Source organism: Vulpes lagopus, chromosome 22 (genome assembly GCF_018345385.1).
Source record: "Vulpes lagopus strain Blue_001 chromosome 22, ASM1834538v1, whole genome shotgun sequence".
NCBI classification, from domain to species: Eukaryota; Metazoa; Chordata; class Mammalia; order Carnivora; family Canidae; genus Vulpes; species Vulpes lagopus.
In genome coordinates this window covers 22015557-22159735 of record NC_054845.1, presented here as the reverse complement: position 1 = coordinate 22159735, position 144179 = coordinate 22015557, and the positions used below count along the sequence as shown (strand labels likewise).

The 144179-nt window shown below is 37.7% G+C and overlaps 1 protein-coding gene across 1 annotated transcript; it reads left to right on the top strand.

The window, feature by feature from the left end:
- Positions 1 to 42199: 42199 nt before the first annotated feature.
- BARD1 (BRCA1 associated RING domain 1) lies at positions 42200 to 115781 on the top strand. The gene is made up of 11 exons (XM_041737186.1): positions 42200 to 42485; positions 53207 to 53263; positions 58248 to 58396; positions 71952 to 72913; positions 80995 to 81075; positions 82796 to 82968; positions 93340 to 93400; positions 101949 to 102081; positions 102823 to 102915; positions 112672 to 112769; positions 114022 to 115781. The coding sequence occupies exons 1-11, from the start codon at positions 42343 to 42345 to the stop codon at positions 114352 to 114354; spliced, it is 2283 nt and encodes a 760-aa protein (XP_041593120.1). The 5' UTR covers positions 42200 to 42342; the 3' UTR covers positions 114355 to 115781.
- Positions 115782 to 144179: the final 28398 nt, after the last annotated feature.

Genomic DNA, 144179 nt, shown 5'->3' with positions numbered 1-144179 from the left:
TTTTTAAAGGTTTATTTATTTATTTATTCATGATAGACAGAGAGAGAGAGAGAGGCAGAGACACAGGCAGAGGGAGAAGCAGGCTCCATGCCAGGAGCCCGACGTGGGACTCGATCCCGGGACTCCAGGATTGCGCCCTGGACCAAAGGCAGGCGCTAAACCGCTGAGCCACCCAGGGATCCCCCTCTTTTTTTTAATTTTTAAGATGCAAAATAAATAGAAACATCCATATGCATATATATCCATACACACACACATATATATCTATACATAAATATTTTATTCACCTCACTCTAAAGATTGGTGCTTTTGTTTGTTTGTTTTTGACCAGTGATTTGGCAACAACTTTATATTCCGCTTGGAAAAACAGACCTGCCTGATAGAAAAGCCCAGGGAGAGCACATTTTGGCCAGTCTGCTCCGAGGCGGAGTTCTGATCCCCCCATACGAGGCATTAAGATGAGAAGGCCGCCTGAAAATAAGAGATTGTTTGGGGATTTCTTTGTACCGTGATTGTTCACCCTCGCGATTGTGAACGGAATTCAGATCATTTTGAGCAAGCAGAGGACTTGCTGAATCACCTTGGATGCTGCCTTGCAAACCTGCAGCAGCGCACGGGGAGCCAAACAGTTAAAAACACTGACAAAATTTCTAATGATAAAAATTTTAAGTTGAATTTAAAATCTTGCATCGTGATGAATTTTAGGTGAAAAAAATTACTTGCTGTTCTTTTGACTTATAATAATCCTCAGGCGAAAATTATTAAGATCTCTTTAGAGTACTAATATTTTTCATGAAACAGCCCCATCTTTTTTTATGCATAAGATAAAGGCCCTTTTAATCTTGCTTATACGGTGTTATCATTTGAGTTTATCATTCCTCTTGCATGAAACAAACATAACCCTTACTTGAAGCATATTTAAAGGACGTCAAATCTAATAAAATTAATGGCCCAATTCTTTGCGATTGTTCCAATATATTTTCTTTCTTAAAACCAAAATTATGAGTAAAAATACCATTTCTTTTTAAATGATTTCACATAATAAAAATATGAAGTCTAGATTAAATTGATCTTTTTACCACCGTTCATTTCTGCTATATTCCCTTTATGAAATTGATGTTTCATGTTCAATTGTTTAATTTCAACTGAAATTGGAAGACCAAAGCATCTTATGCTACATAATAATAAAATTACCTTACCCTGGTACAGTTTCATATTTTTCAAAGCACTTTCCCATTATTGAATTTTGTCTCACAGCAAATCTAGTTATTATTATTTCCCTTTTAATATATAAGGAAAATGAAGCACCAAAAAGTTAAGTGACTTGTTTTTAGTTACCTCATTTAATTAGTGATAAAGCCAAGCCTGGCACTGAGTGGTCTGTGTCTGTCATAGTGCTCTTTGCTTTTCTATTTCGTGTGTCTTGATATTTTCGAGGAACTGAGCTACACGCATTCCCCCTCCAGCTGAACTCTGAGTTCTTCAATGCAGAGCTCAAGGAGATTGTCAGTTCTTGGAACACCCTTCCAAAATCCACAAGAGAATGTGGAAACTATAATAAGATGGACAATCCAGTCGTGGAGGGTGAATGATGAGGGTTTATGTTTATTCCTGTTTCACTGGGAATCAGATAAAGGTAGTATCTGGTGATCGGATCAAGCTTAAATCCAAGAGACAAACTCATGAAGCAGCAGGCTAGAAATTGATAGTTAACCTAGTGTCCATGGATGTTTTCTAGAAAGTGGGGGTGTACCTGAAGGAAGACAAGAGGTCTAAGGTAGAGAACAACAGGTTAAATCAGAACATTTTCTATCCTTCAGCAGCTTTGGTAGAGTCTTATCAAGAGAAAGCTACGTATTACTAGAAAATATAAGAATTTTTTTTTAATTTTTAAGTAATCTCCGTACTCAGTGTGGGGCTCAAACTTATGACCCCTAGAGTCATATTCTCCATCGACTGAGCCAACCAGGTGCCCTCAAAAAGTAGAAACATTATTAAGGCACCCAGTGCTAAGGACCGGAGGGAAAGATTTTGGGATGAAAATATAAATTTCGGGGATCCCTGGATGGCTCAGCGGTTTAACACCTGCCTTTAGCCTAGGGCGTGATCCTGGAGATCCAGGATCGAGTCCCACGTCGGGCTCCCTGCAAGGAGCCTGCTTCTCCCTCTGCCTGTGTCTCTGCCTCTCTCTCTCTCTCTCTCTGTGTGTCTCTTATGAATAAATAAATAAAATATTTCTTAAAAAAAGAAAATATAAATTTCAAGGCCTGGTATTCAGAATTATTCAAGGCCTCAAATTTCTCCTGCAACCTGAAATGGATACCTAGGACTATAGATATCCAGAAAGACAAGGATTTGTCAGGGGTAGCACATCCACTCTGACCATGCAGGTGCAGAGGATGCAAAGTCTCAGCTCAGGTCCGGGAACTAGAGAGATAGATTCAAGCCAAATGCCGTGGGGGCGAAGTCAGAAAGATAATCCTGATTGTGGTGGGCGGTTACAGGATTAATTTACAGGAAGATTTTTCTTTTCTTTTCTTTTCTTTTTTTCTTTTTTTTTCTTTTTTTTTTTTTTTAGTTTTTTCTTTTATTTATTGGAGTTCAATTTGCTAACATAGAGCATATCACTCAGTGCTACAGGAAGATTTTTCTTTCTTTCTTTTTTTTAATTTTTATTTATTTATGATAGTCAGAGAGAGAGAGAGAGAGAGGCAGAGACACAGGCAGAGGGAGAAGCAGGCTCCATGCACCGGGAGCCCGACGTGGGATTTGATCCCAGGTCACCAGGATCATGCCCTGGGCCAAAGGCAGGCGCTAAACCGCTGCACCACCCAGGGATCCCCAGGAAGATTTTTCTGATGAAGCTTGACAGCTAAGAGATGGAAGCAAGATGGATAAGAAATTTGCCAAAATTTTACTATGGGTAAAGATAATTTAGAGTTGAGAAAGAAAGGGAGACATTTGGCTGCTTTCAGGTTACAAGGAAACCCGAAAGGGAGTTTGCATAGGGAAGTTCCGCTTCAACCTTGGGGAACTATACAGTTCTTCTCATTCAACAACTCCCAACTCCAGGCCAGTTCCCCATGGGAAGAATTCCCAAAGACAGGAAAACCCAACAGGCCCCCACACTCCACCCCACTCCCGCCTCCCAGAAGGATGAAGAGAAAAAGCTTCAGGCCCTGGTTAGATGGATGGTGGCAGGCCAGGCCGCCTGTTCCTGGATGGGACAGAAAAGTAGTGCCAGGACTCCACAGAGAGAAAAAATCAGCTTTCCCCACTCTTTTTCCTTTTCTTTCTACTGTGGGCAGGATAGATATCTCAAAATAGAGTCTATCAATGAGGCAAGCTCTACCCCAGTCTTCCAGAAACTGAGACCAAGATGAAGGCAGGAAGCTACTCTGGTAGATATTGGTGGGCATCCCAGCTGGTTGGGCTAACCTGCCTCCCCAGCCCCCTTTCCCAACTGGAGGCCGGGAGCCTCACAGAGGGACTGCTAGAGGCCTGGCATAGCCCTCATGGACTGGGGGGTGGGGGTCAGGGGAACAAGCACACAGCCAAGTGTCCAGGCTTTGAGGTCATTGAGAATCCTGACTGGCCTTTGCACCTCCTCTCCCAGGCACCTTTACGTCGCTGGGCTCCTAGAATGAACCAGGGAAAAATGTACTGATGATCCACTTGTGCAACAGCTACAGACTCTCCAGACTGTGGGGTGGGCTCGGGTGGGGAAGATGCCCTCAGGGAGGAGGTGGCAACCTTACCAGTACCGCCACCTTCACCCACCCTCACACCCTCACCCACCCTCACACCCTCACCCACCCTCACCCACCCTCACCATCCTAGCAGCAGGGGCTGAGGCCTGAGGGGCGCATGTGAATCTTGTATTTTTCTTTCATTCATTCAACCTAAAGGGACAGAGTTTATATAAATGTCAGGATAGAAATATTTTCTTAGGAGAATATATGGTGGGATCCCTGGGTAGCTCAGCGGTTTCGCGTCTGCCTTTGGCCCAGGGCACGATCCTGGAGTCCTGGGATCGAGTCCCATGTCAGGCTCCCAGCATGGGCCTGCTTACCCCTCCTCCTGTGTCTCTGCCTCTCTCTCTCTCTATGTCTATCATGAATAAATAAATTTAAAAAAAATGAAAAATAAAAAAAGGAGAATATATGGTACCTGGGAAAAAAAAGAGGGGGTGGGGGGGCTCTTTTCTTTGCAGCTTGCAGGAGGATTCTTTTGTAGGAAAAGACAGATTTGTCAAAGAGATGCCAGTAGCAAGGTCCTAAAAAGCTTCCTGCTGGGCTCTAAACTTCCTGATGTGGGAAGTAACTTCTATGAGATGGAGGGAACAGAGGGGCACGCCCAGGTGCAGGAGGGCACGTTTCCAGAAGGAAGACAGCACATTTAGTGGCCCAGCCTAACGTGTTTGGGGGAAATATCACCAACGTGGCTAAGTAATGTACAAAGTAAAATTTCCTCCACCCCTGCTGCCGAATTCCTTGTAAATCTTGCAAGTCTTGCTAATGCCTCCACAGGGGGTTAGTTTGGGTTTTTGTGGGAGGAGCTCAGAGGAGCAACTTTGTGCCAGGCACCTGAGCTACCCCAGGAAAAAATAAAATGCTTCAGGAATACAGCCGCCGATCTCTGTGATGAAGTGCTTGTAAAATACCTTGTAGTTTAAAAATATTCTCATAAAATCATTATTTTTGGTAAATAGGGCAATATCGTACTTCCCATTTTGCAGGTGAGGAATTTGGCCAAGTGAAAAGTAACTGGAGCTGTGATTCTTTTCTTCTTATTTAAGGCCTCTGCTGAACTTTTTGAATGACTTTGTTTTTTTTTTTTTTTAGAGTTGTTCTAGGTTCATAGCAAGATTGAGTGGAAGGGACAGAACTTTCTATATACCCCTTGTCCCCACATATGCACATCCTCTCTCATTATCCCATTATAAGTATCCCATTATCATATCCCATTGTCCCATTATAAATGATAACATTTGTCACCATGTAGCCTGGGTGCAGGGGTGCAGGAGCTTTTGGCTCGTGGGGGGGAGGGGGGCGCAGAGTCCAAGGTGACCAGGTTCAGCCCTTCACTGCTGAAAAATCCAAAGGCAGAGAAACCAGTGGTGGCGAAGCCAAGAAAAGAATGTATTTCAGTTAAGGCCGATATCTCAAAAAGTCTCCCCAAAATGTCAAAAATATTTTCAGGTTTGTACAAGGAAAATGTGGGGCAAAGGTAGGCAGGTAAAAGCAGGTCAGCAGTTAAGGTGAAATCAGTCATCAGCCAGGAGTCAATCATGGGTTGGGGGGGGTGGGTCTTGCTGGCTCAGGGCAGTCCTTGTTGCTTGAGGGGGTAGTTTCAGTTCCCATCAAGGGATGCTTTGCCCAACCGCACCTCCCACGGTCTTTTGCCTGAGTTAGGAGATAAGCTGGAAAGAAGATTTTTTTTTTTAAAGATTTTATTTATTTATTCACAAGAGACACACAGAGAGAGGCAGAGACACAGGCAGAGGGAGAAGCAGGCTCCCTGCAGGGACCCCGATGTGGGACTCTTTCCCAGGTCTCCGGGATCACATCCTGAGCCAAAGGGAGATGCTCAACCGCTGAGCCACCCAGGCGTCCCTGGAAAGAAGAATTTAATCAATCAGAAAAGAGTCTATTAGACTGAGGTCCAAAAGAAGGTACTTGAAGTCCTCTTTGAATGATCGATGAACCTGCATTGACAATCATGATCACCTAAAATCCAAAGCTCACAGTCGGGTTCACTCTTGCTGTTGCACATTCTATGAGTTTGGACAAATGTGTCATGAAATGTAACGAGCATTATAATATCCTACAGAGTATTTTCACTTCCCTACAGATGCTCTGTGCCCTCCTGTTCTTATCTACCCCCACCGCACCCAACAACCACTGGTATTTTGACTGTCTCCATAGTTTTGCCTTTTCCAGAAAGTTATTTAATTAGGATCATACAGTATGTAGCCTCTTCAGATGGCTTCTTTTATGTAGTACTAAATATTTAAGATTCATCCATGTCTTTTCATGGCTTTGGACTTTGGTTCTTGTCAATTAATTTTTGGTTACAAGGAGTCAAAACCTACTCATACTTGTTAAACAAAAGGCGTCAGTAGTGTGCTGGGAAATGTTAACAATCAGGCCTAAAGAAAGAGAAAAAAAGACCAGGATTTGTTTCTCTGTTGTAAATACTTTCCCCCAGTGGCTGATTGCAAGCTACCAGTGGGGACGTCACTGAGTGCAGAGTTGGGAAAAGACGCACATGGTCAGCAAGAGCAGGGAAGCATTGGCTCTCACATCCCACTGGGCGTTTTATAGTTAGGACACAATAGGCTTGTCTCAGGGACATCCAAGGACAAGAAACAAATTATAGCTAAGACTTCTTTTAAAGCGTTTGATGAGGAATCTTGCACCCTTTTTTTGCTTTGCTTTGGACAGACTCACTGATCTTAATCATGCCTCTGGCAAGTTTATCTTGCTAAAGTATGACTTTCCGCATCCAAAACAAAAAAAAAGAGAAGTTGTGTGCAGAGTCATTTGCTGTGGTGTCTTTCTCTTTATAGAGACTGAGTAGGGGCAAGTTTGCTGCTGTTTGTGGAGTACAGAGGTGGAAAATATCAATGCTCTCCTGCACAACCCAGTGGTATGCCATGAAGGACAGCCACCTAGTAAAATACGGGTCAGGATCATGCAGCAAGAGGAACTAAAGTTCACAGCTGACTATTTCTGTTTTCTAAGTTCTACAACTTTTATCACAGCCACAGTGACAATTCTCTAGTAAGAGCCTTTTGGAACCTCCTGAGCCATGGTGGTTGGACATGCCAAGGACAGGCTTCCGAAAGTACCCCTGCATTCAGCTGACATAGTCAGGAACCATGGGAAGGAGCCCCTGTGCACCGGGGGGGGACTCCCTGCTGGCTCTTTTTTTTTTTTTTTTTAAGATTTTATTTATTTATTCATGAGAGATACAGAGAGAGAGAGAGAGAGATAGAGAGGCAGAGACACAGGCAGAGGGAGAAGCAGGCTCCATGCAGGGAGCCTGATGTAGGACTCGATCCCAGGACTCCAGATTTACACTGTGGGCCTCTGTGAGCCCAAGGCAGGTGCTAAACCCAGGGATCCCCCCTGCTGGCTCTTAACACTCTTCTTGCCGAGTGGAGTAAAAACCAAGGAGCAAGTCCAGCCTGGTTCAAACTAGTCTGAGACAGGAAGTCCCCCCAAGATGAACCTTTCGCTGCCTTTCCCCCTCATTATAATGCTAAAACAAATCATACCCAGAGGTGGAGACTTAATATACAAATGAAACATAGGATGTTAGAATCCCTATAGAGTGGTACACAGGTATGAATATATTATGAATATAGTAAGTACACTATATACAATACACAATAAAAACTACATAGCAACAGTAGACTCTTTTAACACCAATAATTAAACTATTTAAATGTGTGTTTTGTTTTCTGGGCACTAGGTATGCTTGAATTTATGTAAATTTATTGCTAATTCCATGCCTTGTGATAGATCTAGAGTGTGAGCTCCACAAGGGTAAAGATTTTTATCTGGTTTGTTCGTGAATATATCCTCAGAGCCTAGAACAGGGCCCAGCACACAGTAAGCATTCAATAAATATTAACTGAATGAGTGAACTCTGATGTATATACCTATTTATAACCTGGCTCCATTTATCCTACTGTATCTGCCATTCAATTCAATTAAAAAAATTTTTAATACTAAAAAAAAAAAAAAAAAAGAAATATAGGATGTAAGAAGAACCCGCCCAGTTCCCTGTATTTCCCCATGGCTACCTGCTTAGCCCGCACTCCTTTCCCACCTGGAGTTCTTTAAAACTTCTCCTGCCTACTGTTCTGGGAACCGATCTGTCACCTGTGCCATGACTGTGTCTCCCTTCAGCTGCAGCGGTTGCCCTAATGAAGCCTTGCCTACAGCTTCACATTGGGATCACCTTTGTTTCGATCATTGCTCAGTCCTAGGACCTGCACGACCCCAAAGAGCAAGTCGAAAGCAATCTATACCTCTGTTGGCATGGCAGAAATTTGTGTCTTCTTCAAAGTCTTAAAAGATGAACCCCGATATGGGGGTCCTTTATTCACTGGTGTGGACCCTGAAAAAAAAAAAAGCAGGTTGATCACAGCAAATGCTAGTGGATCACCATAAAACTGACCAAGTGGTGGCTTTATTCACAGCTGCTGAGTTGTATGTGGTGTTTCTACTAGAACAAATGAGCTAGTATTGATCTGCTATTGCTAAGACAGCTGCTATTGACCTGGAAAATGATTTTTGTTTTAAATCATTATCAGAAAAGAGGGTCAAAAACACTTTGCATTCACCTGGTTGGAGAGCGTGCACATTCCAAGCCTTGCCCTAGGTCTTCGTTAATCTTCCAGCTCTCTGTTACAGTAGATTCTAAAGGGACACTCCACGGAACGTCGTGCTGGTCCACTGGCGAATGACATCATATTAATCAAACTAGTGAGCATGAAGTAGCAAATGCTCTGGATGCTCTGGTAAGTCATATGTGAATTGGAAGTTAGATAAACCTTAGAAACATTCATGGTACGTCAGTGATATTTTTATGGTCCAAGGTTTTGAAGACTGTGAGTACGTTCCTTCAATGCTAAAGGACAAGAAAGCATTGTTCTATAACAAAGAAAAAGGTACAACACTTAGCCTTCCTTGGATTTAGGGCATATCCTCTCAGTTGGGTTAACTAGCTCAGATTCCTTGCTCCCTGGTGGCAAAATTCAGACACTTTCTACTGAGTTTCTCAGAGGATCCCAAGCAGGATTGAGCCCCAGTCATCCATAAGAGTAATCTTTAATTAGCTTTTCTCCTTACCCTTCTCCCTGTACCACGCCCTACAATGCTTCCCAGCATCACCTCCTACATAAATTACATCCCATAGTAGGATCTGCTATGGAAGGGACCTAAACCAACACAAGGGTGGAAACAAGGAAAGTAGTTACAAAATAATTGTCATAATCCAAGCAGAAGAGCACTGCAAGTAATTGGATAGATCAGGAGTGGTTGCCTTCTGGATGTATTTTGAAGTTCGATGTGTGAAGCTGGATGTGGATGATACAAGGTAGAGGAAGGAGTCCAGGGTGTCTCCAAAGATTTTGCCTGGATTAACTAGAACGATTGAATTTCTTTCAAGTGAGACAGAAAAGACTTCAAGAAGAGCTGATTTTGGGATCCCTGGGTGGCGCAGCGGTTTGGCGCCTGCCTTTGGCCCAGGGCGCGATCCTGGAGACCCGGGATCGAGTCCCACGTCGGGCTCCCGGTGCATGGAGCCTGCTTCTCCCTCTGCCTGTGTCTCTGCCTCTCTCTCTCTCTCTCTGTGACTATCATAAATAAATTTAAAAAAAAAAATTAAAAAAAAAAAGGCTCAGTGTTAAAGACATGATGAAAGTTCATTATAATGGAATTGACAAGGAAATTTGGTTATTTCTGTGACAGACAATTTAAAAAAAAAAAAAAGAAGAGCTGATTTTCTGGGGAACATACAGAACTCAATTTTGGTCAGCTTAACATGGAGATAGCTAATAAATATTCAAATGTTCAATATTTGATGCTTTCAAATAGGCAATTGGATACAGGAGTCTAGAATTCAGGAGGAAGGCCCACAGAAGAGAGATGATGAGAGTCATTGGTGTAGGAGATAGTATTTCAAGGAGTGAGATCACCAGAAGAGAGAAGGAGTAGAGGAACAAGGCATGGGCACTGGATCCCCCAGTGCTACAGAGAAAAGAAAAGGAATAGGCAAAAGAGGTTGAAAAGAAGCTGTCTGTGACATAGAAAGAAAACTCAGGAAATGAGATGTCCAGGTGGCCTGTGGATAAAAAGAAAAATTAGTCTATCAAGGGGGAGGGAGTGGCCAGCTGTATTAAATGCTGCTGATAAGTCAAGTCAAACAAGTATTTAGGAGTGTGTTTAGCAGTAGGAAGATCAGTTTGAGCCTGATGACAAATTTTTTTTCTTTTTGATGACAAATTTTTGATGGCTAAAACTCTTCAAGAATTAAATGAGTTTCAGGGGCTATCTGAGCTTTCCTGGGGCTGAATACAATCCAGCTTTCCTCAAGAAAATGGGGAGGATACATATGAAAAGAAGGAGGGACTTTTAAAATGAATATTGGCCACTTTGCAATTTTGCCTAGGTCAGCCATGTCCTTGACAATAAAACTTTGGGAATAATATGAATAGCAAATGAACAAAATCCCCTGAGTGCCCTGGGGGATGGGGGCGGGGAAAAATACAATAACATTAGAATCTCCTGGCAGGCGAGCTAGATTAATTTACCGCATGCTTTTGTGATAGATTTTGCTGTAAAATAAATTGGATAGTAGATTCTCCTGCACAATAGTACCTACAATTTCCAATTGCAGAGTGTTTTTGGCTTATTATAATCAATGGGAGGCCCCTAGATACCCTGGAAATGATGGCTTGATTCAGGAGAGTACAGCTCCTTGATAATAATACTGGAAGTCTCCTGACCGTAAACCTCAATTGTTCAATGAGAATCCAGGAGGGATAATGCTAAAAGGCCTTGTGCTAAAAGGCCTTACACAGAAAAAGCAACTGACTCCCAGAAAGTAGGGGACAAAATAAGTCTACGTAATCATTTCCTCCATTCTCTGCATGGCAAAAAGGTGTTCTGTGTCTCGTTTTACTCTGGTACAAATGATGGATTTTTCTTTCACTTATTATAGCATTTGAATTTGGTCCAGGAATTGCCTTTAGCTTACTTTACCTGTGGGCAGTGTGGTGTCTCCTGATGGAACATGCTGCTGGCTTGACGTTGGCATTTCTTCATCCACTGTCCTTCTCTTGGTAGTAGTTGGACTTGAGATAAAAATAGCATCTACCTATAGAGTTGGGGAGGATCATGCGATTTATCTAGCTAAATCACGTAGAACAGTACTTGGGGAGGACCTTGTGCTGCAAGTATGAGTGCTACCCCTTATATTTGCCTTTATACAGCAAAGCTTCCATCTCTGCGTTGCCTACCTTTACATGGATTTCTGGGACATGTGACCATGACTGATCATAAAATATGGAACTCATCAACTCATTGTGAGAAAGAATACTTCTAATTCTAAAACAGATGGATGGGATCCCTGGGTGGCGCAGTGGTTTGGCTTCTGCCTTTGGCCCAGGGCGCGATCCTGGAGACCCGGGATCAAATCCCACATCGGGCTCCCAGTGCATGGAGCCTGCTTCTCCCTCTGCCTATGTCTCTGCCTCTCTCTCTCTCTCTCTCTCTCTCTCTCTCTTTCTCTGTGACTATCATAAATAAATAAAAATTTAAAAAATTAAAAAAAAAATGAAACAGATGGATGTGCAGGAAAGGATGATCCTGCAACTTTCAGAAGCCCTACAAATTCTGAAGACAAAGATGAGTAGGAGCCACTCTTGTTCCAAAGGCCTGAATCAGACCTTGGAATCTTAACATCTCTGAGCCTAAGAGAAGCAATGGACAGATGCTACATGAGCAAATGCGTGCCTCTAAGAAAAGTAAGATGTGGATCTTTCTGCCAATGCCACCAGCCTGTCAGATTCAGCAGGCTGTCTTTGGCTCACGTGGATCACTGCTTATTGTCTAAGACCGAACTGTCTTTGTAAGGAGGCTTAGTTGGTAACATGCACACTGAGATCCTTGCAGGGTCTGGGAGCTTTGGGTGATGGCTCCAGCCGTTCTTCTTCGAGCTCCTTTTTTTTTTTTTTTTTTATTCATGAGAGACAGACAGACAGACACAGGCAGAGGGAGAAGCAGGCTTCATTCCTTCCTCCAGCAGGAAGCCTGACATGGGACTCGATCCTGGGTCTCCAGGATCACGCCCTGGGCCAAAGGCAGCACTAAACCGCTGAGCCACCCGGGCTGCCCTGTTCTTTAAGCTCCTTAATGCTGCCCTGGGATGCAGTGAGGAGGTGGAATGCAGATCGTTCCTTTGAGAACCCTGACCACCAACCCTCCTAAGAGCATCTTTTTTGGTTTTGTCACATCTAGTTCCTGATTGCAGTCTCAGAGCCCATCCCCTTTCTTGCACTCTCTTGCAAAACATTCTTAACTCTGCAAGACAAGCCCCAGGTCCCCATTCAACCAAAAACCTAGCTGTGATGAGAGAGGTTGCAGAAGGAGGAAAAACAGCTCTTTTGCTTCTGGTCCTTCTACAGCTGTACAAACAAAACTCAAATGTTTATCTCAGTGAATTATTCGCAGCCCATCATAAAATGGGCGATAGCATCTCTTGCTTCTGGCCTTCACACATGTTGCTTTCTCTGCCTGGAATATGCTTGCTTTCCCTTCCTCCCTACCCGGCTAACTCCTATTCGCTCTTTGCATCTTCGTTGAAACAACACTTAGCAAATTTAAACTATGCCTTGCTTCTTTAATTTTAAAACTCAATACCTTGAACATTTCAAGAACATAAATATACTTTCATACATGGTGTTCACTAGCATAGCTTGAAATAAGGACAGGGTGGCCTCACATGACCTGTGACCTCACATGGCCAAGTTTCTCTTCAAGGGATCCAGCTTCCTTCTTGCAACCTCATCCACTGAAGGATGACCAGCTCATCAAGGAGCTTTCCATCATCCTTTCCCAAGGATCTGGAAATCTCTACTTTACATCTAAGTGGAAATGTAAAAAGTGTGTTAAATCTCCCAGGGCATTGGCAGATTAAAAGGTAGGTACCCTTGTGCCATGAGAGGCTTTGTTCCCAAGGAAAGTGATGTTAAGCAGCGGAGAGGATGTTCCTTATTTCAGTACAGAACTAGTGACTTTGGGACTGCCCTAACTTCTCTCTATCAGTAAAATAGCACTAAATGTATTCCAATTTCCCCCAGGGTTATTTTGAAAACCAAATGAGATAATGTATTTCAAAGTATCCGTATACTATAAAGTATTACGCAAATGTTAGTGCTATTATTAGTAAGTTTTACAAATTAAGTATTCATTGGCATTCAAGGCAAATCTAGAGCTTCCTTATTCATAAGTTCCAGATCTCTCCAAGTTGCTAAATTCTGTTCTGTATTCAGTAGAGCTTGGAGTTCCAGGTAGATTTAGGGACAGGTTCTGAATATTTTCATGAAGCAACGAAGCATTTTTCTTTAAGAATGAAATGATACATGTGTTTTGTGATGACCTTTAAAAAAATTATTTTATTATTTTATTACTTTTATTTTTTTTATTTTTTTAATTTTTAAAAAATTTTCTCTTTTGCCTCATTGGAAAACTTCTGAGCCTTCCTTACTTTTGTCCTAGAAGAACATTTTATTTTCCCATGTCACTTCAAATATTTTTTTTCTGCCTGACCCAAAAGCTGAATTTTGATATTTATTAAAATATCTCATTCTTCATTTTCAGTAAAAATTGATTAGATCCTCCCTATCTCCTAATTACTTTTTAAAGATTTATTTACTATGTTTTATAAGTGAATTACACAGGTCTATAGGGGCTATTTATTTATTTATGAAGATTATTTATTTATTTAAGAGAGAGAAAGAGAGAGACAGCAAGTGAGGGAGGGGCAGAGAGAGAGAGGGAGAGACAGGTTCTCCAACAGACTACCAGCTGAGCATGAAGCCAGAGGCAGGGCTTGATCCCATGACCCTGAGATCATAACTTGAGCAGAAATCAAGAGTCAGACACCTTAACCAACTGAGCCACTCAAGTACCCGGAGGCTTATCTTTTAAAAAACTACTTTGTTCTGTCAAATCCAATGTATGCAGTTTGAACATTTGCATATACTTCATATTTACTGCATATCACTAAGGCTGTATTTTTCTTTTTATCAAATATTGTGAATTTGCATGATTAAAAATGATTTTTATCTACCGATATCAAAAATTTTTTAAGATTGGTCTTTGTTTAAAATGGTCTTTGTGAATCTGTTTCTCTGTGAAGCCAGAAAACAATTTCAGAAAGCAGGAAGTGGATTCCACTGGTTTGAAAAAAAGAAACAAAATAATCTGGGTGGCTCAGTGGTTGAGCGTCTGCCTTCGGCTCAGGTTGTGTTCCTGGGGTCCTGGGATCAAGTCCCACATCAGGCTCCCTGCAGGGAGCCTGCTTCTCCCTCTGCCTGTGTCTCTGCCTCTCACTGTGAGTCATGAATAAATAAATAAAATCTTTTTAAAAATAATCTGTTTATTTTCTGTTAAAGTGATATATACTAGGGAAGAGTTTGGCTGTTTGTGTGCCTAGGTCAGTGGCAAAGCCGTCTCAACCAAAATCAAATGAGCTACTGAGCTTTGCTCACACCAAATCACGCAAGCACAGTAACCAACCAAACAAATCCGTCCATCCATCTGTCCATCCTCAAACTCAACTACTTACGTCATGGGACAACTTATGTAGTAGATTATTCTGAGCATCAGAAAAGTGGACCACAGTGTCCCCCATCAGCACTTTTAGACTCTGAGAGTGTTGGCCATTTTCCCTTTATTTTCATTCATTTATTCACTCATTCATCCAGTAAATATTTTTGGCCACCTATGTGCCAGGTACCCATTTAGGTGAACAAGTACCTAATCCAGGTATTCAGATAAATAAGAGAGATAGGATCCCCTGCTTTCATGGAGATCATGATCAAGTGGATATTAAACAAGTATATAAAATGACATCACGAAGTAAGTTTATGAGCGAGACTGATTGGCATAGGAGGAGAGGGCAACTCATTTAGACTGGCTGGCCAGGAAGCCCTCTCTGAGGACATGAACTCTGAAGAATAAGAGGGAACCAATCATGCAAAGAACCTGGGGAAGAATGTTCCTGAACCAGGGAACAGAAGTGCAAAGTCCTTAAAGAAAGAACAGGTTTGGCCTTCTCAGTATTTCTGTAAGAAGCCAGTGTGACTACAGTTGAGTGAGCAGAGGCGGGAATATGGTATGACATGAACTTAGAGGTGGAAGTTGGGGCTACAGCATGAACGTCATGATAACCAAAGGAAGGGGTTTGAGTTTTATTCCAAGTAGAAGAAGAAGCCATATGAAGTTTTAAGCAGTGAAGCGACAGGGTCTGTGTTACATTTAAGGCACTGCCCTGGCTGCTGTGCAGCAACTGGCTTATAAAATTGCAAGAATAGAAGTGGGAAAACTAATAAGGAGGTTATTGCACTGGTCTAGGTGAGAGATGGTGAAGGATCGGGGTAAGAGCAGAGGAGACAGAGATAAGTTAATGGATTTGTGGTACATTTGAAGGTGTACATTGTGGTACAGTTAGCAAAGTGTTGATTAGATTAGATACTGAGGAGGGGATGAAAGAAAGAGAAATCAAGAATATCTCTTAAAGATGTGAAATGATGCATTGTATTGATGGCAATGCCACTTATGATGTTGGAAGGCTAAGGGAGGGATGCATTAGTCAAGAGTTCTCTGAAGAGTATGAAATCCAGGTAGGAGAAAGTAGCATATCAGAATAATGTATTTACCAGGTTACATCAATCAATATTACCAAACTGCAATTAAGGAGGAAAGAAACACATTCTTCTCGAGTTATCTTTTTTATACGTGGAAGAAGACTAAAAACTAAAAAATAGGCACAATTTTTTTTTTTTAAAGGCACAATTTAATGCACTGTAACTTGGGGAGGGCAGTGAGTATGTTTAGGTGCAGAGCGCATGGATTTACAGCACTTTTTAATAGAACCTTATAAAATACTAATATATTTAATTTCATCGTATAAGTCAGGAAATACTTTACCAGCAGCCATATTTATTTACATATACTAGAACTTAAAAATACTTGGTATACTACTATACTACTACTACAGTATCATAATATACTATGCTATAATAATATGCTGTTGTATGCTGAAGAAATATTTGTTAAATGAAGGCAAACATAACAATATAAAAGAATTATAAGTACATGTGCTTATGAAAATAGCCACTAACTAAGCATCATAAACTATTTATAGATGTGTTTGTTGACACTTGCTTGTTAGACCAATGGTAGCAAAGAGCAAGGTGAACACATAACAGCAGGGTTCCAGCAGGCATACAGTTTGAGAACCCCTGACATAGTAGACTCCATTTTGAACTGCTGCTAAAACTAGATCCAGTTATCAGCTTCTCCACACTTATTTATTTTGGGACTCTCAAACACAAATTTCTATAGTAGCTATGCAGCAAAGAGGTGAACAAAGGGATCTACAACTCTCAGTAGTGATGGCCAAAGGATAAACTGGAGGATACTTGCTTGGTTGCCAGGGGCAGCTCTGATAGCTACTATTGTGCTGGAATGAGAGTCTCATCTTGCCAGATTTTTCAGTTTTTCAACACTTCTAAATGTTGGCAATTTTATTTTTTTTTATCTTTTTAGAAAAATGCTGTGGGAGCCAAACAACATATCAATAGGCCAAATTTGGCTCTTGGCATCTTAATTTTGACCTTGGACTTAATCTTTGTGGGTAATATACTTATATGATAGTGACATGTAAGCTTAATATCATTTTCTCAGTGGTCCTTAACATTTTAAGTCACAAACTCCTCTAAGAACCTGATGAAATTATGGATACTTTCCTCAGAAAAATCTCCATATGAATGATATTTTGCAGAAAATGTCAGTATGTTCATGGAATCCCTGAACTTTGTTCATAAACTATTAAGGATTCCATGGACGCAGTATAAGAATCCCTGGCTTAAAATTCAATGCAATCCCTATCAAAATACTATCAACATTTTTTTCACAGAGTTGGAACAAACTATCCTAAAATTTGTATGGAACCAGAAAAGACGGCAAATAGTCAAAATATTGTTGAAAAAGAAAACCAAAGCTGGAAGCATCACTGATCTGGACTTCATTTTTTTTTTTTTTTTTTTTTTTTTTTTACCGATCTGGACTTCAAGCTCTACTACAGCTTTATATTACAAAGCTCTAGTCATCAAGAGTGTATAGTTATACTGGTACAAAAACAGACACGTGGATAGAACTGGTAGAAAAACAGACATGTAGATCAGTGGAACAGAACCCAGAAATGGACCCTCAATTTTATAGTCAACTAATCTTTGACAAAGCAGGAAAGAATATCCAATGGAAAAAAGACAGTCTTTTAACAAATGGTGCTGGGAAAATTGAACAGGCACATGCATAAGAATGAAATCTGGCCACTTTCTTATACCATACAAAAAATAAACTCAAAATGGATGAAAGATCTAAATGTGAAACAGGGATCCATCAAAATCCTAGAGGAGAACATGGGTAGCAACCTCTTTGACCTCAATGGCAGCAACTTCTTGCTGGACATGTCTCCTAAGGCAGGGAAACAAAAGCAAAAGTGAACTATTGGGGCTTCATCAAGATAAAAAGCTTTTGCACACAGCAAAGGAAACAGTCAACAAAAGTAAAAGGCAACCTACAGAATGGGAGAAGATATTTGCAAATGTCATGTCAGATAAAGGGCCAGTATTCAAAATATATAAAGAACTTATTAAACTCAACACCCACAATACAAAAAAAAAAAAAAAAAAATCCAGTCAAGAAATGGGCAGAAGGGGCAGCCTGGGTGGCTCAGCTGTTTAGCACCACCTTTGGCCCAGGGTGTGATCCTGGAGACCCAGGCTCAGCGGTTGAGTGTCTGCCTTTGGCCTGGGGTGTGATCCTGGGGTCCCGGGATGGAGTCTCACATCGGGCTCCCTGCATGGAGCCTGCTTCTCCCTCTGCCTGTGTCTCTGCCTCTCTCTCTCTCTGTGTCTTTCATGAATAAATAAATAAAATCTTAAAAAAAAAAAAAAAAAGAAATGGGCAGGAGACATGAACAGATATTTCTCCAAATAAGACATATAAATGGCCAAGAGCATCACTCAGCATCAGAGAAATGCAAATAAAAACTACAATGAGATATCACCTCACACCTGTCAGAACGTCTGAAACTAACAACTCAGGAAATAACAGATGTTGGCGAGGATGCAGAGAAAGGGGAGCCCTCTTATACTGTTGGTGGGAATGCAGGCTGGTGCAGCCACTCTGGAGAACAGTGTGGAGATTCCTTAAACAGTTAAAAATAGAGCTACCCTATGACCCAGCCATTGCACTACTAGATATTTACCCAAAGGATGCGGCATACTGATTCAAAGGGGCACCTGCTCCCCAGTGTTCATAGCAGCAATGTCCACAGTAGCCAAACTGTGGAAGGAGCCCAGATGTCCACGGACAGATGGATGGATAAAGAAGATATGGTATCTATGTACAACGGAATACTACACAGCCATCAGAAAGGTTGAGATCTTGTCATTTGCAATGACATGGATGGAACTAGAGGGTATTATGCTGAGCGAAATAAGTTAGAGAAAGAGAAAGACCATATGATTTTACTCAAATGTGGAATTTAAGAAACAAAACAGATGAACATAGGGGAAGGGAAGGAAAAATAGGATGGATGAAATAGGATGAAAACAGAGGGAGGCAAATCATAAGAGACCCTTAACTCTAGGAAACTGAGGTTGCTGGTGTGGGGATAGGATAACTGGGTGATTAAGGAGAACACTTGAAGTAATGAGCACTGGGTGTTGTATGCAACTGGTGAATCACTGAATTCTGCTAAAACTAATAATACAGTATATGTTAATTAAATTGAATTTAAATTAAAAAAAAAAAAAAAAAAAAAAGAATCCCTGGCTTAAACAAATGCAAAAGTTAGTATGTCATAATAATGTCTCTTCTTCAACTGTCAGCTCAGACCCAGATCTAACTCTAAGATTTTATAATGTCTACTTTTCAGTTTAATTTTTCTCTTTGGTCTTGATCTTCCAAAATTTCTTCTATTTCCTCTTCTCCTCTCATTTTCCCCTTGTTGGTTATTCCTCTCCCTCTCCTCATGATTGTGCTCATGCTACCGTGGTTGCTCAGAGATCTCTACAGCTGCCCTTATCCACTGTAGGGCTCTGTCTTGAATCTGCCTTGGGCCAACTCCCTTAGACATCTCTGCAGATGTCTTTCAGCAGAACTTCAAAAGCACTTACTGACTGCACATCTCATTTTGACACTTAATCACACTCTTACTTTTTAATGTTCTTAAATATTTTGTACAATTGTGCCATAGGGTTGCATAAAGTCTGATGTTTTGTGCCTCTTTTCTATACCCCACAGCATTTAACAGAGAACTGAACATAGATAAAGCCTTAGTAGACACAGATTAAGTTCCACTCTACTGCTTGTGATTTCAAAGCTCCCTATTTTTCCTTCTTTTTTTTTTTTCAAACAGGGCAAATTGCTCAAAGCGCATGTCATTTTTAAAATAAGCTTTCACCTGGTGATGCAATGAAAACTAGATCCACAAGGGAACATGAGGATTTGGGCAGATGAAGGATGTTCCTGTCTGGAAGCTGTAAGAACTAATGTGATAATTGATTTGACTGGATTCTAAGGCTGATTAAGTGGTCATAGATCTTTAGGACATAGAGAAGATTAACCAGAGAATGTGTTCTTTGCTATAGAGTAATAAGCTCTGAGTTTATGGTTTTTGATGATTTCTCAATCCATTTTACATTTTTATTAAATCTGTGTTATTGGAGTACATTACCAGACTTTGGATGTAGCCTGTTATTCATTGCAAAACATAGCCTTTAACTAAATGCTAAGATGGCTTCTAAAGGTTAATGTTGCCAGTGTCAGATTTTTCTAGGCGACAGCTTAAAAGGCTTGACATTTGCTGAGTAGCCCCTGAGAAAGTGTTCCTCCTCCCAGAACATAGCCCGTGTAGAAACTAGATGCCCTGAACAAACATTAATTGTGTGTCTACTATATACCAGGTATGCTGGTATGAAGGCAAAGGAGTTCCTGCCTTTGAGACAGTAGATACAGTAATTAATAAAACAAACACCTTCCCCTGCCTTCTCCTCGCTGTTGAGTGGGTAACAGCACAGCAAGGATACGAAAGTATGAAGGAACAGCACCATGCATACTAGTGGACCCTGGGGACCCCTTAAGCCTTCCTGGAGGAAATGACAAGCAGTTTTCAGAGATACTGAGTTAGACTTAAGGGGTTTTCCTTTGGGACCTCACTCACCATCCATTCACTGTCTGTTGTTTTTTACTTATTGAATTTATGTTGTGTAAACTGTCATCTAAGGATTAATATTGTCCTTTTTTTAAAAAAAATATTTATTTATTTTAGAGAGAGAGAAAGAGAGCTCAAGGTGGGAGAGGGGCAGAGGGAGAAGGAGAGGGGGAATCTCAAGCAGACTCCACGCTGAGCATGGAGCCTGACGTGGGGCTCTATGCCACCACCCCAAGATCATGACTTAAACCAAAATCAGGAGTGGGAAGTCCAACCAACTGAGCCACCCCGGTGCTCTAAGGATTAATATCATCATAATTGAAACTGTGTATTCAAACTACAAGAGTTCTTTGGGGGTTTTTTTAGAGTTATTTAATTAATTAATTTATTTATTTATTTTTAAAGATTTTATTTATTTATTCATGACAGGCACACACACACACAGAGAGAGGCAGAGACACAGGCAGAGGGAGAAGCAGGCTCCATGCAGGGAGCCCACGTGGGACTTGATCCCGAGTCTGTAGGATCAAGCCCTGGGCCGAAGGCAGACGCTAAACCACTGGGCCACCAGGGCTGTCCCTAGAGTTATTTATTTTAGAGAGAAAGAGGGAGAGAGAGTGCGTGAGTTGGGAGACAAGAAGAGGGAGAGGGAGAGAGAATCTCCAGCAGACTCCCCACCAAGTAGGGAACACAACTCCAGGCTCTGTCTCACAACCCTGAGATAATGACTGAGCTGACACCAAGAGTCCAATGCTAAACCAACTGAGGCACCCAGGTGCTTCCAAACTACAAGACTTCTAACCAGAGTGTGTATTGGTTATTTTGAAAACTCTATGCTTCACTCACCCAACTGGAGAATTTGTTATAAAGACTGCATCTGTCAAATTACATCCCAGAGCAAAGTCATCTGGGAATACCTTTAATGATAAGGTATACATAAGTAGGGGCATTATGATATTTCTTAGGATTCAAGAGACATATTCTACTATTGGAATTTTATTGGGAAAGTATTGTTAAATTAATTAAACAGGGAGGCATTAGGCTGAGGTGGCTCTAATGCTAGGATCACCTATGTAAGCAAATCAAAATCTAAGCCTATAAATGCCTCAGGTTATGAAATCAAAATACTAAAGACAACCAGTCACAAGCAGTCAACGAGGCTTTTGAGTTTTAGCCAATCAAATAGTTCCCTTTCTTTGCTTCCACATCTTCTTTATATAAGTCTTTTTCCTGGTTTCTGGAGGTAGGGGGCTCCTAACCACTTCCAGTTTACCACTGCCTGATTGGAAGGAAATAAAAACCAAATAAACTCTAGAAAATTTTAATATGCCTTAGTTTACCTTTTACTGGTATGGTGGAATAGAAAGCTATTGCTTACTAAACCTCACAAAGATTTTGAATAATGTTTCTTAATCTAGTAGCTTTTAAGATAGTAGCTTAAAAAAATGTTTCAGACTCTGATGTTGACTTAAACATATACAAAGCCTACCCTCCTGGGGTTAACAGCTTCTATAAACTTAAATAAAATAGAAAATAAACAAATTTTCAATATAAGTTTAAATCATATTATATATAAAAAATAAAAATAAATCATATTATAAAACTAATCGCAATTTAAATTAAAACATTAGCACTACTATGTGCTACTACTTTGGTAAAGCTAAATAATAAAAAGATTTCAAAGATATGGTGTTAGATTTTATATTTTCTTATACATTTTATACTCAATATTGTAATACAGATTATGCCAATTCACATTAGTGTTAATAATTTCAACAATTTATCTAGTAGATGAAGATAATCAGATGTCGTTCTTAATCAAAATTTGGCTAGGAACAATGCTTGATTGTCAATTTATTGAATTTTATATTAAATAGGTACATAAATCTAGTTATCGAGGAGAAGAAAAAACATCTTCAATATGTAGCTCCTATTTTATTTACTACATTCAGATATAGAATATGCACATACACCTCGATATTAGTTTCCTACTGCCAAACTTACACACTCGGTGGCATAAAGCAACTCATACTAATTCTCTTTTAAGAGAATCCTGAAATCAAGACCTGAGGTCAAGAATTGGATGTTCAACTGACTGAGCCACCCAGGTGCCCTAGCAATGTTAGAATTTCAAATCTCTTTGCTTCATCATCAGGTACCGCCTTCTTTCTATCTCCCTCTCAGGGCACTTGCAATTACATTTAGGTAATCCAGATAATCTCCCAATCTTAGAAGTCCTTACCTTAATGACATCTGCAAAGTCTCTTTTGCTGCATAGAACAACTTTCACAGGTTCTGGGGATGAGGACCTGCCTATCTTTGGGGGCCGGTGCCTACCACAATCTCCTTGCAAGCCAAGTATATTGGTACTGACTGCTGGGCAAAAGCTTTTCTTGACTTTAGTCTGTTGTGTTATCACTCAATATTCCCAACACTGTTCTCAAGTTCCATCAATGAGAACCTGGTATTGACTTTCATTGGCCTTTACTTGGTACATGATATGTGAATGCGTTATAGACACGAGCATGAAATTGTGTGATGGCATTCAGCTATTAGGTGGCCATCCCAGCGAATCATGCATGCATTTGATTTATGTCAGAGAATACCATGATCAGGATACAATTTCAGTTTCTTCCTTGCTTGAGTTTGTTGTCTCAGACTGTCACATTTTTTCAGCACACAGTATCTCTCTGGTCTACTCGTCCCATCATCATGGTAATTTAGCTCCTTCCAGTCTGAGTTTTGACTTCCCTCATAGAAAGGATCCAATTGGTCAATCCTGAAGCATTCTTAGAGGTCATTTCCTTTGGACAGAGCTTTCATGGCAGGCTCCCCAGCCCTTGTCAATCAGTTATGAGATAAGCATCAGCAGGTCCACTTACACATAAGGGACCTCCTACAGAAGCTCCTTTCGAAAAGAGGATCTTGGCATGGTAGGCAGTTCCTCAAAGGTGGGCAGTCTAATTTTATGTTTAATTGCATCATTTCTTTAGTAAAAGAACAGATTCCATGATTCTACGATCTATGGAATATTGACGATCACCAAATAGCTATAATTGAAGTGATAGGATACATTCAAGGAAGACTATTCAAATTCATTAAATCTTTTTCATTATCAGTTACAGCTATATATACAGCTATATAAAAAGCTAAAAGGATTGCTAAACATTTGGGTTAAAGAGGAATGTGGGTTAATTTGAGAAAATTGCCTGTGAGTTCTTACATATTTTTTAATTTCTTGCATGAGAAAAGGTTCTTCTCTTTGAAAGAAGAAGAAAAACATTAGGAAGTAGAAGTAAATGCAGAAGCAAGTCAAATCACATATGCAGGACCAAGCAGCAATTTGTCTCCCTTAAGCAGACAAATTAAGTTTGAGCGAAGCAGATGAGGGGATTCAATCAAAACTTAAATTTATGAGTATTGTGACTTCTCTAGTGATCTGGAGCCCAGTCTAAAACTCTGGCATCCAGACTCACAATTCAGGGTTTTTCTATCATAATTTGATGTCTGTCATTTCTATTGTCATGAGTTTGAAAGTTTCAGAGAGGTAAAATGACAGATAATGTTTGCAATTTTCATAGAGATTGTTTAGAGGAAAGACACAGCAGTTACTGCGGCCCAGCGTTTTTATAATCTTTTTTTCCCATACACTTTTTATAGAAATATACAATTTAAAAAATCTCCTTGGGAAATTTTAAACTATTTGGTAATTTTTACATACTACTAAGTTTCTAGGAACTTACTAAATTTTTATTTGCATGAGCTAAAATAACTAAGTAATTGGATTTATTGAAAATTTTAATTCAAAACAAGACTAACAATAGTTGAGGATCATATTAAGACAACATTGTTGTTTATATTATTTTCCTGACCTATCCTTATACAATCTCACTTCTTGTTACTCATTAATTAGAAAGTGAGAGGAGTAGTGTGTGTGAGACATAGAGTTTCTTTTGTCCCTACTGCAGACCAAGATCTAAAACAATCTTGTGGCCACTGTCCTAGGGAAATTGATTGGTCACTTCTTAAAATTGCCAAAGCATGTTTATGGCCAACAATAAAGGGAAAGTAAAGTCAAAACTTCTGTTTTCGGAAGTGGCCTGCACTGTTCAAAGCAATAAGAAGGTCCACAGAATTCTAAATAAGGAAATGATTAAAATGGGTGTTTCAAAAAGCACACAATATGGACCAAAAAACTAGAATAGAAAAGCATTAAAGATGGCACAAAGGTGGTGCATCTCTATCTACAACTTTTCATTTACTGATTGCCCCTCGGCCAACACTGACTTGGCTTCTAATGCAATCAAATGCAAAGCAATTTAGGCAGTGAAGATCATTCTTCCAAAAGCAAATCTTTTTTTGGAAGCCAAACAAATGAATTTTACCATGCATTATAACGGTTTTATCCCTATACTAGTAGTAAAAAATAGAATGTGGAGATTTAAAAATGTAAATGAGATTTTGCTAAATTATCCATTCTTATTTATTTTTGAAAAGCATTGAACAGACTTAAGTTTGATTTACATTCTTTATCATCTTAATTCGTTATGTCACCCTGATTTGAAAATTCAAATTAATCTGGAGAAACTTTCATTTCAAAAAGAATCAATACATGCCTTTAACAGAAAATTGCCAGAAGTGCAAATTGGGAGAGATAACTTCATTTCCTAGCAACAAGTCTTATACTAATGTTATATTTTTTTGACTATGTGTATGCATTGTATCATAAGATTATAATTGCATATCAAATTGTCATAACATATACTTATTTTTTCCCACATATTCAAACAACTTAACAAAATTAAAGTCAAACCTAACAAACTAATAATTTTTACCAATTTAAAATGCCATAGAGAAAAGCAATTAAAATAGAAAATCTTTTCTTTGTTTGTTAACAGCTCACCAGTCATACTTAGACAATGGGTAAGCAATTTTTTTCTGATTTATTTTTTTAAAGTTAAAGGGTTTTTTTTGTTGTTTTTTTTTTGTTTGTTTGGTTGGGTTTTTTTTTTTTTTTTTTTTTTTTTTTTTTTTAAGTTATCTCTACACCCAACATGGGACTCAAACTCCGGCTCCCGAGATCAGGAGTTACATGCTGTACTATTTGAGCCAGGTAGACACCCGGATTTTTTTTTTTAAGTTAAATTTTTAGATGAACAATTGACTTGCTAAAGACTAGTCATATAGTCCTAAAATATATTGTTATGGCTTAAGGATAGCATAACAAGATTTCTGAAGGTGAAATAAAATCATAATTCTCAATGGTTACATTTTCTTTATATAAAAAATTAGTCATTTATAGATGTTTGGAAAGACAGGCCATTCTTAATTATTCAGAGATTAGAGAGGTCTTTCTTCTGAGTTTTCATCATCAAATTCATCATCAAATATCAGATCATATAGGAAAGTGACATATAAAATACTTACAAATATATAATACAAAACTGGCCATTTATAAAATTAGTCCCTACTCAAAGAACACAGAATTCTTTGTGCATAACATTAGCCTTTCTAGCCGCCATAGCTTCAAGCATCAGTGTCTGGACGTTTTGACATAAAATAAAATGCAAAATACAAGTATTCCACAAGATTCAAACTTTCATAAAGTCACTGAGAGTGATAATGGAGAGCTGCTATAATGACAGACAAATACAAATTAAACCATTCAACCACTGGAGAAGGCAAAACAGGAGTGATGACAAAGTAGAAGCTTCAAAAGAGAATTTTCTAAACATTAAAGGATGAAGGATTAAACTATAAATGTGGACTGAATTGAATTGAAGATGTCATGTCTTACTATCAAGACATTTGTTTGCAATGTTAGACCCCAAAGCAATGAATTTTTGGCTCATTCCCTGTTCATTCTAAAAATCAATACACGATTACAAGTTGTAACCTAAATGTTGTTAAATATGATTATTTTCACAATTTCTATTTCATGTTTGGAGCTACAGAGCCATGAAATTTCTTTCACTCCCTTTTTTTCTTTCTCTTCCTCCTCTTCCTTCTCCTTTTTTCCTTCTCCTCCTTCAGTATTTATTATGAAATTTTGACCCTAGGGTTAAGAGGATCTACCTTCAGTGGATTTTTCCTCCTACTAAACAGCATCAGATCATGAGAATCTTTGGTGCAGAAACAGAGAAAGGAATGAGCTGGGCCATTTCAAATCTCAGTAATCTGAGAAAGATAGGAATAGGGGTAATGATACTTGTTTTGGAGTGCCATCATCTTTGGAGGGCAGATATTCTAATTCTGTGAACGTTCCCAGTTCTCAGGCCTGAACCTCTTAGGGCTGGAGGAAAGTCATTTAAAAAGCAGAATGTGAAAAAAATACAAAAAAACAAAAGCAGAATGTGATCAGTTATAATATGTAGTCTCTTCCTCCTCAGTACCCACCTTATTCACTTAGAGTCCCAAACCCTTCTTCAAAATAAGGTTTTTCCTGCTTAAATTATATTCCCCTTATAGCTTAATTTTTTTTTTTTTTTTTTTACTTTTTTTTTCTTTTAATCATCTTGCTTGTCCTGGCTCCTAAATGTAGGCTTTCCAAGGTGCGTATTCCTCTTTTTGTCAATGCTTTCCCTTGCATGTCCTGGAAATTAGGGATTGTATTTTAAATTGCTTCATTTATCACCTGGTAAACAGGTTTATTTTAGGGATCTTTCCCAATACTTTTCTGACAATCAATCAATCAATAATGTTGTTTTTTTTTTCTACTTGAAAGTCAGGTTGTAACAAATGGAACAGGTACAATATGGAACCTCCCTATTCTGCAGTGTGTGGAAACAAATCTCCTACTTTTTCCCTTTCAGCCTGGATTTGAAACTGAATCTCTTCCTATTTAATATATTATTTTTGTTAATTCCGGGAATCAGAGAATACCATGATCAGAATACAATTTCAGTTTCTTCCTTGCTTCAGTAATTGAAAAAGGAAATATGACTGGACTGCCTTGACCATTATGACCCAGCCGAGATCATCTATACTAGTGAGGAATTAGAAATATTGGTACCCTCCCTATTGGTACATTGTTAGGAACCATAAGTAGTTAATACTGGATCTTTTGGTCACCTCTAGTTCCAGTATGGATGTATAATAGAAGTGTTAGGCATACATTATAGGTTGAGTTCTACTCTTAAGAGACTATCCATATTTACAAATTATATTCTTCAGCTATATATAGTTGATCTTAATGACTGATTTTACAATTGATCTTAATAGATTATTTAAATCTTACAATTGATCTTACTTTTGATCTTAACAGATTACTTAAAGAAAGTCTCTTTAGTGATAAGCCACAACATAAAAGGTGAAATGATGATTTTTGACAAGAACATGCTTTATACAGGCCTTTATTATATTCACTTAAATTGATATTAGGTGAAATGCGGCTCATTGACTGTGATTATAAACTTTATAAATCGTTTTGTGATATTCTTCATTTCATTTATACAGAGTATGAGTAATATATTGTAGCAAGGAGCTGTTACCCACCTCTAAAGTCATGTTGGAAAGCAATACAAAAGGTTTATTATTTGAAAAACAAGTTCACGGTTTTAAAATTGTTCTCCCTGGACTTCTATGTCAGGGAGTTAAAATACTGATTTTTCACAAACATGAACATTCTTAACTTTCACTATATTAAAAAAAAACAACAAACCATCATACCATGCAAAATAATGAGTACTATATTTTGATTCAAAATTCCATCTCAGGGGGATCCCTGGGTGGCTCAGTGGTTTGGCGCCTGCCTTTGGCCCAGGGTGCGATCCTGGAGACCAGGGATCGAGTCCCGCGTCAGGGTCCCGGTATGGAGCCTGCTTCTCCCTCTGCCTGTGTTTCTGCTTCTCTCTCTCTCTCTTTATCATGAATAAATAAATAAATAAATCTTTAAAAAAAAAAACGAAATTTCATCTCAGCATTTTGATAAATAAACCATTTGTATAAGTAGTCCACGAAGAGGGCATTATTATGTTAAGATGCTTTAAAATATAAAGGCTGCAGTACGTTCTACTTGGAATACGATGGAACTTCTCTTCCAAAAAGCTTGGTGCCATTTTTCACCTTAAGTTTTCCCTTTAAGCAGCACATTGTTTGGAATTCATATTACTCTCTTAGCAAGGCAAGGTTCTTTGTTGTCTTGACAGGATATGGAGGTCTTGATTCATGTTTGCATAGAACTAAACTATCACAGTATATCATATCACTACTGAAACTATTTTACTGGCTTTCTGTCACATTACAAATTGATTTTAAAATACATTTGCCTTATAAAGGCAAAGACTGCTTTGCCTGTGCTTAAACACCGCATAAACCAAATTTAGTGATCTGTTTATTCTTCACGCTTGCATGGACCAAGTTGTTTGCACTTTGCAATGTCCAATTGTCTGCAATAATTTACTGCAGAAAAAACTCCTGCCTCTGTTTCTAGAGTCTGTAACTCTTTTACCTTATGCATTTAAGAACCAGCCAGTTTAATCTTATAACTTACTACAATAATGTATTTGTCTGTATATGCTATTATATTCATATACATTTGCTCTTAGTTATAATGTATAGCGGTTTGTTCTGTGCTTACTTGGTTGTAAATTTAAGTACAGCACAACAGAGAAATGCTTACACATGCTGATTTATTGACAAAGACTGCAAGCATATTTCAATTTATGGAAGAGAAGATGATGTATTTTCCTATTTTATTGTCTTACGAGGTCTATATTGGTATCCTTTGTTTTCCAAAGTTAATGGTGACTTTATGTGGAATACAAATGGCTCAAATAGTGCAAAGTTGGACCACAACTTCAAAACTGGTTTGCTTCTCAACAAATAATACTTGAAATACAAGAAACATTTATTTCAAGTAATACTTAATGATTTTTGAATGATTATAAAACACTTAGCAAAGCTGAGCTTGTCAAGCTTGTTTGATCTGTGAACATGTAAGTGCTATAATTTTATTTAAAGAGAGAATTTAAATGAGAATAAGAGGGGATATGGAACTGTTGTGATTGATTTGATGTTGCATTTATTCTCTGAGTGAACAGATTAGTTAATTCAGTATTTTAAAATTATCTTTAGGTATGTTTTTTACTGTGTTATACTGATATTGTATAATGAGAAATAACTGGTAGTCTGAGAATATCTCTATTCAAATTGCAGGGTTGGTTTTTTTGGTTTTTTTTGTCTGTGATTTAGATTCAGGGACAGAATGAGTTAGATTTTTGTGATTCTCACCCAATGTTTCAACCATTTATTCTGGCACCCTATAATTCAAGAAAGGAAATTTAACTCCTACTTGGAAATGAAGCATAGAGGAAAAACTTAAAAGCAAACTGCATTGTCTGTTGATTATAGTAGGAGTTGGGCAAAACCTTTAGAAGCTATTTAAAAGAAGGTATTTTCTTCTACAGAGGCAATTGTGCACTGACAATTGAAGTTAATGGTTTTGTTTTAATTTTAACAAATGTGGGGTTGGCTGAGTACCTCTTAATTTGAGTTTGGACAAAAAGAAGTATAATAATAAGCTCTTTCATGGATGGTTTACAAACTGGTTTTACATAAGCTATTCTGATTTGATCCTCACAGCAACACAAAGAGAAGGCAATTATTATTTTCCTCATTTTAGAAATGATTAAAGGGAAGCACAGATTGTAAACTCTATGAGGACAGGGACAGTTGGTCTCATTCATCCCCATATTTCCAGCTCTTAAGATAGGGACTGGCATATGATAAGCTTTCAAGAACCACTTGATGTATGAGAAATACTTAGAAGGATGAATTAAATGTCTTCACTAAAAAAAATTAGTAAATGGGAGGCCAGGGTATGAACAGATACCTTACAGTTCTAAGAACACTGCCCTATTTTTTTGTTTTTGTTTTGGTTTGGCTATTCATGAATAGTTATCCTATCTCTTCTGTTTCCTCCTTTCTCCCTGCACAAATAGATGCTCATGAATTCTTTCAAAAATCTGTATGCTTTAAAAATTTATTTCTTCCTAGGGCACCTGGTAGCTCAGTTGGTTAAGAACCTGACTCTTGATTTCAGCTGAGGTCATAATCTTGGGGTTGTGAGATTGAGCCCCGCATTGGGCTCTGTGCTCAGTGAGGAGTCTGTTTGAGATTCTCTCTTTCCTTCTGCCCCTCCCTACCTCACAGGCTCTTTCTCTCAAATAATAAATAAATAGGGATCCCTGGGTGGCACAGCGGTTCGGTGCCTGCCTTTGGCCCAGGGCGCGATCCTGGAGACCTGGGATCGAATCCCACATCGGGCTCCCGGTGCATGGAGCCTGCTTCTCCCTCTGCCTGTGTCTCTGCCTCTCTCTCTCTCTCTGTGACTATCATAAATAATAATAAAAAAAATTAAAAATAATAATAATAAATAAATAAAAGAATAAATAAATCTTTAAAATATACATATATACAGACATATTTCTTTAGTTTTAAATACTCTTAGCCAATAAAATAGCTGGAAAACAAAGGATATTTTTCCTTTTTCTGTTCTTTCTCAGTTTGGGTAATTACTGCTATCACAGCATCCACGTTCCCCTAAAGCAATAATCCTGAAAGATGAGAAAATCTTTGACATCAAGTCACTGAGTGTGAAAATAGAACTCTATTGAGAAGATAATATGATCAAAAAAAAATTTCAGGTAATATATTTTACCCATAAAAACTGTCATTCCTTACTCTGGAAGGAAAAGCCCGCATTTTGTGGGCTGTTTGGACAGCTTTGAGAGTGAGACCATAGAAGCCTGAAACACCTTCTTGCTCTACAGCCATTGCCCACCCTGCTCTGGTAGCGAAATATTTCCCCTTGGGGAGCAGGAAATATCTTATATGTAAAAAACAAAGCAAAGAAAAACAAAAAAAAACCCAGAAGCCTTTCTTACCTAGCCCTACTGAATGAAGTAAAACAAAAGACTGGATTTCAAATCAGACTGTCACAAATCTTCAAGATCAGTTTGCTACCCTCCACCCCCACCTCCCATACACATCATTTCTGTGTTTTGGCCACATAATGATGTGCTCTGGCTCTGATCTGTAAGCAGGTACTTCACTTGCATGAAAGAGACATGTTAAGACATGAAATATCTGCACCTTTACACTCAATCGCATAGCTTATATGGCATTTTTGAGGGAGCCAGTCCCCACAAATCCATGGATTTCAGGTTTATTTCCATAGCAATCATATCCAGCTAGAAGAATTCCAGAGTTAAACACTTATTCTTCCAAGTTGTCAGCCACCTGACTCCTGGGACTTTTCACTGGCTGTCTTTTCTTTTTTAAAGATTTTACTTATTTATTTGAGAGAGAGAGAGAGAGAGAGAGAGAGAGCATGAGTGAGGGCAGGGAGGGGGAGATGGGTAGAGGGAGAGAGAGAAGCAGACTCCTGGCTGAGCAGGGAGCCTGACAATGTGGGGCTTGTCCCAGGACCCCAAGATCATGACCTGAGCCAATAGCAGATGCTTAATAGAATGAGCCACCCAAGCGCCCTTGGCTGCCTTTTTTGTTGTAAGTTTATCTCAGGACAATGTTGTTGGCTCCTCTCCTTGCCCCTTTTCCTTTTCTTCTCTCTTCCTCCCACCCAGGCCTCAAACCTAAGATGCACTGTCCTTGTTCCTTGGAAAGTAGCTTAAACTTTGTCCATTGTTGCTTTAGCTTTTGCTAATACCCCTCTCAGCCAAGCATCTCATCATTTTTTTCCCCAAATCGTGCCACAGATGAAATCTGGTTGGAAAATGCATTTTTTTCTGTTCTGATTTTATACACTCACAGTTTTTGGTTTTCTTCAGACAGTTCTATTATAACATTCTAGTCAATTACCAGTACTGGTGGTTGGTGGAAAGAGGGTGAGGGGAATCTAGGTAGCACCCCACCTACCACAGAGAAGAATTCTATCATAGACAAATTGTGAGGCACAACTGATTTAGAGATCTCTGGGAAAACAACTTATCTTAAGCACTGAGAGAGTAGAGCAAGTTTGGTCCAGAAATAATGCCTCTCACATCAAAGGGCCAAGCTGATTCTGACCATAGCACAAGTCAGTCGTTTTGTCCCTATTCATTCATTCATTCATCATTCATTCATTCATTCATTCCTGTAAGTACCTATTATGGCCCTGGAGCTGTTCTTGGGTGCTGGGGATAGAGCAACAATTAGACAAAAATCCCTTGGAACGTGCATTCCATAAGAAAATACAAATAATAAATCAGATAAATCAGTTAAATATATAATGTGTTAATGATACCTGCTAGAAAAACATAAAGAAGGTAAAGTAGGGTAGCAAGTGTTCCTCCAAATGAGCCCCTCATGGACTTGTGATGTAAATGTAAAAAGCACAACAAAACAAAAAGAGCCAATTTCGTACAATGATTCTGTGAGCTACTGAGGGCATAAAGCAACACTGATTAGTTCAGAGTTAAGTACAGAAAAAAGGGGGGGGGTGCATGGAATAGGAATTCTGTTTGAGTAGAATAGTGTTGACATGGAATAAACTTCCAAAGGCAGCAGCTAACGACAGTTTGGGACTTGGAAGGGTTGTGGGGCCCAAAGGCGTGAAGATCTTAAGACTTCAGAGCACGCCAAGCTTCTGAGCCGAGGCAGCAGAAATCACTGTGGGGCTCAGCTTCAGAGCCTGGATGCCATATCAGAGCCAAGGGCATTGGGCTTGTGAGTAAATGTGAATCACAGCCTGCAGACCTCCACAGGGAAGCAGGCAGGAGAGACACCAGATCTGACACAAGGAGTAAATGCACTGATCTGCTGGTGTATGTTGAACGGCTGGCTTTCTGAGTGTAGTTCTGACACAAATATTGGCCGATAGTCACGTTAAATCCATGAGTTAGACAGAAGAGACTTGTTTGTCAATGATGCTAGTGAGTTGTTTGCTGAATAACTTTTGAGTATTGCAAGAAGCAAACTTTTTGCGCCTATTCACAGTACAAGAGCTATGGACATGACATACTAATCTGCAGTATAAACATCTTCTTCATCTAGGTATAGAATAAACAACCAGCAAAACGGTATATCAAACCCTAATTTGTGGCATTGGCCAATATCCATGGTGTAAATACTTGTAAAAAGTCTCACTATAGTTGACCTCAAGCCACCAAGGAACACAAAGTTGGCAAGAAATGTGCAAGAATGCATCATTATCTCTACAATAGCATCTCTGCCATAGAGACAAAAAAAAAAAAAAAGAAAAAGGAAATCATGTCAAGAGGATAATAAGAAAGGCAGTAAAACATTTAGGAAGTGATGAGTTTTTAATATTTACTGCCTTTGCTTTAAGAAACAGTATATTTAATTCTAAGTATACACAATATGGTTTTTAATAGTGGAAATGTTTAACAAACAGCAGTAAAATTTTTGCAAATTCGATACTGGCTCTTGTGAGCCAGTACAAACCAGTTATCATACACTGCTGGTAGATGCCAAAACCATATGAGTTTAGGTTATTATTAATAATGTTACTTGATTTTTATTCTTGGGGTCAATTTGCTCCAAAAAGGCAAGTTTAAAAATAAAATGCCTTAGCCCTTTAATTTTACTTTGTTTGCTTTGATTGGATTGTTTGTTTCGATTTCTTTGAATATCTAAGCAACAGATTTCCAAGTCTCTTAGGGTACATCAATGAGCAGACAATAATCTCAGCCGTTAGTTGCTGATTCCCACTAGCTTTCCACTCAAAAGGTGACTTTTCACTGATGACTCCCTAAATTCTAGGAGTTCTTTATTGCATTTAGCTAGGTGCTATCTATAATCACTACTATCTAATATGTATTAGGTTGAGCCAGATGGAATCGCTGTTCTCCAACCATTTTTGACCTAGAAAAAACAGTAATTTCATATGCTTCAATCAAATATCTTTCCTTTAGTCAAATTGATGCCGATGTTTCCCTGTCACCTGCCTCTGTGGTCATGCCATTTTTCACATCTGAAATAATCTTTCTCCTCCCTCTTGCTACTTCAAACCTCTTATCTTCCAGGACTTAACTCCTACTTTCACCTCTTCCACAAACAGCCACGATCGCTTGAATCTTCATTAACCAATTTTAAGCATTGTCTCCCCTGACCTTTTGTGATACTTATATGTACACCACATAATTGGACATGTATAATTTGTATTGTTTCTCACATTAGGCTTGTCTGAAAATAGTCAATCCTCTGAAAGGAGAAACTAGAAGTTAAACTTATTCTGTAGCCTTTCGATGCACAATTGTACTGAAAATGAGTATGTCCTCTGCTATTTCAACTGGTTTTGACTTAAACAACATCCTTCAAAGTTGAAGTTAATTAAAACTAGGTTTATACAGGGGTTTAAAACTTGCACTTTGGAGTTATTTCCTTGCTCTTCCAATTATAAGCTATATATCCTTGGGATAGTTACTCAACAACTTGAAGCCTGTTTCCCTCCTCTGTCACATAAATGGAGAGATAATGATGTCAACATCATCAGGTGATGTTAGGGTTATACGATAGATCTGGATTACATAGACTCTTTTCTGGAAGTTTAAAATGAATATAATCTACTTTTCTTAATGCTTTGAGTAATTCAGGGAAAGGTAAGATTATCATTATATATGTCTGGCTTAAGAATGAAAAGTAATGTTACAGTTATTTTTTAGGTAATACTTTTTGGTTTGATTCAACTTTCCAATCTCTCAAACTGAGAGGTCAAACTGATACCTAAAATACCTAAAAATGACACAGATAGATGGGTGGATAGATAGATTGATGTTGGGGGAATGGAGATCACAGATACTTTTAGAAGTTGAAACACACTGGATTCCTGTGTAGTTGAATATATGTAAGGATACTGTGGTTCTAATTACTTAAGAATAAAATTCTTATCATTTTTAATACTCACAAACCTAGAGTTTTTTGTACAGTAATAATTTGCTAGCATTTGTTAAGAACTCACTATGTTCTAACAACTTTGCTAAGTGTATTAGCTTATTGTATCCATACAACAGCAGTGAAGTATTTTCTATTCCTATTTCACATATGAAAAAAATATATACTCTATTTTTTTGAGATAGTGAGAAAAGTCACTAAATGAAGGCATTTGCAAAAATACGAGGAGAGATTTAATGAACAATCTCTCACAGAGAGTGACTTTACAACAGTAACTAAATTTTAATTCAGCTTTCTAAAATTCTAGAATGTATTGCTGAAGGGCTATGAAGGGTTATTACCAATACTGGTAAAGTGAATCCGATATGAACAAGACATAATTTCCAAAGCAGTATATAAAGATGGAAGAAAAAAATAAAGCTTTGTAATGACCACTGCTTCCAGGGATAAGGGTATATAGTCATTCACTCATTTCTTCTTTTTATTGAACACATACTGTATACAAGGCATACTTAAATATACTAGTTACCTCTTGTCCATTGAAAGAAATTTAGATTATTGTATGAATTTTGATTAAGCTGATTACTAAATTTTGAAACACAATGGAACCCAAACGAGGGCCAATGCTCATTTCCTAAATGAACATTTTATGTGCAAACAAACAGCTGCTGGAATTCAACAGAATTTAAAACAAGCTGTTTGTAAATTTTACTGACAGCTGTTTTTGGTGATTTTTGTCAACAGAATTTTCCTGCTTTGCATCACAGCGGTTTTTTTTTTTATTATAGTGTCCCCTCAAAGAATAACTTGCTTGCTTTAATCACGTTTACAGAGATTTATGACTTGATGCTTATTCAGTGGTAGAGCTTCTCAACACAAAATGTCAGTGAGCCTGTTATAAATTGCTCCTGGCATTCCTACTCTATCTTTTATTTGGCTGGGAGTATTTCCACCTGAAAGTGATAAATTCCTGCTATAACCGCTTTATGTGCTTCAGTAATTACACTGTACAGAAAAAGGGGGTTTCTACTGAGGTGTCTTCTTAAAAATAGCAAGCAATAAAAGGCAGTGGAATGGGCTGAACTCTGAAGTCTATTGAACAAAAAACAATGACCAGTGAAATATCTGTGTCAGGCTGAATTTGATAAATGATCAGGAAATACAGAAGATATCCAAATCTTTAAAACCACTGCTGTAGGGGCATTTAATGTAACTATGTCCTTAGACTAGTTACTTTTGGTCCTTTGACAGGAATTTGGCAGATGCTCACAAGAATGGAGTTAACATTCTTTCAAACACTGTCTCAAAATATCTAGATGCTTCTAGAGACTTGGGTAATATTTCAGTAAATGTCAAGGTCTACGTGATACTGAGACTGTGTCCTCATGTGCAAGTCAGAGACAGCAGCATATCAACACAGTTCATTTTAGTCCACTGCAGCCAATAACTTGATCACTAGATATATGCACAACTGTACCAATCAAGAAAAGATCCACGTTGGTATTTATGGCATCTATGACTGGTAGCTACTGATTAGTTTGGGCGATCCTTTTTTATTTAGTTCATATAAGCTGTCTATAGTACACACAACAAAATTACTCTTTTTATTACTGAGGATTTTTGGCTTATAAAGGATGAACAAAATGTTGTAAATAAAAGCTCTCCAATCTGGTCCTAACATCATGTCATGAATGGTGTTAGGAGTCCAGTGGATACTTCATTGAGATAATACTAAAGAGATTATGGTCATTAAACAAAATTCAAGCTGCTTTTCAGAGTTATTGTGTCATATTTGCAAAGGAATTGCTACAGCAAGTATCTCTGCTCCAATAGTCATGAAATTTGTGACTCCTTCTTACTCAGAATATGTACTCTTTCTTAGGAGAATTCTTAAAGCAAGTATAACTGGCTTAGTGCAACTCAAAAATGCTAGAACTAGTCCTAAAATTGGGAATATGTATTGAGTGCTTATTGTGAATTAAGCTTTAATATATGTATTAAAGCATAGTTCAGTCCATTGTGAAGGGATTTCCATTGGTTGTGCTGCACTATTGATTTGGAACATTTTCCACAATTTGTAATTCCTTTTTCACAACCATGTACGTGTGAGGTTGGTATATGTTAATTCTGAATTTACAAAAGATGAAACTAAGTTCCAAAATAGGTTAAAACAAGGGTCCAGGGTATAATCCTAAGAAATGGCAGGGCTTGGTTTATAACCCAGTTCTGCTTCACTACAGAGCTCTATGCACTTAATCATTATGCCACATTGGATTCCAGGAAAAATAGCACCGAGCTTATGACTTTAACTTAGGTTAAGAGCACTTTCATGTTAGGAAGCCTAGCTCAGTCAGATGTAGAGAGCACAGACCACACTCCTGGGTGCTGTGGAGGTTTGTTCCATTCCATCAATTACTGCATTCAATTGTTCTTTATTAATTGCTCTCAAACTGCAGTTTTTGGGAGGAGTCTAGGTTTCATAGAGGTCCTTGCAAACAAAATTTATATCTGACAAAGAGAATGCACTCAAGAGTCAAATGCACCCGGAGTCAAAGCGAGTGATTCTGTTCCCTTACCCCATAATTAAAAGCCAGAGAAGAATTAGTGTACATGCTGAATTTAGGAGATAGCTTCACATGTCATGGGAGGAGAGCCTTGGTATTATGTTTGTCCCATTTTGCTTGTTAAATATGTTTATCCAAGTGAATATGAGGAAGATTTACTACTTTGTGAAATCCTTCACAACACAACAGAAGAAAAAAAATTAGCATTTAGACTGTTTTCAACAAACTGTTACATTGAGCCTGCAGATCAGGAAAGAGACCAAACCCAGATGCCTTTGGAGCATAGGAGCGCTACAGATGGTAATCAGTGCAGTGAGGAAGGGCATGAAGAGAGAAGGATAGGTAAACAGGCTAAAGCAAGCCAATTTATCTGCCTCAGAATGCCTGTAGGCCCCGAGTGTTATACTAGGTAGGCTGAATAATTTTGGAGGAGTCTAAGGTACTGGGGAATACTACTTAGCTGGAGAGAGGAGACTGGGAGCAAAATGGAGCAATAAACCTATACCCTGATGTATTCACGAGGTCCTTGCAGGGACACAGAAAAGGAATTAAGACATTTAGCCCCTTTTAAAGTGAAGACAAGATACTGCAAGTGCCTAAGCTAAGGCTTTACCAAGACCCTATAGATGGACTGGATTTTCCTGGGAAGTTTTTTTCTGGAAGCAGTTTCAGGATTTTATGCATCTTTAAAAAAGATTTATTTATTTATTCATGAAACAGAAACACACAGAGGCAGAGACACAGGCAGAAGGAGAAGCAGGCTCCTCGCAGGGAGTCCGATGTGGGACTCGATCCCAAGACCCTAGGATCACGCCCTGAGCCAAAGGCCGCGCTCAACCACTGAGCTACCCAGGCATCCCAGATTTGTACCTCATTCTTGTACCTCATCTTGGATTGGTTGCCCATCTTTTATGGACACACATACATGCACACAAGAGAAAGAATTGGTTCTTGAAACTCAGGATCCAGGGTGTAGAGGAAGGGTTGATTCAAAAGCACAGATCCCATATCTTCACCTCAGTTGGAATGGCTAAAATAAAAAACACAACAAACAACAAGTGTTGGCCAGGACGTGGAGAAAAGGAGCTCTCGGGCACTGTTGGTGGGAATGCAAACGGATGCAACCGATGGGAGAAGCAAAGGCAAAGGAAATATAGCTTCAATTAAAATCTCTTTACAGCTTGCAGCCCACTGAAAGATTCCTGAAACATGAAGAGCATGATCTTCCTCAAAGAGCTCGTGGCTGCCTCAGTGCCTTCATGTTTAAACGTAACCTTATCCAGAGCACCTGCGTGGCTCAGTGGTTGAACGTCTGCCTTTGGCTCAGGTCGTGATCCTTCTCCCTCTGCCTATGTCTCTGCTTCTCTCTGTCTCTCAAGAATAAATAAATAAGCTCTTTAAGAAAATAAATAAAAGTAACCTTATCCTGGTAGCACCTGGCCCCTCAAGGTCCTGAAAACCTTGCTTCCAGATTCCTTGGAGTCTTGCACTATCCCTAACCCCCACTAATTAAAAAGTATCTGGTCACTCCTCACAATCCCAACATAGCTCTTTCTGCTCCCAGATCCTGTCCTGTGAATAGGTAAGGGTATAGGCAACAGAGATAGGGGCCTCTGGTTCCCCTGACCAGGCTCTGAAACGATTCCTGGCAGGTGGAGACACAGAGGCAGAGCAGAACAAGAGATAAAGGGGCAAACCAAGATGGTTCAAGAATTTCAAGGCCACAAGCTTCCCAATCAGTTCTCAATAAAAGACTGCAACTAAAAGCCCTCAGTGGCAACCCATTCAGGTCTCCTCTTACTCTAGAGAGCTTTTTTCTTTCCTTTCTGCTCTCACCTTTTTTTTTTTTTTTTTTTTTTTTAAGATTTTATTTATTCATGAGAGACAGAGAGAGAGAGAGAGAGGCAGAAACACAGGCAGAGGGAGAAGCAGGCTCCAAGCAGGGAGCCCGATGTGGGACTCAATCCTGGGTCTCCAGGATCATGCCCTGGGCTGAAGGCAGTGCTAAACCGCTGAGCACCCCGGGCTGCCCTCACCTTTAGTTAATAAACTTTTACTTCACCCTTCATGAGACTTCATTCTTTGACTCTGTTGTGAGACAAAACCCCTTCATTCCTGCAACGCAGCCATCATGGAGAACAGTATGAAGGTTCCTCAAAATGTTAAAAATAGAATTATCATATGCTCCAGTAATTCCACTACTGGATATTTAACCCAAAGAATACAAAAACACTAATTAGAAAAGATAAATGCAACCTGCTGTTTGTTGCTGCATTATTTTCAACAGCTAAAATATGGAAGCAACTCAAGTGACCATCCATAGATGAAAGTCTAAAGAAGATGTGTACACACACACTAGAGTATTACTCAGCCATAAACAATGAAATCTTGCAATCTGCAACAGCATGGATGATCTAGAGGGTATAATGCTAAGTGTAATAAGTATGTCAGAGAAAGACAAATGCTATATGGTTTTACTCATATGTGCAATTTCAGAAACAAAGCAAATGAACACAGAAAAAAAAGAGACAAACCACGAGACAGACTCTTACATATATATAGAGAACTGGTGGTTACCAAAGGGGTGTGCGTAGATGGATGGGTGAAATAAATGAAGGCGATTAAGAGAATATTCATTGTGATGAGCACTGAGCCATGTATAGAATCGTTGAATCACTATATTATACACCTGGAACTAATGTAACACTGTGCTAAGTATACTGGAATTAAAGAGAAAAAGCAAAGCATCAGCCACTTGCACCGTAACAGAGCAGGCTGGGAGGAAAAAGTGGAAAACCTTGCTTATTCTCTTGATGAGTTTATTATGGCCACCATCAAATGGCTGCTGGGAATTTCATGAGATTTGGCGAGAGGTAATGGGGCAATGGCAGAGGGAAGAAAAGGAAACTAATGGGAGGAATGCCTCATCGTCCCTGCATCGCAATTCATTACCAGCACTGTACCAATAGGCCAGTGACAGTGTCCTTACAGCATTTTACCAAAATAGGGAGTTTGCATTTACTCTCATCAGTTCCATTATGTCCTAATTAAAAAAGCATCTGATAAACATATTCAGTGCTATTTTTGGTAAAGAAAGCATTAACAGAACTGGGTATAATCATCTTTATGTTAGGTACCATTGATTGAGTGGAGTCCTTTTTTTTTTTTTTTAAGATTTTTATTTATTTATTCATGACAGACAGAAAGAGAGAGAAAGGCAGAGAGACACAAGCAGAGGCAGAAGCAGGCTCCATGCAGGGAGCCCTACAGGGTCAGGGAAAGGAAAAACAAGTACGTTAATTCACGAGAGAAGAAAAACAAGTACGTTAATTCACGGAGATTATAGTCCTATAGACTGAGTCTCCCTCAGTTTACAAAATGTCTTAGTGATTTGCAAGAGAAAAGCCATCTTATCAACGACCGAACTTCTGGAAGGAAACTCCCAACTATTTTAATGTTAAATGCTTTCCTGGAGGGAAAAACCTCAACTTGACAAAGGCAAGGCCTCCAATATCTTGTGGGTCCTCTTTACTATACAAAAATTCTTCTGAGGGACGCCTGGGTGGCTCAGAGGTTGAGTGCCCGCCTTGGGCCCAGGGTGTGACCCCGGGGTGACCCGGGATCGAGTCCCGCATCGGGCTCCCTGCATGGAGCCTGCTTCTCCCTCTGCCTGTGTCTCTGCCTCTCTCCGAGTCTCTCACGAATAAATAAATAAAATCTTAAAAAGAAAAATTCTTTTGAAAACCTTTTCCTTACCTCCCCCAACTCCCAAGTATATACTGAGCCTCCTCTCAGGAGCCCAGGGCAGCAGCTCTTCCTGCCCCCCCTGTCCAGCCCGGGGTAAGGTTTAATAAAAATCACCATTTTGCATCAAAGACGCCTCAAGAATTCTTCCCTGGTCGTGGCCTCCGGATGTCACCCCACCAAACCTCACCTATATTCTCCAAACTACATCACACCCTGTAAGATCTTACTTAGGCTTTATCCATTCTGCTTCTGCTAACCAGGTGTTTATTTGGAAAGGTTTTCGATGGCTACAGTGTGGGCGGAGGGTTGGAGGGCGCTGGAGTGGACACTGGGATCACAGCCAGGAGCCTACGGGACACTCCGGGCCTGGGGGGGCCGAGTGACCCGGGTGGGGGCGGGGCTGCAGAGGTTTGGCAGCGGACTGGATGGGGAGGTGGGAGGGTGCGCAGTAGGTGTTGCCCCTTTAATGAGGTCATCAACAAGGATTCTTAGGTGGCCGGTAGGCGCATCTTGAGCAAACAAAACAAAAAGCCTGGAAAAGGTCGTGGTGGGGGAGAAAGTTACTTTTTTAGGAGTAGAGAAGATGCATGTTCAGGGTCACGATCAAAGCTCTTCCAAACTTTACGGCACTCTAAACAGTCAATCCTTAGGGATTACTCTCCGCGCAAAGCTCTTCGGCTTGTGACTTTCCATCCGCGGAGTCCCACCGAGGGCCGGCGGGTCTGCGCAGCCCAGTGCTGGGCTCGTCTTGCCCTCCGCATCCCTCGGGGCGGCCTGGCCCCGCCCCTTCCCCCGCCCACCACAGGCCCCGCCCCCGACTCGCGCGCCCGGGCTTTGGCTCTTTTCGGCGGCCCCGCCCCCTTCCGCCGCCCGGCCCGTGCGCCCAGGCTTTGGCGCTCTCCGGAGGCCCCGCCCCCTTTCCCACCCCGCAGGCCCCGCCCCCCGGCCCGCGAGCCTGGGCTTTGGCGCGCTTCGGCGGCCCCGCCCCCACAGGCCCCGCCCCCAGCGTCCCGCCGGCCCCGACGCGGGACCACTCGGGCAGGGGTCGGGCGCCAGGCCTGCGGCGTCTCTGTCGTTGCCCGGGCACGTCCGCCCGCCCGCCCGCCCGCCGCGGCTCCCGCTCGGGGAGGACCCCTGGCCAGGCGGGGCGATGCCGGGGGGCCGGCGGCCGAGGGTCCGCTCCGGGAACCAGCCTCGTCCCGCGCCCGCCATGGAGCCGTCCGGGCGCGGGGCCTGGGCCCACAGCCGCGCCGCGCTCGACCGGCTGGAGGAGCTGCTGCGCTGCTCGCGTTGGTAAGGACGGACCCGGGCGGGCGGGGGGCGCGGGCCGGGGCGAGCGGGCATCCCCTTCGCAGGCCCCCGCGCGTCCTTCCCGGCCGGCTCGCAGCCCCTCCGCGCGGCGCTCCCGCCGCTCCTCCCTCCCCTAACCCAGCCGCGACGGCAGTTCCGGAACCTCGGCGGCCCGGCGGGCGGGGGCGTGGCCTCGGCCTCGCCGCGCCTCCCAGGCCCCGCCCCGCCTCCCAGGCCCCGCCCCGCCTCCCAGGCCCCGCCCCGCCTCCCAGGCCCCGCCCCGCCTCCCAGGCCCCGCCCCGCCCCAGGCCCCGCCCCCGCGGGAGGTGCGCGCTGACCCCGGCGACCCGCCCCGCCCCCGCCCCCGCCCCCGCCCGGGGCTGCGCCCGCCCCTCGACCGCTTCTCTCGGGACCCGAGGGTTTGGGTTCCTCTGAGGGCGGGGCACGGGCTCCGCCGAGCCGCTTCAGGGTCTCGTTTCCTCGGTTCAGCCCACAGGCTGTGCGGCTGCGGGCTCCAGCCCTTTCGGATGCTGTTTAGTGTCACTTTTTTTTGCTTCTTGTTTTCCTTCGTGCTGTGGCACCGCGGGAGGCTGCTCACTTCCAGGCTTTCGTTGTCTCTGAAGACCCGTTGCCGTGACCGGTGCTCCGCGCTGCTGCTCCTGGAGCTCTTCCCGTCCCGGGAGGCAGGGAGGTCTCTAACACGCGGGAAGGGCTTTGCCGCCCTTTTTCGTTTCGTGCAAAAGCAATGATTGAGCACCTGCTGCGTGCACAGCTCCGCGTTTCTGCATCGGTATCACTCGGGCGGGTTTTCTCTCTGCTTGTAGCCCAGCATTTATCTTTCTTGGACTTTGTTTTGATTTGTCTCCCTCCCCCCACCCCCCCCGCCTCTGATTTCCAACCTGCAGAACTTAGATGTACATAAAGTACAAGTAACACAGCAGCTTTTTCTTTAAAAATGAAATGGACATCACTGTGGGGCGCCTGGGCGGTGGGGGGGGGTAAGCGTGGAACTCTTGGTTCTGGCTGGCACCTGAGGTCCTGAGCTCCAGCCCTGGGTGGAGAGTCTGCTTCAGGTCCTCCCTCTTCCTCTGCACTTCTCCCTGCTTCCCACCCCGCCCCCCCCATCTCTCTTCTCTCTCACTCTCAAATGAATCTTAAAAAAAAAAAAAAGAAATGGGCTTAACTGTCAGAGACTTCTGCACTTTAGTTTTGTAAAACCTTTACAAAGTCATTGCACTCCTTAGAAAAGTGGCACTTTTGCTAGAATTCATGGAGACACTCTGAGTTGTGTGTGTTTTCGTAGCACAGGGGCCATCCATCTGAGAATAAGAAATTCATTTTTTTAATTTTTATTTATTTTTATTTGAGTATAAGAAATTTAAAACTGGCTCTGCTAGTTGCTATAATAGAAGCGATTATAATTACACCTTCCTAGTTCAACAAAAGTTAGACATTCAGTTGGCACATTTCTGTATGGAAGGCACTAGGGCAGCAGCATAGTGCTTCACTTAGACTGTGGTGGAGTCAGGTTCCAGCTTTGACACTGTGGCCCAGGTCATTCAAATTCTCTGCCTCAGTTTCCCCGTCTGAGTGATAATATCACTCCGCTCATCCACCTATGAGGATTCGTTAGTAATAAAGATATTACTGAGCACCTGCAAAGTGCTATTTTGGCATTGGGGATTCATTTCGTTAGTGAACAAAGCAGACAAAACCATCAATCCTCATGAAACTAACATTCTGTAGGAAGAAACTAAATGAAATTGTACATGCAGAGTGTTGAGTATGGGTGGTTGTCATAGAATAAGTGATAAATAATAGCTGTCTTATAAAAACACAAAGAAGTATAGCCTGCTTGCTGAATGGTTTCGAGGAAGACAAAATAGGTGATTTGTAAGACTAATCTATAGGTTGTCCTGAAATCTGTTGCAGCCAATTTCACTTTTTATCCTCTACCAACGATTTTTCCAGTTTTTACCTGAAGTGAGCAGAAAATAAGAGCCAAAGGACTGAAAGTGGACATCAGTAGCTAGGTCCAGGCTTCTAATACAAGTTGTTCTTTTGACTGGACAGTAATGGTGAGCTGCAGTGATTTTTCTTAAAAAAAAAAAATATATGAACCACTGACAGAATAGCTAAATTTCACCTGTTTCTTTGCATATTTTAATATAGGGGTCTGCAAACTTTCTATAAAAAGTCACATAGTAGGTACTGTAGACTTTGCTGGCCACGGTATCTGTTCTTTATTATTTTTGTTTTTTACAACCATTAAAAGCAAAAAGTATTCATAGCTCGAGGCTGTACAAAGACAGTCTACTGACTTGATTTGGTGCACAGGCTGTAGTTTGCCAAACTGTTTTAACAGGTACAGTCTTTAAAAATCCTTCTCTCTAAAATTTTATATCACAATATTTAGAAATGATTTTGTCTTGTTCTCGATGTCTCTGTGTTTTGGTACTGTCCGAGTGAATAGCGTGGCTAGTTGCTCCTTACCCATGGGGGATGAAAAAACATTATTTCCACCTCTGCCTTTTCCTAGTAGCTGCCTGACATCATTGCTTGAAAGGAGCAACTCCAATGGTCTGCTTCTTGCTTTTGCGACCCACCATTCATAGCAGTGTCATATTATTTGAAATTGTGTCAGAATGCCCTTTTACAGAGTTTCAAAGTTCTACCCAGTGGGCTAGTGATTACCCCGATTACCCTCACATTCAGCTTGCAGCTGTCATCTATATTGTGTTCCCAGGTGTCACCTGTCTCGTGTAGCACATTGAATCTATTTTGCAGGAAGCATTACTTGCGCGTGCAGGTGGATTGGCTACATTACAGGGCATCCTTTCTTGACCTTTAACATAAGTGTGGCTCCAAGGTGAAGCTGATGAAATTTTTCAAGAGGCCAGATGTGACATTTGTGTTAGGTCCAAGCCTCACAACGAGATAGAAGCTATTTAAAGATTTGGACAAATGAGACAGGAAGACCATATCGTTTGAGAGGCTGGCAGAAAGCATAATAATAATGTGATCCTAAAGGAAGTAGGAAAAAAATATTAGGAGCTGTAATGTAAAAACCCAAGTGTCACATGACACTGTTTTGTGAATTAAAATAATTAGGTACCTCTTGACGGTTAGAGCAAGGGGCTCTGACCTCTACTTACAATGTAATTTGGAGCTGTAGCATGTTTTAAATTAACTTTTAGTCAAAAGTAAAAAAGTAATCTTGTGATTTTTAGGGTAGGTGATTTTTTTCTAAATTGTCTTTTGTCATCGTAAAGGCGATCAAGATTGTTTTCTCTTATTGCACAGCTTAGCTATTACGAGCATTGATTTTGAACGTTGGCTTCAAATCGTGGCTTAGTGGTTTTGGGTAAATTATTTTATCTTTGTATGCTTTTCTCATTTGCAAAATGAGTTAGTAGTCGTTTCTATCTTATAAGTTGGCTATGGGAATTAAATGAGTTAATATTTATAAGATACTTACAGCAGTGCCCATTATGTTTTAAGTGCTATATGAATGTTTGTAAAATACAGGATGGATTTCCTGACCCCAGCATTAAGCTTTTGCCTTCATTAGTTTTGAATGTTCAGAAGCATTTTAATAGGCCAATGATCCTTAAATGGAATGATTACTCCTTTGGCTTGCTCTGGTGCTGATTAGGACCACAAGCCATCTCTGAGGCAGTACATTAGTGGTGCTATGTGGTGAGACATTTTCAACCTGTAAGGAGCATGCTTAACTATAAGGGATAAAATGTACACAGAGTTTGGAGTAAATTATGATGAAGGCCAAAGAGATACAAAGGAGAATACTTTGGATGGTGCCAGTAGAGGAAAGTTTTATGGCTTTTGAATTGGGCTTTGGAAAGATTTTCACAGATGGAGACAGGTGGAATGTGCTAATTACAATATGTTAAAAGGTACAGTAGAATAAATAGGAAGTGTGAGTCAGGTGGGTCAGATCAGAAAGCAGGGATCCATCCCTGGGTGGCTCAGCGGTTTGGCGCCTGCCTTTGGCCCAGGGCGTGATCCTGGAGCCCCAGGATCGAGTCCCACTTCGGGCTCCCGACATGGAGCCTGCTTCTCCTTCCGCCTGTGTCTCTGCCTCTCTCCCTCTCTTTCTATGTCTATCATGAATAAATAAATAAAATATTTAAAAAAGAAAAAGATCAGAAAGCAATTAGTGGCCCAACAACAGACTATTCATTTGGTTCACACAGTTCCTAAGGAGAAGCAATTTATGTATCTTTCCTGGGACTCTGGTGTCCCCATCTATAAAATGAGGAAAGTGGACCAAGTGCTTTCTAAGGCTCCTTCCAGTTTGTAGGTTCTATAATATTAGTTTCCATTGGATGCACATTGTTGTTTAAAACTTTTTTTTTTTTTTAAAGATCTTACCCATTTATTTATTTGAGAGTGAGAGAGCACAAGCAGGGGGAGCTGCAGAGGGAGAGGGAGAAGCAGGCTCCCTGCTGCCCAGCAGGGAGTCTGACCCAGGGGCTCAATCCCAGGACTCTGGGATCACAACCTAAGCCAGAGGCAGAGGGGCTTAACCAACTGAGCCACCCAGGTGCCTCTGTTGTGTAAAACTTGCTATTGAAGTTTAACGTACATCTAGAAAAGGGCACAAGGGCATTGGTGTTCAGTATGTATCAGATTCCCTCCTAACTTTTGGTGTTTTGATTTTTTTGATACTTGTAGCCTTCAGTAATACTACACATTTCATAAAGACAGGTTCGCATTTGTAGCCACAGTGCTGGACACAACATTTCTTTGTGTTTGTTAAATTAATGGATAAAAGAATTTAGGTTAGGATCACATTTGAGAAGCTTTTGCAGGTGGAAATAACCAGAAGGACCTGGTTAACTTGCCTCACCAAGAATCCTTCATAGGTTCCTGGGGTTTACTACCTGTAGTAAGTAATGACTGTGGTCTTAGAGTAGATGTAGAAGGCAAAGGTCTTTACCTCTGGGGGTTAGAGCTAGAACTGTAACTGGCACAGACCCACTACAGGCCTACACACACCTAGTGCTATACAGGCTTGGGACTGCCAGAGAAACTTAGACATTGAGCATCTGTTTCCTAGAGTATAGGGGATGGTCTTACAAGTGGACTTATTATTAGTTGGGTCTGGGACTTACAGAAGAGGCCGGGAGTGCACTTTTGACAGACTCCTGCGTGTAGATAGTGTTCTGGAAGTGAGCAGGGAAGGGAATACAAAGATGAATGAGCCTTGAAACTCAACATTTGAATATAAGGTGGAAGAGGTGGAGCTTTAAGAACAGTTACCTAGGTACTGTTTTGCTTTGGAAGAAAGAGAATACAGGACAGAATAAACCAGTGAGTGCTATTTGAGTCAGATATACGTGATATTCTCTGTGACTTACCTGTCTCATAACAGCAGATCCTATTTTAATTAGTCGCTAATAGATAGGAGTCTATTGCCCATTTGGCTTTTGGTGTATTGGCTCATTGATTTTATTCAGTGTTTATTAACACTAAACAATTAGACATGATTTTTTAAAAATTTTTACCATGTGACTTGAATCTGGCATACAAAATACACAGAAAAAGATGCGTTTGTGTCATTATTCATGTCCCTTACTTGTTAACAATTTTGTTTATTTTGAAGATAAATACAAGAAATTGTTTGATTGGCTTGGAGAGCCTGTTAACCAATTGTGTTGGTGCACACTTAAAATAACTGGGCAGTTTTCTAAAATGTAAGAGCACTGTGGTAGCTAGCTATGTTGCCTAATGTTAAATAACAGTTTATCTCATAGAAGCTTAGGGAGCCATTCTGTTAAGAAATGGGTCTGCCTTAGTATTATAATCTCAGCTGAATTTACTTTCCTTTTCTTCTTTGCAAAGACATTTTTATATCAATAGGACCTTTTTTTTTTTAAAAAAAAAAAAATTGTTCTCACTACTTAGTCCTTCCCTAAGTTATAATCCTCTGACTTTGCCAATCTTTCCAAATCAATTTCATGTAAAGTAACAGAAATATGACTGCAGATGGGAAAAAGTAGAGTAGCCGAATTTTCAAGGTACGGAAATCCTGTTACCATGCAAATGTCTTTTCTTATTCTTCTGGATTTTTTTCTTTCTAATATATATGTATATCAAACAAAGAATAGGGTAAGGATAAAATAGAATTGTTAATATAAATTCATTTTTGCATGTAGTTTTCCATTTGCTTCATTCACTAAGGATTTATCAGAATCCTGCCGCTCACATAGCACCATGCTAGGGAGGTTAATAGTGTGTTGGGGAGCTCAGAAAACATAAAAGTCAAGACCTCTTGTTTGTAGGGCTACAATCTATTTGGAGATGAGGGAATCAAGCGAATACAATACAAAATATTTCGCTTTCAGCATTGATTTCCCGAGCCCCAACTAGATGCCATCTCTCTGGGACTTTAGAGCATTTTGTACTTCTCTTAAGTCAGATAGTAACTTTGCTTATGAAATTACCTATTTAGATTAAATAATAGATTACCTATTTAGATTATAATTACCTATATAGATTATAATCCCCTTAGGGTATATATTATATTGCAGGTGACCTTGTGTTGTTTCTGGTCTTTTGCTGTAATAAGCTGTGCGGGAGGGAATATCTTTGTCCCCTGGCCTTTACATTTAAAAATATTTTATTAAAATTATACATGAACATAGTCAACAAAGTAAGGCAAAGACATATGAAAACATTGTTTTGCTTCATCTATACTCCACATACAACCTCTTTATTTTAGTTCTTGAAGATTTACACCTATATTTCCAAATGATCAGTTTCTGTTGCTACTTCTTGAATTTTTCCATTTTAGACATTGTTCACTTTCTAACTTCCTACTCTAAAAGATGAGTTTTCTTATTATCTATTAACTTTCTAATATGGAAGATGAAGTACAAAATAATTTTCAATCATTATTTTGAAGGCCAGGCATCTCTTGTTACCCTTGAGATGTCTTAGGCAATTTTGAATATATATATATATTTTGAATATATATATATTTTGAATATATATATATATATATATATATATATATATATATATGACGTTTTAGTTTTATTATTTCTTAATCTCTGGACTCTCTTGGTGAGATTTCTCCTGTCTAGGGAGATATTTTTTGTGTTTTGAAGTTTCAGTTTTATAAGCACATATCTCTAAAAGATAAAATTCCTGGCAGGGGAATAGTTGAATTAAAAGTGGGTACATTTAAAATTTTGATAGATACTGATTATAATAGAAATTGTTTTATTCCTGAGTGTCTTCTCAGCTAAGCTCTGGGCATTGTCAGAAAGCCTGGCTTTGACTTGGATCTATGCCATCTTCTGTCTGTATTTGCTCTTTGAACTCTTCATTAACCTTCTTTTGAACTTGACCTCATCCCCCCCTAGCCTTGGTTCTAACACCCCTCTACCTTCTCCTTATGCACGCATACCCATACTTCTCAGTCATTCCTCCAATGCCTTTTTAAAATTTTAAAAGATATTTTATTTATTCATTAGAGACACAGAGAGAGAGGGAGACAGAGACATAGGCAGAGAGAGAAGCAGGCTCCTCTCGGGGAGCTGGGTGCAGGGCTCCATCCCTAGACCCATCATCATGCCATGAGTGGAAGGCAGACGCTCAACCACTGAGCCACCCAGGCGTCCCCAGTGTCTTTCCTCATCTGTTAACAACAAAATATATTCTAGCTCAGTAATTAGAATAATTAGTACAATTGATCAATTGTTCATAGATCTTAGATTCATTGCTAATCACACTATAGCTTCTCATTACTGGGGTGAAGGGTCAGAACCATAGATAAAGTGTTCAGACTCATCTTAGGACATTTAAGTTTAGAAACAGAATCAAGGCATTGAGTTGAATGCTGCCATAGAAAACCATTGAATGCTGTGGACTGCATCCTGGGTTGAGAGACAAGAAAGAGGCATTAACAAAATGCTGAAACAGGCAGGTAAATGTGCTCTAAGGAAATTCAAAACTCAACAGAAGGAAAACTTTCAAGAAAGAAGTTGAGGTCAGTGTTACTTCACAGAAAGGTCAGGGGGAATGAGGCCTAAAAGTGTTTTTTGGGAGCAATTTCAACAGAGTGCTGGGAGTTAAAGCTAGGGAGATAAGGAGACAGTGACTGCTCTAGAGCTCTAAGTTAGGCCTTTACATCTGTAGAGAAGAGCTGGGGTTGAAAGTAGAGTGAGAAGCAGGATCTAAAGAAAGTGCCCACCCCCCCTTTTTTGAGTGGAGGAGAGAGTACCTACCTGTGCATTTTTAGGCAGATAGAGGAAGAAAGGTGACTATAATGATGATGAGAATAGATTATATTAGGGGACAGAGAAGATAAGGGACATAGGGAGAGATAGAGCAGTGCATTATAAGAAAAAAAGAATGACTGCAGGAGATCTCCTCTGAGCCTGGAGGGAGGGATAGAATTATGGGTGAAAAGGTTAGGAAAGGGTCCAGGTGGTAAGAAGCTCACACAGTTCATCTTCAGTCAGGTTAATGGTATTTCAGAGCATAGAGATTGTTAGGAATAGCCACCTATTCATTTATTTACTCCTTGAAAATATAATGTGCCACTTTGGTAGAGATACATAGGTGAAGAAACTATCAAGTAAATTTATAAAGACATATTTATGTATCTTTTTTTTTTTTTTTTTTTGAGAGAGAGTGAGCGAGCCTGGGGAGGGGCGGACAGAGAGGGAGAATCTTAGGCAGACTCCACACTCTGCGGGGGGCCCTGACATGGGGCTTGCTCTCAGGACCCTGAGATCAAGAGTCCAATGCTTAACTGACTGAGCCATCTAGACACTCCTATCTCTCTGTCTTTTTATGATAGTCATAGCCTGAGAGTAGGTGAGGAAGGAGTGGACTGTCAGGCCTGTCTGGCATTACAGATTGGCATCCGTGAGTGTCTAAGAGGTCAGTGGAAATAGGGTGATGGTGAAGGTGGCTGTGAAGTAGTTAACTGTGGCCCAGGGAATCCAAGGAGCTAATGAACTGAATGGTATTCTCTCAAGGTAGAGAGCAACCTGAAGGTGGAGGCTTGGTCAGTGATAGAATAAAAGAGACATAGGGAGTATATTGTGATAGAGGATGTGAACTACCACCACTTAAGAGATCTTAGAGCAGAGCTTGTAATGAAGTAGAATTTAATACGTTGATTAGGAGATAAGAGATTAGGTTTGGTAGATGAAATCATGAACAAAAATTACAGGAGGAGCATGATTGTGTAGCAGATATTATCTTAATTGCTAGAATCACAAAAGTGGCTGGCATGTCACAAGTCATATATTTATCACTGTGATCTGTGTAGTGTGATAGAAAAATCAGATATTGTGAGTCTTTGAAAAGTAATGGGTTTTATAATGTCAATGAGCACCGATTGTGGTATTTTGAGGATAACATTGTAGGTGTGTACTCTGTTTTTAGCATTCTTTCTGAAAGCTCAATTTCACTTTAATGTTCATATCTATTAAAATGTGCAGTGTGATACTTTTGATCTTTTAAGAAATGTGGAAAACTGTTTTTATTGATATGTAGTATGTATACAGAGGTAATTGGATAATAATGGTGTAAATACCTAAAGGTCCTAAGGTTACTGTGATAAACCAAGCACAAAAAATGTTCATCCTTTGAAAGCTTTATTTCTCCTGTCTGCTCTCACTACATTACACCCTCTGAAAATAATGACTTGATGTGTTTATTAAGAAGTAAGTACTGTTATTTTCTGAGGATTATCAAATGTAGCAGGTATTTCCATAGACAATAATTGTGTTTCTGTCTCTCCTCTCCCAATGCCATGAATCTCATTCCGTCTGCAGAATGTCAACCTGATGATTCCTATTTGCAGTTGCTTAAAGTAGAAAATAGTCAACTAATTGTGAACTGAAAGAATGGCTGGGTTTTTGACAGGGCATTGATGAAATGTAAATAGCCACTTAACACTGGTCAGAAAACAGGGTATTTATTTCTTTGGGAAACCATGAATTCTTAGGATCAAAGTGATTAGATGTCCTGATTTTCCTAGGTCAGCCCTGGTTTACACCTGCTGTCCCAGTGTCCTATTCAGTTACCACATCCCTTCATTCTCAGAAATGTTCTTTTTTTTTTTTTTTTTTTTTTTAAAAAAGATTTTATTTATTTATTAATGAGAGACACAGGCAGAGGGAGAAGCAGGCTCCATGCAGGGAGCCCGATGTGGGACCCGTTCCCGGGACTCCAGGGTCACACCCTCAGCCAAAGGCAGATGTTTAACTGCTGAGCCACCCAGGCATCCCTCTCAGAAATGTTCTTATATGGAAAATATATGGTCATTTTATTTTTAAGTCTTATTTTGAAATTTATGGTCTATACTTTTGAGTCATTAGGTGACGATGTGTTTTATGTTTTAGTAGTTGAAAGAAGCAGCCAGTGGTTGGTTTTGCCTGTAAGGGATATAGAGATACCAGCACAGAGTTGCTTCTCTCTGTGTTTTCCCAGTATGTGCATTATAAAAATTGTTACAGTTTGTACTGAGTTTGATAGTAGCTATTTGAATCCAGCAGATGTGTGATGATACAATATTTAATGAGGTAGTAACAGCCTTTCAAATAAATACATCCTTAGTATCTTCTGCTTTGAGAAAGAGAAATATGGTAGTGTTAGGCCTTGGATTTATGAAATGTTGGGTGTAAAATATTGATCTAACAATGACCTAAGTCTTGATTGTTTTCCTTTTCTTCAAACAGCTCTAATATTCTGAGGGAGCCTGTGTGTTTAGGAGGGTGTGAGCACATCTTCTGTAGGTAAGTAATTACGGCTTGATTCTTAGCGTAATGGTATTTTTTACTAGGTCATCATCATGTAATCAATAATATTGACATTACCTTATGTTTGGGTAGCTCTCATACACTGCAGGTAATTTACTGTATATTCTCTCATTTTGATTTTTAGAACTGTCTTAATTTACAAGTAAAAGCTCAAAGGGGATGGCTTGTCCAAAGTTGCAAAGCTTTAGTAAGTAGTTTTGCTGCTAAGGTTGGGGAGAAAAATCTGTTGTGTTGTTGAAGTATGTCTCTTTTTCCTTCCAGTTAGTTTTGAGTCTAGACTTTCCAAATTATAAAAATCTAGTTCTTACAGTTGTTAGATTAGTTTTCTAGGGCTGCTGTGCGAAATTGCCCAAGACTGAGTCCTTTAGAATAACAGAAATTTTTTGTCCCACAGTTCTGGAAGCTAGAAGTCTGAGAGCAAGGTGTCAAGCAGGGCTGTGAGGAAGACTATTCCATGATTCTCTTCCATCTTCTGGTGGAGCAGCTTTGTCTTCTGGCAGTTTTTGGCATTCCTTGGCTTGTAGATATATCACTCTGATTTTGACCTTTATGTTCACATGGCATTCTCTCTTGTGTGCATATTTGTCTCTGTCCAAACTTCCTCTTTTTGTAAGGATACTAGTTATATGGGATTAAGCCTTACCTCGATGGTCTCATATTAATTTGATCATCTAGAAAGACCCTATTTCCAAGTAAGATCCCATTCTTAGGTACTGGGGTAAAGACCTCAACATTTTTTGGGGGGGGCACAATTCAAATAATAATAGTTATGTGAAATTATATCCATGTTATAGTATGAGAACTCTGGCTTATGGATTAGAATACCAGATTTTCATGTCATTCTATTTCTTATTTTGGAGAAATAAATTCAAGGACCGAATGTCTTAGTTTAATTGTCTGAGACACGGTTAACGTAGCCTCCTTTGAGTAGTTTTTTAATGATTTCAGTTATGACTATGACTATCTGGCATGAACACCTGCAAGACGAGGTTTAAGCACATATGAAAATAATTTACTATGTGACTGCCGGGCTGGGATGTGTGGGAAGCAATTATGCTTGGGGTCCCGATTTTCTTTCTGGAAATAGGGATCTGATATATGGGACCCACCAGCTGGATAGGAAGTAGTACCTGTTGCCTACCTGATAACTCCATATGGATGATGACGGGATTTCAGACTTGACGTGTGCAGAACATGCCTGTCGGCCACTCTTCCTTCTGCTGTGCCTGTCTCGGTGATCTTCACGGCAATAAAGGGTACCACCCATAGCAGTGTTGCTTAAGGCGAAAACCACAAGTAATACCCAATTGCTCTTTTTCTTCCTTATCACATCATGAAGTTCTGTTAGTTCCACCTCAAAATGTGCCTTGAATCTTGAATTTTCCCACTTTCTCTGTATTTATTACCATTGCCACTTTGGTCCAAGCCATGATCCTATTACCGTATCTCCTCCTAATAAGTTCAAAACTGACCCCCTTCCCATTTTCTTCATTCTTATCAGCGATCTTTAAAAAAAGGTACATCACATCCCTATCATTACCCTCCTTAAATTCCTCTAGTGGCTTTTACAGTTAGAATGAACTCTAGGCCTTAGACTCTTCACTCTAAGGCCCAGAAGACCCTCCTGTACAGGACTCAATTCCTACCTGCCTCTACAGCCACGCTTCTCGCTTAGCTCACACTGTTCTACTCACCTTCTCCTTTTAGTTCATTAAACACACCAAACTCAACAGTGCCCCAGGACTTTTGCACTGGCTATTTCTTCCATCTAGAATTTACTGCCACATTTTTGTAAGGCTGACTTTTCATTAGTTACATTTCAGCCCAGATGTCACCTCCTTCAAAAGGCCTCTAATGATCCCTTCACAAAATGATGCTACTTCCTGTCCTTACTTGATAGGAAGCAGATTTGTTTCAGCTGATGTACTCACTGTATATAATATATGAGTGACAAATCTGCTGGAGCATAACAAACTCCCTGAAATTATATGTAAAGCAAGTGTGTGTGTGTGTGTGTGTGTGTGTGTGTGTGTGTGTGTGTGTTGAGTGTGAGAGAGACCTATACTTTTAATTGGGTTCTAAAGCGGTCTGTGGCTTAAAATGGTCAGTGAAAAATTAAGATAGGCATGGGAACTTCTTAAAAGAGAAAGTGGTCATCTGTAAATGACACGAACACAGGAAAGAATAGATACAGTGCAGTTTTGGTTCATTTTGATTATGTGATGCCAAGAATTAGGGTTTTGCAGATTTGAAGCTGTCTAAAACTGTTGAGCAATGCTGTAAATATCATGCAGTTTTAAAAGATGGTTTGATATATACCAATTTAGCTGAAGCTTAGAAGTGGGGTGAGGAGGGGGATGGTTGGAAGGGCACATATTTTTATGTTATTGACAGCGCTGTGGTGGTTTCAAGGTAGTTTCATGCCAATCCCTGATAAAAAGTAGGCCGTGTATTCTCCTTAAGATAATAGATCATTTAAAACATATGGCAGACATATGCAAACTTTCTGACTTTGGATCATTTTATACCCTTAAAAATTGAGGACCCCAAAGCAGTTTTGTGTGTGTGTGTGTGTGTATTTACCATGTAAAACAGTGTGTGTGTGTGTGTGTGTGTGTATTTACCATGTAAAACCGAGACATTTAAAACATACTATTCACTTAAAAATAACAATAATAAACTTATTACATGGTAACATAAAGAACACTTTTTTTAAGAAAAAAATAACCGTTTTCTAAACCAAAGAAAAACTAGTGGGAAGAGTGAGACTGTGTTCTATTTATGCAAATCTCTTTTATGTTTTGCTGAATAGAAGACAGTAGGTTCTCATACCTGCTTATGTAATCAATCTGTTGTGATACATTGCTTTGATTGCAGTATGTGAGGGAAGTCTTGTATTACACATGTGCATAGTTGGAAAAAGGAAGGATTTTTTTTTTTTTTTAAATTTTTATTTATTTATGATAGTCACACAGTGAGAGAGAGAGGCAGAGACACAGGCAGAGGGAGAAGCAGGCTCCACGCACCAGGAGCCCAACGTGGGATTCGATCCCGGGTCTCCAGGATCGAGCCCTGAGCCAAAGGCAGGCGCTAAACCGCTGCGCCACCCAGGGATCCCAAAAGGAAGGATTTTTAAGTAGCCTGTTTAGATAATTATGGATATTCTTTTTTTGATACTACACTATTACTTGGCAAGTGCTAGTTTCTTTAGATTTATTACAGTGTGGAATCTAGAAGGATAACAATGAACTTTTTGTATTCTGTTACATTAAATATCATTGGTTTATCATGTGCTTTGAATGGGTCTCTTACCCAGCATGATTTTCTGACATGATGCTTAGGTCATTTGGAAAATATTGACTTACTATGTTACACAGATCTATTGAGAAATAGCCTCTTTCCCCAGAATTCTATATTTATGTTTGCAAACTAATTTGAGAACAGTTATAAGATGAACATTATAGAATGTATAAAATAGACTGATCTGGGTATCTTACTAACCTGTGTCTTACCTAACTGGGTTTCATTTTCTTCATCTGAAAATAAGGTAAGGATTCTTGATGAGTGGATTGTGACTCTTGTCACTGGTGTTCCTCAAATACTTAAGTATTACACTATAATTGATAATTTAAATCCCCTGTGGAATCAGTTTCCTCTTTTTATATGTTGGGGTTTTAAGTTAAGAGCTCTAACTACAAGCAAAGAAACTCTCAAGAAGTTCCTTTCTTTGCTACAGAAATTTAACATTTCATGATCTTAGGGTTGTGAGATTGAGCCCCATGTTGGGCTCTGTGCTGAGTGTGGGATCTGCTTAAGATTCTTTCTCTCAAGAAAAAAAAAAAAAAAAAGATTCTCTCCTCCTTCCTCTGCCCTCTAGCCCCAAACCCCCAACTCACATGCACGCTCTCAAAAAAAAAAAAAAAAAAATTGACATTTGTTGAGTGCAGTGCGGTGATCTGGAAGGTCTTTCCTAGCTCTAGTGTGGTTTACAGATTTGTTTTATAACATTTATTGAGTTACTTTGCATCAGAATCTAAGATGCAAAGAATAGAAATGCCACAGGCTTTTTCTGGAAGGAGCACTCATATTGTAAGAATCCTCTGTCCCTATAGATGAGTGGGTCACATGGAAAGGAATGTGTTTGGGGGAGATTGATGTGGCTTTCATCACTGTTAGCATCGCTGTTAGCTTAGTCTTGCTGGAGCTCCTCTGGTGAGGCTAAGGAAGGAGTGGATTTTTTAGGTTTCTTAACCCACAGATAAGCTTTGGAGGGGGAGTTGTGAGCCCTGCCCCCCCCCCCCTTTTTTTTTTTTTACAAGAGCTTCTTTATATCTTCATCAGATTTGCTAAGGATTTGTAACCGCTAAAGTCAAGGAACCCACTGCCCCCAACTATGAGACTTTCACTCCCAGACAGATAACCTGAGGTAATTTGAATCTGCAGGTTATAAAAGTATCGGAAAGAACCAAGTATCTTTTCTCAGAAACTGTGTTAAAGCCTTTAGACAATTGTCAGCAACAAAACAAAAAAAATACCTTTCCCAGTCTCTGCAATAATTTTCTATGAAGCACAGTGCATACAAAAAATGTTGAGATGCATGGCTGTTAAGCATTTAGTATCAAATATATTTATTTATGTCCCTCTCTGTACTCCTACTGAAGCTATAGATTTATTTGCATGAAAAATTATGCAGACTCATGTCTGGCTAAAGTAAAGTCTCTTCATATCAAATTACCTAAGCAACTTTAGATTTAGATTTTATGTGTGTGTATTATACTCTTTCAGAAACATTATTTTAACAGATATTTTATGTTTACTCATTGCTTGTTAAAACAACCTTTACTTCATTTATTCTGTTCAAACTCTGTATCTTAGAATTAAGGTTCTGCTGAATGCATTGATATATATATATATATATATATATTTTTTTTTTTTTTTTTTCTTTTAATCCTTTTTAAAGTAATTGTGTAAGTGACTGTATTGGAACTGGCTGCCCAGTGTGTTACACCCCAGCGTGGATACAAGATGTGAAGATAAATAGACAATTGGACAGCATGATCCAGCTTTGTAGTAAGCTTCGGAATTTGCTACATGATGATAAGCTTTCAGGTGAGAAAAAATATCACTGTCTCTCTTCATTAAATAACTGATGAATTCATATTGGTCACATAAAGTATGTAAACATCTCTCAGGAATTCTGATGACATATTTCAGATTTTTAAGAGTTATAGTGTTTGCAGTTATTTTGAGAAGTGACAGATAATTTAGAGATAACTTAGAGAAACCAAGGTCCAGAGAGGTTAAATGATCTTGCCTAGAGTCACATGTGTAGTTAGTACCAGAAACAGGAGAAATAAAGCCCATTTTTTCTGAATGTCAGTCCAGACGCTTTTCACTACATACACTGCTTGCTTTTTACAGTTAATATAATTTCTGTATAATATATATGGAAAAAGTGATTTTGTCCTTAAATTCATTTAAATACACTTTTACAAGATAGAATACAACCTTCTGTGCATCACTTTTCCAGACTGAATTAATTAGATGAGCACATTTTGAAAGAGCAAAAATCTAATATTCATTTTCTTTTCTGTTTAAATGGGGGTTAATGTTTTTCAGATTGTTCTTAGACTCTGTATTAACTATATATCTTCCCATTGTGCTTTCTGCTGAGAACTAATTAGCTGGGGAAAGAAAGTAAAGGGTTTTTAATCTTCATAATTAGATATTGAAATTATCTTTTTATTGACCAGATCATGTCATTTTAGCTTATGTTTATAGGATAACCTTCTCTTGACTGGCAGGGTGCTGTGAATGATTGATAATATTCATATAAAATGGTTGAATTTATTTTTTTTATTATTTTTTTTTTTTTAAATTTTTATTTATTTATTTATGATAGTCACACAGAGAGAGAGAGAGGCAGAGACACAGGCAGAGGGAGAAGCAGGCTCCATGCACCGGGAGCCAGACATGGGATTCGATCCCGGGTCTCCAGGATCGCGCCCTGAGCCAAAGGCAGGCGCCAAACCGCTGCGCCACCCAGGGATCCCCTTGAATTTATTTTTTAAAGCTTTTGACCTTAGATTTCTGACACAGTGTGTTATTGTCAGCTACCAAAGGTGAAGTTGATTAGACAAGGTAAACGAGGCAGGGGATCCCGGGTGGCTCAGCGGTTTAGCACCTGCCTTAGGCCCAGGGCCTGATCCTGGAGTCCTGGGATCGAGTCCCACGTCAGGTTCCCTGCTTCTCCTCTGCCTGTGTCTATCTGTCTGTCTGTCTGTCTCTCGTGAATAAATAAATAAAATCTTAAAAAACAAAAAGAAACAAGACAAATACTTTGAGTCTTATTGACCAGGTCTATATATATATATATTTTTTGTTTCTATATTTTTTAAGAAGAATTTAAATCATAGTCTACCTATGAAAAGTTTAGATAAATAAAATGATCAGACTCTGTTGATCATTTTATCAGACTCTATTCTTTTTTAGGATAAAATGTGCTGTAGTAATTAAGTTTTACTTATTTGCAGATGTAATTATACACAGATACAGATTTCAAAAAGTACTTCCCTTTTTGAAAAAATAATTCTGTGTTTGTAAATGTTTTTAAGAGTGAGGAAAAGTTTCATGATTAGTCCATCCGTCTTTTTTTTCTTTCTTACTCAGAGGTAGGGCTGATAGTGTTAATTTTCTAATTAAAAAGATTAGTGTATGAGCTGCCTCCCCCCCCCCCCCCGCCCCACCCCTACAGCTATTGCTGATTAGAGAGAGTCCATGTATCTTTGGCCATGTTCGGGGTGGAGGGGGAGGATTAAATTTTTAATATTTTTTATTTTTAAGTAATTTCTGCACCTAATGTGGGGCACAAACTTAAAATCCCAAGATCACGAGTCACATGTTCCACCAACTGAGCCAGCCAGGTGCCCCTAAACTCTTAAGTGTACAGTATGAAAAATGTTCATGTCTGAATCAAAGTGGCCTTCATCAGATTCTTAAAGACATGTGGTCTGTTAGGATTATTGGCCGTGCCATTTGGGTGCTACTCTGAGAATTCCGTCAGGAGGTTTTGATTTGATTCTCCAGTCCCTCACAAATTCATATATCCAAGTCCAGTCTCCAGCTGTATGGTGATATATTAGCATACTCAGGCTGTGGTAGTAAGCTGATGGCTTAAGAAATACAAGTGTATTTTCTTCCAGTTTGGGAGTCTAGGAGTTTTAAATTGAGGTGTTGGTATGGTTGGTGCTTTCAAGGACTGTGAGGGAAAGATGTCTGTGAAGGAAGGGCCTCTCTGCTTGGTTTGTCTTTGTGTTCCTGTGGTGTTCTCCCTGTCTGAGTGCTTGTGTCAGATCCCCCCCCCCCCTTTTTTTTAAAGATTTTATTTATTCATGAGAGAGAAAGGCAGAGACAGGCAGAGAGAGAAGCAGGCTCCCTGCAGGGAGCCTGATGTGGGACTCATTCATCCCGGGTCTTCAGGATCTCGCCCTTGAACCAAAGGCAGACCAGACACTCAACCACTGAGCCACCCAGGCGTCCCAGATTTCCCCTTTTTATAAGGTTGTAAGATGTATTGCATTACAGAGTCCCACTCTACTCATTTTTACTAATTATATTTATAATGACTCTTTACAAAAGTAAGGTCATCTCCTGAGGTACTGGGAGTAGGACTTGGATATATGAATTTGTGAGGGAAACAATTTAACCTGGGACAGGAACGTGACTATTTTATTTTTATTTTTATTTTTATTTTTATTTTTATTTTTAATTTATTTATGATAGTCACAGAGAGAGAGAGAGAGAGAGAGAGAGAGAGAGAGAGGGGCAGAGACACAGGCAGAGGGAGAAGCAGGCTCCATGCACTGGGAGCCCGACGTGGGATTCGATCCCGGGTCTCTAGGATCGTGCCCTGGGCCAAAGGCAGGTGCCAAACCGCTGCGCCACCCAGGGATCCCTATTTTTTTTTTTTTTTAATGTGACGTTTTTAATGTTGATAAAAAGGGAACTCTTGATGGGTAGTGAACTATGGCATAATGGTGGTATTGGTATGGTTCTTTAGGGTGCTGAGAAGAATAAGCTAGCGTACTTCTTCTGAAATTTTACTGTGGTTGGTAGTGTTTGAGTCTTTAGTATGGTTTTCATATTTGTGGACTCTATGAAGTGCCTCCACATTTTATTATTACTAAAGATATTTAGGAAAATCATTGAGTTTAGAACAGTTTTTGTGTGGGGTCTGAGGTCTTTCAGAATCTCATCAAAAAGTAGATGTGGAGTTTGGGGAGAGAATTCTGTTGATTAATTTTTTGAAAGCCATTTTGTGTTCATTTTCCTTATTATAGTAATAACTACTTTTGTCCTGACTAGACTGAGCAGTGCTGGCTTCAACATTACTTATTTTAAGAGGAGTTGAAATTTCAGTTTGGATAACATACAATCAGAATATTAGGAGCAGGAAGGTCATCTTGAATTCCTTATTCTGTGGGTGAGGAAATTGAGGCCTTAGGTTATGCAAGGAGGTCATGCTGTAAGTTTTCTTGTTTACTGTTTTATCATTTAGCTCAGTGCTGTCAGGAGGAGTGTAGGTCTTCATTATATTTGTTGAATTGAATTGGAGACAAATTGCGAGTCCTATTATTAATTCATATCCCAAAGACTTAAACAGTTTTAAAACAGATTCTTCGGTTTTGGTTTCAGCAATTCATTTTATAACGGATTATCATCCTCCTTTGCTCCCTTTATAGAAAATGATAAATCTAGAGTATAAGCGTATTGAAATAAAAATCTCTGTCCAGATATATAAATTACATGGTGCTGAGCCTTTTCTACTTAGCAGTTGCATTGTCATCACCTTTTCCTCCTGAGGTTTCCAAAATAAACTAGCCTCAGAGGGTATTTGAGTTTGAGGGTATTTCTCTTTCTTTATAGTGCATTGAATGTCTTGTGTAGAATTTGTGTTAGTTTATGTAGCAAGTACTTCCAAAACTCATGCTGTATAAGATGTACTAGATGAACAGGTAGAGGGAGCAAACAGTTGGGGACAAATAATGGTTTATCTTTTTTATAATGAAGAAATTGGAAATGGATCTCATAAAATAAGGGTATTAATTAAGTGATCCATAAGGTCTAGCTTGAAAATTATATGGTTCTGTTAAATTAGTGTTGAGGATGATGAATTAAGCAGGATGGTTGGATATCTCCTACATCTGTATTTTTTTTTAAACCCTGTAGTTCACGATTTATCTTTCAAATGAACCTTGTTACTTTCATTTACTATAAAATATATAATTACCATAATTAAGGTGGGTAATTAGGAAGAACTTGTCAAATCATGGACATGGTATATGATATGCTGGAGATAAAGAAGCCTGATTTATAGTAATACTTTTTAAAATGAGCTTCTAAATACTCGAACAGATTTTCCTCGGTTCAGTGTACTTTAAAGAGAAAAGATGGTGTGTCACAAATTTTTCTGACAACCATTTATGGATTAATTTTACCTTATTCTTTATAACATAATCTGCTTTCTACTAATAGAGTTAAATTTAAGAGTTTGTCTTTTATATTGCTTCCCATCATATTAAATCAGACCTTGCAGGTGCTGGTCAGGCTCTGTGAAGCATTTGTTGGTGTTGGTGGTGCCACCAAAAAAATAAAAATAAAAAAAAAAAAGCACTTTGATTATGCTTTCAGTTGATCACAATTTCCTTTTCTCTCCAGAAATGGCTTCCAGAGAGATAGATGCTTGTCTTTCTGGAGTGAATTACATAGTGTTTCATATATGTTATGACTTTTTATAATAGATGAAGATGAACATTTGAATAGCTGTGTTGCTGTTGTTTTTTTTAAATGGAACTGAATACTTCTTAACTTCCAAAATAATCATTCTTTAGTGAAGGCGTTAATGTTGCACAGATGGTAGCAAAGTACTTTCCTTTGATTTTTAATAAGGGACTAGTTTGTCAAAGAGATTTCTCAACTTCTGTTGTGAAACCTATAATAGAGAATAATTTGAAAGGCACACAATGTACATCATTATAATCCTTTGATGTAGATTAATGATAGCTAAATCACATTTTCTAATTGCCTCCTTTTTCTATAGTTTATTATTAAATTTTAAGAAAAAACTTGCGTAAGCTGCTCCTTACCAACATGTGCATCTCTGTTCCTCGATATTTTGTGGTTTTCTCAGAAATATTTATATTCAGAGAATAGAATTTTTAAAAACGTCATCATTAAGAAATTTACTATGTAGAGGAAGGGACCAGTATTTTTCTTCATGAAATGAGTATGACAATTTATCATGCTTAGAAGCATTCACTCATAAAAATTGTTGTTGCTGTTAGTAATATGATTTATGTTCCAGCAGGGGTGGTGGCTTTGCTTTTTACAGTCTTAACTTAGATATGCTGTATAAAATCCAGGATTTACAGTCACGTTTGCTATTGTGGTCCTTACTTAGGACAAGATGTATAATTTCAAAAGCAAGTCATTTGTGATAAAATCTCAAGTCTAGAGGAAAGATCAACATGAAATCTTCCTGAGTGTATGTATTGTTACTGGATGATTATTAAATTATTGTGTACATATAAATTACATGCACATAGACTCTTTTCATTTACTTCTTTATAAATTAAGGGATAGGTACACCTGAGTATGAAATTGTTGTCTTAAATCTTAGATGTAGATTTTTTTTTTTTTTTGGTCAGTTGAGTGTGTTGTTACTACTTACCAGCCTTAATTTTCCCTTAAGTGCCTAATTTTGTAAATTTTGTAAGTATTAAGGACTTTAGCATTTGACTTATTTTTAATTGAAAATGTCATCCCCTATCTTTAAAATAAATTTTAGCACATCAAATACAAGTTTTTACAGACTACCAGAGGATTAACCTTTCAGTCTTTGTAATCCTGAGTCTTAAAAAAGCAATCCTTGATAACATTTCATGTTGACCTTTCCTCTAGACTTGAGATTATATCGCAAATGACTTGTTTTTTGAAATCTGCCTATTACTGCAGAGAAAAGACCTTGTTAGAAATTAGACGTACAGTCTCTGTGTTGAGTGGATACCTCATTCTGATTGTTTTTATTTCCAAGATCCTGACCAAAATAACACTTTGGATCAACTGATATTCAGCTGGGATGTAAGAAGGGTGCCAGAGAGTCTGATGTTATTCAGATACACCCTCCTGCTTCCAGCTGGGTTTGTTGTCTTTCTGTCTCCACAGTTGGGATGCTTCCATTTGCATGAGGAGGAAGGGATGGCTTCTTTGGAGTAGAATGGAGTTGGACTGAATTTCTTTGGTAGGCAGAGAGAGGGTCTGTGAAATTTCTACATGGTTAAATATGAATTATTTGTTTTTTATAATCCACTGTTTTTCATTTTTTTCTTACCTGTTAAAGTGCTATCTTGGCAGATCTATTTATAAAGGAGTTTTATACTCCAGAAATATGAGGTGAAAGAGGAATAGAAGAATCAATTTTGAACTTAAGAGATTTGAGAGATTTTAGTTTACTAATCCTCTGGTGTATCAATAATTTTAAATGGATAAAATAATAGTGTTCTGTGAATAAAAATATCTAAAAGGAATTCAAAAATAATATTTAATAATTTCCTTTTTCCTTGCTTGTATTTTAAGACATGAGAATGTTGAGAAGAAATGTATTCTCAGAAACAAATAAGAAAAATGAAACTAAAATTATGTTTTCTCTCTTAAGTATTAAAGCTTTTCAGGAATAGGCACACTTGGCAATTTTGTATAACACCTTAGTAGCATCAGACATTTATTTCCTACACAGCAGATGCTACCGGTTCTTAGAAGTAAGATGCCATTGGTTTTCTTCATAAAGTAACTTAGTTTTAGAACTCAGTTTGTTAAAACTTTGCTTTAGATTCTGTAATGTAAGAGAAGGCTTATGAAGAATTCTCATCTTGAATGAAGAGTGACTTCTGAGGAGAGACACGTAATCAGAGAGCTTTCCTTCTTTCTTCTTTTTAAAAATAGGACAAATCAAACATAGTCCAAGTACTCTGGTTGGTCTTAGGAGATTACGTCTCTGTTAATTTGGAGAATGAGTATCAGGCAGTACGAACTGATTTGTGAGGCACTGAAACCTGTCTGTTGGTGGTGATGATTTTCCATTTTCCCTGCCTTTCCTGGGTTCTTTTACCTGAAGCAGCCTCTCGGTAATCCTGTTCTCAGTGGAGAAGAGTGCTGCACTGGGCGACCTCCCTCCTTTGCCTTTCTTTTTAACTTTAATTCCTCGTCTTTACATGAGAGAATTGGATGTGTGGCTCTCAAGTTATCTTCTAGCCCTTAGATTCTAACCTCTTGTATAAATACTTGTGAAGATTTAAGAGCAGGTATCAAATAATTTATTTATCCGTATGTTTTTGAGCACCATTGAGGGTGCTCACCCCTGTGCCGGGCTGACCTCGGTTGCCTTTACCTGTCTGCGTAGGATTAAAGGAAAGATTTTTGAGGGAATGCTTTTTAAGGAAAAATGAGTGGGCTTAAAGGCAAAAAACAAAATAAGACAACTTGAAGAGGGATCATGACAGAGTCGGAAAGTAGATCACTATATGTCTTACCCACTGACTAGGTCTTAAGCATCTGTTAATGAGCAAGATTGATAGGTCTAAAAAAATACATTATACATAGATAATATATAGTATACATATACTGTAGTACAGTGTGTATATATATATATACTGTAATACTATAATATATAATACCATAATACTATTTTTAATACTAGAATTATATATATATAGTATGAAGAAAAACTCATTTTGCCTGTGTGTTTTTCTCTGTTTCACTCTGATAGCAGAAGAGTAGGTTTTCCACACATTAAGCCATTCTGTGACACCGGGTGGGCATCCTACAGTTTCTTTCACTCAATTCTTTCTGACACTGTCTGCCTGCAGATAACATCAGAGCCACAGGCTAAGAGCTTAGTCCTACAAGTCTGCCCCAACCTACTGGCCTTCAGAGCCTGACTGGCTATGAACATTAGAGGTTCCCATGACCTCCTTGGGCTCTATTAATTTGCTAAAGTGACTCACAGAACTCAGGAAGATGTTTTACTTACTAGATGACTGTTCATTATAAATGGATATAACTCACAAACAGCCAGAGAGAAGAGATTCACATAGGCCAAGGAGCGTGGGAAGAGGTGTGAAGCTTGTATGCCCTCTCTGGGTGTGCCACTCTCCTAAGACCTCCATGTGTTCACCAGTTTGGAAGCTCTCCAAACCCTTCCTTTTAGGTTATTCTTTTAAAGGCTTCATTACATTGACACAACTAAGTCTTTGGCCATTGGGGATTGATGCAATGTGTAGCTCCTCTCCCCTCTTGAAGTTTATGGGTGAGACTGTGAGTTCTAACTCTAATCTTGATTGGTTCCCCTGGCAACCGGCCCCCATTCTTAGAGGGACTCCAAAGTCACTGCATTAACATGTTCAGGTGTGGTTGAGAGAAGTGATGAATAACAGGAGATGCCCATTTCCTCTTTATAACTCAGGAACTGTTTTTGGAACTGGAAACATGACTAAATATTTATAACAAAAGATGCCCCTATGCATTCTTTTCTTTTCTTTTTTTTAGTTTTCTCATTTAGATCAATTTTTTAAAAATCTAAATCACAAGGGTTTTTGAACTTATGTACTAGGAACAACAGATGAAGACACCATATATGTTTTCTTAAATTACAGTATTGCATAAAGTGTGTACTTGGTGAAAAGTTGTCGTTTTATTTAGTAAAGTCAGGTATGAGTTCAAATGCCAGGTGTTTCGACAACTAGGCTTATAACCTTAAATTTGGCTTTCTGTTTGTTTAATTTGTATAAGAAATATAAGAAAGCATTCTTTTCTACAACCAATTAAGCTACATAAAATTGTATAAAGCGTGAAAGTCATCCTCTATCCTTTCTCTCAGCTGAAAAGTAGAAAATCCCTTTCTTTTACAGAGGCACTGTTTTCTACTTTATCTTTTGTGAATTTTTGAAAATATTTGGATGTAAATGCAATAGAACTTTTAGGACATAAATGGGATTGTGCTACACTTACAAGTGACTTGAAGATCTTTGCATGTCCATTGATGTATGTAGTGACCACATAAGACTTTGTAGTCCAAATCTTTCAAAGTTGGCTGATCGCTGAACACTGATTTTCTTTTTTCCTTAATTTATGCTATTCCAAATACTGCTGCAGTTAACATTCTTATACATTCATGTTTGCAGGTACCTGCATGGATTTTTCTATATTTGGTAAGAAAGATGACTAGAGGTGAAATTGCTTTGTGAGAGGGTGTATACATTTGAAATTTGCAAATATTTTACCATATTGCCTTTGAAATTCTGGATTTGATAGGCTTATGTTGTATTTAGCAGTTTTGCATCTTTGAGCATAACTGGCAAAGGCCTCATCATGGATTCTCACACACACAGTGGGTTGCAATATAGGAAATGAACCCTAAGCTTGGGGAATAGACTTTTCATAGTAAGCAGAAATAGGCCTGCCTTTTTTTTTTTTCACCACAAGGAGACCCTACCACATCCCTCAGAGATGATTGCCATGAACCCAGTCCTCAGAAATGGTCTGGGTAGAGAGCAGCCAGGGCCTTGCCTTCCTGCAGGATGCGGAGGATCCCTGGCAGCTTATGTCCTCCCACATCCGTGTTTCTAGGTGCCTTCAGTGGTGTAAGCCACAAACATGTGAATCATCCTTGTTGCTGCCTTCTTGTATTCACTTCACCAAATTCCGTAAATTTTATCTCCTAAATACTTTTCAAAGAGTTCTCTTTTTATTTTTTCCCCTTTCACCACCTCCCCAGTCTGTTACCTTCTACTTGTACTTCTACTTTGACCTCATAAGCATTGCCTTCTTCGAATCTGTTTTCTCTCCAGCTAGGACTGATTTTATAAAACACAGATGTAGTCCTGCTTTCTGACTTTTATAAAACATTTTATTGGTTTGAGGAACAACACCAAGGAGACCCAGTGGCTGGAGAGAGTAAGGAGAGAACAGGAGAGGAGATGAGGAAGGTAATGGAAGATCAGGCTGTTCCTCACCTGTTAGATGACTTATGAAGATTCAGAGCCCAGAACGGAAGTCTGAAGGGTGTTAGTGATATAGTTTGACCAGTTATAAAAGGATCGCTGACTGCTGTGTTGAGAATACATACATACATACACTCATGGGGGAGGAAGCAAGTACATAATCAGGGAGATGATTTAGGAGGTTATTATAATCTAGTGCAAAATGGTGTTTTATACCATACTGGCAGGCATGGAGGCAGTAAGAAGTGGTCAGATTTTGTATGTATTTTGCAGGAATTATAGAACTTGTATTTTGCATATAGGATACGAAAGAGATAGAGGCAGGTTTGATTCTAAAATGTTTGTTCTGAGCTACTGGATTGATGATGTTTCATTACTGAGATGGGGGCAACTGTAGGAGGAACAGGTTTGGGAGGATTTGGATCAGGAGTTCAGTTTTAGTCATGTTCAACGTGAGATACTTATTAGAAGTAGACTTGCTTATAAGAGCTGTTTAGTAGGCAAACATTAGTCTGGAGTTCATGGAAGAGGCCTGGGCTGTACATACACATTTGAGGTTGCTAGTGGATGGAAAGATAGGTAGGTAGGTAGGTAGGTAGGTAGATAGATATAAGGTTACCAAGGGACTGATTGCAGATGAAGAAGTCCCAAGCCCTCCCACTTCAGAGATTGATGGAATGAGGAATACCAGCAGTTAAACTTGAGGCTGAGCTCAAGAGTGCTCTGCTCCATAGAATACTTCTGCGTCCCTGTCTGCTTAATTTTCTGCTCCTTCTCCAAGCTCCAGCCATCGCGGCTTTCAATCCATTGAATGTGCTAAACTCATTTCCAGTGTAGGAACTTGGCACCTGCTCTTCCTTCTTGGGCTCCACTTTCCTACATACTTACATGGCTGCTTCCATTTTGTCATTTGTCACGAGGTCTCAAATCAAAAGTGAGCTTCCCAGGGAGACCTTCCTTAATGACCTTAGCTAACGAAGCAAGGTGTTTGTACCAGAGTACTCACCCACAGACTGTGGCACCTGATCTACTTAGTGACAGTGATTCTTTTCTTTTTTAAACTCTACTGAATCTTCGTCTTTAAAATCTGACTATTAATAAAAAGTTAAGAAAATTCTTATAGTATACACATTATACTTATATAGCTTGATGACTTTTCACAAATGAACTCACCCAGAAGAATAGAAGTATTCTATTCTAGAAGCTCCACTTGTTGCCCCTTTTCAGTCACTAACTCTGTTCTCCAGAATTATTGGATAATCACTATTTTGACTTAACACATCAGATTAGTTTTGGCTGTTATTATGTATTCTTTTGTGTCTGACTTCTGTAGTTCACTCACTTGCATTAGTTTCTGGCATACGTAGCTTGAGGTTATATTACATGGCACCTAAAGAGTTCTGACTATGATCTTTAATCCCTACATTCATTTTGTCTGAAGTAAATTGAAGTCAGGTAGTGTGAGTCCTCCAATTTTGTTCTTCAGTGTTGATTTGGCCATTGTAGGCCTTTTGCCTTTCTATATTAGTTCCTTTGCTTTCTCATGTAAATTTTAGGATCCACTTGTCTATCTTTACAAAAAAGCCTGGAATTTTCATTGGATTATATTATAGTCTGTAGACCTACTGGGAAGAATTGACATCTTAACAGTTTTTGAGTCTTGCTATTCATGAACATGGTATGTTTTTCCATTTGTACGGATTTCTTTCATAAGTATTTTATAATTTTGAGACCTTGTACATACTTCGCTAGATTTACCTTAAGTATTTTTTTTATAGTATTAGAAATACCAAATTTTTAAAAATTTTATTCTACATTTGTCCATTGTTATTACATAGAAATATATTTGGAGTTGACTTGGTATGTTGACCTTGTTTTCTACGGTCTTGGTAAGTTAAAGTTGTTAGTTTCATCAATTTTTTTAAAAAAATTCTTTGGCATATTCTATATAGTGATTTAAGTCAATTGTAAATAGATACAGTTTTATATCTTGTATAATCTGTGTGCCTTTTATATCTTACCTTGCTGTGCTATCTAAACCTTTCAGTATGACGCTGAATCAGAGTGGTGAGAACAGACATTTTTGCCTTGTCCCTAATAGGAATAAAATGGCAGTTCGAGTCTTTTACCATTTTTTTTTTTAATTTTTATTTATTTATGATAGTCACACAGGGAGAGAGAGAGAGGCAGAGACACAGGCAGAGGGAGAAGCAGGCTCCATGCACCGGGAGCCCGATGTGGGACTCGATCCCGGGTCTCCAGGATCGCGCCCTGGGCCAAAGGCAGGCGCTAAACCGCTGCGCCACCCAGGGATCCCGAGTCTTTTACCATTAAGGAGGATATTAGCTGTGTATATTTTTGTAGATGCCTTCATCAGGTTGAAGAAGTTACTTTCTATCCCTAATTTGCTGATTCCTTTTTAAAATCATAAATGGAGGGGATCCCTGGGGTGGCTCAGCGGTTTGGTGCTTGCCTTGGGCTCAGGGCCTGATGCTGGAGACCCGGGATCGAGTCCCACATCAGGCCCCCTGCGTGGAGCCTGCTTCTCCCTCTGCCTGGGTCTCTGCCCCGCCCCCTCTCTCTCATGAATAAATAAATAAAATCTTTAAAAAAATTAAAAAAAAATCATAAATGGATATTGGATTTTGTCATTTTGCTTCCTGTGTCTGTTGACAAAATCATATGGTTTTCCTTCAGTTTGGCCATGCAGTGAATTGTTGAGGTGAATTTTTTTTTTTTTTTAAAGATTTTATTTATTTATTCATGAGAGAGAGAAAGAGAGAGAGAGGCAGAGACACAGGCAGAGGGAGAAGCAGGCTCCATGCAGGGAGCCCGATGTGGGACTCAATCCCGGGACTCCAGGATCACGCCCTGGGCCAAAGGCAGGTGCTAAACCGCTGAGCCACCTAGGGATCCCCTAATTTTTTTTTTTTTTTAAGATTTTATTTATCCATTCATAAGAGACACAGACAGAAAGAGAGGCAAAGACACTGGCAGAGGGAGAAGCATGCTCCATGCAGGGAGCCCAACGTGGGACTCGATCCCGGGTCTCCAGGATCACACACCCTGGGCTGAAGGCGGCGCTAAACCGCTGAGCCACCCAGGCTGCCCCAGGGATCCCCTAATTATTGATTATTGTAGTGTATTGATTGTTTTTCAGAAATCTTTTTTAAAAATTAAGCATTGTGTAACAAGTCTTACTTTTTTGACTACTGCTTATTAAATCCCATATTTGCCTGCCTGTCTATCCATTGATTGGTCGATCTAGTATATCTTTCTCCATGGCTCTTATTATTGTCAGGATGCTCTGTGTTCTGCTTATTTATTTGAATATTCTGTCCATCTCCAGTGGAAATTAAGTTCCATTTTTTGTTCTCTGTTGTATCTCCAGTCTGTAGAATGTTGTCTGGAATTAAAGTAGGATTCTATAAGTATTTGTTCAGTAAGTAAATATCTGCTCTCAAGGAGATCATAGTCCAGAAGAGGAAAAAGAGGTACAGAAATGAAATGTGATTCAACTTAGGAGAACTACAAGCACAATTCTTTGAGAGCTCACGATGGGGGAGATTAAGTTCATGTAACAGATTTCTTTTCCTTTTCTCTGTCAGATTTGAAAGAAGACACATCTAGGGTAAATTTATTTAATGATGTAGAAAATAAGAAGAATTCAATAAAAATGTGGTTCAGTCCTCGAAGTAAGAAGGTCAGATATGTTGTGAGTAAAGTTTCAGTGCAAACCCATCCTCAAGTCATAAGTGATGAGAATGCTCGGCAGGCTTCAATGTACGAATTTGTTTCTACAAGTCCTCCAACAAATGTTTCGGAGAGGGCTAAAAAGGCTCGTACAAGATCTAGAAAAAAGCAAAAAAAGAAAACTTTAACCGAAATCAACCAAAAATGGAATTTAGAAGCAGAAAAAGAAGATGATGAACTTGACTCCAAAGAGGAATTTAAGGAGAAGCTGGTGTCTTTCTGTAGCCAACCGTCTGTTAACCCTAGTCCTCAGGCAAATGGTGAAATAGACTTACTTGCAAGTGGCTCTGTCACAGAATCACAGTGTTTTAGCAGCTTAGCTGAAGTCTCTTTACCATTAGCTGAGCAAATAGAGTCTCCAGAATTGGAGAGCAGGAATGAAGAATTGACTCCCCAGAAGAATCTCTGTGAGAATCCTCTTCCACCTAAGCAGCCCTTGCCATCAGGTCACAGTGGACGGCGTGGGCGGCGTGGGCAGTGCAGCGGCCGGTCCAGTCCCATTTCTAAGAGATGCAGAAGCAGCATTCCTGGCACCAGTAGCCAGCACATAGTGCTTTCAGAAAACAAGCCATTGCCTGGCTGCTCTTCACCACCTTCAAGCAAACTTAAAATTGGTGACACATTAAGGAGGAAAAACAGTAATCTGTCAGTTGAGTCCATGACCCTTTCACCAGGTACACCGCCTTCTGCGCTGAATAGCCCAAGTTACAGACGGATGATGTCTAGCCCCTCAGCAACAAAGCTGTCACCCAATAGCCTTACGGCTGTGAAGAGAAATCATAGAGGAGAGACTCTGCTCCATATTGCTTCAATTAAGGTAGGATGCTTACTCTGAAACACAATTTTGGAATGAGACCAACCATATATAAAACAGTTTCTGTGGTGCTTATGAACAATGACATAAGATGGCTTAGATAATTAGCATACCCCATGTCATAGTTCCTGTGAACTAGAGAAGAAAATTCATAGGGACTGCATCCCCACCTCAGTTAGAGCCGTGGCCCCTGGGCCCGAGGAGCATGATCTTGCAGGAGAAAACTAATATTTCAATATTCCAGCTTCTACTTTGCCAGGGGCTTTAGTTTGTTCCATGAGAGTTTTGTTCAGTTTTTCTCATGCTTTATGAATACAGACAATTGCCAGGTTACTGCAGGCAGTATGTCTTTACCTGGCCAAAGAGCTAGGGACAGTGTGGGAGGGGACAGGCTTCTGTATGTTGGTCACTTGTAGTGGGCACTGCCAGAATTTGCAGGGTTGAAAGATGTGGTCTGTACATCTTTCCAATGACCTGGAAATGTGATTATCAGAAATGGCTCCCATGACAGACCATGAAGGAGCTTGTCTATATCCTAAGGCCAGCCGTTTCTTTTACTAGCTGTGATTAAAGTTACCTCTCTTTGTTTACTGCTCAACACTGGGGGTGTGGCAGTGTAAGTTTTTTGGAACCTAGCCTATTTGTCAAGCATGAGTTGTACTTGCAAGGGTTAATCTTTGCAATTGACTCAAGAACGGCACATATAGGGAGCACTTAGCATCACAGCTTTAAAGATTCTGATTTCATGTGAGTGTTATCAAAATAAAATATAGGCATGCTTAGGATGAAATTAGGATAGCTCTTATGGTCTTTTACGTGAATGGAGAACTTTGGGAGATCTGGGAGCCATTGGAGGCCCTCAGACACAGGGCTTGGTGAGCAACATGAAATATTTGGGAAGAACAGGGAGTAGACATTGAGTCCAGGCATTCCTGTATTTTTGTATAGAGAAAGGGAAAAGCACAAAAATGAGTTTCCCCAACTGTTAGGGTTTTATTTTTATTTTTTTTCTTGTTTTGTCTTCTATTAAATGATGAATGTAGAATACTCTATGTCTGATTCCAGGGAGGAGGGAAACTGCAACATGATGACATGCTAGTTTCTACATACACATCCTTTGAACAACTTGAATGTTCAGAGTTTGTCCTGGTTATATTTTAGTTTATTTTTTGCAAAGCATTGGTTTAAAAAAAGCAGACCATATTTTTTTGTCCTATTTGTTTATTTTTTTATTTTTTGTCCTATTTGTTATATTTTTAATATACATGCACATAATCTAACCTTATAATGTTATAAATGTTTCATTAAACTTAAGTAGCTAGCATAATAATAATTTTTTTGTTTGTTTTTCTGACTAATACATGGGAACGAGGCCTGCTGTAGTTTCTACACTTTCCTTTCTGGTAATTACTTTCAGACCACCAGGCAAGCCTTTGTTTACGTTGGTAGAGAATTTTTCTTTTAACCATAATAATAATTTATCTTTACTAATAAAGATTCTAAGAGCTAGGCCATGGTTTGACCAACTTTTAAAGGAGCAAGTATTTTCAGCTTCGCAGGCCATATTGTCTCTACAACTATTCATGTCTGCTTGTAGCTCAAAAGCAGCCATTGACAGTTATGTAAATCAATAAAATTTGACATATCACATCATGCACCTGGCCTGTGGGCCATCGTTTGCCAACCCTTAACCTCGTCAGTGGGAAAAAAGACACAATCTTAAGACCAGGAAAACAATATACTGCCCTGTGAATTTTCTCCATTGAAAATTGCTTCATACAAGTTTTGTCAGATTGTTAGTTTACCTAGGAAGAGTCTTGTCAGTATTAAAATTGCCCATTTGACTCTCTTGAACTTATTAAATACTGTTATTGTCATTAGTTGGCAGATTCTGATACATAGTACATTTAAGAAAAGCTAATTGATTTCTGTAGTTTTTTTAAATCACTATTTAACAAAAATGCACTCTTTTAAATATTTGTTATGAGTTGAATGAAACCCTTCACCCAGGTTGATTTTAGTAGAACCAATACTTGAGAAAACAAAAGCAGTAGATTTATCAGGAGATTTATCTTTTTATGAATAGTATTCGTTTTGTTTTCTGCCCTAATATTCTCATTTGCGGTCAACAGTGAATAATCTGTGTGTACTAGAAAACCAAATATTGTGATTCTGCTATCTTAATTTATGTTTTGTGCCCACCCAGTTTAGAAAAAGATTTGAGGTGGCTCTGAATTTAAAATACTAAAAATGGAACAGGGAGCAGGGAAAGAGAGAGAAAGGGGAAGTACCAGGTTTTCTGTCGTCAAAGGTAGATTTTTGTTGTGCTTGTTTTTCCCCAAAGTGACTTGGTAGACTTGCCATTTCCATTGTCCAATCGGCTTTTGAGAGTGCATGGTTGCACCATACATGCTTGGTGTGTGGGCTCTGAGGGTAGAGATTCCACCCCCCACCCAGCAGTTACATTGGGCTAGTTCTCTTCAGCTTCTCTTACTGCAGTTACGGCTTTACAGAATGATCTCCGATCTTGGTAATGGTATTAGCAAAATTCTTTAATATATTGCTGCACACCTAGCCCATGGCGTCTTTCTTGGCCATAACTTTTCCATAGCTACTATCCAGGTGGAAGTTCCTTACCTTTTCTTGCCCTGACCCTATGTGTTAGTTTCCTGTTGCTGCCATAGCAAGTCACCATAAATGTAGTGACTTAAGACAAATTATTATTATTATTATTTTTTACAGTTCTATAGGTTAGAAGGCCAGTATGGGTCTCACTGGACTAAAAGCAGTTTGTCAGCTGTGTTACAGCTCTTATGCTCTAAGAGAGAACCTGTTTCCTTGCTTATCTGGGATGTTGCACAGAACTGGATAGTTCCTTGTGGTTGGAGGACTGAGATCCTGTTTTCTGGCTGACCTTCTACTGAGGGCCATTTTCATATTTGTTTTTTTAAAGATTTTATTTTTAAGTAATCTCTACACCCAGCATGGGCCCAAACTCACAACCCCGAGATCAAGAGTTGGATGCTCCATTGACTGTGCCAGCCAGCCAGGCGCTCCCATTCTCATGTTCTTTAGTTGATGGCCCTGTCTTTAAACTTGCAGCAGCAGATGCTTTTAAAGACTCCCATGATTAGACTGGGGCCACCTGGTCAACGCAGGATAATCTCCCCATCGAAGCTCAGTACCCTAAAGTGTAGTAGAAACCGTAGCACATTACAAAATCCCTTTTGTCATATAAGGCATAACATAGTCACAAGTTCTGGGGATTAGGGCACAGACATTTTGGGGGACAGGGTGAGTATTCTAACAACAAGCCCTGAGGTAGCTCCCTAAGTTCTCACCCTGCTTTTCTACACACTTCCTGCAATCAGTTCTCTACATGGCAGCCAGAGTAATCTGACCTAAGTTAGAATTTGTCATTCTCTGCTCCCCTACCAGTAACTTCCTGGCCCACTTAAAGTAAAATCCACAGTGCTTCTCATGGTCTACACAGCCTGATGTGATCCTTTCCCTTGAGGCTTCTGCTCAGATGCCACTTCTTCAGAGAGACTTCCTAGCTTACCTGAACTAGCAGCCCTGCTTGTTTTGTTTTTCTTCCTTTTATTTCCTGACATTATGAGTGTAGATCTCTTAGTTTCTTGCCTCTCTTTAGAATGAGAGCAAGAATTCTGTTTGTTCACTGTCATGTCTTCAGGATGTAGAACATTGCCTGGAACATAACAGATGAATTTGATGAATAAATGAGCAAATTTTCTACTCGGTCATGGGCTGAACCCCATTCTCCTGTCACACTGAGATTTAATATTATGACTTACTCAGGTACGTTCATTAATGCTGCCAATACTTTTCATGTGTTCTTTTTTCTGACTCTGAAATTCTTTCCTCTCCATGCTTCTGTCTTCCTTCCTGGCTCTTTGTACCTAACCTTCAGAATCCAGTTTACATCCTACCTTCTTAGTAAATCTTTCTCAGAATTCCCAGAGATAGTTTCTTCTCTATGATGACATTATTTTGTTTGCATTTATATTCATTTAGATTTTTGTTTATTACATTTCTCAGTTAGATATTGTGGTTATCCAGAGTATATTTTTCATTTAAAATTTAATTTTGAAATTTGAGTAATAACTGCATGTTTCAAAAATAAGAATAATAGTATTTATCGTAGAAAACCTCACTCCCATTTCTGCCCCTTGCTACCCTATTACTGACAAGCCCTTTTTGCTAACCACCTTCCTTCCTTGTGTGTCCCTTGTGAATTTCTTTATGTATTTATAAGCAAATGCTTTTATATTGGCACACAGCTTTCTGTATATTTTCATAGTAGTATTGCTTTCCATGAATTTTCATTATTTAACTAGTCCCTTACTGGTGGATGCCTTTTTGTTTCTATTCTTTTGCTTTTATAAGCAGTGCTGTAGTAAGCAATCTTTGTTTCATATCTGAGCAGGTGTATCTTGAGGATAAATTCCTAGAAGTGGACTTCTGGGTTAATGTAAAGCATCTGTTACCTTATTTATCTTGATAACCTCCATACTTGACAATAGAAGGGTCGTATTAAATATCCACACTACCTAAATTCAGGCTGCCTGAATGTAAACAGCTACTGTATCACTGGCAGATATTGTTTGTATTCTCAGTTCTCAAATCCTTTTTTCCCTCAGGATCATGGATTTACAGATGAGCCATCTAGGTTTTGAACATTCAGCACTATTTGAATGCAAACCCTACACAGGATTATTCTTGAATTCCTTACTTATACTTTCATTTTATTACACTGTGGAATTTCAAGCAGAATATTCATTAATATGATGTCTTGGATGTTGTGCATATTCTCATTTAACCAGATCAAAAATTGAGATCCAGTTGGTTCTCTTTATTGCCCATGTTTCTATTTGTATTTGGATGTGAAGGTCACCTATGGTTAAAATGCTACTGAGAACATTATGTTATAAATGTGAAATTTTATGAGAAAGCGTTATACCTAATTAAAAACTAAGATAAATACTCACTATCTATTCTTCTGATGTAATTTTTAAAAATTTAGCTTAGTTTGATACTTATTTAGACAGAAAATTTTGATTTGTTACTTATTATGTTACCTTTGCTTGAAGATTCGTAGTTGCTGGAATAAACGTCCTCAAATTTCTAGCACAGATTCTTAAAATGGTAATGATTACTCGTAATTCATGCCACAGCATTGAACGTATCATGAAATAGAAGAAAGACCTGAGCTTGGCATGTCATGAGATGCATTTGATGCAGACATAATAAATCGTATTTTGAAGACAACTTACAAAGCTTGATGTACTTAACGTAACAAAGGTGATGGGAATCTCCTGGGTGGAGAGAACATCCCTTGTGAGGAGTCTCCTTTAGGGTTTGACTTTGTAATTCATTATAGTTTAAGGTGGTCATGTGTGTAAAGTTATGTTACTACATGTCCTTCATAGTAGCTTCCTGAGAAAGTAGCGGAGCAAACTAGCATCTATGATATCTTCAAGATTTTAATTTCTAGAACAACTCGTGGACTCAGTATCCATTTTTCCCTCTGTCACCCACCACTTTTATAATACTGAACCTTCTTAATACCAGAATCATCTGTGAAACTATTGTATTCAGTCAAGTCTGAGAAGCCAGGGAAGTGTTTAATCTATTTTAGAGCTTCATTCTGGATAACTAAAAAAAAAGAATTTAACAATATCTAGTTGCCAAAAGAGTAAAACCGTTTTAGGTAGCTGATTAGTTCATTTATGTGGAAAAGCTTAACCATTTAGGTAAGTCATTATTATAATGTTTGTACCATATTTATCAAATAATATTCTTATATTTTAGAAAAGCTAATATTTATAATAAGGGAAAAGTGTGTGTGTTTGGGAAGTTAATTTATACTGCTGAAACGTGGATGTGTAAAGAATCTTTTTGAATGAAAGATTAGCAATAAGAAAATTCATTGTGTGGTACACATGCTCCCTTTATTTTCAGCCTTTTAGGTATTACTTGAAAATATCATCCATTTAAGATTTCGTATAAGCCTTGGTAAAAACTTTGCTTAGACTGTTTTTATTTTCTTGCTGTGGTTTTAGAAAATTTCAATCTTTTAAGTTGTGGGGAGTCTAAAAGTGAGTGCTTATTACTCAGAAAATATTGTTAGTAAAGAATGTAATTTAAAGAAATGAGAAGCAGAAATTAATTTATTTCCCAGAAACTCCATATTGGTTCAAGTTTACTCAGTTACTGTGGACTCTAATTTTCATAATTTTATTTATGTGCATGACATTAAATTTACATAAAGTAGAACAATGAAATTATGGCAAACTTTTAAGGACTAGGGAAGGAGGAGAAAGTAGATTTAGTATAAAAAACAAGCACTTTGCAAATTGGGTATGTATTTTGGGGAAGTCTAGGGATGGTTTGTTACCAGAAGACACTTTGATAGTCTAATGAGGTGACGTGAAAGAAAAATACCACCGTCTAGCAACCTTACAAGAGAGTCTGCTTTTCGTCTTTAGATTGTCACTGTTTCTATGTCACTGTTTCTATGTCACTGTTTCTATGTTTCTAGCTGTTCCTGTGTGACTCTTCATTCCAGTTATGTTTATATTATTTTATGGGCTGCGTTAGGTGAATATGTCTGAGATTACTATGTAGAATTAGAATGAGGGAGTCTTTCAGAAGGCTTTTTGTAGTGGTGGTTTGGTTTGTTTATTTTAGATACTTTCATGTTGAAGGTTGGAAATGTATGTGGTTCTGGCAGTTCATCTGCCTTCAGTATTCATGGGATTGTTTTAAAAAATTCAAATTTGTATCTCGACAGATGTTCCTGGTTTTATTTGGAACTGACTTGAATATAGAGCAAATGTTGCTAAATAAATGTTAACTTGTACTAGAGGTATAGAGTTTGCACCCTTAAGTAACTATGGGAATTTTTTTTTTTTTTTAAATTGGAACTGGGACAATTGATTTGATTGGGTCATTTTGTTATTTCAGGAGCATAAAGATGTATGTTGCAGTATTTTTTTTTTTTTTTAAGAAAGCTAAGTAAGGTACCACCTTAAGATTTGCTGTGTTTGAGAGGTGCCTCAAAACAAGCAAATAAATGCAAGTATTGGGAAACTTAGTGACTCCTACATAATCAAACCAATAGGGGAAAAACTCCTTTCAGAATATTGGGGTTGGGCGTGGGAGAGGAGAGGCTTCCTTCTCCCTAAAGAAGCTCTTCACAAAACCAGTTGAACACAACTTTTTCATAGGTACTTTTGCCATATGTAACTTTTATTTATTCAGCCTTTTTCAGAGTGAGCTCTGTCAGTAATTATTTGGAGAAAATAAGCCTTGCTTTTGCCTAAAAAAAAAAAAAAAATCTTAGAGCAAATAAGGTAAATATAGAGTAAATTAATGTATTAAGGGATAAGTGGATAACTGTCAAAAAGAAAGCAATTTTTGGTAAGTTTTTTTTTGTTTTAGATTTTTATTTATTTGAAAGAGAGAGAGAGAGAGAGAGAGAGGTAGAGCATGAACTGGGGGAGAGACAGAGAGGGAGAGGCCAACTCTCCACTGAGCAGAGAGCCCAGAGGACCCTGGGATCATGACTCTAGCCCAAGGCAGACACTCAACAGTCTGAGTCACCCAGGCACCCCAATTTTTTGGCAGTTTTAACTTAGCAGCCTTCTTAGCATTAATTTTGCCTTTAATGGTACTTGGAATTCATTTTAATGCATGCTTGAAAAGGATGTTTTTCACAAATGAAGCGATGACTTTAAATACTTCATTATCACCAGTTGATTTTGGGCTAGTGCCCTTTATTTGGTATTTTGAAATGACTTTTGATAAGGGTTGCTAATCTCAGGCATTTTGTGCTTGATATTCAGGGATGGACAATATAACTTCATGACTTGGTACCTCACCACAGTTCATCTATACATTACTTATTTATTATTCATGAGCAGTAGGCTTTAAAGAAAAGACGTAAATTTGATTCTATCTTTGAGGAGACAGAATTAAAAAAAAAGAAAACGAAAACCTAATTATCTTCTTTTCTTGATGATTTTTAATTTCTTTTTATTTTTTCATTGTTCTACTACTAGGGTGACGTACCTTCTGTTGAGTACCTCTTACAAAATGGAAGCGACCCAAATGTTAAAGACCATGCTGGATGGACACCATTGGTAGTTTTTTATTTGTTTTTTATTCTCATTTTGTTTATGTTTTATAGTTACTATACTTTTATGTTATATAGTCATCTATATTATTCTCTGCAATATACACTCTCCTTTTAACCTGAAGAACTTGTATTTTCACCAAGTAAGGGAAAATGATTTTTTTCATCTGACTTTCCAATTGTGACAGGCAAGAAATTGGCTACCTTTTCACTGACTACCTTTAGATTTAGGAATCTAGTTATTGCTATCTACTATGTTGCTGAATATAGCCACTGTGTGCAGGTACCTACTACAATGTACATCAGGCTCCCTTTTGCCACATTGCATGTCATTAGAACCAGATTTCTTGGAACATGCAGAGGAACAGGGTATAGGATTCTATCACAAGGCAGTGCTTCTTACTGAGGGTCTATTATAGCCTCATTTAAACCCTACCTAATTGCAAATGTGTAGAAGTAGTAGAAGATCTTGGCAGACATTACACAATTAAAAAAAATCTTTATTATTATTACTAAAAATGCAATGTGAAGTATAGCCTGGAAAAGGAATGGCACAAATACATGGTAACAAGCGCTGTATGGACTGCCTGATAGCCGTAGAGGTATCAACAAAGAAAGTGGAAGCCCTTATCCTGTGAGCTGGAAAGTTATCACAGAAATTAGGAGATTCTCATTAGGCCAGGTATAAAAAAGGTTTAAAGTGATATATAATTCTCACCAAGTTTTTAAGCTGGGAAAGGGTTAGCCTGGATCGGAGTCACTTTGTTGTTTTGACTCCGTAGGCTAGCTAACCTTTTCAAAGAAAGGTGAAAAAGGTCAAAAAAAATTTTTTTTAAAGCCAGTAAGGCAAATTGTAGTAAAGTTTGGTAAGTGATTTATTAGAGGACCTGATGTCTAATTTGGCTTCCTTTCTCTTAGAAATAGACCCACAGACATTTAGTGTGATATTGCTTATAAATTGAATAGATGTACTCAAAAAACAGTGTATGCCACAGAGATTTATTGGAGTTAAACATAGTGGCATTGTTAACAGTTCATTCCACATAAGGAAAGATTTGCATCTTTGAACATTGCATTGTTAAATCATTCATTCTTTTTGAGCACTTACCTTTATATATATTATATATTATATATATTATTTATATTTGTTACCATCAACACCAGCTGTACAGCAACTTGTAACTTCACCAAAAAAAGAGGTTTGTCTTTTAAATACTCTCTCAGGGATATTCATTTTGTGGGGTGATTGTGTATATGTGGGTGCACCACTTAAGTATATGTGCACTAAGAACCTGATTTAGTGAATTCTCTTCAGCCGTGGGGAATTTCACTTTTTATGCATGATCTAGTTGTTAAATACTCTGAATTTTTGTTGTTTGTGATTTTTTTTTTTTTTACGGTGGAACAGTTGAGGAGCTGGAGTTGGTTTATACCATATGTAGAATTGGTCAACTACATTTTTCTTAAAAAAAGAGTAGTTGATCAAAGGCTCAGGTAAATAACTTCTTTTTCCATGAATTGCATAGATCTTGATCATCATGTTAATAATCGTGAATTATTAACAGGGCTTTACTCTGGGTCAGTACTTAAGGTCTATGTGAGTAGGTTAAGAACCATTTTACTGACTAAAGTTCACATTTATTTTCCTAAGGTGCAATTTCACTACAATATGATGCACTGTGTTGTTATGCATCATCACTTTTCTCCCTTCTTCTCTTATCACTTAGCACGAAGCCTGCAATCACGGGCACCTGAAGGTAGTGGAGTTGTTGCTGCAGCACCAGGCGTTGGTGAACACTCCTGGCTATCAGAACGACTCCCCGCTTCACGATGCTGCCAGGAATGGGCACTTGGAGATAGTCAAGCTCTTACTCGCCTCTGGAGCCTCCAGGGATGCCGTGTGAGTAGTTCAACACTGTTGTTTTACTTGTATTCCTGAGTCCAGACTGATGGAGCACACACTATGAGACCCCAGCTGATGGCTCCCTTTCTTGTCTTTCACAACCGAGGTTAGACGTGACCATTATATTCTGTATTTAATATCAGCATTCGTGCCCTCTTCCTTTTGTGACACTTACATATTTGAGGGAGGTTTGCTCCTTTAATTCAGAAGCGATTGCCAAATTAATTTCAGAAGCTTTGACTTTCCTGGTTAAGTTCACATAGTTACCTTCTGTAGGTTGGGTCATACTTATTAATTAGAAAGGAATTAGAAACGTAGAAATAGCAATTTTGGATGCTTCCCGGTCCTTCAGGATTTGTTTTGAAAATTCTATTATGTTACACTTTTTCTGCATATTTAGTTAAAATAGATAAGAATTTAGATGTTGGGCAAGTGCTGTTGAGTTATTTCTTAGACTTTTCACATCATTCAAATGAAGCTCTCGGTAAATTGTTTTGCAGTGTCAGGGCACAGAGATGCATTAGTGAATGCTGGCGGCTGCATTTTCAAATTGCTATTGTCAAGAGTGTCACAAGCAATTGCCATATGTGGATTTTATATCTTTAATCTATAACTTGGTTCGTGTCCCCCTATATATTATTTTACTCTTTTCAGTTAATGAGGAGTTGAAATGGAAATAGAAGAACTGCCTCTTCCTATCCCCATTGCTTGTATAGGTTTAGAAAGAGCACACAAAAGTCACGCTTACTTTGGCTACAGAGGCAAACAAGAATTACAAAATGCAGAGCTTCTAAGTTGTCATTTTTTATAGCATAATTAAAAAAAAATTAATAATGCAAGAGTGTACCATACCTTGAGGTTTTAGTTTCAGTAAGTGTGTCTAATATCCTTTATTTTTTGTCACATGTGATGAGATAGTTAAGGCAAGCTCAAGGGATACCTATTTTTATGTACTTTTATTTTTTTGGTGTGCATGTGCACACGCGTGTGCGTGCACACACACAAATACGTGGTCCTAACAGATATGACCCTCCTGTGGGTATAGCCAGCCATTTGATAAAGCAAATGGTTGCTTGGGTCAGGTGAAACTGAATAGTTTCCATCCTTGGGTTCTTAAATCAGCCATGACTACTTTAATGAATGGAGCACTGGTCAGGGCGTTAGGGAATTCAGCTTTTATTTGCGACTCCATTATTGACTTTATAGCCTCAGGCAGGTTAATTTCTGTGCCTTGGTGTCCTCACCTATAAAACATGGGTGATGCCTGCTGCTTTTCTATTTCTTCAGAGCATAGTGAGGATTAATGAGCCAAAACACAGGGCCTGTCTGGTGGTTTGTACACCATGATTCTTCACTACACGGTGAAGCTTATTAATATACAAGGTGTGGGCATGAGACAGTGAGCTGAGTCTGCCTTCACAGGTGCCTCTCAGATAAATGTGTTGTTTTTAAATAGGCTTACCTAGTGAAGTGGCAGATGTAGGTATATCTGTAGCCCAGCACTATCTGATAGATCTTTCTGCAGTGATGGAAGTGCTCTATGTCTGTGCCGGGCACGCAGTAGCCAGTAGTCATCTGCTGCTGTTGAAGACTTGAAATGTGGCTGTTGCCACCGAGAAACCAATTTAAAAAAAAAAAAAAAGATTTATTTATTTATTTATTTATTTATTTATTTATTTATTTATTTATGAGAGAGAGAGAGAGAGAGAGAGAGAGAGGCAGAGACACGGGAGGAGGGAGAAGCAGGCTCCATGCCGGGAAGCTGATGTGGGACTCGATCCCAGGACTCCAGGATCGTGCCCTGGGCCAAAGGCAGGCGCCAAACCGCTGAGCCACCCAGGGATCCCCCCCCTTTTTAAAGATTTATTTCGAGAAACTAAATTTGAAAATGTATTTTAATTAATTTAAATAGCCACGTGGGCCAAGTAACTACTGGATTGGACAGTGGTTGATACAGTTAGGATAGAGGCAAGATTTATTTGGTGAGAGAGGTGAGGATAACGTTGAGTAGAGGACGGTAAGTCAGCTATGGTGCAAATACAGTGGTAGATTCATCTAGGGTATAAGTGTGTGGTAGCTATTTCTAAATATTGATTGTTATTTCTTTTTTTCCAGACTGGTGGTCATCATACTTTAGTATTTGCTATGTTTTTTGCTTTTCTATTTTATTTTATTTTATTTTATTTTATTTTATTTTATTTTATTTTATTTTATTTTATTTTATTTTATTTTGTTTTATTTTGTTTTATTTTGTTTTTAGTTTTTAAATTTTTTATATTTTATTTAAATTCAATTTGCCAATGTATAGAATACCAGCCAGTGCTCATCTCGGGATGTTTTCATAGTAGTTCTTGTTCACCTGATTGGGTTTATCAGTTTCCTAACTGGTCTCCTCCTTTTCAGATTACTTTTCTTCGTTCATTCCTCACACTGTAGCCCGAGAACTTTTAAATAAAAGTAGAAGTCTGGCCAAATCACTTTACTTGCTTAAAATCCTTCACTGGTACCTCTTAATGTTTTTAAAATAAACTTCAAGATATGGTTCATAAGGCCCTGGATTGTGTGGCACCACTTACCTCTCCAGCCTCCTCTTGCTAATAATCTTCCTCCTGTTCCCTTTGCCTTCAGCTTTTTTTTTTTTTCTCTTCTGCATTTTTTATACCAGCCTTTCTAAATCATGCCTGTTCTGGTCCTGCCAAGTGCTTAACATAGTCTATACCCTCATTTATTTGTAGTAGAAATGAGTAAGTATTTGAATGCATGAGAAGATGATATATTTTTTCCTCTCTTTTGAAAAAGAGATCTGATGACAATAGCAATTGCCTCTCTGCTCCCAGATTGACTTTAAGTGTGGTGTGAAAAGTCTAAAACCTAGTTTCTATAAGCTGCCCCTTTTCTGGGGTCGTGGAACTGGTTCCTGGTAGATGTTAGTGGACATGATGTGTGCTCCCTGGGGGAATTCTTAGTCTCTTCTCCATTGGTGGGCATCCATAGTATGTTACCTTTTGTAGGTTCGTGGCTTCCCAATAGGAATCTATTGCCTTGACATTTTTAAGATCTGTTTTTTTTCTGCCAGTGTTCTGTATATTGTCTTTTTGAGTTATGTACTGACAAGTGACCATAGATGAGAATTCATTCCTTGACTTTCTCCATTTAGAGCATGGGGAGGGGGACCATGGGGACTAGATGGAGTTTTTACTACCCTTTTTTTTTTAGCCTAAAGCTCTTGTTCCTTAAACCATTAATATCTCTGGCTCTGAGTTGGCAGGCGTATTACTTTTATTTTCTCTGCTTATATTTTTATGTATATTTATTATGTCTCTTTTGCTCTTAATGGAACTCTTCTCTCGATAACCGGGACTAGACTTTTCTATCCCTGGAAGAAGGAAGAGGGTTGGAACCAGTGTCCTTCCCTTTTTATGCCTTGGTACTTTGACTAAGCGAAGCTGTAGGTAGGTAGGGTCTATCTGCTTTTTCTGAGTTTCTGAATGGCAATCTTCAGCTCTATAACAGACATTTTGGCAGTCTTCTTCATTCTTTTGAGATTGAAGTTTTCTTACTCGAATGCCTTCATTTCCTGGGTCTTCAGTAACATCCTGTTAGGTTTTCTCATATTCTTGCCACTGCTACTTTACTTCCTCATCCTCCAATCATTTTATCTGCTTGCTGTGTTTTAGTGGAGTGAATAGACAGGCCAGTGATTACAGAGCTGTGTGACACATGCCTTCATGGGTCACTTCACAAGATTCTGTGAAAATCTAGATTAGGGGCTGTAATTTTATGACTAGAGGAACTCATAAAAGCCTTTCTAGAGGAAGGAGCACTTCCATTGACTTTTAAAGAAGAGGAGTAGGAGGATGGGCTTTTTAGAAGGGGCTGATGGGTACTAAGGGACATTGCCGTCAAGACGTCGTCTTATCAATTCAGTTCTAGGAGCTTTTGGTTAGTGATGTCAGCTAGTATGAAGGGGAGGAGGATGACCGCATAAGAGGCTGGAGAAGTTGATAGAGGCAGAACGAGACCTTGTGTGCCAGAGGGTTCAAATTTTACATTGAAAACTTCTTTCTGCACACGGCTGGGAGCTCAGCGGAGAACTCTGTCCAATAACCCAGGGAGGTGAGTCTGAGCTAAAGTAGTGACCGGGACAGTGGTGGCAGGGGCAGGGGAAGGACCGATGGATTTCTCTCTCTTTATCAGCTTCTTAGGTCACTCAAAGTCTAATACACTGTGTTAAGAAGTAATCTTACTAGAGTTGACGTTGAAATTGACTAAGGGTATGGATTATAATGGATTTAATAAGCTTGATTTTTCATTCAGGAACATAGCATGTTTCTCCATTTATTTAAGCCTTCTGCTACATATCTTAGTAAAGTTTTTCATCTGTTACACATATGTGATCTTACATATGTATGTTTATGTGTGCACTTGATATTTATTGAGGTTCCCTAGATATTTGATTCTTTTTTTATTCTGGTGAACTGGATGTTCTGTTAATAAATACAACTTTTTACTTTGATATATAGGAAACTGTTCATTTTAGTACATTTCTCTTATATCTAGCCAACACCTAATTCTAAGGATCTGATTATCATTTATTAACTTTAACTTCTTACCGCATTTATCTGATTTTCTAGGACAGTATTGTAAAATAATGTGATAGCTGGCATCCTTATTTTATTGTCATTTAAAAAAAATAATTTACTGTAGGTTTAGAGCCAGTGTTAAAATCAATATGAAAAATAAACATCTTGTTATTTTACTATTTTTACTATTTATTAAATGAATCTTAGTTTGTACTGAGATGATCTTAAACCTTTTGCTTGTTGTGTCATTAATACATTTAAAAATACTAAACCATATTATATTCTTGTAATAAACTTGATTTAATGTAGTGTGCTATTTTTTAAACAAATGCTTTACATCGGTTTGCTAGGATTTTATTTAGTATTTTTGCATTTCCCAGGTGATTGATGGTGATCATCTTTTCATGTGTCTGTTGGATATCTGTATATCTTCGTTGGAGAAATGTCTGTTCGTGTCTTCTGCCCATATTTAATGGGATTATTTGGAATTTTTTGGTGTTGAATTGTATAAGTTCTTTATATATTTTGGATACTAACCCTGCATCAGATATGTTATTTGCAAATTATCTTCTCCCATTCAGTAGAATGTATTTTAGTTTTGTTGATTGTTTCCTTTGCTATGTAGAAGATTTTTATTTTTATGTAGTCCCAATAGTTTATTTTTGCTTTTGTTTCCCTTGCCTCAGGAGACATATTTAGAAATACGTTGCTCTGGCCAATGTCAGAGACATTATTGCCTGTGGTTTCTTAAGGAATTTTTATGGTTTCAGGTCTCACATTTACATCGTTAATCCATTTTGAGTTCAGTTTTGTATATGGTGAAAGAAAGTGGTCCAGTTTCATCTTCTGCATGTGGCTGTCCTCTTTTCCCAACACCGTTTGTTGAAGAGACTTTTTCTCATTGCATATTCTTTCCTGCTTTGTTTATTTTAAGATTGACCATATAATTGTGGATTTATTTATTTATTTTACATATTTTATTCCATTGATCTATGACACATAGATTTTGTGCCAGTACCATACTCTTGATCACTACAGCTTTGTCCTATAACTTGAAGTCTGGAATTGTGATGCCTTCAGCTTAGTTTTTTCTTTTCAAGGTTGCTTTGGCTATTTGGGTCTTTTATGGTTCCATACAGATTTTAGGATTGTTTGTTTTAGTTCTGTGAAAAATACTGTTGGTATTTTGATAGGGATTGCATTAAATCTACAGATTACTTTGGGTAGCTAGTATAGACATTTTAATTTAAGAATATTTATTCTTTCAATCTGTGAGCATGGAATGTCTTACTGTGCATTTGTGTCATCAATTTTTTTTATCAACATTTAGAGTTTTCAGAGTACATGTCTTTCACCTCTTTGGTTAGGTTTATTCCTAGGTATCTTACTATTTTGGGTGCAATTATAAATGGGATTGTTTTCTTAATTTCCCTTTCTGCTGCTTCATTATTAGTGTATAGAAATGTAGCAGATTTCTGCACATTGCTTTTGTATCCTTTGACCTTACTTAATTCATTTATCAGTTCTGGTAGTTTTTCCGGTGGATTCTTTTGGGTTTTCTGTATGTAGTATCATGTTGTATGCAAATAGTGAAAGTTTCACTTCTTCTTTACCAATGTGGATGCCTTTTATTTCTTTCTGTTGTCTGCTGAGGCTCGGACTTCTAGTACTGTGTTGAATACAAGTGGGGAGAGTAGGCATGCTTAGCTTATTCCTGATTTTAGGGGAAAAGCTCTGTTTCTCTCCCACTGAATATGATGTTCACTATGGGTTTTTCATGTAAGTCCTTTATTTTATTTTATTTTATTTTATTTATTTATTTATTTATTTATTTTTTTTATTTATGATAGTCACACAGAGAGAGAGAGAGAGGCAGAGACACAGGCAGAGGGAGAAGCAGGCTCCATGCAGGGAGCCCGATGTGGGATTCGATCCCGGGTCTCCAGGATCGCGCCCTGGGCCAAAGGCAGGCGCCAAACCACTGCGCCACCCAGGGATCCCCATATTTTATTTTTTTTAATTACCACTCTCCACTTTATTTTTTTTGTTTTTTTTTTGTGTTTTTTATAATAAATTTATTTTTTATTGGTGTTCAGTTTAAACATACAGAATAACACCCAGTGCTCATCCCATCAAGTGTCCCCCTCAGTGCCCGTCACCCATTCACCCCCACCCCCTGCCCTCCTCCCCTTCCACCACCCCTAGTTCGTTTCCCAGAGTTAGGAGTCTTTATGTTCTGTCTCCCTTTCTGATATTTCCCACACATTTCTTCTCCCTTCATGTAAGGCCTTTATTATGTTGAGGTATGTTTCCTCTAACCATACTTTGTTGATGGTTTTTATCATAAATGGATGTTGTACTTTTTCACGTGATTTTTGTGAGTCTATTGAAACGATCATATGATTTTTATCCTTTCTTTTTTGATGTGATATGTGTGATGTATCACATTGATTGATTCGTGATTATTGAACCACCCTTGCATCCCCATAATAATCCTACATGATTGTGGTGAATGATTTGTTTATTGTGGATTCAGTTAGCTAATATTTTGTTGAGGATTTTCGCATCTGTGTTCATGAGAGATAGCAGCATGTAGTTCTCTTTATTTTTTGTGGTGTTTCGTTTCATTTCATTTCTTTTCTTTCTTTTTTTTTTTAATATTTATTTATTTGACAGAGAAAGAGCACACAGGAAGGGGGAGCAGGAGAGGGAGAAGCAGGCTCTCCACTGAGCATGGAGCCCGACATGGGGCTTGATCCCAGAACCCTGGGATCATGACTTGAGTTGAAGGTAGATGCTTAACTGACTTAGCCACCCAGGCACCCCTTTTTGTGATATTTTTATCTGGCTTTGGTATTAGGGTAATGCTGGCCTCATAGAATGAAAATGGAAGTTTTTCTCTTATTTTTTGGAAAAATTTGAAAATAATAGGTATTAACTCTTCTTTAAATATTTGGTAGAGTTCATCTGTGAAACTTATTGATCCTAGACTTTTGTTTGGAGTTGATGGATTACTTATTCAATGTTGTTGCTGGTAAATTGGTCTGTTTAGATTATATATATATGTATATATGTATAAGTGTATATGCACATAAAATCTTTAAAATATATATGTGTGTATATACACGTACACATATGTGTATGTATATACACATAAATATATAGATATTTTAAAGATTTTATTTATTTGAGAGAGAGAGAAAGAAAGAGTGCGCGCGCACGCACATGAGTGGGGTTAGGGAAGGGGCAGAGGGAGAAGGAGACTTCCTGCTGAGCAGGGAGCCCAATACCAGCCTTGATCTCATGACCCTGGGATCATGGCCTGAGCTGAAGGTAGAGATGCTTAAGTGACTGAGTCACCCAGGTGCCCCAAGTTCAGATTTTATATTTCCTCCTGCTTTAGTTTTGTACATTATATGTTTCTAGGAATTTATTCATTTCTTCTAGGTTGGCATATGATTTTCCACAATATTCTCTTATAATCCTTAGTATCTCTGTGGTATCCTTTGTTATTTCTCCTCTTTCACTATTGATTTTGTTTTTTGGAGTCCTTTTTTTTTTCTTGATGAGTCTGCCTAGAAGTTTATTAGCTTTGTTGATCTTTTTGAAGAACCATTTTGGTTTCATTGGCCTCATCTTTTTTTTCTATTTTTCTTTCTCTTTTGTTTTTGTTTCTGTGTCATTTATTTCTGCTTAATTTTTATATGATTTCTTTCCTTCTGCTGGTTTGTATTTTATCTATCCTTCTTTTTCTAGCTCCTTTAGGTGTAAGGTGTTAGGTTCTTTATTTGAGATTTTTCTTACTTCTGGAGGTAGTCATGTGTTGCTTAGAAACTTCTATCCTAGAACTACTTTTGCTGTATCAGAAAGATTTGGACTATTGTGTTTTCATTGTCATTTGTCTCCGTTTGCATTTTGATTCCTTGTTTGATTTCTTGGTTGACATAGTCATTGTTTAGTAGTAGCATGTTATTTAATTCCTTGTATTTACGCTTGATTTTTTTCTTATGGTTGATTTCTAGTTTCATTGTGTTACAGTCAGAAAAGATGCATGGTAAAACTTTGATTCTTTTGAATTTGTTGAGGCTTGTGACCTATGTGATCTATTCTGGGAATGTTCCTTGTGCACTTGATAGGAATGAGTATTCTGCTTTAGGATGAAATATCTTAAGTCCATCTGGTTCAGCGTGTCACTCCTTGTTTCTTTGTTGACTTTCTGTTTCGATCATGTGTCCATTTATGTAAGTGAGGTGTTAAAGTCCCCTAGTATTATATCACTATTGATTAGTTCCTTTAGAGTTATTAACTGTTTTATGTATTTGGGTACTCCCATGTTGGGTGCATAAATACTTAAAATTGTTGTATCTTCTTGTTGGATTATCCCCTTAATGACTATACAGGGTTGTCTTTTGTTACAGTCTTTGTTTCAGAGTCTATTTTGATACAAGTATTGCTGCCCCAGCTTTCTTTTGATATCCATTTACATGATAAATGTTTCTCTCCCCTCACTTTCAATCTGCATGTGTCTTTAGGTTTGAAGTGACTCTTTGTCAGCAGCATATAGATGGGTCTTGTTTTTTTAACTATTCCATTATCATCCTATGTCTTTTGATTGGAGAATTTAGTTTATTTTCCATTTATATTCTAATTATTGATAGGCACATATATATTATTGCCATTGTATTACTTGTTTGTGGTTGTTTTTGTAGTTCTTTTCTGATCCTTTTTTCTCTTGCTTTCTTCTCTCATGGTTTTCCTTCGTACACTGGGATTCCCTTCTTTATTTTGCATGTCTATTACTGGTTTTTCATTTGTAGCTACCATTAGGTTTGTAAATAACATCTTCTGTAAATAACAATCTGTATGAAGTTGATGGTCATTTAAATTTGAATCTGTTCTTTACTCCTCTCCCCACCAACATTTGGGTATATGGTGTCATACTTTATATTTTCCTAATTCCCTTGACTGATTTATTTTTACTGCTTTTGTGCTTCCTACTTTTCTTACCCTTACTTATGGTCTTTCCTTTCCACTCAAAAGATTCCCTTTAACATTTTTTATAGGGCTGGTTTATTGGTTAGGAACTCCTTTACCTTTCATTTGTCTAGGAATCTCTTCTTTTCTCTCCTATTCTGAATAATAGCCTTGCTGGATAGAGTCTTCTCGGCTTCAAAGTTTTTGTCTTTCAGCACTTTGAATTTATCATGCCATTCTTTTCTAGCCTGCAAGGTTTCTGCCAAAAAAAAAAAAATCTGCTGATGCCATATGGGGTTTTCTCTTGTATGTAACTATCTTCTTTTCTCTTGCTGCTTTTCAAAATTTCTCTACTTTTTGCCATTTTATTTTATTTTAAAGATTGTATTTATTTATTTAGCACAAGCAAGGGGAGAGGGCAGTAGGAGAGGGAGAGAATCTCAGACTCCTCACTGAGTCCCAAGCTAGACTGGGTGCTCAATCTCACATCCCTAAGATGACGACTTAAGGTGAAAATAAGAGTAGGGTTCAGCTGCTTCACTGACTAAGCCACCCAGGCACCCCACTTTCAGCCATTTTAATTACTATGTATCTTGGTGTGTTGGAAAATCTCTGTGACTCTTGGATCTTAATATCTGTTTCCTTTGCCACAATAGGGAGGTTTTCAGCAATTATTTCTTGAAATACATTTTCTGCCTCCTTTTTTCTCTTTTTCTTTTAAAGTGTTTATAATACAAATGTTATCACACTTGATGTGTTGGAGTTGCTGAGCTTCCCTTAGATTATTCTCATTTAAAATTTTTTTTTTAAGCTTTATTATTTATCATGTCACAGTTGCTAAAGATTCATCTGAAAAGGCAATTCCACCTAGGGTATTTTTCACTTCATCTTAAACCTCACGTTGATTGATCTTTCTATCGTTTTTGTTAAGGGCGCTAAACCTCCGCCACCCAACCATAGTCTCTTTATATTTTTACTTTGAATTTCCATCATCCTTTCTAAAATATCTCAAGCTTTTTGTGCTTCCTACTTTTCTTACCCTTACTTATGGTCTTTCCTTTCCACTCAAAAGATTCCCTTTAACATTTTTTATAGGGCTGGTTTATTGGTTAGGAACTCCTTTACCTTTCATTTGTCTAGGAATCTCTTCTTTTTCTCTTGATGCTTTTCAAAATTTCTCTACTTTTTGCCATTTTATTTTATTTTAAAGATTGTATTTATTTATTTAGCACAAGCAAGGGGAGAGGGCAGTAGGAGAGGGAGAGAATCTCAGACTCCTCACTGAGTCCCAAGCTAGACTGGGTGCTCAATCTCACATCCCTAAGATGACGATTTCCTAGGGTTATGAAAATAAGAGTAGGGTTCAGCTGCTTCACTGACTAAGCCACCCAGGCACCCACTTTCAGCCATTTTAATTACTATGTATCTTGGTGTGTTGGAAAATCTCTGTGACTCTTGGATCTTAATATCTGTTTACTTTGCCACAATAGGGAGGTTTTCAGCAATTATTTCTTGAAATACATTTTCTGCCTCCTTTTTTCTCTTTTTCTTTTAAAGTGTTTATAATACAAATATTATCACACTTGATGTGTTGGAGTTGCTGAGCTTCCCTTAGATTATTCTCATTTTTTTTTTTTTTTCAAAAAGAAGATATATCTAACTGTACATTTTATTTATGTATTTATTTAAAGATTTATGTATTTTAGAGAGAGGGAGAGAATCTCAGACTCCTCACTGAGTCCCAAGCTAGACTGGGTGCTCAATCTCACATCCCTAAGATGACGATTTCCTAGGGTTATGAAAATAAGAGTAGGGTTCAGCTGCTTCACTGACTAAGCCACCCAGGCACCCACTTTCAGCCATTTTAATTACTATGTATCTTGGTGTGTTGGAAAATCTCTGTGACTCTTGGATCTTAATATCTGTTTACTTTGCCACAATAGGGAGGTTTTCAGCAATTATTTCTTGAAATACATTTTCTGCCTCCTTTTTTCTCTTTTTCTTTTAAAGTGTTTATAATACAAATATTATCACACTTGATGTGTTGGAGTTGCTGAGCTTCCCTTAGATTATTCTCATTTTTTTTTTTTTTTCAAAAAGAAGATATATCTAACTGTACATTTTATTTATGTATTTATTTAAAGATTTATGTATTTTAGAGAGAGGGAGAGAATCTCAGACTCCTCACTGAGTCCCAAGCTAGACTGGGTGCTCAATCTCACATCCCTAAGATGACGAACTAAGGTGAAAATAAGAGTAGGGTTCAGCTGCTTCACTGACTAAGCCACCCAGGCACCCACTTTCAGCCATTTTAATTACTATGTATCTTGGTGTGTTGGAAAATCTCTGTGACTCTTGGATCTTAATATCTGTTTACTTTGCCACAATAGGGAGGTTTTCAGCAATTATTTCTTGAAATACATTTTCTGCCTCCTTTTTTCTCTTTTTCTTTTAAAGTGTTTATAATACAAATATTATCACACTTGATGTGTTGGAGTTGCTGAGCTTCCCTTAGATTATTCTCATTTTTTTTTTTTTTTTTTTTTTTTTTTTTTTTTTTTTTTTTTTTTTCAAAAAGAAGATATATCTAACTGTACATTTTATTTATGTATTTATTTAAAGATTTATGTATTTTAGAGAGAGGGAGAGAATCTCAGACTCCTCACTGAGTCCCAAGCTAGACTGGGTGCTCAATCTCACATCCCTAAGATGACGAACTAAGGTGAAAATAAGAGTAGGGTTCAGCTGCTTCACTGACTAAGCCACCCAGGCACCCACTTTCAGCCATTTTAATTACTATGTATCTTGGTGTGTTGGAAAATCTCTGTGACTCTTGATCTAATATCTGTTTTCCTTTGCCACAATAGGGAGGTTTTCAGCAATTATTTCTTGAAATACATTTTCTGCCTCCTTTTTTCTCTTGCTTTCTTCTCTCATGGTTTTCCTTCGTACACTGGGATTCCCTTCTTTTTTTTGCATGTCTATTACTGGTTTTTCATTTTACCCACCAAAAAGGTGTTGGAAAAAAATATGTGTAAGTAACAAATTTCAATTCAAAACAAAATCCTAGTAAATATATTGTTTATGTTCAATTGAATTTGCTTTTTTTTCATTGAATCTGAAGTGTGTACTTGATCCTTACTTATGTGAAGACCTAATCATTTATTTTCCTATTGTATACTTATTGAAGGAAGTTGGAAAAAAAAATCTTCCCTACCTGCATTTACTTAAAAAATCACCCAAAATCATGCATCCATTCTAAATCACAGACCCCTCTGCACTATTCACCAGTAAATTTTGGTTTGCGGCCTGAACCTGAGATATGCAGAATGAAAATATGGGTCAATGCACTATTTGCTTGCTACCACTTCCCAGAAAATGAAATCATTCATAACTTAGCCTCTCTTCCTTTGCTCCTAGTAGTAAGTATGGATTAGGCTTTGGGGAATTTCTGTCTTTTATTGAAAGGAATATAGAACTTTTTTGATAATATTTCCAGTTAGCAATAATTATATTTCAATTTACACAATGAGGGCAATATTGGACACAATTCCTTTGTATTAGGTATTGTTAATTCAAAGACTGTTAGAATAAGTCTAACAACAAGTGGGGTTTTTTTTTTAATTCCCCCATTATATTTGTTTGGCATGGATGTTTCATTCTGCAATCAATGTGACAGGTGAACTCTTATTTTCAAGAGCTATTAATGAGAGTAGGAAAGAGAAATTTAAATATGTAAAACTAATTATCAAATGGAAAATAAATTTCAGGAATTCTATACAATACTGTGGTTTAAAGATTTTGTAGTATGTGATTGAGGTGGGCAGTTGGGAAATCTCCTAGAAATGCACATCACTCTAGCTGTGTCATTGAGGAGGGGCTCAACAAAGAACTGTATGGTTAGTTAATGAAAACTTGGAATGAGGGTGCCAGCTAACCCGTCGCAGCGGGTTTAGTGCCGCCTGCAGCCCAGGGCGTGATCCTGGAGACCCTGGATCGAGTCTCCCGTCGGGCTCTCTGCATGGAGCCTGCTTCTACCTCTGCCTGTGTCTCTGCCTCTCATTCTCTCTGTGTCTCTATGAATAAATAAATAAAAAATCTTAAAGAAAAAAAAAAGAAACTTGAATGAGGAGGACGAGTAGGCATCCATTATCTGGAGGACAAGTGTTCTAAGCAGAGGAAATAGCAAATGTTGTGTGGGTCTTTCAGTGGATGAGCTTGGCATGCTTGAAGGGTATAGAGAAGAAGGTCATACTTGCTGGCGATGTCAGTGTCTAATCTAAGAATAGTGGTAACCACTGAAAGGATTTAAATTAAGGGAATAACATGATTTGTGTTCTAGAAAGTTCACTCCGGCTGCTTTGTAATAGAGAGGGGTGGGACAAAAACAGAAGCAGGGAGATTACTGAGGAGGTTTCATCCAGGTATGATCACCTGGATTAAAGTAATAGCAGTGGAGATTATAAGAAATAATGATTAGTGATATTTTTGAGTTAATGGCAACAAACTTTCTGATGGATTATATATGAAGTGTGGACACATACTAGAATTAGTGTGACTTTAGCAATGTGGAGGTAAATGGTGGTACCATTTCCTGATATGGAGAAGGAAATAATTAATTCTCTGCCAATTTTGTATCTGTAAGGCAGGAAACCTGTTGAACCTGTAGCTTAGGAAAGAGCTATAAGCTAGAGAAAGTGGAAAGAATGCTTATTCTTTAGGAATTCATGGTTTAGTGAAAAATATAGATGTTAAAAAGTTAATTACATACTATAATAAATTTATAATAGAAGCCATAAAAATGTACAGTAGATTCATAGGGAAGGAAGAAGCCAACTTCAGGACTGATCAGCAGAGCTTCACAGAGAGGGTGACAAAGAAGTCATGTAAACTTATAAGGTAAAAGTTTTAGCAAGATACCTAATAGAATGCTGTTGGCTGCAAATAACAAGATATTTAGCTGAATGCCTAAAGGCAGTATATTATTTTATATAAAGATCATCTCAGTATAGATGGATTTCGTTGGTGAGTTCAGCAATTAAATGGCTGCACCAGAAACCCAAATTCTTTGTTTTTGTACAATTCCATCCTTGACTTGTTGGCTCTGTCCTCCCTCATCTCCCCTGCATGGTTGTAGGATGATTGCTACAATTGTCGATGTGACAGTGTCCAGTGTTAAAAGAGGGGCTAAAACCTTTCCCAGAAGCTTTCCAGTGAACTTCGCCCTATGTCTTACTGGTCAGAACTGGTCACACAATTGGTATTGACATACCTTGTGGTTGAAGACACTATCAGTCCTCAAAGAGTGGGTAACTGTAAAAATTGGGATCTCTTAGTGTGGAGGAAGTAAGGCGTGGATTCAGTGAGCATTGCCGCTCTCCCCCCCCCCGCCCCCCAAGGTATACAGAATGGGAACGGAAGCCCAAATCTAGGGAACAATAGCTCAAAGGCGAGGAGGTGCAAAGAACTTTCGAAATCTGAAAAACTAAGTTTAATGTGGGTGGAGTGCAGAGTGTATTATTATTAGAGAGAAACCAGAGGTCAGGAGTGAGATTGGAATCAGATTGTAAGGGCTTTGAATCCCCTGAGGAGGAGTGTAGACATTACTGCCCTACTCAAGGGGGCATCGTCAGTGCTGTTAGTACAGAGGACAGCTCAGAGTGGGCTGAGACCAGAGACTGTTTGAGAGACCATGTGGTAGACCGAGCTCTGATGTGAAATGGTGGGGTGTGTGGGCAGGGAGAGAAGAGGAGTGTGGTGGACACATTGCAACTGCCCAGGTGGAGGAGGAGGAGAGAAAGAGATGAGTTGAGGTCTACGACCAGAGGTCCTGCCCTTCTTGTCTAGTGAGGGCAGCGGCACGGTGATTGATCTCTTGCTGAAGATGAGGAGGTGACCTAAGGCACTTGAGAGGGTCATAGGTGCTGTCACGGGTTAGTTACTCTTGGGCTCTGAGAACTCTATCTCCTGCCTTCTGGACGTCAGCCCGGCAAGTGTGCCCCAAGCTGTAATTTTGATAATGAAGGGAAAAGTAGAAATCAGCAGTTTAATTTTCTTGGTTCACAAATGAGAAAGCTGAAACGTAGTATGATTTGCTTATGGTTAAGGAGCAATTACCAAAAAAAGGGGAGGGAAGTCAGGGTTTTTTTTTTTTTTTAATTTTTTTTTTATTTTAAGAGATCAATTAGAACTTGAATTTCTTAGATCTTAGGTCAGTACTCCTTCAGTCCCACCATACTTACGAACTATGAATTGCCATTTATCTTATTCGTTTGGACTTGAACCCTCCCAGCAGAACACAGAACTAAGAACCAAGTGGTCATTTGCCAGTGTTCCTCCAAGCTGGAGACAGGGTGTTTTAAATGTGTCAAAAATAAGGCTGCGTTTACGGTATTCTTGGAGTGTGAAAGTGGTGCTGTCCGTCAGAGAAGAGGGCATCGGTTATTCTCCTCTCAATTCTGCTGTCCGTTTCCCGTTTATTTTTATTAAATGTGAGAAACTTACACTTTCTGCATGTCACATGGACATGGCCTCAGAATGTCATTATTTACTTATCTTAGTGGTAGATTTTTGGCTAAGGAAAAGAGCCTTAGATCTAAGTTCGAGGTTGAAATGGTTGTCTCTTTCTGGAATCTGGCTTCTCAGCTGCTGCCAGACTCCCTTTTTACTCCTTCTTCTTTAGCCACATTGGGCTGCCTACTGTTCCTTGAATCCACCAAACGTGCTCCCATTTCAGATCCTCTGCACTGGCAATTTTCTCTGCCAGGAGCAGTTGTAGGGGGCTGCGTCACCCCCTTCAAGTCCCGCTCTGGTGTAGTCCTATCCGAGAGGGCTCCGTACTATGGGATCTGAACATAGCAACCTTCTAGTGCTTCCTAGCCCCCAAACCCAGCTTTATTTTCCTGTACCACTAATCATTTGCCAAAATATATTTTTATTTTATCGGGTTTTTACCCTCCTCCCAACTAGAATGTAAACTGTGAGGTCAGGGACTTGCCTCTTTTGTTACTGTAGTAATCCCAGTTTTTGAACAGTGTGTGCAAATAGTGTGTGCTAAGTATGCGGTTTCCAAGCTGTCCCAGGAGCTGCTTCAGGAAGAGCATCATGTTGGGGGAAAGAGGTGAGAAGTGGGTGGGGTTTGAGTGTCTCTACTTCCCATTTAGAACTTTTGTTTCCTGGTTGTTGGAAAACACAGTTTTAAAATTGAAAAGCTGTCTCTAATGACTTGAAAAGCTGCTTGCCTTCTTTATTTTGTTACTTCTCTGCCCATGATCCCTTCAAGCAGCGCATTTACCCTTTTTCTTCTTTTCGTAGTTTTTAAACCCTATTTTTTTAAATAAACTCATTAATTAAGAATAATTTGTTTAAGACAAATTTTCATGTCTGATTAACTCTTTAAATAAGTTTAATGCTGTTGTACATACAGTGACTCATACCTATAAAATCAGGATATTGAACCCTTGGGATGTTTTCTGAACATTTTTTGAACTTCATGATTTTAAGACCTCTGCTTATTCAAACCAAATGCCTCCCCTACCCCTCACCTCCTGTTCCAAATCAAATGTATAGCTTTGGTGGCTGTTTGCTTTATCTTTTTTCTTTTTAAATAGTATTCCTTAACTATGAGAAATTAGTGCCAGTTTCTATTCTTTATTCAAATTTTAAAACTATGATAGGAAAATGCTTGACCCACTTTGGTGCTTTTCTTGGGTTGATGGAAATAGTATCATATGCTATATTTAGAATTGATATCTTTTCACTCTTGTATTTTGTGCAGAGAACTCATTTAGCTGAAGTGGAGTTATATAAATTGGAAAGTAATGTGTTCCATTTAGAGCTATTTTTGTGGCACTTATTTGTATAACACAGTAATTTTTGAATGACTGTTTTTTACTATTATTTAGTAATTGATCATAAAGTATCCTGCATTATTTTCATTTTACAGAATATTTACACTGTTTAGGTTAGACATGGTTACATCACCTTATAACTTAGTGAATAGGAAAGACACATATATAGAAATGTGATATAAATGTGTATGTGATGTGTGTAGCTTGTCCAGGAAAACCTTTGCAGTTTGAACCTTAGATGAATAATTTAGGAAACTGATTTTAACTGCTGTATATTGTGATTAAAAAACTTTTTATAGAAATCTTTTTTTAAAAAAATCTTGTATATATACTTGTTTAATACATAGTAGAATCCATTCAGTAGATTTGAATGAATGAGCTCTGTTTATAGATGTAGCTAACAATTTAGATGTTACATTGTCAGGTATCAGACTGTTTGAATTATCACTACTCTGATATATGAAGTGAATATTTAAATACTAACTTTCTCGAATCTAGTGCTGAACTGTACTGGTGATCATACTTTCAGTGTTTTACTTGTGTTCTTTGGGGCTTTTGAGAACCCAGAAATCCTCTGCATATAAAGTCACATGTCAGAGGGCCCTGTGTCTTATATTTGGAAATTACCATACTGTGTTTGGTAATTTTTGTCCTCTAATTTTGTCCTCTAATACAGTGTCCTTTATACAGTGATGCCGATTTGCTTTTTTTCCTTCTTTTTTTTTGCTGGGTCATTGTTTATCTTTTATCAGGTAGCTTGTAGCTAACTCATTCCAATTCTATTTGTGAAGTTCTGTTGGCTGCTGTTGGAGGCATTATTTTATTGTTTCTTTGAATCTTTCATTTGTAATCTCGAATGCTATCCATTCGTGTCTTCTCTTTATTTTGTTTTGATCTTCTGTAAGTTCTGTGTCTTTCTCTTCAAGTGAAAATACTGGTCTTTGTTAAAGCAATTCTTTCCTTTTCATGAGCTACATTGAGTTATTACTGTTAGTGGATCTAAGTTTTGTATTCTCTTGTCTTTTTTAATTTTCTTGGTTTTGATAGGTAGCTGTTTTGATGTTGAGTTTGTTTTCTATTTTTGAGCTGAGTGCTGTTAGAAGCTTTAGTGTTCATTTTTCACATAACCTCAGTTTAAAATAAGGCCAAACTGGATTTAACTTTTGTGAAGTAAGTTAGTAGAGGGGACATAGGGAATTGATAATTATTTTTTTTAAATGGATGTTTTGGGTTACTTAAAAAAAAAAAAAAAAAGCTTACTGGTGACAGAATTAAGTTGTAAAATCCTAGAGAGATCCAATTTAGAATCAAGGAAACAAGAGCTCTGGGTTTAGATTGCTATTCCAAATAGTGTTTTATTGGGGGGAAAATAAAGGACTAATAAAATAACTCTTTAAATGCATTGAACATTAAGGCTTTGAGTGACGATTCAGTGGAGATGGTGGGGAATTACTAGGTAGAGAGGAAGCTAAATACTGAGACTTAAGCTTCTATCAAGTGAAAGCCAATTTATATCTTTTTCTAGTCTTTAAGTGATTTTAACACTGTTGTATCTCCCCTTTCTTAATAGCCAAACACTGGTCAGCGTAGGGATGGACCTCTTGTGCTTATAGGCAGTGGGCTTTCTTCAGAACAACAGAAAATGCTCAGTGAGCTTGCAGCAATTCTTAAGGCTAAAAAATGTGCTGAATTTGACAATACAGGTGAGGATTTTTATATATTTATTTTTGGTTCAAAAAATTTTTTAAATAGATAATCCCTTTGTAGACCTCCCTTGATAATTTATGTTTTAACCATTGGGGATTAGCAGTATACTTTGAATTTTGTAATACATTGAAAATGTGTTTATAAACTACTTGCAGGCCTAATTTAGTCAGGAAATGTTAAGTTTAAAGCTTTGCACATGTTTTAGGACTGAATAGTTGTCAGAAGGGCAAACTTAAGAGTTCACTAATGACAAATAAATTGTGTGCAATGTAGTGCTTTAATTCTTTAGTTATAGTTTGAAAATAAAAATAATGTTTGCTAATGTGGCTTTCAGATACAGGGTTTATGGTCTGATTTTTCATGTTGTTGACCAGGATGGAGAATGATACTAACTTTAAAAAAGTCTAATATTTAAGTGTAAAAAGTGTTGCTTTTTGTCTTTTAAAAATTTTATTTATTTGAGAGAGAGCACAAGGAGAGAGAGATTATAAGCAGGGTTGAAGGGCAAAGGGAGAGGGACAAGCGGATCCCCCCCTGGGCAGGGAGCCTGATCCTGGTACCCTGGGATCACAGCCCGAGCCGAAGGCAGACTTTTAACCGACTGAGCCACCCAGGTGTCCCCAAAATTGTTTCTTTTGAAGAAGATTCCGGTTATGAAGCACAGACTAGCTGGTATAATAGTTAAAGAATTATTTTGGTTTAAATCTCTGTTTCTCCTCTTTTTTTTTATATTCTAGTAACTCATGTCATTGTTCCTGGGGATACAGTTCAAAGTACCCTGAAATGTATGCTTGGGATTCTCAATGGATGTTGGATCTTAAAATTTGAATGTAAGTACTGGATGTGGGAGAACTACAAAATGAATTAAGTTGACGAATTTCATTTTTTATGGTGCTCTACTGCCAATAATTATTTAAGGAACTTAATGCTTTTTTTTTTTTTTAAACAAAGCTTCTTATATTAATGATATCATTTAGATGTTCTTGATGAATGTCCACAGAAGTGTTTATTTTAGTCTTTTTTTAATTTCTTTTTTTCTACACTATGAAATATTTTAATGAAGAGTGAATGAATATATGGTAGAATTTTAAGCTTAAGTTATCCATATCACTCTCATGGTATATTTAACTTTATAATAAACACCTGTTTTAAATATACTACCATGACATTAAATAATTTATTGCTTTTGTTTTATGATTTTCTTTAGGGGTTGGGGAGGGACAGGGGGTGATGGGGAGAGAATTTTAAGCAGGCTCCATACCCAGTGTGGAGCTAGACATGGGGCTCGACCTCACAACCCTGAGATCATAACCTGAGCTGAAAGCACGAGTCAGATGCTTAATTGATGAGCCACCAGGCGCCCCTCATATTAAGATGTCTAAAAACTATGTATGCTTTCTTAGCTGATCCAGTATATTTTTGGGAGCTATGAGAACTTTAGACTGCCTTGTACTACCTGATTTGAGGCAATTAATACCAGCTATTACCCAAACCTCTGATGAAGAAGTATCATCCTTATCTGCTTCTTGTTGGTGGTCAAGCACACCGCCTTCAGAATTGCCTTTCACCTTCCCTGCTTGCACTTGTTCGTTTTCTTACTCTTGGATTCCCTTAGGACTCATGGAGCTCCACTGTACATTTCTGTGTATCCTCAATGAATCTGTAATTATTTCAGATTAAAAAGTTTTAAAAAGATAGTATTTTTAATGAAACTTTCTTTTTATGAAGCAAATTATGGATTAGAATTTGTTTTAAAAAACTTTGTTATAGCTTTGTGCTTTGAAGATTTTATAGTAGGAATCTTGATTTATCAAGATCTGGATTATTATTAATTTAATCTGTAGTTTGAAATTAATTTGGTTTGTAGAACAGTTTCTCTTTAGCAATTGGTATTCATGTCCTTTTTAAATGCAGCTCCCATTGTCCTTGTGATCATAGTCTCCACTGATAGGTCAGATCCGGCTAAGGCTATGACCAGCACTGTGACTCGTCTATTCTCATCCATATCTGTTATTCTCTGTCCTGGGTATGACCAGTTTAAGAAGTATGATAAGCAGTTGGACTGATTGATAATGTACATAGAAAAAAAAATTTCTCTTTCTGCCTCACTTTTATTTTTGAACTTCTTTTCCCTTTTAAATCTGTGGCAAGTCTTAATGGACCATAGTGTTTAAAACATTTGGTTTCATGATTGTAGATGCTGTTTTACTGAACCTGCTCCAGAAGCTTTGCCAGTGGTTATAGGAAGGAACAGAGTTTTGTAATAACAAGGTCTTGATAATAAACCATGTGAAATTTTGAAAAGGCATTGCTGGTTTAAGTCTTTTTCTTGTGAATATTCTCAACTTGCTTCTGGTTAAATAAACAGGCTACATGATTCATTTCCATAAAATCTGCCTTCTTTAAGAAATGGAAGTTGTATAATTTTAATGACTTGGTCATGTCATTTTTATAAAGGAATCACAATGGACTCAAGCTGACTCAATAGTGTGTTATTTGGTGAGTCTCATAGTGGTGAATAACACACTTGAATGTCAATGGTTCTGTAGGATAAAGGATGTATGGAATCAGTTATTTACGATTATATTTATTTATTTGAGAGAGAATACAAGTAGGGATGGGAGGAGGGGCATTCAGAGAGGGAGAAGCAGACTCGCTGCTGAGCGGGGAGCCTGATGCAGGGCTTTATCACAGGACCCTGAGATAACAGCCTGAACTGAAGGCAGATGTTTAATGCAATGAGCCACTTAGGCACCCTGATTGCATGGAACCTCTTAACTGAAGTTTATATCCTTGTACTTTCTAACAAAGAGTCAAAGAGAAATAGGGTCAGGGTTTGGGACAATTATTGTAAACAGTCACTGAGTTTCTCAAGAGAAGTCAAGAAACTGCAAATACCTTCTGTACTAATATATATATTTCTCACTACATTGTTTTTTTGTGTCAGACATATCTATCAATTTGATTTTTTAAAATGTTCAAATATGTTGAAAACTCTCTGAAACAAACATGTATATTGGAGAAAGAGGAGATGGACCAAAGCTTTCAAAATTAATTGTAGAGATTTATGACTTATGAAAAGTAGGTCTTGTGGTTGAAGATATCCATGAACTTGCTGGTAAACAAAATCTTCTTTAATGTATGGAAACTTCAATATTATCTTTATGGGATTTTCCATAAACTGACTAGATTCAAGAGGAAATTCTATCTGAACTTTTCTCTAGATAATTACCAAAATAATGTAACAGATTAAATGAATTTAAACAAATTAACAAAAAAAATTCTAACTCTCCAAATTTAGCTATTGAAAATTTCCTATTTAACTATATTTTGTCTTAATTGATTATGATCTTATTTTCCCACTTTATGTATGTAGAGTATATTACAGTGCCACAGTTAATGACTATACTGACAGAGATTCTGAGACTAGGCCAAAGTTATACTATTGTGTCAGCCATTTGTCTCATCATATTTGTTTTGTAGATATTTTGCAGAAATGGGAGATACATATAGGAAAATTCCTTTAAGATTATATTTATGGCTAAACTCCTGCTCAAGTCTTGGTTCTGGCAAATTCTTTATAGGCAACTCAGAGCCATTATCGTACGAGGGTGGATTTTGGTAATTAAAGACATGACTAGAATAAAAAAATATAAAATGCATGAATAAGTGATTTTTATTCACCATATAGGCTGTAAGATGGAGCTACATCCTAAAGATGTAAACTAGTCTTCAAAAAGAGGAAATATCTTTTATTGACTTGTCTTTTGAGTACACTTCTTTCAAAATTTCCTCTAGACCGAACTTTTTTCAAAAAAATTAATTCTGCCTTTTCATGTCTCCTCTCAATGTGAAGAGAGCAGATGGCTGTCATCTTTTCTTTAATAAACTCTCCCTCTCCCTGTCCTCTAAGTTTAGTTGCAGGAGAAGTTTTGAAAGTCCTTAGCACCTGAGGGCATTGCTATGGGAATGTACCAAACCTTTTACCCTAGACTGGTGTCTGTCAGGTGAGGAGGCACCGAAAAGGGTGTTTTAGTTGAGGAGGATGGAACCTAAAAGATGATCATTATACCATCATATTATAAATGACCTCACAATCAGTTTAATAAACTTTTCTATTTAAAATTTGTCTCTTCAAATTTTATTCTATTCAATAAAATAGAATGGAATCTATTTAGTTCTATTTAAACTTTGCTAATTTCCAAAAATAAACAAACCAAAGCATTTCTATCAACTAAAATTGGTAGGCAGCTTCATGCTTCACAGAAATCATCCACCAGAGATTCTGTAAGAATTATTTAAAAAAATCTTTTGATCTGATAGTCCCACTTCTGAGAATTTGTCCTTAGCAAGAAATACAGAAGAAAGAAAAACTTACTTTCATTGTTATTTCCAATAACAAGGCCTAAGGGGAATAGCATTAAATATGAAATAATTAAGAAAAGGTTAAATAAATTCTCTGAAAAAGTTCGTATTTTATGTGATTATTATTAAGACAAAGTATTATAAAGAACAGGATTGTTGAAGTGTTAAAAAAAGCATAAAACAATTACATCTTCACTTTTAACAATATATAAATGTGTAAATACATACAGGCAAAGAAACAATCAAAAGGAAACATTGGTGAATCCGTAGGTGGAGGCCTGTTGGTAACAGTTCTAAAAACAATATGTGTCTGGGTGGCTTTGTCAGTTAAACATCTGACTTTTGATTTTGGCTTGAGTGTGGAGCCTACTTGGGATTCTTTCGCCCTCCAACTCCCTCCCTGCCCCGTGCATACATGGTCATTCTCTCTCTCTGAAAAACAAAAAAACCAAATCCAATATGTGTCTTTTAGATGAAATCCAAGTGCTGTCAGAAGAAATTCAGCTTCTTAAGTTCTCATGACAATTAGAAAGTTTATCTTCTTTTTCAGCTTTCCAAAGATTAATTGGGCAGGAAAGGGCGGGCTTCAGTCTTAATCAGGGAAATTAGAACTTGTGTGTGTATATTGCTGCAGTTAGATATACCAGATCTCTTATATCAGTTCTGTAGACCTGCCAGTCAAAATGGAAATTCTTATGTACATATTTAAACTATATGACTAAAAAAGAATACCAGGTATGAATTATTTAGAAAAAATTTTAGATGTTTGAAAAAAGAAAAAAGCTTGGTTTTTAACCACAGCTCTAAAAAGGGGATTATTTTGATATTAATAATACAAGGTTTTAGAAATGATACGCAAATTTTGCCTAATAAAATTTTGTGATACAGCATGTAGCATGATTTTATATATATATATATATTTATATATATATATATATATTTGTATATATATATATATATAAATATAAAGATACAAAGATATATTTATTTTAGAGAGTGTGAGCCAGGGGAAAGGGAGAGGGAGAGAGAATCTCAAGCAGACTCCTGCTGAGCACAGAGCCCAAGGCAGGGCTTGATCTCCTGACCCTGAGATCATGACCTGAGTTGAAACCAAGAATCAGGCTCAATCAGCTGAGCCACCCAGGCACCCCAGTACAGCATGTGATATATTTTTGTGATAGAATTTGACCTGCTTTTCAATACACATGTGAAACAAATTCAGCATACTGTCCTATGAAGAAAAATGTTTTCATGTATAAATATGTTTTTGTAATTGGAATACTAGCTTAAAAAGGGCCAGAAATAAGTTGTTAAATGGTATTTATGTAGAATTACAAAATCTAATGATCTGTGGTACCATTTTCTGTGATATCCCAAGTCTAGATGTTTATGATGGCATGAGTGGAACATTTAGCTTTTATTTTATATTTTCAGCCTTCATTTCATTGTCCTTCCACCCTATTCTGTGACATTTCATAGTACTGAGCTTATTTCTTCTTGTACCAAGCATGCAGGTTTTCAGAAATTGCAGAGAGAATGGATGTTGTTCTTCCTTTTTTTTTTTTTTTGTCACTGTTGTGAAAGGTTTCCAGTGATGATTTCCTTTTTTCTAAAGTTTAGCGATATCATAGCCTCTTGCCTAAAAAGCCTAGTAGAAAAGCTGTACAAATAAAATAATTTGTTTATTCCATCTTTGTTGTATTCTATAATCACTTGCATATAGCTGTGGATTCAGGAACAGCTCCCTCCCCTTTTTTCTTACTCCTTCCCACTTCCATGATTTAAAGCTAGATTTTTCCTTTCTAAAACTAGGAAAATGATTAAGTTTAGTATAGATTTGCAAACATCATCAGCAGTTCATAAAAATGTACATTCATTATGTGCTGTTATGAGGTATAGGAGATAAGAGTGGTTACTAGAGATTTAAGATAAAGGAATACCTTTCGTATATAGTACAGACTTCTTTTAAAAAACTTATTATAGCACAGAATTCATAAGCTGCATTAGTCTGCAAAGGTTCCAGGCTTTGCTAAGGTAGCCAGAGCTACCTTAATGATTTTGAGTTAATGACTTTGAATTAAGTAGTACTTTGGGAATTGGGCTGCTTACCTATATGTAAAGAAGTAGTAAGTCTGGGCCAAAGGAAAGCTTACCTGAAATGGTAAACAGGATCAGGAATATATGTGGGCTAAAAAAATCTGAATTATAATAAAATAAGTAATTCATTCCTATATTTATGCAAAATGATAGCTTTAGTCACATCTTGAAACATAATGGAACATGTATAAAGAAGGAAAGGATATAAACTTTTTTTGAGGATATTGGGCTCACACATTTTAAGCTACATATATCATTTTGGCATATTTAGAAATCTGTTTATATAAATAAAACAGCTTGTTCATGTAAAATCATTTCAGTTTGGAAATTGTTAGCTGAGAAAGCTAATAAGTGGTCTTACGTATACGTCTTATTTCTTCAAAAAAAAGTCTAAGTGAGATGCCTGGAAGACTTAGCGGTTGAGCATCTACCTTCGGCTCAGGTTGTGGTCCCAGGGTCCTGGGATCGAGTTTCGCATCGGGCTCTCTGCAGGGAGCCTGCTTCTCCCTCTACCTATGTCTCTGCCTCTCTCTCTGTGTCTCCCATGAATAAATAAATAAAATCTTAAAAAAAAAAAAAAGGCTAAGTATCCATCTTTCTGCTAAACTCTTTTAGTGTCAGATGATGGAATAATACCAACTTTACTAAGTACATGTTACGAAAATAAAACCTCTTTTAGTTAAGTTTTTAGAAATATCTTTTAATGAATGGAAAATGGCCTATTTTAAAATCTTGATGTATATATAGATAATAAGGATTACAGTATATATTGTACTTAGGATGACTTTATGCCAGTGAATGTTACGAAAGGTCTGATATTTTGTTTAACATGGAGGATAGGTTTAGGAATTCTTGCTCCAGTTTGCTTAACTTTCATTGAGTAAATAAAATCTTAAAATAGGGATCCCTGGGTGGCGCAGCGGTTTAGCGCCTGCCTTTGGCTCAGGGCGCGATCCTGGAGACCCGGGATCGAGTCCCACGTCGGGCTCCCAGTGCATGGAGCCTGCTTCTCCCTCTGCCTGTGTCTCTGCCCCCTCTCTCTCTCTCTCTCTCTCTCTCTGACTATCATAAATAAATAAATAAATAAATAAATAATCTTAAAATATTATCCAATGTCTCTACTTGTTAATTAGGTAGTATTTAGGCTGGTAGATTCTTCCATTTTATTGATGATTAATATGTCACTATTTAAATTGCTGAAAGTTTATTTTAAAGTACCTTATTTATTTATTTTTTACTTGTTAGTAAATCAGGTTAGTTGGTTTATCTCAAAAGAGGTTTACTAGAAAATTGATACAAATTGGTATGTAATTATCTTAAATGTCGGTAAGTAAATGTTGAGAAAGAGTAGCAGCTTTGGCATCAGTCAAATAACTCATTGATTCACTAAAGACAAAGCCAAATGCATGGTCTCCCTACACCCCCACTCCCAGGGTAGTAGCAGTTTTTGCCATTTGGTTTACTTTTTTGCTAATCTCTTAAAAATGAAGATCGTCCTATGTAGACATCCATTAAGAGGTTTTATGACTTACTTTAAGAGAAGTATGTTAAATCTGTGTAGAGAATGCCTGGCATTTCCTTAGATACTTTATTTTTTAATTAAGTGATAAAAATTAAACAACTGATCTAGGAGTTGGAAGATCTCTGAGTTCTCATTCTTGGTTATGTCTCTGAGAAACTGCTTAAATCTCTTAAGACTTAAGCATCAGGGTGCCTGGGTGTCTCAGTCCGTTTTTGGTTCAGGTCATGATCTCAGGATCCTGGGATAGAGCGGAATTGGGCTCCCTGCTCAGTGGGGAGTATGCTTCTCCCTCTTCCTCTGCCACTTGCTCGGCTCGTGCACTCACCTACTCTCTCATAAAGAAATAAAACCTTAAAAAAAAAAAAGGCTTAAATTTGTCTATCTGAAATGAAAAGATTGATTAGACAAAGCATCATGCATTTCAGATTGTCAGTCTAAGGGCCAAAGTAGACTGAGTGAACAACTCAGTCCAGCATAACCATTTAAGTTTTGCATCTTGATGTATGATATCCACTTTCCTATTGGTTACAGTCTCCACAACTTCCTGCCCCTTAATGCCGTTACATTATTCCTTAAAACTTTACGTAGTCTGATTGGCCTTTGTAGGTGGTCAAGTTGCAACCCTTAGGCTAGATGTCATTCTTAATTTTCAAAAAATTCTTGATGTTTTCTATGCTATGACCGCAACTAACAGAATACTTAGTCACCATGCAAGCATATTATTAAAGACCTATATGCTATTCCTCAATTTTCGGGGGGGGGGGTGCGGGGAGTGCTTTATTTTCTTTCTTCTTGATAATTAAGTGATACAGAGAATTGGCAGATTGTTGCTTAGAATAAGAGAATGTCAGAAGAATGTACTCTTGATTCAACTCACTAATTAGAGCATTGGATTTCCTCTCTCTTACTCTGTAGAAATTTATTGAGCAACTGCTCTAAAGCTGTAAATTTTATGGCTTAAGGCGTTTTCATACTCTAGAAGCACTGGTGTCTTCCCACTGAACTGCTGTGCTGCCCTATTTGTGACCGCTAGATGCTACACTTCCCTCATTCTCATATCTGGTGATTGAAACTAATACCAGCATGTTGCCAGGATCAATAGATAACCATTTTAATATGCTTTTTTGACCATTTAAATAATCAACTAAATGAATTTGTAAAATGGATAAATAGCAAGCATAGGCACAGTCCATTTATTTATTTCTGTATTTAAGACATTTACTTTTCACTTGTACCAGTAGTTATTCTAGGAGTATTCAGTTGTTGGCTTTATATGCTCTCATGTTCATTCATCTAAAGATACTGGTCTGACTGCTCTGCAAGTGTCATTAGGAAAGGAGATTTAAGAAGAGGAATACATGCTTAAGTGATAAAAAGAAAATAACTTACATGTAGAATAATGAGTTTAAGGTAAGTCCATGATTTAGGTAGATTGCTCACGTTATTTAGGTTAGTTTTTAATATAGAAACAGTATGTGATATAATTTAAGCACACTGGCGTTATTTCTATGATACTTTGACCTAGTCAAAAATATTGAGACTCATTTCCTTTTTTTTTTTTTCCTTCAGAGATTTTATTTATTTGGGCTGGAGAGAGAGAGAGAGAGAGAGAGTGAGTGAGTGAGAGAGAGCACAAGAGCACAGGGTGGGGAGGAGCAGGCTCCACACTGAGCAGGAAGGCTCAACATGGGGCTCAATCCCAGGATGCTGGGATTATATTATGACTTGGGGCCGAAGGCAGGCACTTAACCGACTGAGCCAGCCAGGGGACCCAGCATAAGCAAAATTAACAAATTAAGAATCACATGATAGGGAATTATAGATATTCCAAGGTTGAGTGTTGAATATCAATATTCACTGACAGTCCCAAGTTAAAAAAATCCAGTTTCTTAACAAAACTCTGCTTTTGGAGAGTTGGAGAATCCAGTTGTTAAAATCCTCTGACTTTTATATATTAAGCAGTATCTTAGGACATCGCTATTGAAGCAGCTCTAAAGCATTTGAAATATTCACCAAGTTATCTTTAGACTGGGGACTTCAGTTGTGTACCTGTCAAATTCCCAACATTTGCCAAGTTCTGCTTACCTTGTGACAAGTGCTGTCATGCTTCTGCTGGGTGGCCATCTGACCTACGTGCTGTGGACAAAAGCACTTTCCTTAATACCAGATCATCTAAGAGTCTAACAGGAGGTTAAACATAGGACTGTAGAAATGAGCAGTGCAGGTGAAAAGCCCTCAAGTTCAAATCATGATCAGGGACTTTTTATCCACCTTCATTTTGGTAATTGCTATGAATAAAAATTCAGGTTTTTATAATTGCATGTGAAATAGTGTATTGATTTAGGTTTTTCAGAAAAGAAACTAAAATTAGTGTTCAGTACACTTCATTGCTCAGTTCTCTGAGGGAAAGATTTCTTCTATTTTCTTTATATGGAAAACCATTTTTATTACATTTTGTTTTACCTAAGTAAGGTTTCTATTTCTGTTTCAGAACAATACTTAAAACAACGAGGGAGAAGAAAAAGCACATAGATAAACTACTTGTTTCAGTGAGAAATAAATACTCGATACTTATTTTGCTGTTATCCTTGTTTTTTGTTAGGGGTGAAAGCATGTCTACAGAGAAAAGCATGTGAACAAGAGGAAAAATATGAGATACCTGAGGGACCCCATCGAAGCAGGCTCAACAAGGAACAGCTGGTATTTGTCTTTTGATACCACTTTCATTGTTCTTATTATAACTTAATATTATCACCATCAGGAAAAACTTCTCTTGCCCTTTCAACAAGTACAGGTGACTGATTAAAATTTTAATTGCGCTTGTTTCAAGCACTGCATTCTGAGAGATGATCACAATGAGCAGTAAAACCCAGAAGGTGATAATTTCATACTGTTAATGGATTGTTGGCATCTTGAACATTCCCATAAACCTTTCAGAATCTGAGGTTAGTCTCAGAGACAGAGTAACTTGAAAGAAGACTTATGGCCGCTGCTCGGATTTAGTTCCCATATGTCTTTATTGCCACGTATTGCAGTTTTAATGGATAATATTCCATTATCCTGTGTATGTATATATTAGAAGTGACAAAGAAAAATTTTCATAGAGGGCAATTGTGAAATTTTTTTTTTCATAATGCACAAGGAGAGGTGTGTTTCAGAGCTAAATGGATGCCTAGCCATAGCTTCATAATGTATCGTGCCCCAAGGAATATGTATCTGGAACCCTGGAGGCCACACTCCCACCGAGGCTGTTCTAGAGACCCAAGGTTGGTAACATAGGGAACTGAGTCAAGATCCACAGAAATGATGTTATTGTATAATTTTTTTTTAAAGCATAACCTGGTATCCCTGAAGCACATTTCAGATACCGTTGGGAGTTCTTGGGACTTTAAGTCCCACCAAATGTAAATAACATTCTGATAAAAGAAGTTCGCTGAGCAGTTTTTGTTTGCTTTTTTTTTTTTAAGATTTTATTTATTTATTCATGAGAAACACAGAGAGAGAGAGAGGCAGGGACACAGGCAGAGGGAAAAGCAGGCCCCATGCAGGAAGCTCGATGTGGGACTCGATCCTGGGATTCCAGGATCATGCCCTGGGCCAAAAGCAGGCGCTAAACCGCTGAGCCACCCAGGGATCCCTGTTTGCTTTTTTAAAACATGTATGTGTGTGTGTACAGAGACACATGCATACACACAAAGCACACCTAATCTGAGGAGAATGAGGTTCCTTAGATGGTGACTGAGTTTTAGGAAAAAATTGTAAATAGGAAACCTATAAATACATAAGTATATTTCTTGACCCAAATAGCTTACTTGAAATACAGCTTATCCTAGCACTTCATTTAAGCAGCTTCTTAACTGCTCATGACTATTTATCTTTATTTTCCTCATTCATATGCAGTGTTTTAAAATATTTTGATCTGCTTTTAACAAGCTTTTTCTTGTTATTTCAGCTGCCAAAGCTGTTTGACGGATGCTACTTCTATTTTGGGGGAACCTTCAAACACCATCCCAAGGACAACCTTATTAAGCTTGTCACTGCTGCTGGGGGCCAGGTCCTCAGTCGAAAGCCCAAGCCAGACAGTGACGTGACTCAGACCATCAATACGGTTGCGTACCACGCGAGACCAGATTCCGATCAGCGCTTCTGCACACAGTATATCATCTACGAAGATTTGTCTAATCATCACTCAAAGAGGGTTCGGCAGGGCAAAGTCTGGATGGCTCCTTCCAGCTGGTTTATAGATTGTGTGATGTCCTTTGAGTTGCTCCCTCTTGACAGCTGAATATTACACCAGATGAACATTTCAGATTGAACTTACAGATTGAACTTACACGGTGTGAGAACCCAGCCATTGCACTGTTGTGATCATTCACATTTTTAAAAATAGGTAGACTCATTCATACGTATTTTTTCCTTAAATTTAAAAAACAAACAAACAAACAAAAAAAACACCTTATGCCAGATTAGGAACTCATTTGGTGTTTACCATTTAGATGCTGAGATTGTTTTGATGGATTTTTCCTTTTTAAATCTGGTGTATGCTTTGATTCATCATGTCTTTTTATTCAAATTATCAGCTATCAAAGATTAATGAGAGAGTATCAGAACTATTGGTTAAATATACAAGCAGTATGGTTATTATCTCAGCCTTTTAATGTTCTTTGATGAAAAAAATCCACACTTTGCCACCAGCAAAAATGCTTCCCATGCTTAGTAAACGAAAAATATTGTCAAATAATTGATTCTGGCTTTATTGTAATACAGTACCTGGTCTGAATGTACCACCATAGGTGTTAAATTCTTCTGTTTACAATTGTCTTCATCTTACGTTTCATTTCTTATAATTCATGGGGATTGTCAGTTCCTCTGTTTTTATCCCTTCTTTTATCTTATGTATTCATCAAGAAATCATGATTTAAACCATAGCAGCATTCTTTGGTGGTGAAAATCAACATTGGGCACCTGGTACGTATTTTTATTATATATACTTGCTTATTGCTAACTATCAATTTGCGACTGTGACTACAGTGTATGTGTATATACGTAGAGCATTTTCTCTCACACATTTAGTCTCACCAGATGAGTGAATTGTCAATCAAATGTTAATAAATTAAATTAGGAGCCAGTTCTTCTTCTGGTAGACCTCACTACATATTGCTAAAATAATTGTTTTGAAGGTCTTAATTTCTTTTGTAAGATTTTTTATTTACCCCTTTTAGATTGCTGTGGAGGCAGAAGTTGGGGATTATTTGTAAGAAGCAGAATTCTTTAGTAAGTCTTCCTAGAAACTGAACATACTTCTAATACGAAAGACAGGGGAAAGGAGACACTGTGGGACCTGCCAGGTTTGGTCTCTGATGCGCTGGAGATGGTCAAGCTGTGGATGACAATACTGAGAGTCTGAAGCGAACGAACATACTAAGATGCATTTATTTGTGTGTTTGAGATTCTGCTGATTATTTCAAAATAAATCTTATTGTAATTCCCTCTTTGACACGGCACTTTTCCATATAAAGAAACACATTATGTAAACGCGGTGATACACTGCGGACCCTGACCTTCACGGATGAATTAGCTCCGCAGCGCTGTCCGACCAGCCATGTGCTTATCCCACATTTTATTGTTATGGAGAATGATGAAGAGCACAGCACCACGCAAATCTGAGGGGTTAGATAATGTCTGGATTAAATAATTTGGGACACTCTGGGATTTCACTTGTCATTTTTGATTTATGACGGACTTGTGGTCACTTTCTATTGCCTCATCGGTCACATTCCTAGACAGCTTTGTGTCTCCTTCGGATTTGAATCCCTTTTTGTAAAACCACTTTGGGGGTTGCCCACTCTGCTTCATTCATTTTCTTGGTTTGTCCCCACCCACCCTCCCTCTTTGTCATATTTTGTCCCCCACTATTAAGCGGTTTTATTTTTGGTTCTTTTAAGTATTTATCTTGATAGAAGTTGGTTGATGTTAAGCTTCTAAGCCTTGCAATTTCTGCATAGATAATACTTGTAATGTTTCATTTTTCAATCATAGATTCAAGCTTCCTTTTTATTGAGTATAAGTCATTAAAGTTATTTGTGTATCTGTATCTCTATATCTTCTAGAAGTAGCTTACTTACTGCGTGCTCTTGAAGCGTGAGACTCCGCAAGACCTGGGAGGAAACCTTTCAGCGAACAAAGCCTGTCTTTTGGAACACTAACACATATAATTAACTTTGGATAGAAATCTCTCTAAAGTATATTAGATGCTTTATTACCTTAAATAAATACGTCTGAACAGAGGGTAACCTTGATTGTTTGAAATTGTCATTAGGAGGGTCATTAATCGATGACACAGTGACTCCTTCATGGTTCCATTAAAGCCAGAGGGTCAGCAGCTTGTCTGTAGTATCACCCAGGGCTGCTTTCTACTTCTGCCTTCATTTTTGTAGTTTATTCCCTTGGCAGCCACTACTTTGCAGCTACTTATCTATTTCCTTAAAAAAAAAAAATTTTTTTTTAATGTTATTTATTTGAGAGAGAAAGTATTGAGTGAGAGAGAGCAATGGGCAGGGGGAGGGGGCAGAGGGAGAAGCAGACCCCCCACTGAGCAGGGAGCCCCATTCAGGACTCCTTCCCAGGACCCTGAGATCATGACCTGAGCCCAAGGCAGCTACTTAACCGACTGAGCCACCTATATAAGTAGGTGCCCCCTACTTATCTATTTCCATTAATATTTTACCCTAATTACTTTTTTTTTCTTTTGACTTGCTAAGGAATAAAAACCAGGCACGAACCATTTTTGAATTATGAGGATAAATAAGCAACGTGTGAGGGTTTTGGTGATTCACCTAAGAGATGCTTAACATTTTTGTAGAAAATATTTACCATTTATTTTACCTGTCTTGATTTCTTCTGAGCCTGCTCTGTGAGTTTGGTGATTGACCCCTGCATAGGTGAAGAGTATGTTTTGTGAGGTTTAATGTTTCTGTGGGAATAAGAAAATGCAGGGAAGTGCATGCAGGGCAGTCACATCACACATTAGCTGTAATTACCTCCTTGGTTGGGGCAGAAAAGTCAGTTGTGATCTGAAGGTTCATGGATCTCATCACAACCACGAATGTGTATTCTGTTCGCCAACCTAAACACATAAAAATGGCGGGAAATTGTGCTTATTTTAATAAGTACAAGCCACTATTTCGTTTGAACTACAAATTGTGAATTTAATGTATATATATATTTTTAAAGATTTTATTTATTTGAGAGAGGGAGAGAGCCTGAGCAGGGTGGGGAGAGCCTGATGCGGTCCTCCCCAATCCCAGGATCCTGGGATCATGACCTGAGCCTAAGGCAGACATTTAACTGACTAAGCCACCCAGGTGTCCCTCATGTATGTTTTTATAATCAAATCACCTAATAAATGAAAACTAAGCATTTCCAATGTTTCTTCAGTCAACTTAATACATACTGTGGCTGCTTAGTTGAATACTACCTTATGAATTAAGGATTGTTGATTGTGTAGCTTTCTAAGGCACATATACTATACCGTTGGGTAACTGGATGTTGTTATTAGAATAGCAATGTAGGAGAAGTTGGGGAAGGCACTAGACCTTTTTTTCCCCTGAACTGGCTTCAAAGGTGGTTGACTGACTCCCTATGTGCCTGTGTAGGCCAGGTCCAGAAGGTCAGTAAGCCAGTCAGACTTGGAGATTGGATTAAATACGTGGGGGGGAAGGAGGAGGAGAGTGGCAGGATGTGCAGGTTTTGGATTCAGTTGTACCTGGGTTTGTTTATCATCTCTTTACTCATTTTGCTAACCTATGTCTACAGTTATAAAGTGGGATAAACACTGTCCATCTCACATGGGCGTAAAGATGGATTAAAGCATCGAACACCTTGTTTTTGGTATTCACAGGATCACCTTCCAAAACCTTGGTCAGCAATATGGATGAGACCTCTCTGAAAGCAGCTTATTCAAAGGTGACTTTTGGTGGCACAGCTCATCTCAGTCCTGAAGAGTCCTGGCTGTTGTCCCCAACCCCTGCTCAACTTCAGGCTGTCCTGTCTTCACTTTGCTGGGCTTGGTCTTAACAACAGCTAGGACCCAGCCTGTCTAATTTCTCACCTCTGACTTCTCTCCCCATCTCTGAGTGCAGTGTCCCCATTCAGCTAACATTTGGTTCATGAATACATTTATTTTGGATACCGGGCCTGTTTAGGCCTACACACTTGAAATACAAACCCCTATATTCATTTACTTGGGCTTGGAACATTACAGAGTTCATCTACAACCCAGAAAAACAGCTATTGACATTATTTTTTTTTTTTTCTCTCTTGAAGTGCACACACATGGAGCTTTTGTAACTAAGTAATTAAACCCCTAATATATTTTTACTTTGCCTGTTTTCCCATGTAATTAAATATTCTTGAATGTGATTTCCCTGTTCATATGGTAGCCTATCACAAGATGTATGATAATTTAACTAAATCCCCGCTATTTTGTATTTGGATTATTTCAGTCACAGATAAATCTGTATTAATATTCTTATGATAAATTTTGGTCCTGGGGAAAGGAGGTAGTTTTTTAAAAAAATGTCAAACTAAGTCATTGGGTTTTTTTTTTTTTTTTTAAACTAAGTCGTTGTTACCATCTCTACAAAATGCAGTGCATACCCCACATATTTAAATTAAGACCTCTATTTATTCTTAAAATACAAAAATTCGAAAATGAGCCTTAAGTGATTGCTATGACTTTCATGAATCGATGAGACTGCTTGTAAGGTTCAAAACTCTTCTGCTTTCTGGGTTAGAAACTAACCAGGAAAAGGAAGGGAAAGAAAGGACTCTGGCCTTTCAGTAGAGACCTTGGAAATCACCTTGCCTGTGTTAAGATGAGGAAACCGGCCCAGAGAACTCTAGAACATGCAGCTTGTTATTGGCAAGGCCCAGACAAAGCACGTGAGTTCTTTCCTCCCGCCATACCACCTCCCAAGCTACATAGCTTCTTTAAGTGAATTGGAAGCATCTGCTATTAAAAGGAGCCTGTGACCTTTTACTTATGAAAGAACATATTGGGCTGGCCTGTGACATCTAGAAGGGAAGGTGGCATCCATCCCAAAACTGCTGTAGCCTCCACTTTATCTCGGCAGACATTACTAATTACTGCATCTGTTTCTGAGACCAAAGAGGGTCTTAAAGTCTTTTTCAGCTTTTGTTTCAGGCAGCCACAACCAATTGGTGAATTTGGTTTATTAGCTAGGATGTATTTACTGTCCTCAAAGCGAACCACGTTAAAAACTTAAGTGATCATTTTATGTTTGTTGCTTTCCCCACAACGTGCCAGAAGTATAGGACATAACCTAGTCAATAATGGTGGCTCAGGACAGAGATGATTTTCAACTGGCAGGCCATGTCCTCCTAGTTGGGAGTTAAAGGGGCTAAAAAATACCCCAAAAAACAATAGGAAAAAAACCCTCCAAGATAAGGAGAGTGTAAGGAAGGAGAAAAATATTTGAAAACGCTTTCTGGGTGATTGTTATGCCTGCACTTAACCGCACTTGCAAGGTACTGCTTGGCACCATTTATTGTTGGAAATTTCCTTGTGAAATTGTATTTCTGATTCAGGCACCTAGTGCAATGCAGTGTGTGTGTGTGTGTGTGTGTGTGTGTGTGTGTGTGTGTGTCTAAATGCGACCATATATTTTGTATATAATGTGTCTGATTCCTCAAGACCTACATTTCTGAGGCTGAGGCATGTGGAGTTTGAGGTAGAACGTGGCGACACATGTGCCTTAACATCAACAATCCCATTGTAATAATCATTTCCTTGCTGTGAGCACTGAAGTTCTGATACCTGGTAGTAAGTTCAGATTATTTTTCTGGGCAGGAGAAGTAACAATTAGCAAGTGTGATGTTTATTTTAAAAGGGAATTATTACATTCTGAAAAGTAAATGAAGCCTAAAGATTTTTTCCTATTGATCTTCCTTTTGCAGACTGACAGAAGCACAAGCGTAGGCAATTGACTTTCAGTAAGTATCCCCACATTTAAAGAGCTACGCAAAGATGCCCTAGCAGTTAAACCTATGAGTTTTGTCTTTTTTTTTTTTTTTAAGAAATATATAGATCTGGTTTCACATTTTCAAAGGAGTCTGATCCTGACTTACAAATGTGTACATTGACTCATTGGGTATTTATTGGGAAACTACTAGATAGAAGCTGTATGGGTCACTTGGAATAACTAAGGTGAATAAAAGCCAATGGCTACAGTCCTCAAGGAACTCGTGCTCTAGCAGGAAAGCCAAGCAAGTAAAGGAGAAAGTAAAGATTGCACAGGCATTGTTCTCGGTGAGGCAGACCCTGACCTGTGCAAGAGGGACGTGTTGATGGAGACCTGAATGCTGATGGCCTTTTAATGCGTCACGACATACTTCTAGAAGTCTTCCTTGCCCCCTTGACAGAAGAAGCAAACCCATGTTTGCTCTGGACATAATATTTGGAAGGATACCTGGGACTCATTCTTAGGATCAGATGACTTAATATTTACCATGATAGTCACTAAGCATTTTTTTGATTCCCCTTGAGTGATACTTCTTGTCTTTTGCAAGAGAAGAGAATGACATTTTATCAATATTTTATTAGGGGATTTTATTTATGTTTATTTTTTCTTTTAATTAGGAAGATGCGTCAGAAATAGGAAATGCGGCTTGCTGAAGCCATGAATAGGAAATGAGGTTTTTTTTTTTTCTCTGAGTGTTTTATTTGCTAAGTTAGCAAGTTTAATCTCAAGATAATTTAAATTGTAGTTAAAGCTATCCAGATTTATTTCATTTACCTTTTCAAAAAAATGCATGATTTTAATATTCATCCTGGTTTTCTATGAATTCAGATGTTGGAAGACTTTTTTTTAATGTTTTTAAGTGAATTGTTAGTATTTTGCAATTTTCCATTGTATAGCAAAGTCATTTGTGTACGTAGTTTAAAAAGTGAAATAGTGCTAAAATATTTAGACCAAAATGCATGTCTCCTATATCTCTTTCTGTCTGCTTAGAAACAATCACTTTATACTGGTTTAGTACTTTACCTTGGTATTTGCCTTCTACATAAATAAGTATGGGTAGAATACTGCATTATTTTGAGTAATCTATTTTAGATATCTGTGATTTACTATTATGGTAGCTGATTTTTTTTTTTCATTCTGAGATTCCTTTTTCCTTTTCAAATCTTTCCAAGCTCATAAATTTCTTCTCAAGGCTTTCACAATGATGACTATGGACATAGTCCCTGCTCTTCCAAGTTTTTTATAGTGATTGCATGTCCTTTGTATAAACCTTTTTGTTTTTCTTAAATTTTAGGTTAGTTTTTTTTTTTTTTTTTTTTTTTACAAATTTTAGTTTTTAAATATCTAAAGGTTTGAACCTTTGTCTACAACTTCAACTACTTTCTGATGTCTTTGAAAAAAAGTCGCACAATGTAATTTTTCCCCAAGACCAAACGAGGTAACAGACTGCTTGTTTTTCCTGGAAACACCTCCTAAAGGTTTCTGTCTTCTCTCTCCAGTGTGGACTGCTTGACAGTGAAATCTACTGCAAAGCTTTTATCCTGTCACTTTCCTGCTTTCCCAGATCTCAGGAAACCCCTTTGCTTCTCTTTCATAATGGGGGAGGGGAGAGTCCCTGTTTACTGCTTTATACCTTAATCATAATCAAGCATATCCTCCAACAACTTGAGAGAGAATACAGTTTGTACATATATTGGCTGAAAAATGTTTTAATTCTGCTATCGCCTGTGACTTTGCTTTGACAAATAATTCTTAGATGCCAACTGTTTTCCCTCAGAGTGGGGTTTGAAGAGTGATCAGCATCTCCCTTCTTGTCTATGACCATCTGCAGGCACTTGGTTTTGACCTTCCTCCCATCTAGAAGTCATTTTCACCTACCATATGTTGTGTTGAGGGTTTTGTCAAATTATTCAGTGGTTTTCAGCCAGAGAAGGGTGTAGGCAATGGACCAACATAAAGCAGATTTTAACGTCTGTACTCATTCTTTCAAATACCTTTTATGTATACTTATAGGTAACTATGCCTTTTACATATAGTTAATAAAAGGATGCTTTGGATTACTTCTGCCATTTGTAAATAATTGGGAATGCTCTTGTTTAAAATGGTGCAATCTGGCCCTTTGAGAGTAATGTTTCACAAAAAAAGACAGGTTAGTCATGCAGGGCTTAGGCAACTTACTAACAATGTATAAACAGTTTCTTTTCTAAATTAGATTTGAGCCCTTGAATGATAATTTTGAATGATTGAATCATTTCCTGCACAGATAAGCCCACTGATTCTATTTGTAGTATTTTATATGCAAAATATCAGTACATTGTGAATAGTCTTTTTAGCCACAAGCCTTTCATTCTAACATTTCTTAGGTACTTTTTTTCTTTAGGTAGAACTATTGAGATTTATAAATCTTGTAACCTAAAAGTAAAGGCAGTATTGATGATAGGTCTTCTAAAAGGCAGATGGAAAAAAAATAAAAGGCAGATGGAAGTCCTCTAGATGTAGGGGTGATAATGGAGATTTTTTTAAAAAACCTAAGAAACAGCTACAATGATAACACAAAAAAAGATAAAGCCATTTAATGATGACCAACTGGGCATATTGGAGGGTGGAATATCAAGTGAAAAACCTATTAATCTTCTATAACCATGGTTGAGGAAAGAGAAAGAAAGGACAAATTAAAATATTGAGAATATTTTCTAAATTATTCTAAAGTATTTAGAATAATTGCTTTGTATCTTATGTTACACAATGATAATTTCTTAAGAATTGGCAGGTATCCAGAATGTGGAAGGGGTGGTCCAAGATGGCAGCCTGGCAAGATCCTGAACTCAGCTCCTCCTGGGAACGCACTGAATCTACAGCTACACATGGGTCAGTTCCCTCTGAAAAAGAGCTGAAAACTAGCTGAGCAGCTCCTTCATGAAAACTAAATTGCTATTGACTATTGTATAGATAGGCTCTTATATGTGAGCCTCATGATTACCACAAAGCAGAAACCTATAGCAGATACAAAAAAGATAATGAGAAAGGAACCCAAGCATAGCCCTAAAGAAATCAAACCAGAAGGGAAGAAAACAAGAGAAGAAGAAAGGAAAAGAGAGGAACTATAAAACAATAAAAATGGCAATAAGTACATACCTATCAATGATTATTTTTAATGTAAATGGACTATATTCTCTGATCCAAAGACACAGAGTAGCTGAATGGCTAAAAAACCAAAAAACAAGACTCATGTTTATGTTGCCTGTAAAAGACTCACTTCAGATGTAAGGAAACACAGGCAAAGTGAAGGGATAGAAAAAAATATTCCATGCAAATGAAGACAAAAAGCTGAGGTAGCTATACTTACATAAGACAAAGTTGGACTTTATTTAATTTTATTTTTTTAAAGATTTTACTTATTTGAGACAGAACGAGAGAACATGAGCAGGGGCAGAGGGAAAGGGAGAAGCAGACTCACCTATTGAGCAAGGAGCCTGATGTGGGGACTCTATTCTAGGACTTTGGCAGAGTGACCTGAGCCAAAGACAGATGCTTAACCAACTGAGCTACCCACGCACTCCCTGACAAAGTGGACCTTAAAACAGACTATAATAAGAGACAAAGGCATTAATAATAAAGGGGTCAAACAAGAGGATATGATATTTGTAAATATTTACATATTCAAACATAAGAGCATCAAATAAAGCAAATTTTAGCAGACTTACAGGGAGAAATTGACAGTAATACAATAATAGTAGAGATCTTGAATACCCCACTTAATGAATAGGTCATGCAGACTGAAAATCAATAATGAAACATTTGCCTTAAATGACAGATGGACTTAATGCATACATACATAACATTCCATCCAGAAGCAACAGAATATGCATACCTCTCAAATGCACTTGGAACATTCTCTAGGATAGATTGTATGATAGGCCACACAACAAGACTCAAGAAATTTAAGATTGAGATCATGTTAAGCATTTTTTTCTGACGACAGTGGTATGGAGCTAGAAATCAATGATAAGAGAACTGGAAAAATCACAAATATGTAGAGATTAAACAACGTGCTACTGAACAACCAATGGGTCAATGAAGATATCAAAATAGAAATCAGAAAAATTCCTTAAGACAAATTAAAATGGAAATACAACATACCAAAATCTATGAGATGTGGATACCCAAAGGTTTTTTTGTTTGAAATCTCTATAACAGCAGTTCAAAGAGGGAAGTTCACAGGATGCAAATCTATCTCAAAAACAAAAAAAGAAAAAATATGAAACAATCTAACTTTATACCTAAAGGAACTATAAAAAGAACAAACGAATCCCAAAGTTAGTAGAAGGAAGGAAATAACAAAGATCAAAGTGGAAATAAGTGAAATAGAGACTTAAAAGGCAGTAGAGTAGATCAATGAAATTAAGAGCTCGTTCTTTGAAAAGATAAAATTAATAAACCTTTCACCAAACTCACCAAGAAGAGAGTTCAAATAAATAGATGAAAGAGGAAAAGTTACAACTGATAACCACAGAAATACAAAAGATGATAAAAGATTACTTTCAACAATTCTATACCAGAAATCCGACAACCTAGAAATAAATTCCTAGAAACATATAATTGTCCAAGACTGAATCATAAAGAAATACAAAATGTAAATAGACCAATTACCTGTAAGAAGATTGAATCAGTAATCAAAACCCTCTCAACAAACAAATGACCAGGACCAGACCAGCTTTGCTGTTAAATTCTACCAAACATTCAAAGATTTAATCCCTATCCTCAAATTTTTCCAAAAAATGGAAGAGAGGGGAATTCTCCCAAACTCACTTTACAAGGCCAACATTACCCATATACCAAAACATTGCAACAAAAGGAAAATTTCAGGCCATTATTTTTGATGAACATAGACACAAGAAGTCTTAACAGAATGTTAGCACACTAAGCTCAACAATACACTAAAAGAATCCTACATCATGATCAAGTGACTTTATTCCAGATATGCAAGGACGACTCAACACCCACAAATCAATCAAGGTGATGCACCACATTAACAAAATAAAGGATAAAAGTTATATAGATGCAAAGAAGATTGATGAAATTCCTTACTTATGTATGTGTGTGTGTGTGCGTGCGCACATGGGTACGTGTGCATGCCGGTAGGAGTGGAGAGGAGGGACAGAAGGAGAAGAAGGTGAGGGAGAGAGAGAATCTCAAACATCCTCCATGCCCAGCGTGGAGCCTGACCTGGGGCTCAGTCTCACAGCACTGAGATCATGACCTGAGTTGAAGTCAAGAGCAGTTGCTTGACTGACTGAGCCACCAGGTGCCCTTCCCCCATTTTTAAAAGAGAAATACTGATTTTAATTCAACATAAGGTAAGCTCTAAGCATCTGTCATCTTCAGTCTAAAATTTAGCAAAAACTGTTGAAACAAGGCACAATTTTCCCCCATACTTGTTACGTGGCTCCAGTTACAAAAAAAAAAAATTTATGAAAATGTTAAAAACATAAAAATAGAAGTCTGTGATTTAAAAAAAAAGTGTATAAAAATTTCCTGCAAAACCTGTCAACGTTGTTCCTTATCCTACAAAATAGCACCAGTAAGATGAATAAAAGGTGTTAAAAACCATTACGACAGCATTTCTGAAATGCAGCTTTCCCGACCTCCTGTTCCCCCTAAAAACAACTTCTCATGAAATACAAAAGGACTTTAAAATCTCTGGAGGGGAAGTCGAGCTTTTACTGCAGTTTCCCCCTGCAATCTCTCTTAGATAAGGAGAAAGTGAGGGGAATGTGCTTGTGCCCTGGCTGTCACTGCTGCTTCTCAGTTTGGAAAAAAGGTGGAGGATTTGAGATGTCATATTTCTCATGTGAGGACTGTGCCAGTGTAGTCTGGAAGGTACATTCTGGGGGCATGGGGGATGTCTTGCCTAAGTCTCCTCCTTTGCCCCCTTCACAGGAGGAAGAGGGAGACAGTGAGAAGCCATACACCTGCCTGCATAATATACAGCAGCTTGTAGCCCATCCCATCCCCTTCCTTAGCTCTCCAGAAGGTTCTATGGCAGTCCCTGGGATGGATTTAACTAAGGGTGGACTTCCCCTTGGGTTTGGAGGGGAAAGTAGCTCTGAATGTGATGATGAGGTCATCCCTGTTGAAATCATCAAAGTTATGGAAAATACATAAGCCCTGACAGTGGGTCCCAGTCCTTTTTACTGAGACCAGGGGAAATATGTTGAGTAAAATTCCAGAAAGACATAGGCATCATTTCCTTTTCTGCTAGTCCTAGAGAAAAAAGACACCCAGGGTACTTAAAATGTCCCTTAGCTACATCAACATTATGATAAAAATTCAACAATGTGACTATAAAGAGAATGTACCTCAACATAATAAAGGCCGTATATGACAAGCCCCACACCTAACTCATACTCAATGGTGACAAGCTGAAAACTTTTCCTCTAAGATCAGCAACAAGACAAGGATGTCCATTCTCACCACTTGTATTTAGCATAGTATTGGAAATCCCAGTCAGAGCACTTAGACAAGAAAAAGACAAGACATCCAAATTGGAGAGGAAGTAAAACTGTCAATGTTTGCAGATGACATGATTTTTGTATAGAGAAAATCTTAAGGACTTCCTCCCAAAACTGTGAGAACTAATAAATTTAGTAAATTTTCCAAGTACAAAATCACTATGCAAGAATCTGTTGTGTCTCTATATCCTAACAATTAGCTATTAGAGAAATTAAGAAAGCAATCTGCCTAGGAATAAATTTAATCAAGGAAGTGAAAGACCTGTACACTGTAAATTATAAGACATCAACAGAAGAAATTGAAGAAGATGCAAGAAATTGAAGAAAAGGAAAGACTTTGTACTCATGGATTGGAAATATTAATATTGTTAAGATGTCCATATTGATCAAAGCAATCTATAGATGTAATGCTGCCCATATTGGAATTCCAAAAGCATTTTTCACAGAAATAGAACAAATAAACCTAAAATTTGTATAGAGCCATGAATCACCTCAAATAGCCAAAGCAATCTTGAAAGAAAGCTAAAGGCATCTGTGTTCTCTCATTTTAGATTGTACTAGAAAGCCTTAGTAATCAAAAACAGTATGGCTTTGGCATAAAAACAGACACATAGGTCAATGGACAGAAAAGAGAGTCCAGAAATGAGCCCGCACATGTATGGTCAACAAGTTTATGACAGAGAAACTAAGAATATACAATGGGGAAATTACAGTCACTTTAATAAATGGTGTCGGAAAAACTGGGCAGCCATATGCAACGGAATAAAATTAGACTACTATGTCATACACAAAAATTACCTCCAAATGGATTAAAAACTTGAATGCAAGATCTGTAAACATAAAACTCTTCAAAAAAAATAAAAACGAAAAATAAGTGGTGAGTTCCTTGACATTGGCTTTGGCAATGATTCTTTGGATCTAACTCTAAAAGCAAAGACGACAAAAGCAAAAATAAACAAGCAGGACTACATCAAACAAAAGCGTCTGCACAGCAAAGGAAACCATCAACAAAGTGAAAAGACAACCTACTAGATGGTTGAAAATAAGCACAAATCATATATCTGATAAGGAGTTAACATCCAAAATATGCAAAGAACGCCTACAACTCAACAGCAAAAAGCCAAAAAAAAAAAAAAAAAAAAAAAGATAAAAAAAAAAGGTAGAGGATCTGAGCAGACATTCTGCCAAAGAAGACCTACAGATGGCCACCAGGCACATGAAAAGATATTCAACATCACTAATGATCAGGAAAATGCAAATCAAAACCACAATGAGATATCCCATCACATCTGTTAGAATGGCTATTCTCAAAAAGACATGAAATAACAAGTGTTGTAGAGAAAAAGAAACCCTTGTGCATCGTTGGTAGGAATGCAAATTAGAGCAGCCACCATGGAAAACAATATGGAGATTCCTCAAAGAATTAAAAATAGAACTACTATATGATACAGCAATTCTACTTTTGGCTATTTATCTAAAGAAAGTGAAAACATATCTTTGGAAAGATACATGCACCCCTAAGTTCATTGCAGCATTATTTACAATAGCCAAGATTTGGAAACAACCTAAGGGTCCATCAATGGCTGTATATATAAATTTAAGTCATGAAAAAGAATGGCATCTTACAATTTGTGATAACATGGTTGGACCTTGAAGCTTTCTTTCTCAAGATTGCTTTGGCTATTTGAGGTGATTCATGGCTCTATACAAATTTTAGGATTATTTGTTCTATTTCTGTGAAAAATGCTTTTGGAATTCCAATATGGGCAGCATTACATCTATAGATTGCTTTGATCAATATGGACATCTTAACAATATTAATATTTCCAATCCATGAGTACAAAGTCTTTCCTTTTCTTCAATTTCTTGCATCTTCTTCAATTTCTTCTGTTGATGTCTTATAATTTACAGTGTACAGGTCTTTCACTTCCTTGATTAAATTTATTCCTAGGCATTTTATTCTCTTTGATATAATTATAAATGAGATTGCTTTCTTAATTTCTCTAATAGCTAATTGTTAGGATATAGAGACACATCAATGGCTATATATATAAACTTAAGTCATGAAAAAGAATGGCATCTTACAATTTGTGATAACATGGTTGGACCTTGAAAGGTATTCACTGCTAAGTGAACTAAGTCAGAAAGACAAATACTGCATGAATTCACTTATATATGGAGTTGGAAAACAAACAAAACTCGTGGATACAGAAAGCAAAATGGTGGTTGCCAGAGGGGAGTGCATTTGGGGGCTGATGACACGGGTGAAGAGGTTACAACTTCCAGTTATGAAATAAATGTCATGGGCTTGTAATGTGCAGCATAGGGACTATAGTCAACAATACTGTAGTAAATATTTATAAGTTGCCCAGAAAGTAAATCTTAAAAATTCTCATCACAAGAAAAAAAAAGGGTATAACCATATGAAGAAGGATGGTAACTTGATTTACTGTGGTGATCATTTCTCAGTGTGTATATATGTGTTTTGTGTGTGTGTGTGTGTGTGTGTTTCGAATCATCATGTTGTACACCTAAAACTAATATAATGTATGTCAATTATACCTCTTAAAAAAGAAAGAATTGGCAGCTAAAATAAGCCTGTTCACTGAAAGGTATGCTTGTCATCTTGTGGATTTTCACCTATAAGAAAATACAGTCATTCAATTTCAATATATGTTGAATATCTTGGGGAAGTTAGAGGCAATAAGCCACTGAACCTACGTTGGGTAGTGAATAATCTGAATTATTTCTATATATAGAAATATCAGATTCAGGTGGTTACCTCTGTGGAATGCCTTAAATATCATATAATAATTTTTGAAGGAAAGGAATCCATAGAACACAAAAGAGGAATTTAAATGTTAAACGTGTCTTTAATGCGACCATCTCTACCAAAACCATCAGCGTGTGCTGAGTGTCGGGAAATCGTGAATTAGAATCTTGATCCTGAGCCATTTCCTTCTTTTGTTTTGAACCTTTACCAAAATGTTGTTCCTTTATAAATCATTTCCATTTGTAGGTGATCTTCAGGATCTCCAAAAATAGCATACTGCTTCAGTTGTCTTGTTTAAAATGTTGCGTCACATGTAAGCAAAAAGGTTACAGAACCAAAGCTCAGAGTTTTTCCCTCCCAATTATTAGATATTCCTTCTTCCCCATTTTATATTTGGGCATTTTCTTCTTGCCAATTTTGTCACCATATATTTTTAATAGTTTTTTTCTTACTGTAAGCTATCTATCTGCCTCCATCTCTCCCCCCACACCTTTTTTTTTTTTTTTTTTGCTTCTGCCAGACTTTCATTTACCTTGGTACTACCATTCTTCTACTTTGCTCTGTATTTATACCCCTTGTTGCCTATTCAATGGTGTTCAGTTTCAAATATCTGATCTTCACTACAGTGATTTTCTAGCTTTGTCATCCAAGAGGAAAATATGTTTCACAGGACTCTTGGAATTGTCTACTTTTGTAAAGCCATCAGAAGTTCCCCTACTTCAGTAAATGGAATACTACTTAAAAAAAAAAAATCTATCTTCTTTACACCCCCCCCCCCCCCCAGAATTTTGCTTTTACTTCAACATTTACTCAATGTAGCTATCAATCAATTAGCAAAATTTTTATTTTGTTACTGGAGAAAGTCAACAATCCTTTGACTGTTATCACAGAAACTGTGATCTAATTTATATGACCTCCTTAAAGCTAGGGCTATGTAGTGATCACAGCAGCGAATGCTTTCTTGCTGCATACCCTACCATGACCAGACATCACTTTGGTTGCTTCATATGTGCAAAATAATTCTCACAACAGCTTTCATTTCCTCAGTACTATCTTTGTCCCATTTTAAAAATGGGGCAGGCTCCGAGAGGTTAAGTGATAAAAGAATCTTCAAGAGTTCCAATGCAAGATGGATGAAACAGATAGAAATATAGCCCGGGTAGAATAATGTCCAGGTTCACAGCTAATGGCAAATTTCTTATACTGCTAGGAAATGGTCTGGCTGAAAAAGATAAGTATGGTTTTCCGCCATCTGCTTTAAAATATGAAAGTAATGTGATTTTAATATGCCCACTTTTGAGAAGAGACAGTGGCCTGTATACATTTCTTTTGCCTTTGATCTGATAAAATTCATTTTTTAATATAGGTCATTTCAGAGAAGATTCTTGCTTATTAGGTAAAATATACTAGTAACAAAAGAGGCAAAATTTGTCCCATCTAGTGAAAAAAGAACATTAAAAAATTTGGAGAAATATTTAAGCGCTGGGCTGTCAGGATTTTGCCAAAAACCCAAAACTGAGTCTTTAATGTTATAGGCTTGAGTTGTCATCGCCCTTGGAGGAAAATAGGCATATTTGTTTTTTCTGCAGTTATGAGTACAGCCAGTTTCACTGTGGCATTGATGGAGTTAGCTGGCTTCAGCTGCTGGGTTTTTGCTATTTTCAAGATAAGAGCTGATGCAATCATACAGAAGCTCCTGATATTTATGTAGATGTACTCTATGGCTTGAAGAATTCTTCTCTACCTAATTTCAAATCACTGCTAGGCATGGTTGGGCCAGTACAATGTTTCTCAATTTCTTGGAGCTTTGCTACATATTTCTGCCACATAAAAGTCAAGGATGTATTAAATTAAATCACCCATCTCCTGATAATAAGATTGGTGATTGCCGCTCTTACATCAGAGCACACTCTTATATCCACAACTGAAGATGTCAAGCATTTCTGTCTCTATTAGAGCAAATTTAAGTATGTCTGAATCAGGGTTCAAATAGATACTTTGCCAAATATTTATGTTTATTTTATATATTAAGAACATAGCCTTGAAAACATTTTTTAACAAAGGAGTTCCTTTCGACTTGTGTATCACTGCCAACTGTGGTGACTCTGAAATCAGAATTTTGTAATATTTTTGATTCATGAGAAAGAATAGCATGTGTTTTGCTCTTCTGTAGCAATATTGGTTCTGCAGAGGAGGAGGTAGTAAAAAATTTATTTTTTCTGAGTACACTAAGCAAACGTGAATCAGAAGACACATGGGAAGGAAATATATGTTCTTCTGAGCACTATTTTTGCAAAGGCTCTTTTTGGCAATAACCACACTTTATGTCCCTGTCCTTTACAATATTCTGTAATTTCTAATACCACATAAAATAAATTTACTCTTTCCTCTTCAAGTCAGCAGTTGTAGGTTCTGCTATCAATCCCTCAAGTTAAAGTATATTGTGTGGTTTGAAGCAGCATGATATAGTAGCAAGAGCATGAGACCAGGAGTCGGAAGTTCTGGATTGAGTTCCCACTGGACCATTTACTATCAACCAGGACAAGGCTTTTCAGAGTCTCATTTTTTTGACCCATGTCAAAAAATAATAATCTTTTACTATCCCACAGTGGCTTTGTATATCAAGTAATAATGCATGTTTAAATTGTTAGGTCCTCCGTAGATAATTTTGGAGGCTTCTGACAACATACTAGCTTTTCTAAATTCAGGGCTTATTTTATCCGGGGTGGGGGAGGGGGAGGGAATAGCTGATAGATGTACTTGACCAAGGCAAAGTTATTGGCTGTCAAGAGAAATCGGAAGTGTTTTATACATCAAAAAAAGTCTTATACTTTAGAGGTGAATAGCATCTCTAGAAGCTCTCCAGTTGTGAGATACAGAATTGCACCAATTGTATTATTTGCAACTTATCTAAATTTGAAATATTTTATATATGCCATGTAATCAAAGGTAAATAAAATGAATGATATTTTTAATAGATGCCTTCTACTCTATTAAAATTGTGGGATACTTTTGTACACCAAGAATATAACTATAACATAGTTTTGATAATAGCATAAATTATTTATTCTTCCTTCATATGATTTTTAGTGAGTTATTTCTTGAAAAAGTTTATTTATATTTTTAAGTAAGTAGGTATTATTCAATGCAAATGTTTTTTTTTCTCTTTTTTTTTCTTTTTAATTAATTTTTATTGGTGTTCAATTTACCAACATACAGAAAAACACCCAGTGCTCATCCCGTCAAGTGTCCCCCTCAGTGCCCGTCACCCATTCCCCTCCAACACCCGCCCTCCTCCCCTTCCACCACCTCTAGTTCGTTTCCCCGAGTTAGGAGTCTTTATGTTCTGTCTCCCTTCCTGATATTTCCCAACATTTCTTTTCCCTTCCTTTATATTCCCTTTCACTATTATTCATATTCCCCAAATGAATGAGAATATACACTGTTTGTCCTTCTCCGATTGACTCATTTCACTCAGCATAATACCCTCCAGTTCCATCCACGTTGAAGCAAATGGTGGGTATTTGTCGTTTCTAATTGCTGAGTAATATTCCATTGTATACATAAACCACATCTTCTTTATCCATTCATCTTTCGATGGACACCGAGGCTCCTTCCACAGTTTGGCTATTGTGGCCATTGCTGATAGAAACATCGGGGTGCACAATGCAAATGTTTTATTTCTAAGCCTCATAATTTTTAAAGAAAGAACATAAAGGATATCTTCTTGAGCTATTCATAATTACATAATCTTAGTGGTATAGGAGAATCATAAATTGCAATCAAGATTAATCTTGTAATTGGATTTTCAATCATGCATAGATTCAGTAGTATCTCCTTCAAGAATTAGAGGACTTTAAGTGGTATAGACTATTAAGTTCACAAAGTAATCATATAATAGTTATCTATAAAATATCTGTAGTCTGATGTTTTGTTCTTTACAGCAAAATAAAAATACGTGAAATCAGAACTTCGCTCTGAATTTGTAAACTTGCAAAACTATATAACATTTCAGGAAATATGTTCTAAAAAGTAGTCAGAAATCAAATGTCAATTCAGGATGACTAACAAAGAGATGATGATTACCAAGAAAGTTTTTCTTTTTTTCCTTCCTAGTTCGTTCATTCTCTCTCTCTTTCTCTCTCTCTCTTCCTTTGTCATTCTCTATTGGAGGAAATCATCCTATCTATAAACATCATTATCCTCAAAATGCTCAAAATAATTTTCAAAAAAATACTTATTCTTTTGTCTCTCTGAAATTTTTACACTGCTTATCAAAAAGTCTTTACTTTTTACACCCTACTTTTTATACTATAAACGTGTATCTGTCAAAAAACATTGCTTCTTAAGTAAACATTTACTGAAGACCAAGTCTACTACTAGTCATATATAGGCTCTGTGCAATTCAAGGTGAGAAGACATAGTTTTTGATTCATGAGGCTAAATTTTCCTGATTTAAACAAATTTAAGAATCATTTTAAAAGGTAAATTAAATTTTAATATCTAAGACAAAGCCAAATTATATTTTTATCACTTATCTAACACAGGAGGGTGTATGTGTGTCAGTTACATATCACCATAACAAAACTATGGGCTTAAAAATGAGTCATATTTCATGAAGCTATGGCTTGATTGGATTCATCTGATTCATGAGGCTGTGGCTTGATTGTATTCAGCTGAGATTGCAGACATCTGTAGATTTGACTGTGTTGAGTCATTTAATTCATGTTGGTCATGTGACTGACAGTTGGCATTGGCTACACAACCACCTTGTGTCTTGGTTCTTCTCCATGGGGCCTCTCAATTTAGACTTGGGTTAGACTTCTGAGAACTTTCCAACGGACTTCCAAAAAAAGAGTCGTATTTCAAGCAGCAAAGGATGAAAATGCTTTTGAGCCAAAATCTCTTGAAGCCTGGTCTCAGTGGTTACACATTATCACTTGTGATGAATTCTATTGATTGAAGCATATCATAGGGTCAGCCCAGGTCCAGGGGAGTGGAAATAAAGCACACATCTCAATGGAAGGATGGATTGGAGAATGTAGTCATCTTTAATCCACGGCAGGGAGATAGTTCTTCATGTTTGGTAAGAAATTGTCATGACACCCTAAACATAGTTTCAGATTCTACCATTACTTAGATGATTACTTGCTTTTTCTAAGCATCCTTCTTCATTGCTTATTGATTCAAGACAGAGTTTATTATATACATAGAACATTGTGACTTTTTTTGGGGGGGGTGCCTGAGTGGTTCAGTCAGTTAAGCATATGACTCTTGATTTCCACTCACATCTTGATCTCAGGGTCATGAGATCAAGCCCTGCTGCCAGGCTCCATACTCAGCACAGTTTGCTCGAGATTCTCCCTCTCCCTCTGCTCCTCCGCTCACTTGCACTCTCCAAATAAACATTTTGATCTGGCACGTAGCTTTGGAAAAATATGTGTAAAATAGCCGCAGAACGTTTACGGTCAGCACATAAAAATAGAAGAAAAAACATATTGTTTATGCTCATTGTTCGGTTAAATTTGATGGGCCAAAATAAATTTTGATCATTGTTTTGTTTTTTAAAGATTTTATTTATTTATTCATGAGAGACCCAGAGAGAGAAGCAGGCTCCATGCAGGGAGCCGGATGTGGGACTTGATCCAGGGTCTCCAGGATCATGCCCTGGGCTGAAGGTGGCGCTAAACCACTGGGCCACCAGGGCTGCCCTGATCATTGTTATATCCACTCATCATCGTATAGATTTTCATTTTTTGCCTATTATTCTTTCTCTCCTCATTCTTTAGTATAGATTTATAATCTGTATTTATAATCTAACTAAAAGACTACATTTCCAGATGTCCAGTGCAGTTAACTATGTGATTAAATGCTAATGGTCAGTCACAAGATGTGTTCAGTGAAGAAGAACCTTCACGTCTACTTTCATTTTACTGTTCAAACTGGATAGATTTGCTAGACAAGGATCATACCCAGATATCATGAAGTGGGAAGCCAAAACAACTCTGGCTCCCTGATGACATTGTGGAGAGCCTACACCAGTTCAGGACTGCCAACTGCAGAATTTCTTTTATGCGAGATAAACTTGTATTTTTTTGTATAAGCTACTTCTGTCTTAGATTTTTGTTTTTGTTGTTATGAGGAGCCAAGCTTAATCCCACTTGATTTATCTGCTAAGCAAATCCTCTATCTCAGATTTAAACTCAATGAAAATTGAGTCAATGTTGATAAATATCTTTTCTATGGGTGATGTGGAACATGACTCTTGTGTTTTTGTGTGTTTCTTTTGTTTTCTTTTGGGCCCAGGCACTAGTTTGGTGACTGCAATGAAAGAAACATTGTGTGTATACACGCTCATTTATATGCAAGAAAAATTAAGAAAACTTTAAGGCTGACCTCAGATAATATTCTGATTGTTGTTTGCCAAGTCATAATTTGCCAAAGACTATAGCAAAGAAAGTTGATTGTTTTATATTTTTTGTTTTGAATATTAGAGCACTACTGAGAGTCCCAAGCAGAAAATGAGTACATCTAACTAAAATTAAAGAGAAAGTAAAATACAACTAACATATAATCAATGTTTGATACAAAGAAAATTATGCAATATTTTTATGTAAATAGAATTTTTTTCAAAGGCAGTGTTTAAATTTTATTTTTCTTTCAGTAAGGGGGTACTTTCTTCAATGAGTGATGCAATTTTACACATAATTTTACAGTGAAAGGACTTACATCTTTCTCTGCTCGTGCATTGGATTTGTTTTACAGTAGGTAAGCCAGTGCCCAAACTGGTAACCGTCCCTAGAGCACTCCTTGATGACACCCTTGGTCTTGAACTCCAGAGTAAACTCTAGGATGAGTAGAAGGCTGCTGGGGAGAAGCAAGGGCACAGTGGTCACCATCATGTTGAGTTTTGCACCAGTGGGACCTCTAGCACGAAGTGGTCCCGGCAGGAGGGGTCTTATGGGCACTGACTTTGGTGGAGCAGAAAGTTCAGGGAAGACGCCAGCATTTCCCTTACAAACTGCAGTTGCCGTATTAAATCTGGGAAGAAGGTGCCCTGGAAGGCCAGCAACAGTTTGTATGCACCTTCTCAATAGAAATATTTAAATACAATCCTGAAAGTTTATTTTTTTCATTTGAATTGTATTTTTATGCTTATAGTGCCTACTTAAAAAAAATAACAGACTTTTTGAGACAAATTTAATTCATATGCCACAAAATTCACTATTTTAAACGTACAATTCACTGGGTTTTAGTATGTCCACAGAGTTGTGGGACCATCACCACTATCTAATTTCCAAACACTTTCATAACCCTACAAACATTACATAACCCTTTCATTTCCTATTTAGCTCTACCTCCTGCCCCTACGGAACATTAATCTACTCTTTGTTTCTATAGATTAGCCTATTCTAATCACTTCATATATGTGGAATATATAATGTGGCCTTTTGTGACTGGCTTCTTTCACTTAGCATAATGCTTTCAACATTTATCCATACTGTAGCATTTATGGGTACTTCACTCTTTTTTATGGGTGAATAATTTCCATTATTCAGATCTACCATGTTTTGTTTATCATCAGCACATGGATATTTCAGTTGTTTCCCCATTTGGGCTACTATGAATAATGATGCTATAAATATCTGTATATGAGTTTTTGAGTAGATATATGTTTTCATTTCTCTTGGGTATACCTAGGAGTGAAATTGCTGGTTATGGTAGCTCAATGTTTAATCATTTTCAGAACTTGTAGACTGTTTCCCATATAGGTTGTACCATTTTACATTGCTAGCAGCAGTACATGAGGGTTCTGAGTTTCCACATTCTCTATAACACTTGTTATTACCTGACTTTTTGATTCTAGATATCCTAGGGCCTGTACAATGAAAACTCATTTGGGTTTTGATTGGCATTTCCCTGATTACTAATGATACTGAACATCTTTTCATGTCCTTATTGGCTATTTGCACATTGCCTTTGGAGAAGTATTTATTGATTACGTCTGTCTATTTTTTTATTCAGTTGCCTTTTTTATTATTGAGTTGTAAGAGTTTTTTTTTTTTTTACAACTTCTAGATGCAAGTCCCTTATCAAATATATAATTTGCAAATATTTTCTTCCATTCTGTGATTGTCTTTTTACTTCATTGTTGGTGTCTTTTGAAAAAAAAAAACAAAAACCAAAAACAACCGATGGTATTTGATTAATCTATTTTTTTTCTTTTGCCACTTGTGTTTATATTGTCGAATCTAAGAAATCATTACCTAATCCAAAGTTATAAAGATTTATTTCTATGTTACCTTTTAAGAGTTTTACACTTTTTACTTTTACACTTAGGTCTTTGATCCATTGAGTTGATTTTTATGTATGGTGTTAGATAAGTATTCTGCTTCATTCTTATGTGTGTGGATATCCAGTTCCAGCACCATTTGTTGGAAAGATTATTCTTTTTTTTAAAAAAGATTTTATTTATTTATTCATGAGAGATACAGAAAGAGGGAGAGAGAGAGAGAGACAGCGAGAGAGAGAGAGAGAGAGAGAGAGAGAGAGAGAGAGAGAGAAGCAGAGACACAAGCAGAGGGAGAAGCAGGCTCCATGCTGGGAGCCCGACGTGGGACCCCAGGATCATGCCCTGGATCAAAGGCAGGCACCAAAGCACTGAGCCGCCCAGGTGTCCCAAGATTATTCTTTTCCCATTGATTTCTTGGCACACTCATCAAAAATCAACTGATCATAAATGTAAAGATTTATTCTTGGACTCTTAATTCTATTCCTTAATCTAAAAGGCTAGCCTGTGCAAGCCACACTATCTTAATTACTGTGGAGTTCTAGTAAATTTTGAAATTGAAAAGTGTGAGGTCTCCAACTTTGCTTTTCTTTTTCAAGACTGCTTTGGCTATTCTGTGTCTTATATATTCCTATGTGAATTTTAGGATCAGCTTGTCTACTTATGCAAAAAAAGATAGCTGGAATTTTGGTGAGAATCGTATAAAACCTTCAGATAAGTTTGGGGAGTGTTCTCATCTTAATAATATTACATCTTCCAATTCATGAACATGGGATGTGTCTTTCATTTATTTAGTTCTTCTCTAACTTACTTCAATGATGTTTTATAGTTTTTTGGGGGGAAGTACAAGCCTTACACATCTTTTTCTAAATTTATTTTTAAGTAGTTTTTTTTTTCCTTTTAGTGTTATGGAAATGTAATTCTTTTCTTAACTTCCTTTTTTGATTTTTTATTGTTAATGTATATAAATACAACTGACTTCTGTATAGTGCTCTTGTATTTTGCAACCTTGTTGAACCCATTTATTAGATTTAATGGTTTTTCTGTGGATTTGTTATAATTATCTGTACACAAGATAATGCCTGTATGAATAGAGATAGTTTTACTTATTCCTTTCCATCTGGATGTTTTTAATTTTTATATTGATTGATTGATTGATTACCTAATTGTCCTGGCTAGTAACTCTATTACAGTGTTGAATTGAAGTGGCTAGAGTGGACACCCTTATCTTGATCATAGAGGGAAACCAGTCTTTCAACAATAAGTGTGATGTTAGTTGCAGATATTTAATAAATGTTCCTTATCAAGTTGAAGATATTCACATTTATTCCTAGTTTTCCTTGTATTTTTGTAATGAAAGGATTTTGATTTTGTCAAAAAATTTTTCCATCTATAGAATTGACCATGTGGTGTTTATTCTTATTCTAGTAATATTATTTATTACAAGACCCTTTCATTCCTGGAATAAATTCTACTTGGTCATGGTAAATAATCCTTTTTATATATTTCTGGATTCCTTCTGTTATATTGTGTTGATAAATTTTATGACTATATTCACAGAGGATATTAGCCTACAATTTTCTTTTTTTTGTGATGTCTTTGGTTTTGGTATTAGGGTGATCCTAGCTTTATAGAGAAGTTGGAAAAATTTACTACTATTTTTTGGGGGAGCGTTGATGAAAGATTGGTATTAATTGTTCTCTAAATGTTGGGTAAGATTCACCAGTGAAGCTATCTGTGCCTGGGCTTTTTCTTTGTGGGAAATTTTTGGTTACTAATTCAATCTCTTTTTCTCATTATGGATCTGTTTATATTTTTAGAAATTTTCTTCATGAATTAGTTTCAGTTTTTATCTTTATAGGAATTTGCCCATTTCACTTAGGGTTTGTTTGTTTGTTTCTTGGCATACAATTATTCCTAGTATTCTCTTTAAATCATTTTTATTTCTGTAAACTCAGTAGTAATGTCCCCTCTTTCATTTCTGATTTTAATAATTTCAGTCTTCTCTCTTTTTTTATTGGTCAGTCTAAGGAAAGTTTTGCCACTTTTGTTGATCTTTTCAAAGAACCAACTTTTGGGTTTCTTGATTTACTCTTTTCTATTGTCTCAAAATACCTATTCTGATATTTATTATTTCTTTCCTTTTGCTTGCTTTGGCTTAGTTTGCTTTCTTTTTTCTAGTTTCTTAATGTGTAAGGGAAGTTATTGATTCAAAATCTTTTTAATATAAAAATTTAGAGCTATGAATTTCCTTCTAAGCACTGCTTTGTTGTATCATATAAATTTTGTCACATTATGTTTTCATTTTTATTAATATAAAAGTCTTTTATAATTTCCCTTATTATTTCTTTTATCAATCAATTGGCTATTTAGGAAAATATATATTCTTTTTTTTTTTTGAAAATATATATTCTTAAAAAAAAAAAAAAAAGAAAATATATATTCTTGATGCCAGATTACAAGACAAAGAAGGGAAAAATAAATGCCAAATACAAATTTTAATAATTTATAGTATGAAGCAGATCCTACCTTAAAAACATTACTTGCAATTAATAGAACATGCCATTGCTCATATTCATCTTGCATATGTACCAAGATGGTACATATTCAAGATGTATTATATATTCCAAGATGGTATGGCTCTTTCTTTTCAAGGTTTTATCATGTTTTCAGTCTTTATTTCTTCTAATTTGATCCCAGTTTTCCTGACTGTTCAGCAATCAGTGAAATATAGCAGTTTTTTTCTTCTCCATCTTGAGGGAGTAATGAAGACAGCAAAGAAAGTCAAATATTTATTAGATCTTCTACTTTCAGCATAACAGGAATTTCAGTAGAAAAGATCTGAAATTTAATAGACTTGTTATGTTTTGTGTTATTTTAAATTATTCCAAAACCATGTGGTAGGGAAAATTGTTTCTATTTTACATATGAGACTCAGAAAAATTGAGTAATTTTAAATAAAGTTTCCATAATTATGTATCTGGGATTTGAACCCACTTTTGTGACATGTTTGGTCTCATATCCTTTCCACTGTATCTTCCTCCCAAGAGGCAAAGGGAATGACCTATCCTGATTACATTTGGGGGTTTTACAATAAGCATTAGGACTATACCAGCCATAGCCAGGCTGTACAACCTGTTCTCTTCTTTCTCAAAACTCTCACTTGTTTCTCTTTCCTTTAATTCTTACCAAAATGTTCTCCATCAAATGATCCTCCTCTCAAATGTGTTGATTTTTAAAGTGTTTGATATCTTCTTCACATATAGCTCTTTTCTCTATTTGATCGTATTGTTGCATTATCAACATTTTAGCCACAGTTTCCATGTCCTTTATCTTGGAGATACCTAAGATAAATGCATAATTTTGCTCTACAATTGTGTCTCCATTTTCCCCATGTTTTGTTCCAGTATATTTGAGGTTAAAATGATTGTTCTTATCACTTAATCCTTTTCATTCTTCTATTTTTATTCTTTTTGCCATAGCTATTGACCTCTCCATCATCTCATTGTCATATTGTGATGGTATTATCTCCATTGCCATTGTCAGCTTAAAACTTAAAGTGGTTAAGAGGGTGGATTTTGAAGCTAAACTCTTAGCTTCAAATTCTTGCTCTGTGTCTGACCCCAACTGTAAAAACAGGAGGAAGTCACTTCACCTCTTAAAACCCAACTCATTAGGTTACCGAGAGCTTGGTTACATAGACACGTATAGAGTGCTTGGACAGTGCCTAACACAAAGTGTTCAGAAGCATTAACTATTATTTTTCTTATTGCTATTATTTGCCACAATTCATGGAAATATATAATTTTTTCCAATAAAGGTATGAGCTGGAACCTAGCCTTCTAATATTTAAAAAATTTCTTTTAAAAAGATCTTATTTATTTATTCATGAGAGACACAGACATATAGGCAGAGGGAAAAGTAGGCTCCTCATGGGGAGCCTGATGTGGGACTTGATCCCAGGACCCCAGGATCACACCTGAGCCAAAGGCAGCTGCTCAACCACTGAGCCACCCAGGTGCCCCACCTTCTAATATTTTTTTTTTTTTTTTTTTTTTTTTTACCTTCTAATATTTTTAAAAGAATTTCTACATGGTACCAGTAACATTTGTAGCTTTTCTTGAAGAAACTCTCTCTCTCTCTCTCTCTCTGTATATATATATATATATATATATATATATATATATATATATATATATATCTGTGTATGTGTATATATATATGAATTTCTTCCAAGTGGATAGTATACCATAATGGAAGGAGCTAGAATTTTTTTTTTTTTTTGTCTTGAAAAGAGTTTTGTAAACTTCATAGAGCCTGATTCCTCTTTGTTTGTCAAGCACAGGGCAGTCAATGGTCCTGCAGAAGATTTGGGTTACCTTTAATGGAAAGGATGTATCCTTGTATAGTTCTAGCAGGGCTCACTTCCTCTGGTCTTTTCCCTAGCCAATATCTTCACAGTATTTTGATTTTCTCACTATTGGAATTCTGCATCTTCTCTAATTTCTCAAGTCTTATTCTTTTGCAAAGAGGCCTTTGTCAGAAAATCAAAACATAAAGTCGCATTGGACCTTCTGTTCAGCCTTGAGGTAAAATATAAGCATTTATGTTTCCCCACGGCTACAACTGTATATCCTTTAAGAATGGGAGATGGCTGGGATCCCTGGGTGGCGCAGCGGTTTGGCGCCTGCCTTTGGCCCAGGGCGCGATCCTGGAGACCCGGGATCGAATCCCACATCGGGCTCCCGGTGCATGGAGCCTGCTTCTCCCTCTGCCTGTGTCTCTGCCTCTCTCTCTCTCTCTCTCTCTCTGTGACTATCATAAATAAATAAAAAAAATTAAAAAAAAAAAAAGAATGGGAGATGGGGGAAATGCTTTTGGTATGAGTCCTCATTAGCTCTTCTGGTTATGTTTCCTTTTCTTCTGTACATTTACTTCTACCCAACCTTCCAAATGAAGATAATTCCAAACAGCAATAGCTTTCCTCAGCAATTGCACTAAAATAAAAAAAAAAAAAAATCTGAGGCACTTGTAAAATTACAGTTGCCAGAGTAATATCTTTGATACCCTGAATCAGAATTTTTGAGTATAAGGTTGCATAGGCAAGTATTTTTAAAATAGCAGCCAGAATATATACATTTTCTATATATTTTTTCCTCCCACTTCTTGATATGCCTATCAGTCCAAATGATTTCTTTGAACATCTGGGTCCTTCCTTCCTTCCTTCCTTCCTTCCTTCCTTCCTTCCTTCCTTCCTTCCTTCCTTTCCTTCCTTCCTTTCCTTCCTTCCTTCCTTCCTTCCTTCCTTCCTTCCTTCCTTCCTTCCTTCCTTCCTTCCTTTCCTTCCTTCCTTCTGAAAAATTTCATACCTTTGTCTATTAGTCTGCCTTCTGGAGATTTCCCTGCCTTATTTCCAATTTATCTATTGAAAAGTTTATTTCAAAAACATTAATTTTTGAGTGCTCTTGTTTTCTAAACATTACCAGTTTATGTTCTTTTCCCCCCTTTTTGTCTTCTCAAGTGGTACATTAGATTTGTTTAGAATTAGCATGGCTATGGGTTATCTAGACCTAGAAATATTTCCTGGAAGCTGTAGGATATTTAAAACAATGATGAGGAAAAAATACATATAAATTTGGAACCCTAGAGAATATTCCTGACTTTAAAATTGTAGTGAAGAAAATGTCTTTGCCATTCTATTACTAAAATGCTAAGATTCTTAAAAATCATCATTCCAATTTTGTTCTTATTCTCTGCATGCAATATCCCCTTGAATATCTTTGAAGATACAAAAATAACTTCCCTTTTATCTGGGATCATTTATCTTGGTTTTTATCTTTAATATTACAGATTTTTCTCAGCTTCTGGATGTTGACCTTGGATATTCAGTCAAAGTCTAGAAAGAAGGACTAATGGGTGAAAGCTCTACGTGTACAGTCAAGGTTAGTAACACCAGGCTTTTAATTTTTTTTTTTTTTGCTTTTAATTTTTTTTTCCAGAGTGAAAAAAATATATATAGTGAAAATACTAGATTGAAGGAGCAATCACAATGTCAGAATCAGGAGAGTTACACTCAAGGACATGAACACACTCACTAGCTATCCTTAGTTATTAGCTATCCAAGATCACCAATGCAAGTATGGGGATACGACAGTAGGGTGAGAAAAGACTCAGCTTTTCGGTATATACGCAGACTTATACAGTCAGTTGCCCTATTTTCTGCCCCACCTCCCTTTCCCTTCTGTCCTTTGTTTTACTTGTTCTTTGTCTTAAGTCTAGAGATTTGATTAGTTCTCTGTGGCATTGAATCCATTTTGTTTAAACTCTAGGCTACAGCTTCCACAATTTTGTCTCATTTGTCAACATTCCTCCATCTGTTTTTCTCTTCTACAAATATGTTGAAATAGCTCATCTGCTGAAGACCTGCATTTCATCTTAGAGGTCTTTTATCCTTCACTGTCTTTGGAGTGGGGTTCAGTGAAGTGAGGAGAC

Excerpts from the sequence above, each read along its gene's own strand:
- BARD1 (XM_041737186.1), top strand. The coding sequence starts at position 42,343 with ATGCCGGGGGGCCGGCGGCCGAGGGTCCGCTCCGGGAACCAGCCTCGT. Across the intron at positions 58,397-71,951 it reads ACATGATGATAAGCTTTCAG|ATTTGAAAGAAGACACATCT; the intron begins GTGAGAAAAAAT and ends TTTCTCTGTCAG. Across the intron at positions 102,916-112,671 it reads TTGGATCTTAAAATTTGAAT|GGGTGAAAGCATGTCTACAG; the intron begins GTAAGTACTGGA and ends GTTTTTTGTTAG.